We start from the raw sequence: 142,396 nt of genomic DNA, 5'->3' as shown, positions 1-142,396 counted from the left end.
GCCCCGTGGCTCGGAATCAGACTGGAATTGTGACGGATCTGGAACCTCCCGCGGTAGGGAAACTTCCCTGGACAACCACGTACCTTTCTGTCCCAAAGTGAGGTCACTCACTTCTCCAGGAGGGCCTCTCGAACGGCCCTTTGACCGAGATGAAGCAGCGCTTGCTGCCTGCAATCCTGTTGAAGACCGTGCTAGAGGTGTTGCCGCCCTCAAACCCGAGTAATAGGTCTGAATCTCCTTGGCGGCCTCTTCTGCTGCTCGTCTACGGCTCCTTTCCCCAGCGTCTATTATCACACCTCTCCCGTGTGACATTCACACGAGGATTTGCTGCGATCCCACTTCCAAATACACGCTCTCCCAGACCGTTGCTGTGGTCTCGTGCCCGGTAATAAATTGCCGAGTTCGATTTCCAGAGACCCCTCACAGCGAACGCATACCTGAGTTAAAAGGTGTACCTGATCAGTGAACAACGCAGTAGCATCTCCACCATGTAACAGATTCACTGGGTTTAAGGGATGTATTCAGTCATAGACAGCATACACGACACACACACACAGCATTACACGGTAACAGCACTGACAGCACTAACAACTAGTCTGAATCACTACATTGGACTGCCCCTCTGGCCGGTCATAGACGGGCTTTTGAGTCCTCTGACATCCGGCCAGAGTGGCAAAGTCCATTGACATCGCACATTTGCATCTCTTAGCATCCGGCGCTAAGCGACAAAGTACATTGGCGCTACAATATATTACGGTAACGCAGGGAGCTACAAAATACAGAACCACGCCAGCCACAACATCATCCCAAGTATTCAATATTGAAGTCAGGCGCTCATACATTAGGGACATTCCACGCCAAAAAAACCAATCGATGGCGCTTCAAAATTTAGATTTTGATAAAAATTGGAGTGTGTATTGGTCAAATTGAATGTATTGAGTTGTGTTGAAAAAAATTCACGTGGTTTTTTTTAATAATGATAAAGGATAGTTCTTCTTTCATGTGGTAAAAATTAGAATTACGCAATCGACAAGCATTCTGTGATACAGAATTTTGAAGTTGGCAGAAATTTTTTTTTATTCTTTTAACTTTACATTCAATTTTTTGTTAAAAAGAAAATTAATTGATGAGCTATTAAAGAAAGTAATAAGGAATCGATTGACATTTTAAAAATCGCAATCGAGTGAAAAATAGAGGCAAGAATAAGAGAAAAGAAAAAAAATTTTCTGCCTTCACGGCAAAATTAAAAAATTGGACAATAAATTGTTGGTGTATTTTCCAATAGACACTCCAATTTTTATCAAAATCTAAATTTTGACGCCCCATCGATTGGTTTTTTGGCGTGGAATGCCCCATTAGCACATTTAACATCGGCTTAACCCCGAAAAAACAGAAAAGCAGCATCCCAGTAAAACATACAAAATGATAAAAAATAATTCAATTAAACGCCCGCATTCTCACTAAATCTAAATTTACCCAATTAAAAGCACACTTTTACCATCACAAACCTCATATAGCCACGCTTTGCGAGACCTTCTGGAGAGATACCTTCGAAGTCAAATTTAAATATTACTTCACAATCAAGAAAAACCGCCCAGACAAAACTGGAGGTGGAGTAGCAATACTGGTCCTCATATCCCTACAGCATGCACTTATCACACTGCCCCAACTCGCGACAATTGAAGCAACGGCAATCTCAGTGATACTAGACCGCAACAACACAGGAAGGGAGCTGACAATAGTATCATTATACATACCCGAGGGTTCAAACTGCAATGAAGACGACCTTAACACCCTCGCAAACCAAAACACAATTTTAAGCGGAGACTTCAATGCTCATCATGAGAGGTGGCACGAGGAATGCAGGACTCCAAACTGAAGCAGACGGCTAGAAGCAAAACTCCTAGACTATCACGATCACCTAATGCTAGCAACGCCAAAAGACCTAGGAACCAGACAGTGCAATAACTTGCTTTTACTCTCCACCATTGACCTAACAATAATGCCACCTTACGTAACAGCAACTTCAAAAATAAGTAAAGGACCAGATTTGGGCAGTGACCACTCTCCGATCCACATATAAATTGGTGCCCATCCAATCCAAAGTCGCAACCGGGCTCCCAGTTAGAACTTCAAACACCCAGACTGGGCAACCTGGAATAAAGCAATAACTCAGTGCATTCGCACCAACGAATTTTTTACAACACATGCCCCAGAAATAAAATACCAAATCCTCCAAGCTGTAATACTACAAGCAACTAAACCCAACAAAATAAAGATGTCAAAACCAAACCATCAGAACCAAACACACATCCCAAACCCATGGTGGAACAAAAGATGCAAAAAAGCCGTTGCACAAGCAAGGAGTGCCAAAAATACATGCGATCCCAAAAGAGGGGGTATTTGCTGTGCCACCAACAAAAGCATGTGAAGGCACCTGGAAAGCAAAAAAAAAGGAATTATAATAGAAGAAAAACAAAAATCGTTCAACAACTTCATAAGCAATCTAAACCCTATGAGTACTACCTCGACAACCTGGGCTTTTGTCAAAAAAATGGTTGCTAAGGCACCAGCACCAGACTACAACTCATCGTAGAAACAAGCAAGTGTTATCCCGATTATCAATCCGGGCAAGCCAATTGATCAACCAGAATCCTATCGAGTGGTTCAAGGTTGCCATCTTTGATAGGTATTTCTCCCAGTTTGGTGCAACCTCAAACAAAAAAGCATTGAAAAGTTTAGTATTTTTGGTGAGAAACGAATGAAAGTGAACAATTTTTGTAATGGGTGTAGTTTACAATGCCTGAACTTTCAATATTTTCAAAAAACCTTGAACCGATAACAAAGAATCGGTTGTTAGAGCTTTTCTCGTCGTTGAAAATTGATGATCCAAACTGGATTGACGAAAATCTTTGGAAAAAATATCGTGATGCCATTCCAATTGTTCCGGCAGTGACGTGGCCTAAGCTAATTGACTATTTTCAAAATGAAAAAAATCGAAATACTGGAGAACCACTGCCAGTTCAAAAAGAAGTTATTGCTACCATGGAGCAGAATCTGGATAACCAATGGTTTAGGGACGTTAGTGGGTTAGAGCTGACAAGCAACACAGTCGTGCTGAAAGCCAAGGTATATTCATCAAACTATTTCTTCGTGTTATGTGAATCACATTTTATATTGTATTTATACATAGGTTACAGCATCACAAACATTAAGTACAACGTACTATCCTTGGGTAGCCTGTGCTAAGGACGGCATGGTTCAATTTGCTCATTGCACATGTCCAGCAGGGTAATATTTCATCTAACTGTTTTGTTATTTTAACAATATAATTAGTCTACATAATAGTTAAATTGTCTTCCACTCTAGGTGAAATGTGCACACAGGTCACAACCCTTGTGCATGCAGTGATATCAGCTCATGAAGTTAAGACAAACACTAGTTGGACAGAAGAAAAATGTGCTTGGATAGACAACACTTCAAAGCCGGTAATAAAAACATTTGTCAGCATCGTTGTGTCTTTACTTAATAAACATAGTATTTCATAGGAATGTTTCAATAGAGTTGGCTTTTTCGGTACTCAACTATGTGATGAACTTAGAATGAGAGAATAGGATGCGGCTTGAATCAACGTGTATTGGATACACCTGCGACCAGTGCTCTATGAAGAGCAGACAGAGAATGACCCAGAGGGAAGGGGTTCTTCCCTATATATAGAGCCGACGGGTGCGGTGTTGCCAGATGGCGTCATCACACGCCCCTTTCAATAAGCAAAGATAACGTACATTGTTAACTTTGCTCTTTAACATGTTAGAGAAAAATAATAACTGGGGACACACAACACATGCATAACCATGAATAAGTAAACATGAGACTGGGATGGGTGTTATTGTGTCCACTAGGCTGGGAAGAAGTGGCGCCGCGGCTGTTTTTTCCTTGTTGAACGGCGTAAAACCGGTGGAACAGCATTTTCTTGTATCGGTGGAGCAGGATTCTCTCGTACCGGTGGCTCGGTTGGTTCCGGTTGCGGCGGTTGAACGAATTCCGGCTGGACTGGTGTAGTAGCTGGTGTAGTGGCTGGTGTAGTAGCTGGAAATACGGGTACGCGAGGGCGAAGAAAACGCCGATTGCGCCGAAAAATCCGCCCGGCTGGAGTCTTGATGAGGTAGTCTCGCTGATGGCCGACTTCTACGATTACTCCGGGGGTACACTGCAGCTTACTGATGGGATGTTGGATCAGGACATGGTTGCCGATGATAAACGGAGCGAGGGGCCGCGTATGCTTGTTGTAATGAGCTATTTGCAGCTCCTTGGACCGTCTCGCCCGTTTCTCGAGTACATCGGCTGCTTTTTGCCATTCTGGTGCGAATGAGCGGCGATGAGCTGGCAGACAGTCACGCACCGGACGGTTGAAAATCAACTGTGCTGGACTTGCACCACCAGATCGCGGCGCGTTTCGGAAAAGCAGGATACTTTTGGCGAATTTCTCTTCGTTAAATGCGCCAGCTATCCATGATCCACGGATGAGCGTCTTCATTGAGTCGATTTCTGCTTCAGCCCGGCCATTGGATTGAGCATAATATGGTGAAGATGTGAGGGTAATCCCCCAATCCGTTAGAAAACGCTGGAACTCTGCTGCTCCAAACTGCGGTCCGTTGTCGGACCAAAAGGTGACTGGAGCTCCTACGCTAGAAAAAAAATTACGGATATGGCGAATGACATTGTGTGCTGTTGTTTTTCTGTCACGAAATGCAACCACATGAGGCCAACCACTGAATGAACCCACCATCACTAAAAAATGGCGGCCATTGACTTCGCCTAGATCAGCATGGATTTGTTCAAACGGACGCGTTGCTTGTGGACGGACTCGAAACGGCTCTGGTTGCTGTGAAGGTAGATGTTTTGTACACGTTTCACAATTTCTGGTGCCGTTCACAATGTCGTTATCAATGTTTGGCCAGTATACCGATAAACGGGCTCGTTGACGTGTTTTTGTTGCACCTTGGTGCATCTGCACTAAATTACGCAGGATGTTTGCACGAATAGAATGCGGAATAACGACACGAGGTCCCATTACAATCATGTCATCTGAGTCATCGATTGCTAAACGTTCTTTTACACTCCAAAAGGGACGCAAGTCACTGTCTAAATTACACTTGTCGTTTGGAAAACCGGAGATGATTTGATTTCTCAGTTTTACCATAACCGTATCGATGGCTGCAGCACACTTAATCTTTTCTAACACTGGGTCGAGATTCGGATCAGTTTGTGATAGCTGATTGTCGGAAAGACTCATCAGAGCAATTTTTCCCTGAAAAGATGGCAATCCTTCACCCCATAAATGAGTAGCGCTGCATCTTAAGGCGTAAACGAAGCAAACGGGGGTTGTCTAGTTTGTCTAGAGCGTAACTGTTCAGAATTGGCACTAATGGTTTGTGGTCCGTCACTAATTCAAACAAAGGAAGTCCTTCAAGAAACTGACGACACTTATTCATAGCCCATGCAGGACTTAAACACTCGAGTTCGATCATGGCATAACGTGTTTCAGCACTAGAGAGAAAACGAGATCCCGCTTGCACAACACGCCACACTTTTGAATCGTCGAGCTCTTTTAGTAAGAATCCGAGTCCATTAAGCCGTGATGCATCAACATGAAGACTTGTCGGGCGCTTTGGGTCGTAAAACGCTAAATCACGAACGGTAGACAAGAAGGTTCTTGCTGCCGTGAAAGCTTCTTCATGTTGAGTGGTCCATTCCCATGTGTAGCCAGTCTTGAGCAGTGGGGATAATGGATCTAATGCAGCGGCCAGCTGGTCAGAAAAGTTGCCAACTTGCTGGAAAAGTCCAAAAAATGAACGGACATCTGTAATCGAGCCGGGTGTTGGAAACTCGCGGATAGCTCGGGTGAGCTCTGGATCCGGGCGAAAACCGTCAGCATCGACGACGTAACAGCCGAAAGTAACAGCGGGCTGGGCGAACACTATTTTGGTGGTGTTGATGGCAATGTTGTGAGCTGCTGCTCGATGGAATAATTCTCGTACCGCTTCGATGTGCTCATCGTACGTTGCGGAGTATACGAGAATATCTTCAACGATGCGTCGACAAATTGGGAGATCATCAAACACTTCCGACACTCGACGGCAGTAGTCGTCACCTGCATGCGAGACGCCGAACGGAAGACGAAGGTACTGATATCGCCCAAAGGGAGTAGAAAATGTTGTCAGGTTGATCGATTCGTCATCTAGCGGTACCTGATGATAGCCTTTTAGCGCGTCAATCACTGTGAAGAATTTCATTCCGGGCGGAATGGTGCGCACTGTCTGAAAAGGTGTGGCCGTCTCAAAATTTGGCCTAATTATGCACTTGTTCAACTCACGAAAGTCGATTACCAGACGGATGTCACCATTTTTCTTCGGAAGAGCTATAAACGGATGTACCCATGCTGTGGGTTTTACCACTCTTCGGATGATGTTAGCAGATTCGAGATTGTACAACTCTGCCTTAATTCTTGGCAGCAAAGGGACGGATATTGGGCGAGAGCCCCTCATTGCCACAGGCTGCGAGTTCTCCATCAACTGGAAATGGCATGGTGGTCCCGACATCTGGTGGCAGGTTCCGTCAAAGATCCGCGGGCATTCGTTCATGAGAGTTTTGAGATCGGCTTGTCGTTGTCTGTCAGTAGGTGGCGTGCTCGCCACCATTCCAACGTATGCATGCGGATAGGCGGCTGGAAGCATTCCCAACGTCTGTTTGCTCCTTTTGGACAACACTGGCTGCTTCAATTCGCGCAACACGTGAATGGCGGTGTTTACTGATTGGGACACTTTGTCACGTGTCGTCCACACAATAACCGCACTAAACACACCAATGTTGATAATCGGGCTCCCAACTGCTGTAACTGGTTGTACACCTTTTTGCAGCGCCACCTTGCTAAACTTCCGCTTGTAGAGGGATTCTGGGATGGCGTCTAGGTCAGCACCTGTATCTGGGAGAAAATTGATCTCTAACGATGATGTCCATTTTTCCAGATTGACGGCCAGTTCCACTAAATCACTCGCGTTCACAGCCCCCCCTGTCGGAGGGGAGGGGTCAATGTAAATGCCCTGTTGTTTTTTAACTGCTTTTGGGTTCCGGCAAACTCTAAAATAATGGTTCAGTAGGCCGCACTTTTTACACTCTTTCCCTTGGGCCGGACAGGCCGTCAAAGGCTTACAGCGTGTCTTTGATCCACAATTCCAGCAGCCCGCAAATTTTGCGCCTGCTGAACTGCTGCCACCTACTGGTGGATTGCTGGATTTTTGTTTGAATTGCTTGTAAGAAGAAGTCGCGCCTTGAAATGCCGCAGCATAACCTGTCTTTAAATTCTTCGACTGCTTGTTGGAGGCTTCTGCAGTTCGAATAATTGTCAGCGTCTGATCTAGTGATAAAGTTGCTCCATGTTCAAGTAGTTTAACACGGACTTCGTCACTTTCTACGCCGAAAATTAGTTGGCCTAATATGCGGGTTGGTTCACAGTTAGCACAACAATCTGTAGCAAATTCACATTTACGGGCTAAATCACGCAACTCGCACAACCAATCGTCTGCTGCTTGTTGAATGCCTTGCTTTTTGTCGGCGAACTGTTGGCGCCACACGTGGCGGTTGCGGCCGGCATTGCAACGAGCACGGAGATGGCCGATGACAACCGTATGGTCGTCAAGCTGATCGTCGGTGAGGCCCATGGAAAGTACCGCTTGAAGTGTGTCGGTTGATAAACACGATAGCAGAGTATGAGCCTTGTATAAGTCCCGATCATCTGCGTCGAGTGCCGAATCAATCGTCGACAAACTGAGAAAAATTGTCCATTTCTTGTGCCATAATTCAAAAGAGTCTTTGTATTCATCTAAATCAAAAGGAGGAGGTTTACCATACGCCTTGAATGCCGTAGTCGCCATGTTGCGGTAATTGCCCCAAAGCCAGCCAATGTCAAGCCATTCACTCACTTCCTCCAGCTCGGAAAAAATACGGACGCTTGTTGCCGACAAATACCACTGCAATGTGGGGACAAAAACTCAAATTACACAGCTCAGTGGCCCATCAATCACGATTGCTACCATGACAAGGACCGACTAGAGCATGGCGAAAAAATGTTCCAAAAACCAAAAAAAAACAGCTCAATGGCCCATAAATCACGATCGCTATCATGAAAAGGACCGATGTGAGCGAGAATTTCACCTCCAATCAATCGTTAACTGTCAGGTGTCTTTTGATGAACACGGATTAGAACATGGCAAAATGTTAGGCCAAACAATAGTCAAGAGTCAACTGGGTAGTGCCGCGCGCAGTCATGCGGTCAAAAACGATACTGTCGTGACGACACATAATCCGTAGTACACAATCACTCTGGTCGGGAAATTCACCAAAAATTGTCACGATAAATGTACTAACATTGAAACAATTACCATCTGCGCCATGTGATGAACTTAGAATGAGAGAATAGGATGCGGCTTGAATCAACGTGTATTGGATACACCTGCGACCAGTGCTCTATGAAGAGCAGACAGAGAATGACCCAGAGGGAAGGGGTTCTTCCCTATATATAGAGCCGACGGGTGCGGTGTTGCCAGATGGCGTCATCACAAACTAAAGCCGGTAACCTCACGGTCATCGTTTAAAATCCAACACAAGAACAGATAACAAGGGTTCGAAAGAGACTTGCTGAAATGAAGAAACCTGCTGCCATAGGTGCTCTCGATCCACACAATTGGAATGGCATCACGATATTTTTTCCAAAGATTTTCGTCAATCCAGTTTGGATCATCAATTTTCAACAACGACAAAAGCTCTAACAACCGATTCTTTGCTATCGGTTCAAGATTTTCTGAAAATATTGAAAGTTCAGGCATTGTAAACTACACCCATTACAAAAATTGTTCACTTTTATTCGTTTCCCACCAAAAATACTAAAACTGCCAATGCTTTTTTGTTTGAGGTTGCACCAAACTGGGAGAAATACCTATCCAAGATGGCAACCTCGAACCACTCTATAGACCTATCTCACTGACCACTTGCTTGGGAAAAGTGATGGAAAGAATCAAACAATGATGGAACAAAAAAATAAGATTAAAAACTCAATCAGGATTCAGAAAAGGAAGAAGTACGCTTGACAATATCATCGGCCTCGAACATTTTATATGTGAAGGATTTCACAGAAGAAACCCTATAAATACATACGCGATTTTCCTTGACGTAAACATAGCATTTGATACCAACTGGGTTCAGGGAATCCTGCTCAAACTAAGTCGTCAAGGAATAGTGGGAGAAATTCTGGGATGGATTAGAAATTTCCTGCAAGGGCGCACATACAGCATAAGAATCGATGACATTTACTCGGAAGACCAACCCCTAAAAATTGGAGTACCACAAGGATCTCCCCTCAGCCCCCTACTTTTCTCCGTCATGATGAATGACTTCCCTATTCTAGGAATGGGTCAAACATTCCTCTTCGCCGATGACATCGAGTTTCACACCGAAGCCATTGACGGACAAGAAGCAGAAGATATCCTTACACCATATATGGACAAAATACAAAAAGGTAGCAGAAAATGACGGATAAAATTCTCAGCGCCTAAATCAAACCTAGTTAGCTTCACAAAACAGAGAAGGCAACAAACCCCAATATTTCTAGAAGGAGTAAGGATACAAATAGCCAAAGAAGTCAAACACCTGGGCATATTGTTCGAACAAGGATCTTCGATGAACAACACAAACCAAAATTGCAATAAAAAAAAGCTCTAGGCCTCATGAATCTATTCAAGCTACTCACCTACACAAAACATGGCCCGAGCATCGAATCCTTGCGTACCCTCTACATAACTCTAATGAGAAGCAAGCTCGAATATGGATTAATAGCCTATTGCGCATCGAACAAGACGAGACAATGCAAGCTAGAAATTATCCAAAACAACATCCTAAGGATGATACTCGGAGCGCCAGCATCTACACCTATCAAGGAAATGCAATGTGAGCTAGCTCTCGATCCAATTGAAACAAGAAGGATAACCCTGGCCACAAGGTGTCTTTTAAGAATCGAGCAAATGCCTAACCATCCACTCTATGCAATATCAAGGGACCACATAAAAGCCCCCAAAACATGAAAAGATCTTAACATCCCAGCACTAAAACTAGCAGCAGGGCACATCACGCTCGCCGGGATCGACCCCACCACAGAAATACCAAGGTGGAGTATCCTGCACAAAAAGGTAAACCCCGATTTAATTTGAAAAAGCCATCTGTGAGTAGAAAATATTAATACCTTTTTAAAGAGAGGTAGGGCTGTTTTGGCGCAAAATCATCATAAGGGGGGTTGGGTAATGTCAGTCCAGACACTTTTTTTGCCCTAGGTATTAAATGTCTGGAAAAAAGTGTAGACCGTATCATCGGTAGACTCCCCTACCCCCCGGCTAAGTAGAACAATTTTTGCAATACAAAATAGAGCCTTTCCATTACTCGTTATTGTCATTATCGGGTCGGGTAATCGGGTAGCACATGGACACACAAAATTATTTTTATCAGTATGCAGGAAACTTAAGTAGCGCAGGCACCAAGACAACACTTTACTGGATACATAGTCATGTAGGTAGCCCGGGAAATGAAAAAGCTAACCAGTTAGCAATGGAAGAGTCACTCAACTCCAACTACTCTAACCCACACGGCACCAAGATATCTTTTTTTTGTGAAAAAGATGTAAAGTCTTCAAAAAGATATCAATTTATATCTTTAAGATGTAAACCGCCTGGCTAAAAAAATGGCAATGATAACTATGCCATACATAAGATGTCAATAAGACATCTTTAGCACTATAACTTTTTAGCGTGGCAACTTTGGCTTTAAAAAAGTAGTCTTATATATAGCAATGTTGGGAGTACCTATTGTCAACTTTTTTAAGCCAATGTAAATATATATAAAAGTGGTTTTTCATGTGATATCTTTTTTATATAATTTGAATTTATATAAATAGATGTTCTTTACTGGAAGTACATTTAGTCAACATTTTTTAGCTAAGAAATATATGTATAAAAGTTGTTTTTCATGTGATATCTTTATTAAATAATTTGAATTCATATAAATAAGTGTTCTTTGCTGGAAGCACATTTAGTCAACATTTTTTAGCTAAGAATTAGATGTAAAAACGACATGACGGCCATACTTTTTTTACGTTGTCTTTTGGAAAATAGCAGTCACTAGCTGTCACCACATATCTTATATAACTATGGGATAATTTGCATCCGCCATTGTTTGGACTGCTTAATTGGGGAATTAAAGGCTCAATCACGAGGGTACTATATTTCATAAATTTAAAATTGAAATAAAAAATTTGGGTAATTAGCATTTCCTTTTCCCATTTTATTGTCTTTTCAACGGGAAAACCACAAATGATCCATCCAGCAAAACAGAGGTCGGTAATCGCACAGCTTTATAAAGAATGTCATTGATATCATATGCATGTAATTCATTGGAGATGTCTGATACTAAATATTCGCCGATGTGGGATGATGGAAAAGGGTACATGGAATAGCTCTGCTGAGTAACATACAAATGACCAAGTGCAACGATGGTATCACCGACAATCACGAAATTTTTAACTTCAATCACGCTCATATCTGATAAAAAAACGCAACTATCAGCTAGGCTCCGGGATTTAATACTTCCAATACCTTTAATGTTAGCAGTTTTAAACTGGCGTCCAACTAAATTTTGAAAAAGGGGGCCTTCATTGTGGGGTTCAGCGCATTGAAATTTTGGCAAGATAACGCGCTCAGCAGGACGAGATGAAAGCTTGCATTTTTCTTCTTCTACTTGTCGCTTTACAAATTGTTGGAGAGGCTTATCACTTTTGATCAGATATTTTTTCATCTTGCCATAGCAATTTTCAAATCGATAGGCGCTAAAATTTTCAAGAACGCCGAATTTTAATACGTCAGAGGAAATATGAAACAAAGAATGAACATTATATGATACAAAAGATGGATCGTAAAGGACGGCGGATTGCTTTATGAAAAGGGAGAGAAGAGAATTTGCACATGCGTTTTTTTCAATGCAAAATTCCTCACAAGACAATATTTTTACCGCGTAATGCAGTAAAAGAAAGTGATTGAACAATGAACGGGGCAGATAGTTGTGAAATAAGACGACCCCTACATAGTGGAGAATAACCCTGTGTTCTGAAGATTTCCATCTTGGAAGTTCTTTAACGCTACGAGGTTGACGGGCGAATTCTAATCGAGATACAAATGGCCGAACAATTTCAAGATATCTATCAATCTGTTCAACAACCACAGGTGTCAAAGTTACACCTCGAATTCTTTTGCGTGAATCAAGACCGCACAAGATCGTTAACATTTTTTTTGTACACCGAGATCTACAAGATGCATGGGATCTAAAGGAAGAGCTCGGATCATGTCTACATAGTCTAAATTTTCCATTACCGATCGGCAGTGATGGTGATCTACGCAAGATTTATTCCTGAAAGAATCATCGGTTCTTAATTCTCCGAGACTAACGCCTGATCCTACACATCTAGCGCATCCATAACGGTCTGATGAGTGGCTTTTAACGCAAGCTATCATTGCTCGTGCGGGAGCATCACAAACGAAAGCTGCAATTTTCAATTTGTAGCAGTTGCCACGATAACTAAATCCTGTTGTGTACAGATGCTGCGCTTCCTCTATTAATTCTTGTAAAAAATCGTTTGAAAATTGGGGTTTAGATCTGCCATGGTAAACACCAATAAAAAAAGGCTCCGAGTCCTTTACAAAAGGTAAATAGCCCACGATTACCCAAAACGTGCTCCCTGAACTTTTCGTTAAAGGAACGCCGTCAATACCAATAAAAATTCCAACAGGGTCATCAAGAATTAAGATTCCCAGGGAAGTCAAGGTAGACAACAACCTTTTTCGATTCCGAAATGGTAGTATATACCAGGATTGACGGATCTAGTTACTACTTTTAGTCGCGGAGTACCCATCAACGTTTTCGCAGACTTGGGCAATTCTGGGTGGTGTTTTCTAAGAATACCTAGCAACTCTCCGACTTGGAGATGTGGGACATGCAATTTGGTTTTCCAGCCTCTTAAATCGGCTGCAAGGGGATGTTGGTCATCACATACGGGAACACCATCAACAGTCTCAGGACATCTATCGTCGTCAACACTGGCAGTTTCACTACTGTCTTCCAAGGAAGAAACACTGGATGAATCTTCAGGATCCTCTTCACTTGATATGAAAATGTCAGACTCAACAGCATCAACAGTCGAATCAATTTCAGCTATCTACATGAAAAAAAACAGGTCTCTTTTAAATAATGTAACACTCGTACTTTATTACAGTCTAAGATTATTTTAATATATATAAGTTTACTATAAGTTTGTGTATAAGTTTAGTCGACAATAAATAATCTAATAACTATATTTACTTCAACGCTTTCTGCTGATTTCAACTCCACAGCCACAGATTCTACAGCCTCGTCGTCGCCATCTGATGATTCAAGGTTGGAATCGTACAGCTGATTTAAATATTCAACATAATCACGCCTGCGTCTTCTTTCTTGTCTGGACGTCATAATCAACAATTTAAACTGATAGCTCGGATCGGGGCGAGTGGACTGTACTAGACGGACACTCTGATTTGATTGACCGAAAATATATTTTCGTAAATATCACGACTATCACTAATCCTGAGAAACAATATGTAGAGTTAAACAACAATGAGCAACACAAAATTAAAACACATCAATACCTGTGATGCAACAGGCTTAGGTGCGTAATCACACAATGTGCCACCAAGTGTGGCCGAGCAAATCAAACAATCCTGCCACATGCAAGTGTCAATGAAAATAATCAAGAAAGGCTGGATATCTAGGTGAGAGAGCAATAGAGAATGAGCAAAATGACACAATCAAACAAATTATAAGCTTCACTCACCAACACCAACGCTTTACATCAACATGCACAACAGATGAAGCCAACAGTCTTAGGCAATCATCCCACAACTATATAGTTGAACAAAATACATATATCAGCACAGGAATGCATAATACAAAATGTACAAGAATAATTACCAAGGGATTTCCTCATTAAAACACAAATCAATCATAAAAGTAGGAACTCAGATTCCTGTCAATTATCACAACGAAACGACGGATTGACAGGAGAGGTGAAAAGAATGAGCTAAACAGCAACTCAGACAATCAGCGCCATCTGGCACATATAAAAAAGGTAAAATCTATTGGGTCCTGGATTCCTGGTGTTGACTCCTCTGACTCCTCCAAGAAATCAGCACGAAATAAGGAATTACCATTCCGCGTAATTTGCCACTGACGCATAGTACATATCATGTTTAATTTAATTCTACATTAAGAAAAATTGGAAGGAGTTTGTTCCATTGTGTAATCCATTAATTTTTAATGTCCATTTTAAAGGAAGTATTTTTTTTGCTACCTAACTGATAATTGAGCGCGTTTTCACTGATATGTGTTGCAACGCTGTATTTTTTTAAAAGTTAGGGTAACCAAATTTTTCAGTAGTAAATTTTCTTTGTGAAGCTTGGTAATCTTTTTCTCCTCGTGCAAAAGGATAGGTAGCCATAAGTTAATACTAGCACACTAGTACCGTAAAGACCCTTTTTTATCAAAAATGGTCTTTTTTGTTGTAAAAATTGTGGAAGATGACGAAATAGTTGTAGTGCCAGTGCATTGGTTCATGTTTAGCGAAAATAAATGTGCTTTGCCGATTAAAGACGCTGCACAACGTGCCGAGAGGGAGGAAGTCTTCAACCTGAGATGGCCACGCTATGACGCCAAAGTAATTTCTTCGCATGGTACGTTATAGTGTCTATTATTTGTTATTTTCTTCACCAGTTACTCATTATTAATAATCATTATAATCTCGCTCTATAAATGTAGATTCCTACAAAGATGCGGTTAGCCGCTCAGAATCAATACTAAATGGTAGCGCTGATACGGAGGTCTCCGATTCCGTCAAAACATTTCAGGCACAGGAAAAGTAAAAAACTAGACCGAGAAGAGCTACTGATAAGAAGGCAATCGTGGAAGATCCGTTATACACCGGAAGCGACGAGGATCGGCTCAATCATATTTCTGCCAAGGATGGTGTTGAGGATTTAGCTGCACTGTGGAGTACCCCATCGCCTTCAACTTCAAAGCGTGCTGTTCAGCCAGTGTCGTTCAGTAAGCCTAAGCTACATATTATATCTTATATATCTTACACATCATGCTAAATATTTTGCCTGCTATCTTATTAATTTTGTATTATTTGATTATCCAGCAAATCCTGTCTCCTCAACGAAAAATCGTGTGGATCCTGCCGAAGTGAATAGGGGCAATTCACCGCAGTCTGATGATGAGTCAATAATAAGGAGCAATGCAGTTCTGCCGGAGCCCCGGACAGAAGAGGTTTCGCTGGATGCAAGCAGCAGCGGAAAGAGAAGAGAAAGAGGAGAAAAAAATGACAGTACCGACATTGAGGAAGACAGCTTCGAAGAAAAAGAAGACTCCTGCATTGAACCAAGCTCAAAAACCCGGAAAATTATCGACGACAATACTTTTAAAACGAAAGTGCTGACAAAATTGTCCAGTAAGTGCTCTAATCGTTTTCTAATTGTCGACTAATTACGAATTCTTTTGATTAACATTCTCGCTTTTGTACCGTTAGATTTATTTGCTTTAACAAAAGGTATGGGCCGAGATATCCAAGACATTAAATCTGATAACCGGGATATGCGAAGTCAATTAAAAAAGAACTTTCAAGCTAAAGTAGATGTTTCAGACAAGTCACACCCTGTCTTCACACTCAGCCAAAAATACTCCTTTCCACTGAAGAATTTGGAGGATTTCAAAAGTTTGATGATTCGCTTGTGGATAGTGTTGTTAGTACAGATCAGGTGGGTCTAAAATATATTATTTCCTTTTTTTCATATACGTTTTCTAAATTCAAACTTTTTTTTAGATCCGCGTTATCCGATCATTGGGAGGCAATGATCTAGGTGCAGTTTTAAGAACGGCGTGGCGTTACTTCATGACTGACGAACTACTAAGTCAGTTAACATGGAAAGGGCAGCATAAATCGACTAGCAAAAAATCGAAGGACATGCCAGGATTGGAAAGCTACCGACTCCCTTCGGTTATTTACAGTAAATATTTATTTATGATGTATTTCATGATCAATTAATCATACTTTCCCGTAACTTATGTTATTTACTATTTTTCAGATGCTATTAAAGAAGAAGAAGGACTTTATTCCAACGTATCTTTGACAGAGCTCAACAAACTCAGCGCGGAATTTGTAACGAAGGCTGGTACCCGCTTGGCGGCTAAGAAGAAAAAAGTTGTTGATTAAGATTTCTTAATTGTTGTAACCGCTCTGACAAAAATAATACATGATATGTATCATCAATCACATGTGTGCAATTGTTTATATTCTTTTTAGTTGAAGTTATAATTTATATCTGTATAGACACCAAACATAAAGCCATCTTTTAGATAACTATATGTTATATCAGAGCCATCTTTTAAATAACTTTATGTTATATAAACTACATAACCTAAGATATATAATTTATGTAACTAAGATAACTTAAAGATAACATTTTGCTAAAATTTTTACATTAAAGCTATCATTTTTAATACTTAAATATGTATATCGGTCAAAAATTAGCTGGAAAAAGATGTACTTTTTTACATCTTTTTTATGTAGTTTGTCCGGACATTTTGGAGCACAATAGACTGACTTTAAGATATAAGCAAGTCATCTAAAATATAAACTTTCTTTTTACAACTTTACATCTTTTTCACAAAAAAAAGATATCTTGGTGCCGTGTGGGAATTTAGTCCACAACTACCTATCGATAGGTGAACAAGAAGCAATTATGCGAGAGCACCTAAAGACAAAAACCGAATGAATGAATTCAGACATGATAATAACAGACTAAATATCCACCGGAGGTACCACACAGGCATGCGCAAATGGCACCAACACAAATCAAGGCAAATAACTACGCTCCTCTTCAGGTTGAGAACTGGAAATAGCAGGTTAGCAGCACATCAAGCCCGATTCCATCCTGAACTAGACCCAGCCTGCTCACAGTGTGGAGAAAATGAAACAACAGAGCATGTCATACAAAGATGCTCTGCCACCGAACTAGAAAGAACTGAGTTAATCTTGGAAAGATTTATCAAGGAAACTAGCCAAATACAATGCCTGTACAAAAAAAAATAAAAAAAAAGCTTAAGTTAGCAAGCAAAACAAAACGAACTAGCAACCAAACAACAAACAAAGCTTGCTCTCCAACACGCAACTCACCTAAGCAAAACCACTGTGACATGAACAACACCATCAATAATAACTTATGCACAAGGCAAACGCAAAAAGAGTCCTGTCCACCAAAAACCTCCCCCACACTAGAACGCCGTCCGCCACTACACTAGCATTAACTAGAATGGGGCTAAAGGGCTAGCTAAAGCCGAAACACTGAGGAAGCTCTGAACACCAAAGGGCTTCTCCTCAGTACCACCAAACATACAAAAAAAAAGAAGCATACGCTGTTTTCATCTTTGCTGGTTTGCTACGATGACCGTTATTTTGAATAAAAGCAATGTAAGATTTTTATTTTTTTGTTTATTTGTAGGCTTCCTCATTTTGCGCGATGAAAAAAATTTGAAAATTGGTCGACTTCTTCATTTTTCGCGACATGGATACCGTTATTTTGGATCAAGGCAATGTAAGACTTATTGGAAAATATATGGGTTTCATAATTTGTCGTCGCATTATGAAAGAAACTACGTGGTGTTAATATATTGAATAACATAAGAATTAATTATGTAGCTCGGTTGGCTCAGTTGGTAGAGCGCCGGACATTTAATCATGAGAACGAGGGTTTAAGTCCCTTAGTATCGGGCGTAATTTGAATAGTTTTCTTTCCAGCGAGTTGTCATTATCGGTGTTTTAGTTATATTTCTATGTTATTGAAATCATCCGCTAATGCATTAAGTATCAGGACCTCAACGTGATAGTATTAATCAGACGAGGTGACTGAGTGGTTAAGGTGATGGACTGCTAATCCAGTGTCCATTGCACGCGTGGGTTTGAGTCCCATATTCGTCGGAAAATTAAAACTAGGGATTAATTTAGATGCTAAAGATGTTTGTCATAGTCAAGTGTACGTGCTTGAGAAAACATTAATTGCTGCATTCAATTAGGTGAGCATCATTTGTTATAAGTAATTCTATGGTGTTTGATCACGATTTAGCAGGTTCGGTGGTGTAATGGTTAGGATTTTAGACTCTGACTCTGACAAACTGAGTTCAAAGCTTAATAAAAAACTGTATTACCGCATCAAAGAATTTCTTGTTTAATGTGCAGCATTTAGAAACCAACCAGCTTTTACAGTATTGATTATTAGTAGAAAAAATGTAATTATATTATTTAAAACTGCCCCGAGTGAGGTTCGAACTCACGACTTTCAGATTATGAGACTCTCGCGCTGCCTACTGCCCTGTCGATTCCTGAATACATAATCAACACATTTGATCGAGAAACAATCATATGATACCGTGAACTCTTTACTACCTAAATGAACAGACAACTTAATTTGTCAGCACGCGCAACTAAAATCTGGTGATCTGTATTAAGAGTAGAAACACCTATAGTTCATGTGAAATGAACAAATAAATAAAATGCTTTTAATATTTGATGTCCAATTATTTTGTGAATACGACTTAAATTCTGCGCGTTTTCCTTGAACGAAACCTGTTAGGGAGGTGGTGTTCTGCTGCGTTAGGCCGTCTTGTTATGGCCTGTCGGTTGGATTTTTGGTTAGAAAAGCATATCAGATAATTGAAAAGTCATTTTGTGAATTAAAAATTTTTTGTTTCAAAACAAAACATAACAGTCCCATTTTTTTACACATTTCGTTTCATTCCTATCTCACCGCTTGATGCTGGTCTCCCCAACGTACGATTGGTTGATGGAAACTCAAATGAAGATTATTCGAGGGTCACGTAGCGACCCGACGAATAAATTTGGATTATATGAATAATTAGAAGTGAGACCTTAAACTGTGTATACCCTTTTTTCTTTAGCTCCTTTATTGAAAAATACAAAAAAAGAAAAAATCTGTCAACACCGTCGAACTCAAGGACGCTGATGATTACTCCTCTTTATCCTCATTACCTTTCAACACAGAACATGATTACCAACACAATCAAAATTGAAAGAAAAAAATTATCTTGATTAGAATCAATGAAGAGAAGAAGGGTGATTTTGATAAGTGCCTTCAATTTTGTTTCCTGCGAAGAAATAAAAGACAAAAAAGACAAAATAGGTAAAAATATATGCATTGTTTAAAAAATTTTACAAATTGTGGGGCTCATAACCCCCAAAAACGTGTTAAACAGGATTGGGGGTTATGAGTCCCTAAAATTGGGGACTTATCACAACAATTTTTAGGGGGTTTATAACAACCAAATAAAGGGTGTTTTATCTACAACTATTTTGTTGCAATAATTATCAACATTTTGCCCTTATTTTTTCTCTCATTTTACCGTTTCAATGGGGATAATAAAATAGTTATGAAATTGTTGATTACATTTTATTGTCATCAACTTGTTAAACAACCAGAAACGAGGTATTAATTACCCATAACGAGACAATAACAGTGACAGTAAAAATTTCTTAATTAAAACAAAAAAATTGGAGAAGACCAGTCAATTTTAAGGACACATTTTAAACACTTTTTTGATTAATTACTGTCACTGGTACTGCAATTGAATTTTTCAAATTGTTTCGGAATTTTAATTTCAGAAAAATTTTTTACGATCGACACCTTGAGGACACATCATCAACAACTTCAAGAACTGAATATTCAATAAAAAGAAATGAGGGGTTTACTTCAGGGCTATACCCAACATTGAAAATATAGAGGGAGCAAAACAAATGAAGCAACGTTACACTACAACTATTCAACTCCATAAACGGGCTGTTATCGGCTATTATGTGAAACGTTTCTCCAACTTGAAGAATGAATTGAAACAGTCTTCCTGGAGTTGAAAGAACTGTTTCGATACTCACCGTGTCCTCTAATTTAGAAAAATTATTAAATATTTGAACAGATAAGATGATCTTTAGAACACCAGTTCATTACCATACCTCACGCACATACAGAAGGCGAAGTTTTGCTTCGATTGATTTTTTCCTGCTGGAAATAAGAAAAGGTAAAAGTTCCAGAGCTGCACACTGAATGACATCTGAAATTTCAAAAACAAATCTGCCTTTTACATTACCTTCTTTTACATGTGCGTCTTCTACTTTAACTCCTGGACCAAGACTTAAAACTTTCGAAATTGGTTTTCCATCCCTCGTGGAAAACTGCTGATTTGCTTTAGAACTTCTACAGCTTTCTTTAAAAAATCCACAACGAAAGATAAATTTCAAGTGTAATTTTTACTACCATAGAATCCTGTTCATCCACTTCGTTCAATGCAACTCCAGGATACTTCAAAAGAAACCCTGAGGCAATACACCTAACGCTATCTGGATGAGGGTGGAGTGTGTATGTCTCGATAGAGTCTCCTAGCTTTCGGGAAATGGCTAAATATTCGTTAGCATGAAAATGAATTTTTTCTTCCAGTTTGTTGGTAGTAATGTAGCCACATATCTCAAGGGCAACGATATTTCGACACATCAATTAAAATGCACTCTGCTTTTTCTGAATTGAAAGCTGTGTTATAATCTACATAACATAACACTTAAGTAAAAAGGTTACTTTTTGTTTGTTGTTGGTGAGATTGTGCTTCTTCCCCTCTGTGGTTTTCCTCAGAACACATTTGAGTGTAATCGTTATCGGAGTCAGTTGTGACATATTCACCCGTGCCTAAAATAAGCAAACATAAACTTTTAAGTAATACTTTGAGAAATAAAAATTTTTAATTAATACAGAAAACTGATGTATTTGTTACTCGTAAGCCTACGCTGCTTGTGATGGGTTGCTTGTCTTGAACGACTGGACTTCCTAGCTAGATTTGTGTCATACAACATGGACTCAGTTTCGGAGACAGGTACAGTATCCTGCACAAAAATCCGAACACCGATTTAATTTTTTAAAGCCACCTATTGGCGGGGTAAAGGGTTTTTTGTTTGTTTTTCTTTAAGAGGGAGGGTAGACGGGGTGATGGACACATAGGGCAGGGTTGGGTAAGTCTAGACATTTTTTTAATGCCTTAAGGTATTACGCTTTAAGGCAAGTTACAGGTCGGGACATTTTTGCAACCCCCAGGGTGGTGTGTTTTTTTAAACGACAGTTGGAAATTTAGGGCTTGGGCATGGTAATGTTGCTTACCGAAACAATTAAGCTTATGTTCCAGCTGCCTGTAAATGTTTATGTCGCTGTCAATGGCGTAGGTGTAGCGTTTCTGAATGTGGTGCTGGAGATCGGTGTTCGATTCCAGATGAGGTGATCAGTTAATATTGTTAACTTACGAGAAATTCTCGTTCACATATAAAATAAATTTTCATCGAGCAATATATGCTTTTTTTGTTTATTAAATAATTATAAAAATAATAATCTCCTTCTTTCTAGAGAAATTAATATTCCCAGCAAATTCGAATAAAGAATATTATAATTTTATGATACCATATATTTTGCAAATCCTTTTTTGGATTCGAACACTAATCTACGGCCTCGCAATCAGAGGCTCTACACATATGCCATCAGTATCGAAATAATTGTGCACAGGCAGCTTTATAATTTATTTGGGTAAGGAGTATTACACAGCCTAAGTCCAACATTTCCAACTGTCGTTTAAAAAAAACACACCACCCTGGGGGTTGCAAAAATGTCCCGACCTGTTACTTACCTTAAAGCGTAATACCTTAAGGCATTAAAAAAATGTCTAGACTTACCCAACCCTGCCCTATGTGTCCATCACCCCGTCTACCCTCCCTCTTAAAGAAAAACAAACAAAAAACCCTTTACCCCGCCAATAGGTGGCTTTAAAAAATTAAATCGGTGTTCGGATTTTTGTGCAGGATACTGTACCTCAAATATAAAATAGATGTTATTGTCATACTCTGTGTAATATTTATTTCTTAAGTGTTGCTATGAAACTAATAACTTAATACCAGTAATGTTAATTCCTAAAGTGGTACAATTAAACAAATGTTATTGTTACTCTTACTCTGATTTACTTCAGTTGATTGTCTTAAATATTTGGACTACCATGGTTTGCTTGTACCAGAATACAATGTCTCAGGGTCACAAATACTAGTGCTTAAAATAAATAAAATTATAACAATTAATTATGATTAATATTTGATAAATTGTTTACATCTTTTTTGGTTTCAGTACGCATCAAATGTTAGAGTTTGACTTAATAGGGGAATCATCCCCGATTATTACCCATTTATCATTCTTTACACTTTTTAGATCAAAATGATAGATACCATCCTCTATTAAATTCTAACAAACCTGTTTTCGATTTTATTTTCCCTATAATGCAAGACGTACTAGGTGTAAGAAGAAGTAGGTGTAAGTTCTTGAAGTAAGTTTTATTTCAAAACTATAATTATTGGCAGTCCCGTCAATAACGTTGACAAACACACATTTCTCTTCCTTTTTTCAAAAACGTATCACCTGCTATTTTATCTGTTTTCAGTAACGATTTTTTTCTAACACTGACGCTATAACTGAAAATTGAGTTGCCACTTTACAGAATTTTAACATTGACCACTTCAGTAAAAAATTTATTCAATTAAAAAGAAAAAAAAATCAAAATATTGCAATTCACAAAATTAATTTTGTTAATTTCAAAATTTTTAGTCGAAAAAGTTTCATTCGACAGAAATTTGGAACTGGGTGATGTAATTACTATTTTTTGGGTAGATTTCCCAGTATTTCGTAAGATCTACTTCTTTTTAGTAGGACAACCCAGTTTTGTGATGTATTTCATACTACATGCGAGTTACCCCCACCCCTTTTTTGTATGTCCTACCAGATAGTAGGGGTTGTTACTTTTTTTTTGCAAAACAAAGCCACAGAAAAATGTAAGCATTTTTAACAGTGTGAGGGAAGAGTGGGTGGGAAAAACGAGACCATTAAAGGTCCCGCTTCTATTAATATATATTATCGATATTATTCGTTGGGTCGCTAAGCGACCCTCGAATAATCTTTAATTATATTCTTAATATCCGCTCTACCTTTAAGGGTGATTTTAAAGATTAGATTAGAACCCCAAGTCGAATGGGCAAGTCATTTTTAATGCCTACCGAAATGAGACATTACCTTATCCATCTGGCAACAATAGACGAGCCCACTTCTTTATGTGGCCGCTTTAATTAAATGAACAAGGCGTCGGAATCTTTCTGACGCAAAGTGGTAGTACTATCTACATAAGCCGCAAGCCAATCGAAAGGGCAAGAAGGACCAGAGAGCCGGGGAAGGGAGAAAGAGCGCAAGAGGCCCATGTGTTGGGTTTTACGGGGAATAGGAATAGAAAAAGGGGCTACTGACTCTAAAAAATTTATTGATGAGACAGAAATAGCAGCTAATTCTAAAACTCTTAGTAAACAAGCCAAAGCAATTAAAATTCCGAGTTTATAAAAGATGACAGCTAAAGAAAAATCCTTATTTTCTAGGAACGAAATAAAATTATTAAGAACCACATCAGGGTTCCATATCTTATTATAGCGTGCACGAGGCGGTTTCGAATTGAAAGAACCTTTCAAAAACTGCACCACCAAGGGGTGTTCCCCGATTCTATGCCCTTCAATAGGATCTAAGGTCATGGATAACATGGAACGATGAGAATTGATTGTTTGAGACGACAGGCCAGAATGAAACTGATCATTTAAATACTGCAAAAAGTTAGCTATAGAGTTAGAAAAGGGATCTAAACCCCTTGCCACATTCCAACGTAACCAAACGTTCCGGGGAGACTGGTAGGCATTTGCTATAGAGGAACGGGAGCTGGCCAACAACAATTCCATAGCCTGTGACTAAAATCCTCGTTCTTGGAAACGAAGCCGGATAACATCCAAGCGGACAAGAAGAACTTGCCCGACTGCAGGAGCGGATGTGGGTACTAATCGCTCGAGTGTAAAAGCAGAGGATGAGACTGGAAGACACGGGGAATGTCTATTGCCATTCCAGCAGCATCAGCGGCCACCAAGACTGCGAAGGCCATAACGGGCAGATTAACACTAGATCTGCTCTATCTCTCTTGATCTTGGCCAGGCACCGCAGAACTAAGGCTAAGGGCGGAAAAGCGTACGCTCGAAGATTGTATCAACTCAGGGAGAAGGCATTCACTGCCGCTGCATTTTGTTGTGGAATCCAACTCACAAACTTTGGCAGCTTGCGCCCACCAAATATTGACATCTGCTCTACCCTGATAAAATTTGTGAAGATAGGCTTTCGACGTTGTCGGCCACAAAGAAGGCGCTAATTACAGCGCCCCTAGCTGTCTTACATTCATTACAGATCAAATATAGTTGGTTTTCGGACGAGTTGACCCGATCTAGTTAGTTGCCTGTCCGATGGCAGTTCGTGACCCGTAACAACTCACACCACTCAATAATTTTAGACGCGATAGCAGAAAGAGCGTTAGAACGCGTTTCACCTTTTATTAACGTACGCCACCACTGTACAACTGTCTAAAAGTACATGAACTGAAATATCACACGATTCTCTAGGGAAAGTTTGTTATATTTCTGCGATTTTCGAAATGATGAGCGCGAGCGCGCACGCTGTTTTCAGAAATTGGCGAGCGTGAGCGCGAGCGCAGTTATTCTAAATTCAAGATCAGTGAGTGCGATCTCGCACTCACTTTTCCGGTGAGTGGACCCAACCCTGCCTACTCAACACAAATTCTGCCGATGGTGCTCCACTGGTGAGCCCACCTGGATGTCACGGATATCCCATGGCAATCCATTTTCGTCCCATACCCCTTCCTTTTAAGGCCAGATTTGTACCATCTGTCCGCCCCGCAATATACCTCCGGTATTCCAGAACAGTAACTTTCTTATACACATTGGTTTTTAATTATAAATAAATTAATTTGTGATTTCAGTTCCAAGTCTATTGGTCATTAACTTGGCCATGACACGATATGTCGAGCTGCTTACGACATCCCCACCGACACGTCCAAGCAAGAGATCCTCGAACATAAAAATTTCAGTATTTGCGTATAAGTACATCATGCATGCAGATGACAAAATTTACCAATCGAGTTTTTACGTCTCCAGTGAAAAGAAGATTTTCCAACTCTTTCACAGTCTCAATTTCATTCAACGGGAACTCAAAACCCAAAATATCGGTAATATCCTCGACTTTATCCGTCACATAAAGTTGGTTAACCACCAATGTAAGAGTCTTGACAGCAGATGTTAGTTCTCGTAAATGAACTTTGATGTATTCAAAATTTTGCTTGACGAAGGAACAAAAATCTGGATTGAGTAAAAATTTGATGACTAGATATAAAAATGCAATGTTTTAGAAATACATCACCTTGATCGCTGTTGCCATCTCGGTTGTTTCTAATAACTTTTCTTTCACGATTTTCTGCTTTAGCACGGTGTTGCAAAGCTGGTAGACTACTTTGGGCCTCAGGAGCTTGAAAATGATGCTGCGGTTCACGTTGACCCTTTTTCAATAGAGAAACCTCTTGTAAAGGTAGTTGCCACGAGCCGGGTACCAAGATCTGAATAATTCAACGGAGCAATAATCCCTGTCCAAATGCTGAAATGATTTGGCTCACACGTTCAGCTCATCCAAATAATAAACCTCCTCGTCCCAATTAGGATGATCTGAATTAAACCATATTCAGAAATAACATTTATAAAATACTTATTAATACAAAATAAGATGGATGCCCTGAACATTTTGAACGCCCGGAGAGTGTTGATGTCTATTGTTTTGTTAGTTATCTATGTCGACTGCATCGATGTTAACAGCAAGGTTCTCTATGTTCCTAAATTCTTCCGCAACTGAGTCAACATTTTCTTCGCCACAAAGCCACCTATTAAACGTTTGATTTCAATCCATTTTTTGAACCTGATGTTCTGATATGAAAAAAAAATTACAAATATTTTTCAATTGTGACTAAATGTTGAGGACATGACAAAGATAGGTGCTTACTTGAAACATTTTGATCTTCAACGTTAGGGAAATTCCCCTTGTTTGCGCCTGCAATCTTCGTCTTCGGGCGATTGGGTAATCCGGAAACAACTGCCATCTTCGTTAACCTAGCAGCCGATTTTTGTTCGCAGCAATCATCTTCTTAGCAACATTACTCACGTTTTTATAGCCAGGTAGTCCAGGCATGGCTGCCGACTGCCTTAGCGCAGCAGCCGCCTTCTTAGTGACATCAATCATGTTCTTTGTAACAGGTATTCCAGGTACAGTTGTTGGTTTTCAAGTGCTAGACCTGCACTGGGAGAAGTTAATCAAGTTTTGTAAGTTCGGCTTCCATTGACGAGGATGGGGAATGCGCTTTGGTGGCCCTTTTTTCGCCGGCAGAGAACTGATGCTATCGTTTGAGATGTAGCGACCAGAAGTTCCAACTAGTGTGGCTGGAGGGGATGGTGGTGCGGAAAGCATGGATTCTTTTTTCTCGCTGAACGATGCGGGTACATATCCATTAAACTGCTTCGCTCTTCTTTCTCTGGCCGAAGTCCGGGAAGGAGTGGGAGATGCCATTCTGTAACCAAGTTAATTAAACTGTGTTAATGCATAGGGATAGCGACTTTTGGACTAGTTGCCAAAAAGACTCCAGGTTTTCGAACACTTAGACTTATGTCCCTCGACACTTGGACGAGCAGTTCACGACATTAGTACATCTGTCTAGTGACGTTTGGACTATTGGTTCAAAAGTCGGGGGGCATATGTCACATTGCCGGAACCTGCCACAAAAAGTCGTAAACCCGAGTCCTTTTGGTAACTCGCCCAAAAGAGCACATGGCGAAAGAGTCTTGGCACCCGATAAAAAAATGATCGCTTCGTATTTCAACAAAATTTTCTATTAAAGCAACATTTCCATCTTTTTGCAAAACACAACAGATTGCGTTTGCCATATCATTAATTCGCATGAGAAGAATCCCTTTCCAACAAAAACCTGTCGGTCTTGGATCCCGAAGCGGTGTTGTAGTGTAGGACCAGTACAATGCTCTTTTTTAAATAAATACCACTTTGCAGCCCTAATAGGAATTTCACTGATAGCATTAAGTTCCAGCTCCTGCATCCGAAGGACTAACTGTGTCAATGGTTTTTCGCCAGTTTTTATTTTACGTTTCACTCCTTGCAAATAGTTTTCAAATGGGTATGCATTCTAAGTATTCAAAAGCCCGAAGCGCATCACATCTTTAGCCAAGTGAAATAGTCCATGCACATTATAAGAATCGAACGATTTCCCATATAACTGAATCGAAATTTTGACAAAATTTACAAGAAGCTTCTGAGCATATTCGTTAAAAGTAATGCATAGAGATTCTGTTGATAAAATTCTGATAGTAATGCTCAGCGACAGAAAATGTTCGTATTGGTCCTGCGGGACAATATTGAAGAAAACTACAGGTCCAAAATATTCAAGACATTGCCCGTGCTCGGTCCCTTTCCACCTAGCGAAGTCTTTGGTAAATTGCGGCCTGCGTGCAAAATCTCTTGGGCAGTACTTTTTAATCGTAGTGAGGTAGCCATCAACTCGTTTTAACTTAAATGGACTAAGTTTGAACTCTCCCCCCTTAATACATAAGTGTCCTAACATACGATGCACTCCCAGTAAAGTTAAGTGCAAATGATCAAATGGTACATCAAAGACTAGATCAATCGGAAGTTCTTCAAGAATACTTCTTCCTCTGTGAAGATCGATCGGGGTGACTTTGCGACCTGAAAGATTCGTTGTCTCGTAATGGTGCATCAATCTCTACGTAAACAACCCTTCCCATTGAATTTACTTGAGTCCTTCCAGCTTTATCATCAACCATATATTCACTTATGGTTTCACATTTTGGGCAGCAACTGTAGCCACCGTGGTCTACAATTTTCAAAATAAAAGCTTTTGCTGGGGCATCACAAATGAAAGTGCATTTGCGAACTCGTAAAAATATGCCCCTTACAGTTATTCCTGACTCAAGGATAACCTTTAACTTGTGACAAGAATGCTCTAAATAAATGTTCGCATCAAATGGTTTTTCCAAACTCCAATATGTACCAGCATTAAAAGAAGCTTTGTTTGCTCCTTTTAAGTTTGCCACCCACAAAAGAATGTTCCAAAACTGATTTCAACTAGATTTTGACAATGGAAGTCCATCGATATTAATGTACAAATCCAATTCACCCTGATCAAGCGTACGGCAGGTTGTTGGCAAATATTCTAAACCAGGTTGAGTACGCAAAATTTTCAAAAGAGAGTCTAGTTATTGCTGTTGTTTTACGTAAGAAACTAAACCCCAAGAAGCCAGTTGATTTTTTAATGATTAATCTCCACCCACAACCCCTTCTTTCATTTTCGTGGTTAAATTCTTCAAAATCACGCAAGTAACTATTTCTGCTTACGCTTGAAGATTGAACGCCATTGTTGCCATCTTTTATATCTGAAAAATTGTCTTCAAAATTTTCAGCCATTTCGTCAGTTTCCATAACAGCAGTGTCAAGCTCTACTTCAGTGTCCCGATCAAACCCCCCTGCGTTTAACACGATATAAGCAATTTCGGTATAAATTTCCTCTTCACTCTCATCCTCCAATAATAACAAATTGTAATCTCGAACGTTACGTTGAATGTCTCTCTTCTTTCTACTTTTAACGCTGGCTAGCCTCGCATTAGCCTTGTCCTGACACACAAAGTCACTATATAATAATTCCTATAGTACAAACTGCCAAATTGCGACGGAACGCTGCCTACAACTGCTTAACCAAAATTTCACCTTATGAACTATATAAAATATTTAAAAAATTAACCGTATCGTGTGTTAGGATGGTCAGCGGAAGTTATTTGCAGAAACTAGCAGTGGAAAGATCGAGCAGTGCTTGATGCTGATGGTGTTGGAAGGCACGCCAATCTACATTAAATGAAATTGGGAAAACAATTAGAGTTGTTGAAAGATGCTGCTCAACAATAAAGAACAATTCATCAAATCGAAACACTTGAACCAAAGTGGCGTCTACTCTAACAGTTGTTTGGGCCATGATCTGCATGACGACACGCCGCACAGACCCAAAAGCCACTTTTGAAAACCAGCTCAACAACAATTTTGAGAGCCCTTATAAATTAATACCATACCACCGTGGGCAAAAACAATCTACCAAACAATTTACCTTGAAATACCACGAAAAAGGCGAGAAAACAGTTGAGAAAGGAGACGTAAAACTGGAGCCTTCAATAAAGTGCAACTGAGTAGTGGCTGAGCGGTAGTGCAAATGGCGTCGAAGGTTCAGGGGGTTCAAGGCAGTAACGAAGCCGGTTGCCAGGGAGTAAAAAAACTTTTCTTTTGAACTTTTATTTTAAAATTTATAAAATTATTGTTTTATGACATTCTATTTTAATTTAAATAAAAATAAATATTTGTGTTATTTTAAGTAAAACAGATTAATTAGGCTGTGCTGCTTTCACCAGCGCAGCCTTCAGCTCGGCAAAACCGTTCCGTTCCAGCTCTCCCCAACGAAAAACCCCTTTATCTTCCATTACCGTAAGCGGGTACGCCACCTGGGTGAAGTTCGGAACAAACTTGCGGTAAAATGAGTAAAGGCATACAAAGCTCTTAACCCACTTCCTCTTTGTCTTTTCATAGGAATTAAGGTTCGACCCCGGGAACATTTCTATAGCCTTACAGTGCTCTGGATCAGGCTCGATTCCGGCATATTTTTCCATCTTCAGCTTTAAATTAGCCTTTCGGAAGCACGACAAGACTTTTCCTAGTCTCTCCAAATGCTCTTTGGTATCTTTTCCAAAGATGACCACGTCATCCATGTAGACCAGGCAATCGGTCTACTTCAATCCTGCTAACACCATATCCATTAGCCGTTGGAATGTGCTCGGAGCTGAGCATAGCCCAAACGGCATTACCCGGAACTGGTATAGGCCATCCGGTGTAACGAAAGCTGTCTTCGGCTTATAAGCTTCTGCGACTGGCACCTTCCAGTATCCGCTCTGAAGGTCTACAACACTAAACAGAGCCGCCCCCTCCAATTTAGACAGTGCATCGTCTATGCGCGGGAGTGGGTAAACATAAATCGTTGTCACTTCATTCAGCCGCCTGAAGTCAATGCAGAATCACCCATTACCGTACTTTTTCTTCAACAGGACGATTGGCGATGACCACGGGCTTTGCTCTATAACCCCCTGCTTAAGCATCTTGTTGACCTCATCCTTAATCAATTCCCGCTTCTTCCATGCACGTCTCCTTGGCAGTTGTTTAATCGGTGCCGCCCCACCCTTGGGGGTGGCATGTTCAAGCACAGTGCCCTTGCCCAAACAATCACCGCTGTCAGCAAACACATCCTGGAACTCTATCAGCAGCTCAATTAGGTCGTTTCGATCTTGTGCCGCTAAGGTCGACGCCACACATTGATCGAATGTCGCTGGCTCCCGCGATATTCCCTACCGACCCCTCACTTCCCCAGCTGCATCCTTCCCCTCGCCAACTTCCAGAGAATACTGGTCTGGTCGATGGGCACTAGGTGACCGATGGATGTTCCCTCTACGATCACATGATCCGCATAATCGACGTTCATCACTTGAACCACTGCATCCGTCTTCCAGCAGTTGATCAGCGCGTAACCCGCCAAGAGTCCACTATTCTGCAGCAGTTTCTTCGACGGTCTGAGTAACACGTCGTGACCGTTAAAGAAACCTTTTCCCTCGGCTTCATCGGTTGTCCATCAGCCGTCACGACCATCGGTCCTACCCACGGAACTATTTTCCACTTCGATTAACTCGCCAATGACGGCGAAATAACTAAAATTATTGCGCCCGTGTCCACCAAGTCATCGATCGGTCGTCCACCAATAAAAATTTCTTCGGTCGGCTGATGATCACCATTGGTCATTCCCGTAGTCTGGTCTCCGCCAATCACCGCGCAGGCCGTCTTAGGCTCCTCCCCCTCGGGTTTCTTGGGTTTCGTCGCCCTCTTCTTCTTTTCTTTCTGGCAGCTTCTCGCAATGTGTCCTTCTTCATTGCAATTAAAACCCTTATCTTTTTCTGCTTCTTGTTCTTTTTGCTTTTTCCCCCTTCCTTCTCCTACCTCTTCGAAAGATCTCCTGCCCGGGCTAGCTCGTCCCTCAGTTCTTGAATCTGGCACTGTAGGTCTTGCACCTTGTCAAGGTCTACTGCCCCGACTACAGGCTTCTCGCGCTCTCTACGCGCATCCTCATACCCTCTCTCACAGGCTGTTTTTACGGCATCTACGTGAAGTCTCGCCTCCTCCAGGAATTCCTCAAACGATTTAATGCCTAACACGTAAAGCCTCTCGTAGAGGGCCGGGCTCAGTCCCCTGAAAAGGTGATCTATGCGCACCTATTCAACCATGTCTGGCTGAACAATGCAAAACAAAACCGTAACATCGTGGTAGTATTCCGTGATGTCTTACTCCTTCCCTAGGACCCGCATGTGCAGCTTCCTTTCCGTCTGCCACTTCAGGTTTACTGCCAAGAACTGCTTCAGGAACAGCGTCTTGAGCCCACGCACTTCTCTGTAGTGCGCTGCCTCGTCGTCCGTTTCAGCTACTTGGACAGTCAGGTCCTCCCAGTTCTCCGGGTGGGCGTTTCTCGCCTCAAGGCCTACAATCCATTTGTAGGCAGCACCCTCGAGTGACACATCAATAGCCCTTGCAAGATCGTTATTGGACCAATGATTATGGCGCCCAATCCTTTTCAACTGGTCTATCCACTCAATTGCGTTTTCCTTTGGTGTGCCCTGAACTTTTCCGGCTCCTTGTAGTGGAACATTTGGCGTTCCGCCATGTCTTCCTCTTCATTCAAAAACGGGTCCCTTTCCAGTTCAGGATCTTCCAGAGAATGTCGACTTGGCGATCCTCCGACACTGAATCCGACGCATCACTGTCTCACCGTTGCCGCTTCCTGCGGAGTACTAAATGCTCTAGGCCGTAGGCCTCGCATGGGCTTTTTCTTTCCACCCCTCTGTCCTCGTCGCCCCTCGCTTCCGACGGCTGTCCGCTGTCGGTACCCGACGAATGGTTGATGACCCCAGTGGTATCGGCTTCCACGCTATCTGTGCGTTTTCTGCCAGCAGCGCCTTCCACCCGCGCCGACCCCTGCCGCACCTCTCGGTTTCCGGTCACCGACCACTGCGTGTCGAGCGAATTTGGGTTGTACGACTTCCTCCGCTGCTCGTGGATCTTTTCCTGGACACTGGAGACTGACACCTGCGGGATAAGTGACTCGTGGTCGTCGAACTCAGCCTGACGCGTGAGCAATCCCTGATCACGATCGATGACCCGCATTTCCTGCCGCTTCTCGTTACCCGCCCCGGTACGTGCGTTCACCCCTCCTTCGTTCCCTACTTCACGAGCCCCCTCGTACTGCTTACGTGCAGCCACCAGCTCGTATGCCCCTTCCGTCACTGCACTCCCTGCTTCCGGATTCCGAGAATCCTGGTAGCTCTGTATGTCCCCGAATTCCTCGCCCTGTGGCTCGGAATCAGACTGGAATTGTGACGGATCTGGAATCTCCCGCAGTAGGGACACTTCCCTGGTCAACCACGTACCTTTCTGTCCCAAAGTGAGGTCACTCACTTCTCCAGGAGGGCCTCTTGAACGGCCCTTTGACTAAGCTGAAACAGCATTTGCTGCCTGCAATCCTGTTGAAGATCATGCTAGAGGTGTCGCTGCCTCAAACCCGAGTAATAGGTCTGAAACTCATTGGTGGCCTCCTCTGCTGCTCGTGTACGGCTCCTTTCCCCAGCGTCTATTATCACACCTCTCCCGTGTGACATTCACACGAGGATCCGCTGCGATCCCACTGTCAAATACACGCCCTCCCAGATCGTTGCTGTTGCCTCGTGCCCGGCAATAAATTGCTGAGTTCATTTTCCAGAGACCCCTCACAGCGAACGCCTACCCGAGTTAAAACGTGTACCTGATCAGTGAACAACGAAGGAGCATCTCCACCATGTAACAGATTCACTGGGTTAAGATATGTATTCAGTCATAGACAGCTTAAACGACACACACACAGAGCATTACAGAGTGACAGCACTAACAGCACTAACAACTAGTCTGAATCACTACATTGGACTGCCCATCTGGCCGGTCATAGACGGGCTTTTGGGTCCTCTGACATCCGGCCAGAGTGGCAAAGTCCATTGACATCGTACATTTGCATCTCTTAGCATGCGGCACTAAGCGACAAAGTACATTGGCGCTACAATAGTCTTCTGGTTGATGTTGAATTTACTTTTTTCATCACATGCTGCTTGAATGGGACCTCTGTTTCCATATTTTTCTGCATAGTGTTACACAGTGCTGTTATCCTTCGCTATTTGTGCGACATTTGAACTACACCATAAATAGTTGGCAACATCTTCATATCCGTAGGCGATTGCAACCATTAACGGTGTTTCTCCCAGGCTGTTATACGCTGCAAACTTGTGTAAAGGAGTACATGACGTTGTCATGTTGACTCCAATAAGGAAAAATTAAATTTATTGTGGCATCTTTACTCACAATGCCTTGTATACATAGCAAGCATAAAACAACACTCACGCAATAAATAAAAAGCCGTGTATTATAATCGATTTGCAACAGGTACCAGCAGAATAATTAAACAAGCTCGTAAATTGAGGAAACAAAACTCATGAGACTTAAATGTTACCAATGGGTACTAACTTCAAGGCATAGACGTAATGAAATAAGAGTCAAACAGCTACTTAGTGATTACTAAAAGGGTACTTATTCTGCGGCTTGCAAGAGTTACGGTAGCGGGCTCGGCGGGAGAGCGGCAGAGGCCTAAGTTGGCACACGGAACAGGCAGAGTAGATCTGACTGCCCTTTGGGAGTTTGCGGTGGCCTTTTATATGTTAGTCATTTTCCCTTGGGGGACATTAGGCTGTTTCATTTTTCAGCTTTTTTTTTTGATCGGGTTGCTCTTCTAGATTGGGATGCGATTTAGTATTTAAAAAATATCCTGAAAGTTTTAACTGTGTAAAAAATTTTTTAGATCACGCGCATCGATAAAATCACGAAAAATCGTGATTTTTTCGTGGTTTTAATTCATAGAGCCAGTTCTATGAGATATTTTTTATTGCTCTTTTCACATGTGTTAGATAACTATACTATATATATGCTGTGTTTTTTTAAACTTAATTGGACTAAAATAAAATCACGCGCGCGCGGATTTTGTGTAATTTTTCAATGAATTTTGTATTGATGTATTTTGAATTCAAAGATCTATTAAGCTGCTCTTATTGAAGGACCGAAAATGATTCCGGTGATCCTCAATAACTTGAAATAAATATTCCTGTTCTTTAACATTAACAACCACATCCTTAAAATCTGAAATTAGTTTTACAGCTCTTTCAGCACAGTCATTGACGACTTCAAATGAGCGCACAATTCCTTCAATTTTTTTGTACCCTGACATTTTCTCCCAATTTTCCACCTCTGTATGCATTCAGTCAAAATGCTCTTCCGATAACTTTAGTGAAACAAATAGCAACCAACTGCGAGAACCAACGAAAATAAGCAATTGATCAGGATAGGTGATAATCGAATCAAATTTGAGAGAAGGAAATTTGGGTTTTCCTGGAGAGAAAGTCTTTGGTCGTGGGAAAGAAAGCAGCTTCACTACACCCTACTAGCACACAAAGTCCTATGGATGTTTATTGGGCGTTCCGCCATCCACTTTAGGTTTATCAATTTTTTGACAACGCAGAAACATCAAATAAACGTAAATGGCAACGTGAAATTGATGTCACCATTTGAAACCAATATAAAATATTAATTGGATATCATTTTTAAACCTACAGTTAACAAAGAAAAGTTGACATCCTATAAATGTTACTGTAAAATCCAAAGGTGTATGTCAGGTTTGAAACTAAGTTAATATGCTCATTGGATGTAAGTTTTCAAACGTTTATAGGAGGTTAGTTTATAGAAATCCTATTGATGATAATTCAAGATCCGGAGTAAATGTCTATTTTGGAACCAAAGAGAGGAGGCCCAATGGATGTAAATGTCTAAACGTTTATGGGAGGTGGGTTTGTAGACATCCTATTGATGATAGTTCAAGATCTGGAGTAAATGTCTATTTTGGAACCAAGACAGGATGCCCAATGGATGTAAATGTCTAAACGTTTATGGGTGGTGGGTTTGTAGACATCCTATGGATGACAGCTCCAGATCCGGAGTTAATGTCTATTTTGGAACCAAGACAGGATGCCCAATGGATGTAAATGTCTAAACGTTTATGGGTGGTGGGTTTGTAGACATCCTATGGATGACAGCTCCAGATCCGGAGTTAATGTCTATTTTGGAACCAAGACAGGATGTCACATTGATTTGAGTTTTATAACGTCCTTATAACGTCCCAAAAGCAGACGATGTAAATATTTCAGGACAACATGAAATAACTGAATATCGACGAGGTAAGATAATCGATAATGATTCTTTTCAATACTTAACAGTGTCAAAATTAATACTCAAAGCCTAATAATGTCATTACTTTTAAGAAATTAAGGGAAACTTTGAATCACATCATTTTAAAAAATTTTAAAGCTTATTTACAATTGTCTAAGATGGTTATTAATTTTATTCTGATATATTGATTAAGATCTTAGGCTAATGCAACGGTGTGTTGTTTCCGTGACGCGTTATTGTCGTCAAGGGCTTCGGTCTTTACTTGTTCATTGTTTTAGGCGTCTAATTGCTTGTCCAACATCTAAAAAAGTGATTGATACATTATCCTTACAAGCGATTGTGAAACCTGTTTCATATTTGGAATATGGAATTACAAAAGGTATTTTTTTTACAAATCTACAAATAAGTGTTTCGTTACCGTTTGATGACAATTTTCGAAATGTTACGATTTCCGTGTTTTTGATATTTCGATGCAGCATGCTTTTGCCATAGTGGATTTATTTGCTACGAACGGCACGTATGTTCATGTTGTCCGTACAACCTGGATTATAACTGGAAACACACAGTACTTGGTTCCTAAACATCACACTTATGAGGCACACATCAGAAAGACTGAGAAACCAGAATCTGATTGGATTTTATACCCGTGCCATGTTCGCAAAGGATATGGTAAGTTTCTAGATAAATTGTTTAAATGTGTAACGTTAATAATAAAACTATATTCTTTTTCAGATTCCTATGAGACAGCAAGGAGACACCTTGCTGAAGCAACTGTGAATTCCGAAATAAATTCAACTGATGTCGAAGTAAATGCAATAGGAAGAGGCCATCGAAAGAAAATTGGAAACAAGAGGTACTCACCTTATGAGGAGAAGAGACCGTCAATAGAAATAGATGGAGAAGATTCAGAAGATAGCAGTGTTGGGTTTTATGGTCCCACGCAAAGTTTACTTCCTACCATTCCTATTCCTCGACATTTGATGGCAAGTACAAGCAACCCAATGGAAGAAGGTATATATCTTTAGTACTATAAAAGCATGCGATTCATTTACATGTTACTTATCTGCAGGGATGATGTCCACTAACAGCAGGCAGGATCCTACCCTGATTAGTGAAAGAAATTTAGATTCTTGGGACATGACTGAAGAACAGAGTGCCATCTCAAACATCACTATTCAGCCTAAAGATTTGACGCAATCAACGAGCAACTCAATTCAAGAAAGTATGAAGATACTAGATAGTATAAAAGCATAAATGAATTTTACCTCTTTTTATTTTTATTTTTTTAGGTCGTAAAAAGATCTTGGGCCGCATTCATCTCATTGAAAGTAAAGGCCTCTTGCAATTGGGAGGGGAAACCTCGAAAGGGTATCCAAAAGCACGGTCTACAAAAATCGTTGCTAACTGAAGCCATTTTCAGTAATTTATTTAGCTAATTAAAAAAATGTTAAGTAATCGTAATTTTGTTTGCAATCTTAGAAGGAATTACTATTTCGAAGCCTTTTAAAGGCGCAAACCAATTTGATTTGGAGTTTGAAACCAAAAAAATTATGAAAAGTGCTCCAGAATTATTCCAACGAGTCCAGCAGAGCCTTGGGAAAGACAACAGCATACCACGGGATATCAGTGAAGACAGTGGATAACTCCCTATTAGTAAGTTAAAACCAGTTTCCGGAACATGGGAGGCACCTGATTTATTTTTTAAATTATGTTTCATTCCAGGTTCATTGAACGGGTATGGAGTCGGAGTCATGTTCCTCACTCAATTTCGTGATTGTTTCGTCTTGTGTTTCTCAATTTAGTCAGCACGTGTTCGTGCACATGGACCAAATTAAAACTGATATATGTTAAATCTACTGTATCGTATTTGAAATTTCTGCTGTGAATACATGATATTCAGCTCCCTACGTGTATTTAATTTCGCTTTCTTATTTACTCCATTGAACGTTAAGCTAAGAAGTCAATTGGACGTTACAATTACCATATCGTATGAACATCAAAATCAGGATGTCATATAAACAATGAAAAAGGATAGACATAGGATGTAAAAAAATGATATTACATGGAGGTAACATATCGATAGACAATAAACGTATCGTTTTTCTATCCCATTGACGTTCAAATTGTACATTTATTGGACGTTAACATTTTACGTTCGGTAAATGAGACATTAAGACATCCACTCTACGTTGCATAAAGGTTACTGTGGATATCCACGCCATCCACTTGAAACCAGCCAGAGATGTTTACTGGATGAAACTGTGCTAGTAGGGCAATACCTTTCCTCAATACTGGATCTAGTTGTCTATCAAATATAGATAGGACTACAACTTCCTCTGTCAAGTACCAAAGATGTTTCAGAACAGAATCAATCGCAACCTTGGCTGCAGCAGGATTTTCTTCTTTGTAGAGATGCATCATAGACAAATAGTTCAAGTCGAGAGCTGGTGAAATCGAGGACAATCGTGACTTAAGAAATGCGGCCCCGTGAAAAAGCGCGATGAAGGTTGACATTTCTTTTACGCCTCTTCTTTCTTCATCGGTCATCTTAAACTGTTCAGAAAGAAGTTCCATCTTTAAAAAATAAATTGAGTAGGCCATGAAGCGTGCATGGTGATGCGCACCTGAAGAACATGTTTGTATGATTAATAAATAAGTGTTCATCTTGAATACGTTAGTCAGTTTTACCCGGTTTTCTGAAGCTGAATGGAAAACTGCGCCTCCCAAAAAAAGAACAGTCAACTCAAATAGTTCTCGATAGTCCGACCGAGGGAATGTGTCGCTTTCGAGACAATTGCTTGCCCATTCTAATACTTCCTTTCCAATCGCTGTAAGTTCACTACTAACTTCCCAGTCAAATAGAGTAAGATGCTGAAAAGGTTATTTAAACAAATTGATTGTTACAATAGACTTTTTTAAAATGAATCCTGTGAACGTACCGCTTGATCCTGATCGTGATCCGGCCAATCTTTTTGAAATCTCACGAATAGAGATTCTGAAGGGCTATTGCGTTTTCCGATGATACAATCTGATACATGTTTCACATGTATTTCATACATATGATGTCGACAGGCAAACCACAAAACTGCTCGACCCAGAGTCCGTTCAATGATTGTCGCGCATCCTTTTATTCTTCCAGTATTACTTGATGTGGTGTCGAAGACTAATTTTACTATTTTTTCTATAACTTCCCAATCCGCAAGTAAACTCATGACAGCATCGTGTTGCGCTGTTCCGGTAGAACTTGCAATTACGGGAATGCCCAGCAACTTTGGATTTTCCAGCTCTGGCTTTCCGCTAACTAAAATAGCAACTCGATCGTCGACCTTTCCCGTTAAATACCTTTGTTGAGAAAATATTTTTAGGACAAATACAAAAAATAAGTGAGCAATATATTAATTACTTGATGAGTTTTGAGTCCCAATGTATAAGAAGATTTGGTGGTGGATTCCACTTTTCTCTGATCTCTTCTTCTTTCCAGTGGCGCTTTCGAGTCGCCCTCAGTCTGTTTTCCACGTCAGAAGGCGAAATATCAAATAAAGAGTCCATTTGTTTTTGAAATTCTTCAATTAGCTTTTTGCTGAGTGGACTATCTCTACGAGCTACGGGAATTTTCTTTAACGAGAGCCAGGCATCATGAGTATTCATCAGAGCTTTCAAGATATTTTTGTCGTCTTTCACTGGAATTGCTGCTTTGCCCCATGTTTCTTTCAGTTCGACAATGATCACATTAAAAATGTCTTTCACTGGGGTTAGACTATTAAGCAGTTGAATAGATAAAAATCTTTTCATTACAGCTCTTTGCAGTGGTAGTCGCGTACCAAGAGATAAGCTCGTGTCACTTGATTTACCGATTAACCAATCTTCTTTGCTGCGCTGTCTTCGCGTTTCCATTACCAATTATTAACAAAACACTTTTCTTAGATAACATTAATCACGAAATCAATGAGTGACAGCTTACACTGCTTCTGTAATCTGTATATTTTGCAGTCTGCAGTCTACTATCTGCTTTAGACGTAAACAATGCCAGTTATACAAATTCCGCGCGCGCGTGATTTTATTTTAGTCCGATTAAGTTAAAAAAAACACAGCATATATATAGTATAGTTATCTAACACATGTGAAAAGAGCAATAAAAAATATCTCATAGAACTGGCTCTATGAATTAAAATCACGAAAAAATCACGATTTTTCGTGATTTTATCGATGCGCGTGATCTAAAAGTTTTTTTACACAGTTAAAACTTTCAGGATATTTTTAAAATACTAAATCGCATCCCAATCTAGAAGAGCAACCCGATCAAAAAAAAGCTGAAAAATGAAACAGCCTAGGGGGACATACGGGACAATGTTAAGGTATAGGCGGACAAAATCGGGCAGTATCGGGCGATTTTGGACGTCACGAAGAGGTATAGGCGGACAAATCCGAGCGGTATCGGAGGAATTTGGACGATTGTAAAAAATAGGCCGGGCAGTTTCGGGCCGTTTCGGGCAATTCCCAACAGACAAAAATATATCTATTTTTAGCGACTGCCAGTTAAGGCCGTTTTGGGTGACTTTTGACAAATCGTAAAAGTTTCTATTTATAACGGACGTGCCGAGACTTGTTCTTTTCGCTTGTTATATTTTCTAGTCTAATAACTAAGTCTAATAACTAGGTCAACTAGTGGTGTATCAAGTTAAAGTAAGTTTAAGAAATAAGGTCTTAGTCTAATTAAGCAAGAAAAGGCAAGAAGAGGCTTCGCTTGGCGTTTCGTTACACTTGTATTTGTGATATCGCAATATCCTGATCAAGAGCTTGTTGTTCGTTGCTGCTGCTCTGTGTTTGATAGTCTGGCCATCCTCTTCTATGTCTGGGTCTGCTTCGTAATATAACAGTAAATCTGTTATGTCCAGTTTTCCCGTTTTCACAGTCATATGAAGTAGTGTTTTGCCATCAAACATCTGGTTTAGAAATTCTGTCTTCGGATAGTAATCCCATGCAGTGGGACCCAATTTATTGATGCATCTTCTTATTTTTTCCCTTGGGGCGTCTATCAACCCTAAGAAAATTTGTTGATCACGTAGTCGTGTGATGGCTTGCGTTTTTTTACGAATGGCGTCTGCTCTTGCTGCGGATAAAGTTGGGTGCATTTTCATTTCACAGTTGCTACATTTTGGTCTTTTGTGTTGCATTTCGATCGAATTTGAACGTTGGTGGACAGTTACCGTAATCTCCGAAATGTCCTTCTCGTTGTGTTTCACAATCTATTTCAAATGTCACTTTCTATCCCTACGTAATATATTTCTTGTTGCTTATCACTATCTGTTACATCACTACGTTGCAATGCATCTTCACTGTACCGTTCCATCACTATTGTTTCTTAGTTGTTTTCCTTTACTACATTGAAACCTTCCATTTTCACTTAACACTTGATTGTTCGGTGGCTATTGTCGCGGGTGAAAGAGAAATTGGTTATCTCTTCGCAGAAATGAGTCATCCACTCCTTGGACAACGCTGCGATATGGTGAAGAAATTATCGGGAGAAGCCAGCTCTAAGAAAGATACGCAAATACGCAGTCCGACAGGGGATTAATTCGCGCGACGGTATAAAACGCTGCCCCGAATCTGCGTTAGATGAGTCTCCATCGGGTGAGCTCCCAGAGCTGAGCTCCCGGAGCTGGGCTCCGTTAGAGGAGTTCCCTGGTTTCCCTAGAGATCTTCAAACGCTTCTCCAATTTTTGGTAATGATTATCCCCTTTTGTTCGAGTAAAACCATTGTTTACATTTAAGTCATCACTTGTTGTATTCATTTTCTAATAATATATAAATATATAAATATATAAATAAATAAATATATAAATACAACTCGTGTGATTCTTTTTTAACACTAATAGTATAGTGGAGACAAATCAAGTTTTTTTTATTTTGATGTGTCACATTTTGAATTTAGTACACTTACTTCTTTTCTTCTATCCCCTTTCACCCATGCTACATTAAGAAAGTTTTGGGTCTAGTTGTTTTTTGTTATTTTTAATGGTTAGGGGAGAACGGGGTCAAAAAATTTCTTTCCTCTATATTTAGATTTCTATGTTCTTTTTCTAATATTTATTTTTAGTTAATGGTGCAGCACCTTCTTGGGTAACTCCACAATTTTTTTGTAATTTTTAAGTTTTAAAATAAACGAGTTATAAGGGTTTTAATGAAGTCAGGTTTTTTTAGTTTTTATTTAAACGGCGGGGCGAAACTGGACAGGGACGGTGTGAGATTGGACACTGCCAGTTTTCCTCATAAGGAGACATAAAATAAATTTTAAAAAAATATGGGTAGACTGCTTATTCAATATTTTATTCATTCATATTGAAATATTTGCAATAGAAATGAAAAATAGAGAGTTATGTCATTTTTACGAAATAGGGGGCTGAAATGGACAATTTGTAGGCGGGTAGAGTAAAATGGGAGGGCTTAACAGAGTATCGAGTATCGATTTGTCAAACGGGCGTATATGGCTTCTCCACAAGCACCTCCCACTCCAATATCGAAGTTGTCCGATATGACCCCAAAATTTTGTGTCCAAAATGACCCAACCCGGTGCTATTTAGTATTTGGTTAATAACTTAACACTGGAAAGGCATTAAAATTTAAGTTTTTTATCAATCATCAAAGAAATGAATTGGCTATTTCACATATCATTATTTTATTCATTTGTAGTGTTTTTCACTTTAAAAATGCTTACAGTAATAGGGAAGAATATTACATCAAACAGGGCCATTTTTTTAATTCTGCGATAACAAGAACAATAATGATTCGATTTTAATCAATATTTTTTCTAGAACGTTAAACATTGCAGTCTATACAAAAATATTAAAAAAAACAATTTTTCCATAACATGTAGCACTTAGGGTCTTTGTCCAATATGAACCGTGTCCAAGTTGACCCCGTTCTCCCCTACTTACTTTTAGATTCAGCTTCCGTTGAGCATCTGCAAAAGTCTTCCCATACTATTCCCTAACCCACAACGCAAGTGCACGTTGTGTGTTTTCTTGTGCATCTGCGAGGTTGATCCACTTCCCAATCTTCTTCCACTTTGGGATAAATAATTCGTTGTTGCCGTGCGCTTGGTTGGGCAGGGTGCGTTTGTGCAATTATTTCCATGGTAAGTGGTATTGGTGCGACTATTCTATTGAATGGTTGTTCTATAATTTCTTTTGTTGCTTAAGTGTTTGAATTCATAATCATTGAGGTTAACTAGTGAGCTTCTTCCAGGTTGATTCCGTATCTTCTCAGTCTTCTAGTTTGACGGATTCTTTCCATGATTCTTGTGTATGGGTCGCATATATTAGAAATATGCGTAGGCATATGAGGAATGCAATAAATCCGATAATAGAGAGAATAAAAATTTTTTATGTGTCGAACCATGAAAACATGGTACCGATCTGGTTATCTTGTTTTTCTGACATTACTATATCAGACACTGAATTTGCTTCTGAATCTTGCATCCTGCGATATCGTTCAGAATATTCAATTGTTCCATTTCCATTGTTTCGTGTGCTGAATGTCATTTCAGTCCATAGTCGAAGTCGTTTAGGTGTAGTTCTTCAAATTCTGTGAAGAAGAGGTCCAGGTTTGGTATGTGGATATTTGCTTTTTGTTTTATCCAATCTCTGTTGTCGTCCAATCGTCTGTTGATTTCCCAGGTGAGCGGGAATCCATTTAAATTTACTAAATGAGTTTTCCAGAAACAATCGGAGTAAGGATGAATAGACCCTCCGTCTACTCCAATTGTGCAGTTTTTATCTTCGTAGGTATGGCTGAAATCCACATTTTGATTCTGTTGCGGAGATCAAGATCCTTTTTGCTTTTCATTGTTGAAGTGTCATTTTTGTCCAAAGCCTTGTAGCCTCGAGCAAATTGGAAGTCCAATCGTTGACGCAGCGAGAATGCCGTTACCTTCGGCTAAAATCACAGCTTGGTTTCTCTTTATCGTAGAAAATTGGCAGAAAGGTCGCGGATTTCTTAAGCGAGCTTGTTCTCGTGTTCAGTTTTAATGCTGATTTTTTATTGCTCGTACATTTTTGTGATCTCGAATTTAATTTTGTCGTTGAATTCATCTATGTTTTTGGGTAAGCCATTTTCCGGAGTTTCTTCTTTTATTGGTGCCTCTGGCACCTGCTCCATCGTTAAAGATGCTGCTTCAGGTATATTTTGATTAGTTGGTTGTTCAATGTCAATGATTTCTATTCCTATGTCCTCCATGGAGAAATGATTGTTGAATGGTGTGAATTGTTTGACCTTTCGTGACTGGAGGTTCATTAGCTATATCAGTTGTTGTATGCTGTCTTGTCGTTGGACTTGTTGATTGAGTTGTGGTTGTGGCCGTAGTTGTCATTGAAAACGTAGTAGTTGATGTTGTCGTCGAAGGCACTGTAGGTTTTGCAGTTGCAGTGGTAACCAGTGAAATAGGACCAAACCGAAACAGGATGGAGAAATAGGACTGGAAATTTTCAGTAGAAATACACAGCAGCGGTAGAGTACTTAACGTAACATACTTAAGTGGGCCAGGATTACTTACAAGACGAAACTGCTTACGAGCTTAAGATACTTAAATATTTTTTTCATACTTATATTTGTAAGTAACGATTAAGCATGTAAGTATGTGCCAGAAAAACCTCCAACATACTTGCAAAATTGTCCCTACTTACCTCATACATTACCTACTTGCACATTGTGGCTATTGCTAGCCTACTTGCCATTCAACCTATTAAACTATTAACCTGCTTCATAATGAAATCCAATGAATAGGCCCACGATTAAAAATTTCATGTTTATTTCCATGAAGAACAGTTCCAGATTACATTATAGTATGACACGTTATACACAGCATGAGACTTGACTGACAGTACTGACTTGGGTTGATGGCATCACTTCACCGAGGCAGCAGCATTTAAAAAGGAACCACCATTATTATAATAAGCGGGACTGAGAGCGATACTCAAATAACAAGAATGATAAACTTAATCGGAATCACGATCACTTTCGGAATTTTCTAACGCCAAAGACTCCGCAACTTCGTCTACGATAAAATTGTTGAACTTATTTAAGAAGTCTTTAAGACAAGTGGGAATTTTAACTCTCGACTTCTTTTTGGGATTATCTTTGGTCAAACATTTAACATCGATAATGGCGAGAACAGAGTAGGCGGCTGCGTAATCTCGATCAATGACGTACTACGTTGCCAACAGATTCAACAAAGCAATGCACACACTCTTAGTTTGGATGTTTTTGAAATTCAACACCCCCCGCCAAAAATTAACATGGAATGGACATCATCGCCCTCAAAAAACAACATTGCACTGGGAGTAAGGCCATTGTAATTAGGCTCAAAAGGCTTACCAACCTGACGTTTTTGAATAACCGGTGTAGAATCTGAAACCCCACGCTTTGTTGAGCACAAACTATTGATTGTAAGTATCACATCTACATCTCCACGATTTCCATTTGAAAAAGTATGTCCTCCATTTTTTCGTTTCGAAAGAAACTGGCGAAAATTGGTAATAAGTTCATCAAAGTTTTCACAAAATTTATCTATACCAAGATCACACATTGGCTCCATTCTAGCAAAATCTTCATAGACCTGGACGAAAAAGAAAAAAAAATGTTAGCTACTGGAGAATTACTAGGGACTAAAAGCACTTTACAATTTCAAAATTGTTGTAACTCGGGATTTTTTCCAACATTGCCTTTGTCGACAACTTTTTTTTTGAATTGACAATTTCTCTTCTAGCCTTAAACTCTTCAATTTTTTTTTTCTTTTTCCTTATTCACCAAATCGTTGTTGGGGTGCTCGTCGTCGATATCATCTCCTGATGGTTGGATACTATTGCTAGCATCAAGAACATCGTTTGCTGTGACAGCGGCCGCCTGTTATTTTTTGGCATGCTTCTTTTGATTCCTGGCCAGCTTGCGACGTGCTCCATGTTGTTGACTATCTAAACGGTTATTAATGGCACGAATCACCTTTTTTTGACAGTTACCTGCAATAGATAACGCAATATTTAACAAAGGAAACAATTACACAAAAAGATATGTATAAAATTACATATGAGATCGGGCCGTGGTCTCTCAGAACGTCGTATTTCGTCACAATCATGTCGGCGTACCTTCGGTACAAACCCTTGTTACCTAAGAGCTGAGTCCTTTTGAAATGCATCACACAAACTGCAATGAATTGATTTTGGTGCAAAAGCAACGAATTGTTTTTAATTGCCAGAACAAGTTGTGGGTTAATCTCCCAAGATTCAGAACCTTTTTGGGGGAGCGTAAGTGGAACACGGGATTCTGTTAACAATATTGTAACGGGCAATCGACGTCAGAGCCGTTCATTTGGAAATCAAAGAGAATTGACTACAGAGTAAACTAAGAATAAGGGAAACAAGGTTTAAACAAGTTTGACACATATGAATAACTAAGACGGAAGGAACCCAGATCCAGCCGAGTGGTCTTCTTTTATACCATCGATGGACGTTTTCTCCTGTTCTAGGAATTTAAGTAATTGGGTGATAACCTTCCTGTGACATTTAATAATCATCAGTTTTATCTAACTCTCGGGAGTTAACCATGAGATAAATTCTATAGGTTGCATAACCCTACGTCAGCTGTGCGTTACATCCCCCCTCTCAGACTGCAACTCGTCCCGATTGCAATACAATTTTAGCACAGCTCAAAATAACTATGTTATTTTCTAGTTATTTGAAAGAAACATTCATATTGGGGTTATTTTAGGGAATTCCCTATTTCTACTGATAACATTTGGAACATTTAGTCTAAAAATTTTTCAAAAAGAACATTTTAACAGTAGAATTCAATTCTATATCAAAAGAAATATTTTTCTTTTAATTTTCCTATGCCTATACTATAAGAACATTCAAAATGAGAATCGGAATATAAAGTTTAAGAAGCAAGAAGAGGGAAGAAGAGAAAAAAAGATTTGCTGACGTATGAAGAACATTTTACAGCTGCTCTTCAACTTCCTCTTCGTGTTTTTTCAGTCGACTTTCGAGTTCATTCACTCGTTTAGTCAGATTTGACAGAACAACTTTGTTTTGACGTCTGCTAAGAAATAGTGCTATTGCCAGGCTGAGAAACAGTGTGGCTATAGCAGCGATAATTTCGAAGGGATACCGGACGTTGATTGTACGTTCGGTGTTCTTTCTTTGTTTTTCTTCTTCTTCTATTATCCGTAAATGTTCCCCCATAAGAGTAACGCGGCTTTGTATTGAGGCCTTGCTTGTTGCCTGAGGCCTATTTTTCCATTTTCTCATTTCTGGCTCTGCCGTTTCCATATTCCGCGTTTCATACTCTTGTGGAATGAGGTCTGCATTTTCCAATTCGGATAGAGGCGGTAGTGTAACGTTGTTCAACGAATGTTTAACGTTCTTCTTGAAGCTTGCTTGAAAAATCCAATCTTCTGTGTACGCCGTACATGTTGTTGGAACTTCAAACACGTCAAAAGGTTCACGTTTAATCACTGTGTTAGTTTTTCCTCTGTTGTTTGGACAAGTTATGGTGATTGTCATTTCTTGTGCTGAGGTGTATCCCCATCTTCGGTGTCCCAGGTATACAGTTTGTTGTCCGGTCCATGGAGACAATTTCGTTGAACATTGTACGCGGCTTCTTTTCTCATCTTTTAGAAACAATGCCATTGCGCAGCTTGGCTCCCTATTGTTGCGGGATAAAGGCCCACAAGCCTATTTTATTCAGACGCTAGTTAATTAACGAGGGTTTGTCTTTCTAGACACACAAGCAAGACTTTCACAAAATCGAAATACAACAATCTACAGGACAATCAAATGTACTTCTAATCAATCTTAGTACCTTTTTCACACGACGGGGCCTAGCACGGCACCCGTATTACACAATATCCCAGCAAGAGAAATGGGGCAATGTTTCCAGCTTGACAGTTCGAACCAGTCTGTCGAGAGAGGGTGAGGGCAGAAGATAAGGGGTGTCACCAGTCGTGACATCTAGCAGGGGGAAAAGGGACTTGTCGTAATGCCAGCGGGGTATCTGGGATATCCCCGCCACATTCGGCCTTTCCTGGCCTGTGACTTTTTTCACGATTCACATACATAATAAACAATACATAACACCAACAATAATTTCACCCGTGCTAAAAGGCACTGAACACTCATAACAAATCCCACACGAAATAAATGTTTCTTACTAAAAAAATCTTCGATCTTGAAAAAAAAAAAAAAAAAAAAAAGAGAAAGAAAAAAAATAATAATAAAAAAAAATAATAATAATAATCTGATAAACTAAACTAAACTTATAACCAAGCTATACCCAACCCATTCAACAAACAAACTTTTACCATTCCCTTCTCATGCATTCAATTCCTCCTTCTGCGTGGGAGATTCAAAATCAAGATCAAACAAAACTAAACAAAATAGCTCACGGATGGGGGAAACTATGGGTGGTTGGAGCAAAGCCCTATTTAAATTCAACAACAAAAAAAACAAAAACAAAAAAAAAAACAAAAAAAAAAAAAAAAAAAAAAAAACTAACAAAAACAACAAAAAACAAACAAAACAAATCGAAAAGTTAATTCCAAAAACAGATTACACCACATTAATTCAAATCAAAACCTTCGAGGATAGTGGGGAGACGGGAAATTCGTCCGCTTCTTGTCCTCACTGGCGGGCGATTTGGGAATTCAGGGGCAGGTACATGCTGGGCTGGAATTTCTTCCATGACTGGATCAACGGTAACTTGAGACATTTCATTTTCACTTCTATTTTCATTGTCGTTTTCACTTTCGGTTGGTTCGTCGAGTTCACTCACATGCCACTCGTCACTTCTCGCTCGAAATGGCTTTAATTGCACAACATGAGCGTTAAACCTTCGTACCACTTTCCTCTTTCTTCTAGATGGCAACTCTTCCACTAGATAAGTGGTTTCTGCCACTTTCTTTACAATCTGGAATGGCCCGATATATTTTGGCAAGAACTTCTTTGTCAATCCTTTTTTTAACATCCGACGCACTAGAACAAGGTCACCTTGATAATACGGCTTCGATGCCTTTCTGCGAGCGCTCGCAAAGCATTTTTGTTCTGTCCTGACGGCGGATAATGTTAAATCTGGCCGCCTTTCTCAATTGTTCCACGCGTTTGATGAACTTTCTCCTTGACACTCGTCCATCTTCTGGCCACTCAAACAGGTTGTTATCCGGTCTATTGGGGAGTCGTCCATAGACAAGCTGAAACGGCGAATGCTTCGTTGTTGACTGTTTGGCAGAGTTAATGGCGAATACAGCATCCGACAGCCGCTCGTCCCAATCTCGATGGGTAGGGGAAATAAATCCAGCAATGGCTCTGGCGGCTGTGCGGTTAAGCCTCTCCACCAACCCGTTTGTTTGGGGATGCTCTGCAGTGGCGATGACGTGGCGAATCTTCCATTTGTCCAGCTCCATGGCTAGCTCACCGCTAGTAAATGCCGATCCGGGGTCAGAAATCATTCTGCTCGGCACCCCATGTCGATTTATGATCTGCTCCTTAAGTAGCTTTATCACGTGACACGTGGCTGTACTTGGCACAGCAACCGCCTCCACCCATTTGGTGAGATAGTCAATGGCGAATAGAATATGACGATTCCCAGATTGAGTTTCCAGCAACGGGCCTTGATGATCGATTCCGATGGTCTCGAATGGTCTAGTAGGTGGGGGGATGGGATTCAGAAAGCCAACAGGGGCTCCAGGAGGAACATTGTGAAATTGACAATGGATACATGATAACACATATGCGCGCACACTCGACTCCATCCGTGGCCACCAATAATTTTCTACTACTCGAGCCAAAGTTTTCTCTATACCAAAATGATTAGCTTGCGGCTCATCATGACATTTACTTATTAAATCTCTACGTAAAATTGAGGGTACCAGCAAAAGCAATTTCCTACCCACGTTACTTTTACTCTTTTTATACACTACCCCCTTTCTTAAAGCAAAATCAGGATCTTTTCTGTTAGTTAGGATTCTGTTAGTAATTGGGCGTAATTCTTTGTCCACTTGCTGCAAAAATGCAAGTTCTTTGGCTGTATATCCATCAGATTTTAATATACAGCTAACGCGATGTTCTGTCGAGGATGTCCGGCATTCCTCTTTTCCGCCAAGATTCCTCGAGAGAGCATCAGCGACCACATTGTTTTTACCTTTAACATGCTCAATTTTAAAATCATATTCTTGAATGCTCAACATCCACCTTGAAAATTTCCCCGACAACTCTTTCTTGTCCCACAACCATTTTACTGCGGAGTTGTCTGTACGGACGGTAAAAGGTCGTCCATACACATAACACCGAAATTTTTTCAATGACCATACTAAGGCCAAGCATTCCAGCTCATTTGAATGATACCTGGATTCAGCATCAGACAACGCTCTACTAAGAAAAGCAACCGGTTTTACCTCTCCGTCCACTTTTTGAGCAAGGACGGCTCCTAATCCGAAATGACTTGCGTCCGTATGGATCTCAGTTGGAAGGTTTTCGTCGAAATGCACCAACACTGGTTCTGCCGATAATAGACGGACAAGGGCACGAACGGCCTTCTTCTGCCTCTCCTCCCAATTCCACTTGGCATTCTTTTTCAGCAGAGTCACGAGCGGAGCAGTCAGACGTGAAAATTCAGGGATAAATTTTCGATAGTATGATGCAAGGCCCAGGAAGGCCCTTAGTGACTTCACCGAATTTACTTCCATCCTTTCCAAGGCACTTACTTTCTCCGGATCCAGCCTTATTCCATCCGCTTTGACGATGTGACCTAAATGATTAACTTCATCTGCTGCAAAAAGACACTTTTTCATATTAAGGATTAAGTTGGCCTCGCCCAGGGCTGTCAAAACCAAGTTTAACCTACTCTGATGCTCTTCAAAAGTTTTACCAAACACAAGAATGTCATCTAGATAGACGAGACATACCGTCCATTTGAGCCTGTTTAACACCTGATCCATTAATCTCTGGAATGTGGCCGGCGCATTTGCCAAGCCAAACGGCATTCTTTTAAACTCAAATAGCCCATCGGGCGTTACAAAAGCAGTTTTTTTACGGTCCTTCTCCGCAACTGGTACCTGCCAGTATCCACTAGCAAGATCTAACGTGGAAAAATATTTTGCGCCGGCGAGTCTATCAAAAACATCGTCTATCCGTGGTAGCGGATAAACATCCCTTTTAGAAACAGCATTTAACCTTCTATAATCAATACAAAATCTATACTCGCCGGATTTCTTTTTTACAAGAACTACAGGTGATGACCACGGGCTATTGGAGGGCTGAATTACTCCACCCTTTAGCATCTCATTCACCTTTTCTGAGATTACCTTTCTTTCAAACTGTGAAATCCTATACGGGCGGCTAGTGATTGGACGAGAGTTACCGGTATCGATGTTGTGCTGGATCTCCATCGCTCTGCCTAGCTGGGTCTCTTCAGAAGGGAGACAGCGACGATGCTGGTCCAGCAATTCGAAGACTTTTTCCTTCTCGGCTCCCGATAGATTAGGTCCCGTATTTACGTCCTCACGAATTGTCGCTCGTAAATATCCTCTAATTGCAGCGCAACTCATTCGCACTGGCCTTGCTACTCCGTCATTTGAATCCTTTTCCTCTTTCTGTTCCGTTGGAACGACGGCAATTTGAGCGTCTAAATCAATATCAATGAAAATTACACAATTTCTCCGCTTTATTATTACCGGCTTTGATTCCAAATTCAACAATGGGACCCTGGCCCTCCCATTCTTGAACGAAACTAAGGCGGAAGGTACCACCCAGGTTTTTGAGGGCTCTGCTGAAAATCCGAACCGCACGATGCCCGTTCCGGTGAAATCAATTGGGACTGATCCTTTTAACATCCGGAGCGATTCGCCCGGAACTTCAACGGCTTTCTTCACGCTAAATCTAACGGATCCTTTCCGTCGCACCACCGGCAAATCTTTAGCCAAATCTTGAAAAAATTCTTCTGACGGCAGTGATCTGTTTACTTCTTCCGAAATCGATGTGTTGGTCTTGTCAATATCAGCTTCCTCTTCTACATCTTTTATGAACACTGGAACAATTTGATTATCCTTACAGATTAAATTTATATTGGCTTTCACCAGCCAATCTACGCCCAAAATCAAGGGAAAGGGGGCCATTTCAACAACTGCGACCTTTTCAAGAAACACTCTAGTGTCTTTAAAACAAATTTGTAAAGGAATTTCATCTACTACTCTTACAACCTTATTATCTATTCCCCTTATCCCTGGAAGAATACGAATGCCTTTATTCTTAACAATTCGTCTTACTACTGGTAACCTTACTGTTGTTATGCTGGATCCTGTGTCCAGCAAGGCGTCTGTCTCACCAACTCCTTGGATGTAAACGCGGATGACAGGCAGTTGAGTTGGTCGGGACGACTCATCAATGTGTTCTCCCGTCAGCGCTGGCCTGGGCCAGCCGACGGGGCCTGGCCGTTTCCCGCCCCTCGAGGACAATTTCTCTTGATGTGACCGATCGCTCCACACTGAAAGCAGCTGCGATTATCCGGCTGGCGCTGCATTTGGCGCTGGCCTCCTCCCAGCGTCAATCCATTCAGTCGTTCCGTCAATCCAGCGATCTGCTTTCCCATTGACAGCAGTGCCGATCCGACATCAATGTGTGGTGCTGCAGGAGGAAGGGGTGTCGGAACCGGTGGTGGATGCATCGGCACTGGTGGCAACGTAGACGGCTGAAAAAACGGATTATTTGGGGGGAAGGGGGACACATTTGGCCGCAATGTAGAGAATAACGTCTCGAGGTCTCTTAACCTCGTCATGAACTCGTCGACGTCTGCCGGCGTGTCATTCATCATGGCCGCCACGTGCTGCCAATTCGCCAACCCACCTATCAGATATGACACCTTCTGCGCATTAGTCAAAACATGGGGGGAAAGATCAAGCAAACGAGATTTTTCCACTGCATACGCGATCCCTGGTTCCCCCGCTTTCTGGACCCTTTCCTCGATCAGTTTATACCACTCCGATGGTGATAAACGTTGTGTAAAGTTAGTCCCCAGCGCATTGGACCAGTTTTGCCAATTCGGATTATTGGCGCCCGATTGCAAATGCCACTGAAGGGCAATTCCTCCTAGACGCCTCACGGCGACTTGTCGCTTCTGTGCGTTTGTCCACCCTTCTACATCTCCGGCCTGATTGAGGATACGGACCCAGTGTCTACCGGACTCTCCCACTTTACCCTCAAACATGGGGATTGACTCTACAACTGCATTATTTACATGTGCAAGCGCCGCCCCTGCTTGTTGCTGCTGAGCAGTTACCAGTGCACGCAAAGCTGCACTTTCTTGTTGCTGGGCCGCCAGAAGATTCATTAATGCATCGTGACGCCCCTGATACTGTGCCCGATCCTGAGCAGCGCCATTTGCAAAATTTGCGAGAGCCTGGGCTAGGTCGGGATCCATGTTTACCGGTACGTTTACTTGCTCCGGCTCTTCTCTAACAGGCGAGATGTCAAAATTTAATCGTCGCGAAGGCCTCTCTTCACTTTCTGAATCGCTATCGAGGCGTAACGACTACTGGGATCAAATTTCTCGAGGCATTTCGCGTCCTAATATGATAATCTACTGGAGCAACTACAGCAACCCGTTTCGGTGGCATAAATACAAAAAAAAAATAAAATAAATAAAATTAAAAAAATAGAATGATTCGAAAGCAGGGACGAATAAAGGCGAGAGAAAGAAAAAAGGAAAAAAAAAGTGTCTGGGCGACCACACTATCGCCTTGGCAAAAAGAGAAATTACGTAAGACCACGCTATAGCCACCGGCAACAAAATGATTTTACGCAAGACCACGCTATAGCCACCGGCAACAAAATGATTTTGCGCAAGACCACGCTATCGCCCCCGGCGACTAGACAAAATTAGCGAACCCGAAAATCAAATATTAGCAAGAGAAAAGAATAAGAAGAAAAAACAATACAAAAAAAAACAAATTTTTTTTTTTTTTAAATACGATTTGAGCAAAGAACAAAAATATAATTAATCCACGGCGATGGTTCTGCGAGCAGTTCACGAGTGTGAATCTTTTCTGAGGCCAGTATCCCTCTTCTGACACCAATTGTTGCGGGATAAAGGCCCACAAGCCTATTTTATTCAGACGCTAGTTAATTAACGAGGGTTTGTCTTTCTAGACACACAAGCAAGACTTTCACAAAATCGAAATACAACAATCTACAGGACAATCAAATGTACTTCTAATCAATCTTAGTACCTTTTTCACACGACGGGGCCTAGCACGGCACCCGTATTACACAATATCCCAGCAAGAGAAATGGGGCAATGTTTCCAGCTTGACAGTTCGAACCAGTCTGTCGAGAGAGGGTGAGGGCAGAAGATAAGGGGTGTCACCAGTCGTGACATCTAGCAGGGGGAAAAGGGACTTGTCGTAATGCCAGCGGGGTATCTGGGATATCCCCGCCACACTATGCCTTTTGTTTATTGCTTTGCTGATAGGGCAAATCGACGTGGTTGTCATCATGCAGCGATGTGCTTCGTGTGTTGACAATTCGGTAAACGCTTGTCTATCGTTTGCCACAGCTAAGAATGCCGGTAACGGATGAAACTGTGCCCCTTGGGTGGCGTTTTTCGTTGGTCTTGGCAAGCTTATTACCTCGTATAGAGTGAATCCAAATGGGAACTCGAACACAGGTAAGTGAATGAAAATTCTTAAATTGTCTTCAATTGCTGCCACAGCTACTTTTGCGTCTTTATAGACTTGCCAGGTGTCTCCCATTTGAATAGAAGGGCTCAATGACCATCCAGATGGCAAAATTGCTTTTATTTCTTTTAACACTGCTTGGATTTGCATAGGTGGGAAAAGTAGTGCTGGAAGTCTTTCCATTGCCATTGTTGTTAGGCCGACGGCAAAATCTTCAATCGATTCGTCCAGCCATGCCAAGGCTGACTTGATTTCACGAAAGGTGTTTTCAATGGCTGCTCTGGCTATTTCATGTTTTTCAACTTCTTGGGTAATTCCATCAATTTTGTGATCTGTTTTCCACGCCTCACGTTCTAGTTTTTCAAAAGCGTTTTGCAGTTCTTCAACGGCGTTCGACGTTGATTTTGTTTCCCAAAGCGTCTCGTTGATTAGTGACGCGTGCACTTCCAATGCGTGAGCGATTGAAGTGGTTTCTGTTGATAACTTTTCAACATGATTGTTGATGTGTTCTAGATCTTCTTCAGTTGACACCCCAAAGATCCAATTGAGAACTTTTCCTCCTCCATCGATTAGGCCTTTTTTTCTTACGGGTACTGCCTATATTTACTGCTTGTTTTAGTTCTCTAAGTCTTTCTTGACTCTTTTTCAGGTTTTTTAATTCTGCTCGTGCTTGTTCCTCGACTTCTTCTTTTATCCGTTTTTTAAACCCGTCGTTTGGACCTTCGTATCTGAAGTTCAGAGTGTTGACCTTTCTTTCTAATACATCATGTAGAGTTTTAATGACGGTTGCTAAAGGATTGAATGTGAAGTCGGTGACGACTACCCACTCAGAGTCTGAAAAGGCTATCTCTCCTTCAGATTTGAAGATAACGCCTTGATAGGCGAGTATCTCTTTGGAAGTTGTTGGTCCTGACATTACGGAAAGCAGCAGCATCAAAGGTAGGGTCAACATCACTGTTTTTCTTTGAGCTATGCGAGCAGATCTTCGTATGCCTGCGTTTTCTGCTCTTGCCATTTGCACGGTTTCTTGTCTTCCTTGTCTTGTTGGCGGTACGGTTGGTACGTCAGTATTTGTTTCTGCAGTTTCTGACTGTGCACCATTTTCTTCTGAGGGCCTTGTATTTGTTTCTTCTGATTGTTCTTGATTTTGAGCATTAGCAGATGCTTCTTTTTCTGGCCCCTTATTTTGATTTTCTTGCAAATCTTCAGAAGGCACTGGATTTTTGGTACACTGTGCAACACTAGTCATGTCAATGAATGGTTTCATTCGTTCGACATGCACAATTTCTGTTTTTGGTGATTTTCCTAATCGAAGCTCGTAATTGCTTTGCGTTGTTTGCCTCACCACTGTATAGGGTCCAAACCAACAATGTAGAAGTTTCTCTGACTTGCCCACTTTTCTAATGGGTTTGTAGACCAGTACCTCCTCATTTGGTAGGTACATGGTTGCTTCTCTACGATTTTCATCGTAGATTTCTTTTTGTTTTTGTTGTACTGCGGCGGCTCTGGCTTGTACTTCTAGTCGAGCCTGTTGCAGACGTTGAATTGCCCATTCCGATGAATCACGATTTACAGGTGGTATTGGGTTTGGGTCTGCATTCAACGTAACGTCTATCGGAAGTACAGCTTCTCTTCCGTAGACCAAGTAGAATGGAGTTTTTCCCGTAGTTTCGTGCCGGGTTGTGTTGTAGGCGAATGTTACAAATGGTAACGACTCGTCCCAATCACGATGGTCAGCACTCACGTACATTGAAAACATGTCTGCCAATGTATGGTTTAAACGTTCCACTAGTCCGTTGGCTTGCGCACGATAAGCTGTCGTGGTACGATGATTCGTTTCGAGCGCCTGTATCACTTTTTGTGTCACTTCTGCAGTAAAACAGCGGCCTTGATCTGTTGTTAATTGACGTGGTGCTCCATGTCTTAACAAAATACTTTTCACTAGGAAATCCGCTACTTCGTTTGCGTCAGCAGTCGGAAGTGATTTCGTTTCGGCCCATTTTGTTACGTAATCGACTGCCACGATAATTTGCTTGTTCCCTTTCTTTGATAGTGGAAATGGGTCTAGGATATCCAATCCTAGTCTCTCGAACGGGCGTTCAGTTCTTTTTACTTCCATAAATCCTGCGGGTCGCTGATACACAGGTTTGCGAGATTGGCACTCTCGACAACTACGCACAAATTCACTTACGTCTTCGGCCATTGCCCACCAATGATAACGAGCACGTACTTTCGCTAAAGTACGCGTTAATCCTAGGTGACCTGCGGTAATGTCATGATGGCACGAACGCATAACTTCCTCTTTAAACGACTGTGGTACACATAATTTTAAAAGACGTCCGTCGTCCACGATCTTCTCATAGAACAGCAAGTCATCTTTGATTCGATAGCGTCCCGACACTTTTCCTTTTTTGATGGCGGCAAACGCTTCGCTCCATTCTTCTTGTTGAGCGCGCTGGAATTCTTTCTTAGTGTCTTGGTCGATGCTTAACGCGGCCAGAATGTATGTTAAACCCTCGTCTGAACTTGTTACGACATTCACGGGGTAGCGTGATAGCGCATCTGCGTCTGTGTGCAATCTTCCGTTGCGATGCATGATTCTTAGGAGAAACTCCTGAAGTTGAAGACTCCAGCGTGCTAAACGTCCTGCCAAATCCTTTTTGCTGAGTAGCCAGCACAGGGCGTGGTGATCGGTTACCAAGATGGTTTCCATTCCCCAGATGTAACTTCGAAACTTCTTCACTGCCCAGACTAACGCAAGGCATTCTTTTTCCGTTATGGAATAGTTATTTTCACTTTTTGCCAAGAGGCGGCTTGCATAAGCCAGAGGTCTTTCTACGTTGTCTACTCTTTGTAGCAGCACTGCCCCAAGACCGTAATCACACGCATCTGGGTGAATTTCGAAAGGCTTTGTGAAATCGGGATAAGCTAGTGTAGCGGCTTTCACTAACGCTTGCTTTAATGTCTTGAAGCTTTCTTCTTGCTGCACTTCCCACACGAAGCTTCCTCCCTTCTTGAACATGTCTGTCAGGGGCTTAGCTACGTGAGCGAATTGAGTAATAAACCGTCTGTAATAGGAACACAATCCTATAAAACTGCGAACGCACTTCAGTTGTTCAGCTGGTTTCTGAAACGAGCTTGGTGACGGGAAGTTTTCTATAGCTTTTAGTTTTTCCGGGTCAGGGCGAATGCCTTCTCCGCTAATCACATGGCCCAAAGCCTTCACTTCTTGGGCGGCAAACTGACACTTCACTAGTTTAATCTTTAGTCCTGCGTTATGCAGTGCTGTTAGCACTTGTCGAATGCGCACTAGATGTTCGCTTGCACTTCCCGCGTAGATGATGATGTCGTCTAGGTAGACTAAGCAAATCGTCCACCTTAGACCTGACAACACTAGATCCATCATCCTCTGGAAGGTGCCTGGGGCTGATGCCAATCCAAACGGCATTACTAGAAACTGGTAAAGGCCATCTGGTGTTACGAACGCCGTTTTAGCTTTGTGTTCTTCATGCATGGGTACTTGCCAATACCCACTCTCCAGGTCCATTGTAGAGAAGATGCAGGCATTGCCCATCCGGGACAATGTCTCTTCAATTCTTGGTAATGGGTATACATCCTTTACCGAAATAGCATTTAGACGACGGTAGTCAACACAAAATCTCCAGCTGCCGTCCTTTTTCTTTACCAGAACCACTGGCGCTGCCCAAGGGCTGTTGGATGGTTCGATCACTTGTTTCTCCAGCATTTCTTCTACTTGTTTTTGTATGATGGACCTTTCCTTCCATGCGCTTTTATAAGGAACTTGATGTACCGGTGCTGACATTCCAGTGTGAATCTCGTGTTCGGCTACCTTACACATCCCAAGTCCGCTATTTTTCAGCGCAAAACAGGAACTGAACTCTAGTAGGACATCTACTAATTCTTCTGTTTCTTGTTGTGGGAAGTTCTCTGCTATTTGTGCTCGAAAAGCTTAACGTGGAATCAGCTCCATTTCTCTTTGCGTAATGTTTTCTTCCTTCAGTACAAGGATTGCATCAACTTTTTCGTGGTTCTCTTCGGTCTTTTCTGTCTGCTCCCGTTCGTCCACAGCTACGATCGGTGAGTCTATAGGCTCTATTTGTCCTAGTACGGTCCCTTCTTGAATATAAGTCTGATGGTTGTTTAAGTTAACCATCAGCACCTGTCCCAACGGTTGTACGGTTGACACAAAAATTTTTCCTGACGTTACACCCTTCACTCTAGCTAGATGTTCTGATGGTTCTATCATTCCGGTGCTTTCTTGCAAACTAGCCGGTTCAATTTCCACTGACACAATTGTTCGTGGAGGTAACATTTTTCCAGTTTTTGTAATCAGCTTTTGTGTGGACGTCACTTCTTCGATGATGTTGATGGGCATTCTTCCCAACATCAAGTCTGGTCCATTACCATCGTAATTTATCTCCAATCTGTTGAATTGTTTCAGGAAGTCATTTCCTAGCAGTAATTCAATGTTTTTCATGGCAAGGACAATCACTTTTCCTTTGGCCTTCATGCCCCGATGTTCCACTTCTATCTCGATTGCTCCCATTGGAAGTACCTTTTGTCCACTGGCTGTCACAACAGAGGGTACTTTGCAGGAAACCCATTTTGCTTGTAACTTCTCTCGCAGGCTTGGTGATACTACAGATACTACAGCTACTGTATCGATGACAGCTTTAAGCTCCATCCCTTGACAAACAACTTCTTCAGTAATCAGCTTGGCCGGTTGGATAATGAGTATGGTAGATTCTTTATCTTCCTCTTCATCTGTCGACACTATTCCGACCGATGCTGGTTCGTCTTGTTGTTCATTTCGTGGAAATTTTCTTTCGTCTCTTTTGGCTGGTCTTCTCTCGTCTCCTTTAGGAAAATCTGGCTTTTTACTCTCTTGCTTTAGATCGGTTCGACAAACGCGTGCGATGTGTCCTGCCTTTCCACAACGATGGCAAATCGGTTTTCCATCTGTCGTGCGCGATGGCTTAGGCCTATCCTTTCCAGCCCAAGGCTTGTTAGGCTTAGAAGTTCGTCTCATCTCTTCTATTTCTGCCTTCAGTTCTAATACCAGATCTCGAAGATCATCTTTTCTTTCTTCTCTGGGTGGTGGTCTTCTCCCATCAGGGCCAAGCATGCTCACTACCCAATCTGGTCGAGCAGCAACTTCCAAAGCTTCAGCATGAAGCTTTAGCGCTGCCAAAAATTCTTGAGTCGTCGCCGGGTTGACGACCCACATTTTTCCAACAAAGTAGGTTTCAATCCTTTGAATAGGTAATCTACTTTCGCCTCTTCTGTCATTCTTGGATCTACTTTGCGGCATAAATCGATGATGTCATAGAAATAGTCTTCCCCTGGTTCATCGATTCCTTGCTTACGCTGTCGAAGTTTTGCTTCTTGATAACGGGTGTAGTGCTGCGGTTGAAATTCCCTAAGAAATTTCGTTCGCAAGCCTACCACAGCGGGAGCAGCTTGGACTCCTGCCGCTGCGGCAACTGCTGGCGTATCCTCCCATTGGGTAAAGTTCCCAGCCGAGAGGAACCATTTTCTAGCAGTTCCTTCTAGGGACATTCCGAAGTTTTCTCGCTTCTCATCGTCCCCCCACCGGTTGTGCGCTGCAACACTTTCGTTCCGCTCCAACCAATCTGTAGCGTCTTCATTTCTCTTCCCGCAGAAGATCGGCGGCTCTCTGTATTTCAATTTCGGAATAAGCTGTCGTTGAGCCATGGCTTCGGGAGATGGTTCTCGTGAAAATTTCAGAATTTTCACCTTCGTCTCCTGATTCTGCAACCGATGACTCACTAGATGAGACTGTTGGGGCTTCTTCTATCCCTTCTTCGAATGATTCGAACCTGTCTTGTTCAGGTGGATAGATGGAAGTACGTCTTTCTACCGTCACTTCCTCATACGATTCGTCTTCTTCGACAATCGACTCTTCCCCAAAACCACTGTCCCTTACTTTCTTTTGAAGCACAAGTTTTTGAAATCCGCACCGTGGTGTTGATTTTGTACTTGAGCTTCCGATCGGGTTAAAAGTTCCGCTCCAGAACCTTGGACGGAATGGCCGATCTCTTGAGCCGTTCTACTCTCCTTCTCGACGCCTTTCTTCTTTGACTCCTTCGGTCTCGCTCCTGTTTCACTATTCTTAGCGCGTCCCTTCAGTTCACTGACGGGTGACGCTTCTAATCCCTTAATTCGCTTACTTTGCCTAGTTTCACTAGGATTCATCTATACCTAACAATTTCCAAAATTTTTACGGGCCCTACGGTAGGCTCTAATTAACAAGGAGAAGCAAAAGACCACTTATTCGTGAATCTCAAAAAATAGACAAGAAACTTGGTCAAGCCTGTGGTCCTATGCCCAAGCAATTTAAGGTAGTTATACCAGCTGGTCACACTTTCCAAGGACCTCTCAACAGTACCTGCCTCCGAGTCTCTTTCTTTACGCTAGATTCACAGATAACTTGGTCTTACCTTGCTTTACCAAAAAGGCCTACCCTGCATCTCCACCATGTAACGGACAATCGACGTCAGAGCCGTTTATTTGGAAATCAAAGAGAATTGACTACAGAGTAAACTAAGAATAAGGGAAACAAGGTTTAAACAAGTTTGACACATATGAATAACTAAGACGGAAGGAACCCAGATCCAGCCGAGTGGTCTTCTTTTATACCATCGATGGACGTTTTCTCCTGTTCTAGGAATTTAAGTAATTGGGTGATAACCTTCCTGTGACATTTAATAATCATCAGTTTTATCTAACTCTCGGGAGTTAACCATGAGATAAATTCTATAGGTTGCATAACCCTACGTCAGCTGTGCGTTACAATATTAAAAGAATTAGCCCAAAATAGAACACCAAATCGGTCAACAGCCACAAATGAAAGACAAATTATTTACTTAGTTGTTTTGAAATTTCCGGTTCAGTCGCCTGATCTCTGGCTATCTCTCCGTCTGAATCGGCTTGGAGATGGTTTCTATTTACAGTGGTCTTAGAACCAGAAGGCCCTAAAAATAACGTTTGTTATGTGGGAAAGTGAAATATTTAAGAGAAAGGGGTTAAGAGGATTTTTCATCGAAGTGGTCAGCGTCGTACAAGGAACACGAGAGTTGCTTGCAGTTACATCATTCAGTGAGTTTATGCTGCCATCCAACTGACCAATGTCTACATATGTGCTGTTGTCCTCAGCTTCAGAGCTTTCTTTGCGTTGGCAAAATTTCTTCACTCTCTTGGTATTGACTGTCACCTACGGTGCTGCCCTCACGGGCAGGATTGTAGGTGGCAAGGGCCCTTTAAATTTATGTTAACGTTAAGAAGCCCTTGCCCCCTTTGAATTTTTTTAGTGTAAAATCAAGTATCGAGGTAAAAGGTACCCCTAGTCTCTCTCTCTCTACCACGTCGGTAAAATTGTCTCCCCCACCACATCTACACAGAAATAAAGTGTTCTTTCCCTCAAGTCATATTTCATTGTAATTATTTTTTCATCCTCCTCATCTCATCTCTGCTACAACGTCTCCAATGCACGTGAGCGTTAGTAACAATGTCAACGGTATAGAAAAGAATAATAGAATAAACAGTAAATATAGTTTATCTCCACAAAGAAGAATCTTATTTTTGTTGCTTGATGAGGCCCCAGTTAGTTCTAGTGAAACAGAATAAGGTGTACTTGTATACATCCTGTCTTCTTCCAAGCTGCTGTTAAGAAAGTCTGTACTTTCTGCATCTTCACTGATGTCACCATTGTTCGATACATTTTCTGAAATTGAAAGAAGTTTTAAGTTGTGTTTAACATTACATCTACTTTACAGATAAGTTCGAACAAGTTTTCTTACCAGTTTCTGACCTGGCTCCTCACACTCACTGAATTCAACTACAGGTTTACGCAGCCTTACCATTACTATGTCTTTATCAAACAAAACCACATCTGAATGAACTTCAATTGGTTGTCCGAAATCCTCATCGTATTTACAAATGATTAGATCCTCAACTCGTGTAAGCTTTGATGTGTTGAACTGTAAATCAAGAATTGACATGTCATCTAACATTTGTCTTAGCAAAGTTTCCTTCAGAATAACCAAATTCCTTCGCGTACTAGGTGCTGGCAACTTAACGCAGTTTGTTCTAACAGGATTTTTAAGTGACTCAAATTGTACGCATAGTTTGCGTATTACCGACATGCTGGAATTTCGAACCTCAGGCTCGATAGCCGACAGACAAGACGATTAGACGAAAAGCACATGCCTGGTTGTCTGCTAAAAATGGCAGCAGATGGGGCAGCAAAATGTAAATCCCTAAACACGTTAAATCAAGTTTTGTTTTCAAACCAATGTATTTTCATCACAACATGTGATAGTAGTTTGGGACCACATGTAATTCGCTTTCGTATTCAAATGAGTGAAGAGGCGCGTCAAAAGATAAAGCATGACGTTCGACGACACAAAATGTTTTTTGGGATACAGCAATAAAAGAAAATCGATCAAGACAAAATAAACGAGTCTCCATTTCTTCCATGATAAAATAAATGCCGTGATCAGAAATAATCGCGTCTGCGATTCGAAAAAATACTTTCTGTTTGCAATGATTAGGTAACTGTCTCAAAAATACAGTGCCAATTTTACATTTCCTCCCAGCCATGGTGATTTGTTTAATGGATTGAATTTTTGAATTTCCCCCAATGGAGTAGCGTCGCACAAGATATTACACCATCGCGCATATTTCACAGCAAAAGGGGTATGGCTTTCATTTACTGAATAATCTTCAAATTTACCAAAATAGTGACCTTCGCCATCAATTCTTATGTCCATGCCAACAAGTTTTTGATGGTGAGAGGCTAACGTCCAAGGGACGTAATGGAAGTTACAATTCCTTCGCATAATTTTCTTAAACGGGGCGTTCTTTGACTCATAACGGAAACACCACGAGAAGCGGGGGGGGCCAAACTGTTTGATTTGGCTGGGAAAATGGATAAGTGTATGTAGTTTAGAAAAGATCGCTTTTCCAGCGGAATCAGTTGGCTTCGGATATAAAAACACATGATTTTTGTTGTGAATCTCGATATTTTTCTGTAGCACTGCCAATTGCTTTTCAGTAAAGGAATAAGACTGAAGGGACGTCATTATTTCGAGAAGCAGAAGGAAGTTTGCAAAATAAGGATTTTCGCTACTAACAAATTCCCCCAAAACAATTGCAAGACACATTGCAACTGATGACATCTCGGAAGACGAGAAAGACAACTTTTTTGAATCCAATATTTCACTTTTTCTAAATGGAGGAGGAGATGTGAACTCTCGGCCACTCTTAAGCGTTGAGATGTTGTAATTAACTGTTGCAATAATGTATGAGTCATCAGGTATGAGAACTCGAAGCAGTAAAGCTGTTTCGAGATTTAGAGTTCCTTCATAAAAAATGTGCATAAGATCATGCATGAAACATTTAGTGGCATAAAAGTATCTCAAAACGGAAAAAGGACACCTACGATTTACACCGTACTGACAAGACAAAGCATCTCTTGCGGCTTGTGTTTGATCGACTATTTCTAATTCCAAAACTTGTTTTTCATGGGACAATTTATCACGTAAAATGCAATCGATTTCGCAATGAATTGTTTCCAAGTTGTCACGATGAATAGTACAAGTTCTACATGGAGATTTAGCAAAACCCACCCATTCTTTGAACCCACCCACAAAGTTGTAGGCTGGCATATCACCAGTAAAATTCAGTAAAACACCAAACCACTTTTTTTTTTCGTTCCGGACTGTTAGAGTTACACCATTTTCAAAACGAATCAAATCCTCTATAAAAGATCTTAAAAAAACATCAGACCCACGTTGCTTCAACAAATCACAGCTGACGATCCCAAGTAATTGAATGCTACGCAGGGATGAGCGAAACTGAGGAGGGAGGTTCAACAACACCCAGTAAAATACGGAAACTTTATGTTTACCCTTTTTACTACCCAAAGGGTTTGCGAGCTCAACTTCGTTTATGTAAATTTGAAAGCAAAGGATTGCACCATTTTCACGAATGAAACTAGGGATACTTTTAACAAAAGTTCCGTCCCAAATATCAGAGTAGTAATTCTCAATATCGGTTGTGTGAGATTGGAAACTTGACAGTACAGCGCTGTCCACTTCTTTTACTGACAGAAACTGTTGTAAGGACTCTAAAAAAGGGTACTACATACCCTGTCTTGAAGACCTCGTTCAAAAAAGTTTCTCATCTTTTATCCATTCATACAAAGGCTCATCTTGATTGAGAATGACCGACTTTGGCATAATAGTAGGAAAGAAGTTTGTCCAAATTTTCTCTAGTCGATGACGAGTGAGCTGCTCTTCTTGGTTGATTCGCAGGAAAGCTGCTTTAAACTTGGTACTACCAGTTACTTCAGTAGATAATAGGGCAGCAAGTTTTTCCTACAATTAATGAAAAAAGGAGTTAGATTCGTTGAATAAGTAGTTTACATGTATTCTAGAGTTCTACCTGAACGATGGCCATATTTCTTGAATAATGCTCATGGATGGACTCAGACACAAAGAGCAGGGCCTCGTAGGCCAGGAAATATCTTTGTCGCAATATAAGTAGCAAGCCAGCCTCCCATTCAAATTCACTAAACGCAGCACCAGGAGTGAAAAGGAGGGATTCAATTTCACGATGAGCAGGAACCAAATTTTGCTGGCCAGAATGTTAAGGTTGTTGTTCGTGATCAAAATCATGCCTATCTTCAGCTGATGATTGTTCAAGACCAGCCCTGACGTCATCAGTTGTGTTACTACTAGCAACAACCACATCTTCAATGGACGCGGGATCACTAGCCTTGTCTGAATTTGAATTTAAACAGATATAAAGGGTTACACACTTTTAATTAAAAAAATATATACTTCACTTACCATTAATGGTTTGAACAGCAGCAGCATTTTGTCTAACTGTCGAAGTTTCTGGATGGCATTTGTTCCAGTGCCTTTTAAATGACGCGAATAAATGGTACACACCGTCGCAACCTGGATGTTTACAAACAACATGAAAACCTGCCGATTTACCATGGCTGAACTTAACGTGTTCATAAAACGTTTTAGGGCGTCTTATTGAAATTGAGACTGAGCACATGGAACATGAAACTTTCTCCGACATTGTAATCGTGACAGTTATGTCGTCTGTACACCTCTCGAAAGTCGACTAACAAGTTGAATCCAGTAATCGATATATATAGGCTAATCGATATGGGGCTCAATCAAATTTCAAAAGTGAGCAAAAGTTTATTCGAACTTACAATAAATACACCATAATTCCCTGCCCTAGTGGAGTTTTTTGGTGTGGATCTGGTGTGGTGTAAAACACTTATTTCAAACCCTTCATTTATGGTTCAAATTGGGTGTGTTTCACGCAACCGAGGAATTTCAAATGGAAAGCCTCGTTTAACGTATTTCTGAATTTGCGATGTGAAAGCTGCATTTGATACTCTTCGGATCCTCGTGTTACGGAACTATTTTGCCTCATTTTTACTTAGAGTAAAGGTAATTTTTGTAAACCAGATTCAAGAGCATTCCTAACGGGTGCAGGACACTCCTTAATGATATTTTCCCCTCTAGTTGATGGCATTTTTTCGGAGGGTGTCTGACACCAATATGAACTTTAGGTAGAACTAGATTTAAGCACCATAAAAATTCATCTAGTTGGTGTTGGGGATTTATTCGGGGAATATTGGTTTCATAATAGTGTCACACACTTACATTTTTTTGTAGTTTCTGCGCCTTTTTAAGTGTGTGTGACTCCAGTTTGAAACCGTGGGTAGCCTAGTTAACGAAACAGCATATTGGTTTACTTTTTCTGCGATAAGGACTTAGAAATATTCATCAAAGTGGTTGACATATAGCTTTTAAAATTACATCTATATGCATTTCATATTGGTTTGCCACACTCATATTTTTTATTTCAATTTGTTACCACAGTTTGTAAGGAACATATTGGTTTGACACTGCAATGAAACGCGTCTACATCTCGTTTCATAAATAAAGTTTTCCATCCAATGTTTACTGCGTTTCAAACGCTCACTTTACAATATTGTAAAACACAAGTGGGAATGCAGACGACGACATATTGTGGTAGCCATGGATACCAGCAGTAAGAATGCTTTTGCTGTCGCTTATCAATCGTCTTTTGCTATTTGACTTTCCATACCTTTAGAATTCTCCGAGCTGCAAAAGCGCAGTCGAACTTGGAAAAAAGACTTTTCGCGTGGTGATCGCATTTAGTGGTGAATAACGCCGATGGTAAAACTAAGCTTATTAATTTAATATTTCCCGACTAATGTTTAATTATTCCTCGTGCATGTCAGTTGGGAATTCCTGTTGGCGAGTTTGTGTGAATTTGTTACTTCAAGCATTAGTTAACTGTTTTAGTCTTTAATTTGTTTGTCGTTGGTATACTAAGAAGATTCCAATGTTAGGTTTTTACATTGTGACAATTTTTATTTAACATTTCATGGTTATTAGACCTTCTGGACTGCATCAGTCAATCAATTACTTGTTTTGTGCCCTAATGTCATGCTTTTTCATTCAGCAGTACAATAGAAATAAAATACGTGGCAGTAAAAAGCACTTGTCTGTTTACTGAAAATGTCTAGCTTGTTTGCACTCGTGAAAGAGACGGACCAAGATTGTAACTGTGAAAACTGGTATGTTTGAAGGGTTCAAAACCAGTGCGATGCACCAAACAAATGCAATAGGGTAACACTAGTGTGATCTACCAACAAATAGCATGAGATTAAAACTGGAGAAAATCACCAGTACATGTAAAGGGTTTGATACGGGTTTATGCACCCATTATACAAAAATTTCAGCTGTAGAAGTGCACCAGTTACATATTAGTGTATTACTCCGGTTAATATAGTAGGGATAATCAGAGAAGTACACTGGGACAAATTTGAGCTTTATACGGGTATATTTAACTAGAACAATACCGGTGCAAAATAACTATAAAATTTGCGGGTAAAGCTTTATAACTTACACCGGTGTTAAACCCGCCCTATCACGCGAACAAGAGGTGTAACACCAGTGTGTTTCACCAGTGTCACACTTCACACGGGTGAAGCACACTGGTTCAACACGGGATCCGACCCGACAAAACTCCGCTAGGGTGTTGGTAAAAAGAGGGTGTTCGTTCAATTTCGGGAGTTTTTCCCCATTTCCAACAATCTCAAATTACACGCAAATCTCAAAATTTTACGTGACTGAGCATTCACTTTCGTTCATCAGCCAAATGAATTTTTTGTGCGTGAATTCACGCGTGCAAATGTTACTTGCACTTTTATCATGGAAAACAGGGAAAGAGCCATTTCCCGAAGACGCCCGAACGTGAAATAAGACTATTTTTTAAAGTTGAAAGTTGAAATTTTTCTGGAGAGCCCCATGTTAAATGGGAGGGAAATCATCGAAAAAAGCGGGTTTGCTTATATCCTTAAGTCCTTGAAAATTACCGTTGACAAAATGTTAGCGCTTAATTCACTTGCAGCTTAAGAACTCCTTATAATTAAATTTTTTTTCAGTATTTTAACCGAAATTTTTTACAATATATAGTTCTTTTATCAAAAATTAATCATTTATAAATGTGAGTGTGATTTTACTTTGGTTATTATTTATTCTTCTTACGACTTGCATCATAGAGGGGCTACGATGGGTGTGGTCCTCACCCTTTTAGGGAGGCGGATGGTTCACCAAAGGGGCTGTGATTCCCAGATCTTAATGATCCCTCGCAATCCCCTCTGTGTTGCAAGATGTACGAAAAACTTACAGTAGAAAAAATTAAACAACGTTTAGATTGATCAAATTTAATTATTTGTTAAATGAGCTGTATTCAGTCAAAAATGATGGTTAATATTCTGCAATAAAAAGTTAAATAGGATAAGGAATTCTTAACATGCAAGCAAAGTAAGCGTTGGCATTTTGTCAACGGTCATTTTCAAGGGCGTTGGCATATAAAATCAACACTCCTGTACTGAAAGTTACCCCTCATCTTGCCTACCGGTCTGAAGGATCCTTGTCCTTAAATGTGTAAGATAAAGACAAGCGAAATAGCCTCAACTCCAAGGAGAAATAGGACTGGTCAAAGGAGAAATAGGAATGTTCTAAATGTGAGAAAATTGAAAGGGTCCGTTCCATCGATTTATGAATTTTCCTGCTGCCGGTGGCGCCTTCAGTAATACGTAGTCACCTATGTTGTATTTAGTAATTTTCGTGGTTACGTCGTAGTATTTTTTTCTGTCTTGTTTGGGATTTGAAGAGATTTCTCTTGCCAGTTTTTGAGCTTTTTCTCACTGCTGTGAATACACCATACTGATATCCTTGTAGGTCTCGTATCTTCTGTTAATCTTGATATCGTTGGGCATTATTGGTTCTCGTACAAAAAATAGAAAGAATGGTTTTTCTTGAGTTGAGGCTGGTTTTGCTGTGTTGTAGGCAAAAGTAACGAATGGAAGGTATTTGTCCCAGTTAGCAGGTTGGTCTGAGACATAACAAGCTAGCATGTCACCGAGAGTTCAATCCAACCTATCAACCCATCCATCGGTTTGTGGATGATGGACTGTAGTTCTTATTTGTTGGATTTTGAACAGTTTACACACACTAGTATCAGGATGGATAGAAAGTTAGTACCTTGAACTGTTAGAACTACTTCCGGAGATCCATATTTAGTAAATATCTTATTAACCAAAAACTTTGCAATTGTTTGGGCAGTTTGATTTCTCATAGGAACTGTAAAAAAACTACTGGCATAATCTGAAAGAACTAATATATTCCTGTATCCCTTAGCGCTTTCTTGAACTGGGCCAACTATATCCATTGCAATCCTTACCCATACTTCTTCAACTAGAGGCATAGGGTGCAATGATGCTTTACTTCCACCTACCGATTTTCTTTTATTACGCATCAAACAACTTTTAACGTATTCTATTACGGCGACATGCATATGCATGGCCATGTATACTGTCTTTCAAGTCTAGCTAACGTTTTTCCTACTCCTAAATGTCCTGCCAATATATGATCGTGATTTTCCTTTAAAATGTGTGGTATCAGTCTCACTGGCGTAACAGTTCGTCTTCTGACATCTGCTTATAATGTTTTTTCGTTTATTTTAAATTTATTTTTGACATCCTTACTTGGATTGACCTTTGCTATTTCTTATAATATTACTCGGCAATACTCGTCTTTGTGTTCGATCCATTTTTCCGTGTCCTTGAACTTATCATTTTCAATTTCGAAAATTGCTTGTTTTGCTCTAGTTTTTTTGGATTCTACTTTTTCGTTTTTTACTTCTGATTTCACTCTTGTACCTGTTGACCTTGTTTCTACCTTTGCTAACTGTACTATTAGTGTGCGGCTAAGAGTGTCAGCATTTTGGTGTGACTTTCCTGGCCGGTACCCAATAATGATATCAAATTCTTGGATTTTAAGAGCCCATGGAGCTAATCTTTCTGCTGGTTCTGTCTTACTCATTAGCCATTCTAAAGGTCTATGATCTGTAAATACGGAAAACTTACGCCCGTATAGTTACGTCCTAAACACGTCGATTGCATGGATTATTGCGTATACCTCATTCTCTGTGGTTGACCACTTGGCCTCGCTGTCGTTCAGATGTTTAGAGGTATAGGGTATGACGACTTCTACGCCGTCTGATTCACGGAGGTCCTGTCCGACGGACTCCGCTGAATCCAACGATTGAGGTGGAGGTTGTATTTGTGCCAAGACTGCTCCTATTCCATATCCTGAAGCATCCGTGTAGATGATAAATTCTCGAGAAAAGTCCGGATAACCTAGCAAAGGTCTAGTGATGAGAGAGTTCTTAATGCAATCAAAGGCGTCCCTTTGTTCCTCCCCCATTTACATTCCGCTGACTTTCTAGTGAGTGCAGTTAGTGGATGCGCTTTATCAGCCAAAGCCCGTATGAATTTTCTGTAGTAGCTAGCTAAACCTAAAAATGATTTCAATTATCTTACTTTCTTGGGAGCGGGATATCTAATAATCGCGTCTAACTTCCTTGTGTTGAAATATATATGCGCAATCCAAGGAACCCGACAAGTTGCCGAAACCGACTAAAGACAAAGGATGCTGTTTAGACTCACCCTTTGTCTCACTACTATATATACATCTGTCAAATCTTATTTCTCTCTCTTCTCTATCTGTCCAGACTGGATCACTGTAAGAATATTAATTAATCTGTATTTTCTCAAGAAGTTATTTAGTGATGTTATTCTCTATAACAAAATAATACATCTATAGTTATGCAAAATACAAATAACATGTCTAATATACTTATTTAAACTCAATAGGTTATGGGCCTAGTACTCTCACTGACTAAAAGAGTAACATTGAAATGGAATCTTCATCTCTTAAGGATATTGGACATCTAACTAAGTTCAATGGAAGTAATTTTCCCCGTTGGAAGTGTGGTTTGAGACTAATCTTGGAACAACATGGTCTTTTAGACATCATTGATGGAGTGGAACTCAAACCCGCAGAGGTAATATTGTACAGTAGGCCTAATTTATTTTACGAGCCAAAAACAACTACACATCTTAAGTTAAAACCTATCCTCTATTGCAAACTTAAATGACACTAAAATTTTTCATCGTAAAATTGATTTTCGCAGTCGCTGTATATTTCAGACATTTTTTTAAAAATTAATTTGCATACCAACAATCATCATTATACTCAATAGTAAAAACAGAAATGTTACCATATCCTTATTTCTTTTCTTTTTCGAGAAAAATCAGATATTTCGATTTTACTCATGGACTTTAAAGAGCAGAAAGAATATAGTAACTTCGAGAAAATCAGATATTTCGATTTCTCTCATGCACTCCCAAAGAGTAGAAAACAACATAATATTTAAACAGATAAATTTGACTTTACTCATGCACTCATATTCAAATCAATCAATGCATTTAAAATATTTTTTTTTTTTGAAAACCAGATAATTTAATCTTTTCTTTTATACATGTAATCATAAAAAGTTGGAATTATTATCACTCACTTAAACTGCTTAAACCTGACTATGAGTTAGTAATTATCTACGTACTTCAAGCATCACAAATGTTAAACTATTAAAACAAATAATAACCAAAAACTGTATTACAAATTTTAGGCTAGAGGAGAAAATGGTATAGTCACAAACGCCAATCTCATCAATAAATGGAAAGAGAAAGATGTCACTGCAAGGAATTATCTTTTCGCTACGACCGATGACGAACTTCGTGACACCTTGTGCACATCTCTTACTGCTGCGGAAATGTACGACAGGATCAGAAATCAACATGCTCGAAATACAGCTGACAATAGGCTCATCTTACTTCAGCAATTCACTGAGTATAAATACAAACAAGGACACAACATGACAAGCCATGTCACTGCTATTGAACTCCTGTGGTCAAGACTCAAAGAAGTAGGTGAACAAATATTAGAGACACAAGTAATGTCGAAAATTCTGTCCACTCTCTCATCTACCTATCGTCATTTCTACACAACATGGAACAACTCAGCCGAGGAAGGCAGAACTGTCAAGCTACTTCTCGCAAAGCTTCAGGAAGAAGAAGCAATCTCTCAAGCCTTTACTACGAATCAAGATGGGAATACATCTCAACAAGGCGGAGCCTATGCAGCAACTAATTTTCAAAGCTACAGCCATCCCAGTCAATTCGGAAATCTTCCTCAGGCAGTATGCTTTCCTTATCAGCAGATCGGCAGACCTCAACCTTACTTCATTCCACGCGGAACGAGAAGAGGTGGATACCCAGGTTTAAGAGGAGGTAGTCGCGGATTTGGAGGAATGTATCGAGGACGAGGAGGAGTTCCACCATATCAACAGCAACTTTGTGGTTATTGCGGTCTTGGTCCACACAAGGTCTCAAACTGTAGAGTGAGATTGAGGCATGAAGCAGAGCAACATCAAGCAAACGCGAATCTCTCACTTCTAGTTCAACCAGCAGATCAAGATCACAGTTATCTATCGTCAACTAGCTTTGACTTCGAGACCTATGGTTTTGTTGCCGACTCTGGTTCATCTGAACACATGACTGATAAAAGATCAATCCTTGTTAACTTCAAATCAATCAAGAAAGGAACTCATTCGGTCCTCGGTATCGGAAACACTTGTTTACAAGCTGAAGGAAAGGGTGATGTGGAAGTAACTAACAGTATTGGAATATCCCTCTTACTCACTGACGTGCTTTACGTTCCTGGCTTAGGAATAAATCTTTTTTCTATCAGTGCTGCCACAGCATATGGAATAGAAGCCATTTTTTCTGATGATATGGTATACTAATTTATCTTTCACATATTCACCTAAACAAAGATCGCTAATCAACTTTCTTTATTCCTTAGGTAACTTTCTTTCGCCACGGAAAGTTAGAGATGACTGGCAAACGCGTTAACGAAAAGCTATATTATCTTGATCTCACTGTAAAAATTCAAACAACGTCACATGCCGCCACCAGCCTGTCAATTTCTACTTGGCATCAGAGACTCGCACATACAAACAACAAGACCATCATGAAAATGGAACGTCAAAATGCAGTTTGCGGTCTCCACATTAATCATAGTAACTTCCCATCATCATTATGTACAGGATGCATGCTTGGTAAAATGCATCGTCTGCCGTTTCCAAATGGAAGAAGAAGAGGTATCAATGTAGGCGACCTGGTACACTCTGACATTTGTGGACCTATGCAAACGATGTCTCCAAACAAATCTCGTTACTTCGTTTTATTCAAGGACGACTTCAGTGGCTGGTCGGAGGTATATTTTCTTCAACATAAGTCCGAAGCCCTCAATAAATTCACGAAGTTCGTAGCCATTTTTAAAAATCAACATAATCGACAGATCTGCACACTACGATCCGACAACGGCGGAGAATATGTGAATCGAGAATTTGAAGAATGGCTTGAACAAATGGGAATCAACCATGAACTTAGTGCCCCATATACTCCAGAACAGAACGGCGTCTCCGAAAGGGCAAATCGTACTATAATGGAAGCAGCACGCAGTATGTATCTTGCACGAAATGTTCCTGATTACCTATGGGCTGAAGCAGTCGCCTACGCAGTCTACATACAGAACATGATCCTATCAAGAACTGGAAGTGCAACTCCTTATGAAATTCTGCATGGAGAAAAGCCGGATGTATCGCACCTGCGTATCTTTGGTTCTGTTTCCTTTGTACATATTCCTGATGCGTTACGACGAAAACTGGATCCTAAGGCTGTGCAAGGCATCTTTGTTGGTTGCTGTGTGTCCACAAAAGCTTATCGAATATGGATCCCATCAAAGAGAAAAGTTGAAATCAGTCGAAACGTCATTGTAGATGAGTCAAATGGGATCATTCCCGAGGTAAACAAACAACAAATATCTACGCCTTTTGACCCTCTTGTTTCCAGAGACATCAAAGATGCTGAAACTCAACAGACGGAGACATCAAATACAGCTGGCGAGCCGGCCGAAATTGTAGAGCAACAATGTCAAGTCGAGGAAATGGAGTCTGCAGAGGAGATGGTGGACACGGAACAACCTGCAAGTTCAGAGCAAATTAGGGGTTTGGAACAAACCGCAAGTTCAGAACAAACTACAAGTTTCGAACAAACTACGGGTTCAGAACAATCTTCAAACACAGAAGAAAGCATTTCAGCAGAATCAAGATCCGATCAGCAAGCAATAGCCCTACCTCGACGTCAATCATCTCGAGTTCCAGTCCACAACGAAAAATTTTTAGAATGGAGGAGGAACATAGCAAAGAAAAATCAGAAATCGTCATTTGGGATGGAAGCGGCAATCTCTATTTCTCCAGTTGAAAACCTTGAGCCGAAAAACTACAAAGAAGCTATGAAAAGTGATGAAGCTGAACTATGGACCAAGGCTATCGAAAAAGAATACAAGTCACTTATGGCAAATGAAACATGGATACTTGTAAAACGGCCCACCGAGAGAAATATCATTGGCTGCAAATGGGTGTTCAAGATCAAACCCGGCTATCCTGGTGTATCTGAAAGATACAAAGCCAGACTAGTGGCAAGAGGTTTTGCCCAAAGCTACGGTATTGATTATAGTGAGACTTTCGCTCCTGTTCTAAAATATGACTCTCTTCGTACCATTTTAGCCATCATTGCAGTCCGAAACTTAGAAGTCACTCTGCTGGATGTAAAAACTGCTTTTCTTTACGGAAAGCTGAAAGAGCAAGTTTTCATGGAATAACCTGAAGGTTTTGCAGTAGCTGGAAAAGAAGATCATGTATGCCTGCCTGAAAAAAGTCTTTATGGCTTAAAACAAGCACCAAGAGTTTGGAATGAGAAGTTCAACATGTTTCTTGTCGAATTCGGACTCTCAAGATGTGAATCTGATCCCTGCGTTTATTATAGACGAAGAAGAAAGGATATTCTAATTGTTGCTATCTTTGTAGACGATGGGATTGTGTGTGGATCCAGCCTGTCCAATGTAAAGCATATCATTGATTTTCTTTCAAAGGAATTCGATATGCGCTGTCTACCAGCAACCCGCTTCCTCGGCCTTGATATCCATCGTGATCAAGAACAACGAAAAATCTTGATTAATCAGCCAGAACTTATCAAGAAAATCCTTGTCAAGTTTAAAATGGATACCTGCAACCCCACGTCTACCCCTGCTGATCCATGCACTCGTCTCAATTTAGAAATGTCGCCAACATCCGAAGAGGAGAAACTCGACATGTCACATGTGCCATATCGTGAAGCAGTCGGATGTCTTCTCTACTTGTCCATTACCTGTAGACCAGACATCTCATATGCCGTTAATCAAGTCGCGAAATTTTGCCAAAATCCAGGCCGGGCACACTGGAGTGCAGTAAAAAGAATTCTTTCTTATCTTTCAGGAACGACCGAATTTGGAATTCTTCTTGGCGAAAACTCAGACCAACCTCTTGTTGGATATACAGATGCCGATTTTGGTGGTGATATAGACAGTCGCTGTTCTACATCTGGATTCACTTTCTTTGTATATGGTAGTCTTGTATCCTGGAGCAGCCGCAGACAAAAATGTGTGTCCCAGTCTACAACAGAAGCCGAGTATGTCGCAGCATCAGAATCTTCCAAGGAGGCTGTTTGGATCAAGTGCTTGCTGTCTGAAATTGGAGAAACTGAAGACCAACCTGTCCCTATTCTATGTGATAATCAAAGTGCGATCCGCTCTATTCATAATCCTGAATTCCACCAGAGAACTAAACATATAGACATTAGATATCACTTTGTCCGCTCCCTTCAAGAAGATGGTGTTATCAATGTTTTGTTTGTACCCTCTAAAGAACAGAAAGCTGATATCCTGACCAAATCCCTTCCAAAACCCGATTTTGAGAAAATGCGTGAAAGTCTTGGTATGTGTGAAAATAATAATTGAATTCCAGGTTCCTTGGTTTGAGAGGAGATGTTGAAATATATATGCGCAATCCAAGGAATCCGACAAGTTGCCGAAACCGAATCAAGACAAAGGATGCTGTTTAGACTCACCCTTTGTCTCACTACTATATATACATCTGTCAAATCTTATTTCTCTCTCTTCTCTATCTGTCCAGACTGGATCACTGTAAGAATATTAATTAATCTGTATTTTCTCAAGAAGTTATTTAGTGATGTTATTCTCTATAACCAAATAATACATCTATAGTTATGCAAAATACAAATGACATGTCTAATATACTTATTTAAACTCAATACCTTGTACTTGGTGTTATTCCTTTCCCGGATACTATGTACCCTAAATAATCTAATTCTTCTTAAAAAAATTCGCACTTCTTCCTTTTCAACTTTAAACCCGTTTGTTTAATAAGTTCAAAAACTGCTTCTAAGTGTGTCACATGATCAGTAATTGAATTACTGAACACTATGATGTAATTTAGGTAAACCAAATTGAATTTTTACAATACCGTTTTCAAAATTTTATTCATTTCTCTTTGAAAAGTGCTTGGTGCATTTGTTAAGCCAAACGGAATCCGATTAAATTCGTGTTGGCCAAATTCACAAATGAAAGCTGTTTTGTGTTTGTCCCTTTCCTCGATTTCTATCTGCCAGTAGCCGCCTAGTAAGTCCAATGTTGAAAAATAAACAGAGATGCACAACGCGTCGATTGTATAATCTATCCTCAGAGAAGAGCGATGTCGACATTCCCCCCCCCCCCTCTCTAGCAGACGAATTCGATGCGCTGCTCCTTTCGGCCAGCTCCGGAATCATGGCTGTACTTGGCGGTAAGGACGGTATGGTTTAAAACGTGAAAGGGGAGCGCTACTGGGAAATCCTTACCGCCAAGTACAGCCATGATTCCGGAGCTGGGCCGAAAGGAGCAGCGCAGTCGATTTACGTCGTGAAAAAGGGGGGGGGGAGAAATTTTTTGTTTTTGGGTTTTTGGGGGGTGAGCCATCTCCTTATCTCTGTCTATCCTAGGTAGAGGGTATTTATCTTTAACAGTAATTTTATTCAAAGCTCTGTAATCGATGCACATACGCATCCCTCCATCTTTTTTAGGTACCATTACTATGGTTGCAGCAAAAGGACTGTGACTTTTCTTATTATTTTGTTGCTTAGCATTACCTCTATTTTGGTCTTAACAACAAGTTTTAGGGCTTCGTATGTTTGTCTTCGATTAATGGGAGCGTGATGGCTAATGTTGATGTGATGTTTTACTTGTGTTGCTAGACCGGAGTGGGATTCTTGGTCTGCAAAAAGACATTCAGGTTTCTTTAGTAAAATTTCAATTTTTGCTCGTATGTCGTTTGATACATTGAGTACTTGTTCTAGTTTTCCAGCAATCTTAGTTATCTGCTCAGTTTTGTTGTTAAAGTCTAATTGAGTGAAGGATTCTAAGTTTTGATAATCTTGTTGTATAAGATCTTGGTGGTCTTCTCTATCAATTGGGATTAGTGGTATATGGATGCCTGCTTTGCTAAATGGTATGCTATAAATGGGCATGGTATTACTTCCAAAATTATGTTCTCATCCAAAGTGATCATAACATATTTGTCAATTTCTAGGGTTAATCTTCACATTATTTTTAGATAAGAAATCTAATCCTAAGATACAATGTTCATTTAAGTTGCTCGTAACGTAAAAGTGATGTTTAATAATATGATTATCGTTAATAGCAACTGCAAATTCCAATTTTCCTATCGATTTAAGTTCTTGTCCCGATACCGTCCTTAAAATTGGAGTATTCCTATTTTTCACTTGCTCTAAGTTTTCATTACTTTCTAGAGTATCTAATATTTTATTGGATACTAAACTAGCGGCGGCGCCAGTATCCACTAAAGCTATAATTTCCTTATGAAAAATTTTAGTGGGAATTCGTATCAGTTTAGGGATTTCTACTTGTACATCTGATCCTAAATTGTATGTTAGTGGGGAGTAACGTATTGGTTTTATGGTGGTTATCGGGGACCTGGATTGTTGGTACGGGGCATATCTGTCCAATATTCTTTTGCAATATTTCCTCTTCGGTTACTCTTGTATTAGGTTATTTCTCAATTTTCAGTGGTTCGAGGATTGTTGCCAGAGTTATGTTGTTGCTGTAGATGTTGGTTGCTGTTATAACGCATTTGATGTCTGTAGTTGTTAAAGTTTCTTCCGTTGTAGTCTCCTTGGCGGTAGTGGTATCCGTTCCTATTTGGAGGACGTTGGTGGGATGAAAATCTGGATTGCCTATATCCTGAAGGATTATAATTTCTTCGTACTGACAAATTGTAGTCTCTGCGATAGGGACTGTTGTCTCTGTTTTGACTGAGACTTCTTCCCGGACTGGATTCTAGGCTGTTGTGATTGTCAGCAAATCGCACTCTCGATTCACGTGATCTTGAGTAGCATTCACTTGAACATGGTCTTAATATAGGTGTTCGTATTAGTCAGTCGCAGCTATGGTTATGTCGTTTTCCTGTGAGAATCCACGTTTCGTATTAATACATTTAAATTCTGACAGAGCTTCTTTTAATTTTTGCTCAAGTAGTTTTTTTTATCGTCTTGTTGTTTTTATGATGCGTTATCCCTGCTATGACAGCTGACATCTCTTTGTCTTCTGTAGCTTCTTTTGTGTGTAGAATTTTTAAAGAAATGTAATGTTGTTTACATAATGCGTCAATGTCTTCGGGATTTTCTGGTTTTCGTGGATAAAGCCCCTTGGGCGCCTTCGGAATTTAAGGTAAGTTTTAGTTGTTAAAGTTGCTGTTTCCAATTTTGTTTACTATAAGAAATAGTGACATCTAGTTTTTTAATTTTGAATAAGAAAAAAGTACAAAGGTGCCCCCTGTTTCCTAAATATTGAAGCACCCCAAACAGTCCAACATGGCCGCTTGTTTACTTTGTTATATACGAAAAAAACAAGCTAGTTGTCACATAGTTTAACAATTAAGACAATAAAAGGACGTGCATTACCATTTCTTACCTTTGTCATACTTCAAATCTACGAATTTCACCTTAAAATATCGTTAATGCTGTTTTCCCCCTTTCCTGCATTCCTATTGGTGGAAAAAATTCCAGTAAAGTGTTTCGGGGCCCCATCTGGAGGGGGAGCCTATTCTAAGTTGTGCTGCGTTAAAGGCCTCTAAACCTTCGGTAATTTAGTAATTTAAATCCCGAAGGGATAAATTTCTGCTTTGTATTTTGGTAGGAGGCCTTGCAGTAATAGGGGAGACCGGGGCTGATTAGTACTTTTTTTTAAATCGTCATATCTCGGCTTTTAATAATGATATCTGAAATATTTCTAGTGTCAACGATAGACAACTATGTTTTCTATCTCATGATTTTTTTTTTATTATTATTTGTTTAAAATTATTGGAGATAAGAAAATTATAGTGTAAACCCCCATTCTTGGAAAACCCGAAAATAGTGGGGTTGAATGGACCCTCGTTGGTTTTGAATAAAATAATCATTCTTTTAATGTACAATTTATAAAAATCATGTTTTGTATTTTAGTACTAAATTCTAAATATTACAATATTGTCGCGGGTGCAAAGGGAGATTGGTTATCTCTTCACAGAGATGAGTCATCCGCTCCTTGGACAACGCTGCGATCGTGGTGAAGAAATTATCGGGAGAAGTCCGCTCTAGGAAAGATACGCAGATATGCAGTCCGGAAGGGGAGTAATTCGCAAAAATAAAAATAAAACGCTGCCCCGATTCTGCGTTAGATGAGTCTCCATCGGGTGAGCTCCCGGAGCTGGGCTCCGTAGGAGGAGTTCCCTGGTTTCCCAAGAGGTCTTCAGACGCTTCTCCAACTTTTGGTAATGGTTATCCCTTTTGTTTGAGTTAAACCATTGTTTAGAATTTAAGTCATCACTTGTTGTATTCGTTTGTTCTTGTTCTAATACAACTCGTGTGACAATATGTGTAAAAAGTTACATAAATCTGCTTTCTTGTTAAATTATCGTGATGGGTTTGATTGGTTGATGGAAGATGGTTCTATTAATCATCGATTTCTTTAAAAAATAGATTGATTTCTAAGAATCTCCCATTTAAAAAAACCCAGGAGCAATCTGCATTCTGAACATGGCCTTCGTGAAAAACGGCATTCCAATTGTTTAAAAACATAATTCACCCAACGTTTATCAATTAATACATTTTATTTTCAACCAAAAGTCTATTCAGCTCCTCCCATAACTCCTCCCCTTCAGTTCAGCGAACACTGCCAAACAACCCCGTAGGTGTAACTTACCCAAATTTTTTTGCAAATAAACTTAAAGTTTCTAGAGAAACAGGACACATTAAGATTAGTGTAGAAAAATGAAGAATTTAATTTTCTATAAGTGTTACTATTTTTTGTTTTTTTATCTTACTTACACTAAAAAATTATCTTTAAAATAAAAATTAAAAATTTTACAATTTCATATACCTGTTTTTAAATTTTGTTCTTACTAAACAATAAAGGCGTTTTCACTAACGAAAATTCATCCCCCCCAAGTTTTTTGGCATTTGCAATAAGCAAGTGCAAAAAAAAATATTTTTACAACTGGTTTTTGAATAACATAAAAAAACCATGCAACCCCAAAGGCCCAAAGTCCAAGCAGCCTCGAACTCCCCTATTTAGCTTTTTCTGTGATCTTGCATTTTCTTTACTTTGTTTAGTAGTTGGCCCTCGACGATAGTTTGGTTATGGTTAACTTTGTATTCTTTACCTGCGATGGTATCGTATAGATTGTTTAACCTTGATATGAAAGCTCTGCAATTTTCTTCCGGCTTCTGATTTAGTTTTGAAAAGTTTTTCTCCAATGCTGCTAAGTCGAATGTGTCTTGAAATCTTGCAAAGAGTGCTTCTCTCCAATCCTGTCAATTCAAGTCATCGCCTTCTTCCTCCACGTAGTTTTCATGCCATTCGAAGGCTTCGCCTTTCAATCAGTCATAGAAGAAATGTATTTTTTGGTTGTCACTCCACTCGTTGTTTCGCGCCACGTACTCGGCTCCTCGTAGCCACTCTGTTACTAGTTTGTCAGTGCTGTTTCCTTTAAAAGTTGGGATCGTCTTTTTGTCTTCCCTGGAGAATAGTTCTCCTAGTGCCATCACAATTGGTTTAGTGAGGTATTTGTTTACTTTTATGGCGTTTTCATTATCTTCATCAGTTTCTGGATTATCATCGTCCTTGGGTTTTCTTGGAAATATTTGCGGACATCTTCTGTGTTGTGTTTTTTGTAGTGTCCTCTTCATTGTGTGTTACGCCCATGTTGACCTTCTTCCGTATTTGCTGGTTTTCTTGCTGTGGATAGATGATAGTCTGGTTTAGGAGCTCTATCTGGTTCTTTAGGTCGTCTACTGTTTGCTCGAAGTCGTTAGTTTGTTCTACTTCCAGCTCGTAGTGGAGTGACTTGTCTCCACTGTCTGTCGGCAAGGTCAGCTGGTTTTTATCACTAAGTAGTTTGGATTTTTCTCCTGATTCGTCCCCAGCTAGCCTTGAATCCTTACAATCTTCGTTCTCGATGAATTGAACTTGAAGCTTTTGGTATTTTTTTACTCGCTTCTCTAGAAAATGTATTTGGTCTTCTTGTGTTCGTACTCGTTCTTGAAGTTCTTGAATTTCCTTTTCAAGGTTTTTGTTCGTTGAGGAAAAGTCTAACAGGTTTTGTCTTAAATTGGATTTTTCTGTCAAGTTTTTGTCGAGTTTATTTTCCAAATTCTTTATCTTTTCCTGGAGCTGTTGTGCTGTTTCTAAGGCTCGTTTTGTCTGTGTTTTTGCAACATTGAGTTTCTGGATCAGCTGTGTCTTGTCACCTTCAAGTTTGTTGATTATTTCTTGGCCTTCTGTCTCGACAGCTGCGTTGTTTTCTTCTTTTCTTTCGAGAAGGTTTTGTAGCTGGGTCTCTGTTTCTAAGGTGGAAGCAATGCTTTGCAGAGATAAGGAGAGGGAACACTGTCGTGTTAAAGCTGCCATGACACTTTTTGTCGCACCATCTAGCGGCTAATGCCTTCCCTCCATCATTAGCAGACAAGTTTCTGTCATCTCGTTTGCCCAACTTAAAACTGGAATGTAAACACGGTGTAAAAAATTTAAGTTTGATATTGAAATAAGAGTTTTGAACACAATTTGGTTTACAGATTGTTGTTTAATATCAGCTTAGTTAACTGGTTACGTTTAGAAAATTCTTGCGATACATTTTGGTTGGATACTTTGATATAGGATAAACATCATACTTTAAGAAACCTCAAAGCGACAGATTTGACCAGGTTTTTGACTTGGCCCTTTTCAGAATGTGCTGGAAAATGAAGACTAGGAAACATGGTATTAACATCAATAATTGTTAGTACTTTATGGTTTGACATGGCAATTATATCACACAGAGTAGATTTTAATCCTTTGTTGATGTAAAATATGTGCGGAATCTGTTGACATTAAATAAATATGGCAAACCCTTCTCTCCTTTCATTCTTGTGAAATTAATGCGCTTGGGTATAGGGATGCTGTTTAGCACTCCCTACTCTCTCTTCTCTCTCAGACAGCTTTAGACAGCTACTGACTCTATCGCGTTCTTTTTGATTTCTCAACTAGTGGTTTGTTTCTACATCTAGTAAGTATAAAAGTAAACTATAGGGGAGACCGGGGTTATGTTGGACGTTTCCAAGGTTGGACAAATCAATTTGTCGTTAAACTAGTAGGAGTTAATGATTCAAAAAAATATTAGTATGTGTAGAATTGAAATCCATATTTAGGGATATAATTTAGGAATTCTACGTTATTTAGTTTTGAAGCTATGAGAAAAAAATATATATATGGATTTCTTTTGTAAATTTTTTTTTACACACTTTTTGGGTTGTACGTTAAACAAATGGTTAAAAGATCATAAGCAATACGCGATGAAATGAAAAGTGCATTTTTCTATCCACAGCCACAAATTTTTTATCATTTCCGTTTAAAATAAAAACATTATTTATCGTTTTTCTTGAAAACCATGGTCTTTGTGTAAAATTGGACATGCGAAGTGGGGGAAAATCGGACACTATCGGGGAGGAGCGTTGCTGTCAAGCGATTTTCTTTTTCTGCTTTCTTCAAAAAATTTTCCACAGTTTAGTTCCACGGTCACTGTTGTAGTCTGCTCTTCCTTTTGACATTTCTTATTCTATTGTTTTATATTTTATTTGTTATTCTATTTCTCATTCCATTTTTTAAATTGTATTATTATTTTATATAAATAAAAAAATGTTCATTTGAATGATTCTGTATTGACAATTCTTTATTGACATAAGGAAATGAATCAGAGTCGGGCAACGCACGAGCGCGCTCGAGCATGCTTTTTTTTTTTTTTACACAAAGTTAAGAAAGGATAGTAAAACAGCTTACAGCTTCTTCTTCTACCCCCTGGACTATACCTTTGTCTGTAAGCTGTTTTACTATCCTTTCTAAACTTTGTGTAAAAAAAAAAAAAAAACGAGAACGCTCGAGCGCGCTCGCGTGATGCCCGACTCTGAAATGAATGGATATATTACTCGTTGTGTTTCAAAATTCTTCACACGTTGTGTTTCAGGGTAGGCTTGATAACACGACCGAATCTTGAACGAGTCGATGAAGGTCCTTCCTCGGTATCGGAATGGTCTTGGATGTTTTCTTTGTCTGCCTTATCCTCGTTGATCTTGTTTTCACGTTGGATCCTGCGTTTAACTGTAGGGCGTGTAGCAGGAATGTTACTTTGGTGTTGGTTGTTTTCCTTCAATGGAAGTAAACGTCGTTTAACTGCATCTTTCTTGTTCTCCTTCTCTTTTTTCCTCATGTAATCTTCTTCAATCTTGTTGGTTTCGGGTGAATCTGTCAAGATCCGTGTACTTCCTAATCTACTAGACGGCCTGCGTGAACCCGTGGATGGTATCACCTTTGGAAAAGGTCGAATGCTCTCCAGTGTCACATCATCACCTTAAAAAAACAAAATGTTTAATGATGAAATGGAATTGAAATTGGTGAAGTTTATGATTAGCCTACTGTATTCTTTATCATACCGATTGTGGAATTTACGTTGTTGCTCTCAATTGATGAACCAGCGAAAGCCTAATCTGCGACGTCTTCAGTGGTGTTTGTATGCTGAGTTGGATCTAAGAAACAAAAAAAATATTTACGGATGCTAAGAAACACTAAGCGTCAAATACAACATGCATGATTTAACTACCTGGTCTATCCGTTACTCGACTAGGAGTGAATTGAGACGATGGAATAGCATTTCTATTAAACGGCCAAATTCCTGATTTCTTAAATCCTGCAATGATGTTTTCGGCGACAATTTTGGTGATAAACGGAACTTGTGTAAGACCAGCAATATCTTTTATTCCAATGCGTTTACCAGGATTAGATTGTAACCACTCATTGTGGCTGTGTCTCAATGCCCGCTTGAATGGGAAATAAACTGCAACGTCAAGAGGTTGGAGTTTGTGCGAACAATGCGGGGGAAAATGTTAGCAAAATTATCGAGTTTTCTTTTGCAAATTTCACACATGGAAATTCAAGGTGACTGGAATGATTATCCATTAGCAGTAATACTGGATTCTTCTTTGTTGGCCTTCACGTGGTATTGAAAATGAATTAAGCTTTCGAGAAAATTTCCCCAGTCATCCAACCAGATTCGTGATATAATCCTAACGATCCAACGGGAGAGCCAAGTAGCAGATTGGGATTTGGTTTCTTGCGAGGAAAAACGAATATTGGTGGAATCCTAGAACCACTAGCACTAACAAAGGCTAGCATAGTTACATTTTCCCCCTCTCCGCAGAAACTGTTTGCTGGACCTAATAAAGAATTAACGTTAAAGTAACTTTTCTACAATCAATTATCTTCTTATTCATTACCTGTTTCATTCCTTTTGGTGCTATGACTTCTATCGGTGGAAGAACTGTCGGGTTTCCGGTTTCATCTCCATTCCAAACCCTGTGTGCTGGAAATTTGTGCTTGACGTATACTTCGTCTAATTTATCGTAAAATAGTTGCACAACAGGCTCATTAAATCCAGCAGCACGGGCTTGACTGGTGGCTTCTGGTTTCCTTATTGACAACGACTGATTACGTTTTAAAAACCTCCCAGCCACTCTGATGACGCCTCTTCTTTTTCTTTCCAACTTTCAGGAATATTAAGATTATTTGCAATTGCAAATGACAACGCTAGCTTCTTCGTCTCTTTTGTAGAGAGGCCATGATTGAAAAGGCAGCATTCTTTTAAATACGAAACAAGCTGGCCTTCTTGTTTGGAAGTGAATATTTTAAGGTGATGATCTTGTCTCTTGATAGATGTGGCTGCCATGACACTCGCATAAGTATGCTGTGATTTGTAAAAAGCCACAGTAGATTTCTTGACATTGTAAAATTCAGAAGCTTTTCTAATTGTACAACGTCCACTAAGAACATCAGTGACAGCACATCGGAGTGATTCTTCAGATGGTTTTGGATTAATAGATTTTCTCAAATAATTTCTTGGCATTCTGCTAAAAACAGAGAAAGAACTTTAGTAAGTTATCGTTAAATAAAAATTGTTAATCAGACATAGCCAGTTTTGGTTTGTATAGCAATATGATTAACACAACTTATCGCGTAAGATTGGTAGGCTACATTCTAGACATCAACATATGTTATACAAATCAAAACCTGGGGAAAAATAAAAACATACTTATGATCGTTATTCTAAACGTTGCTGACCATAAATAATGGAGTTATCGGAATAGGTGTTAGTCTCACACACGAAAAACTCAGCTGTGGCAGAATTGAAATACTTTCCAGAACAATCGTCAAATAACCAATATGTTAATTCTCCTAATTTAGAGAAAGATATAATTTAGAAACTATCAATAACTTTTTTGGAATTAATATTATTACCTGTGACAAAATCAATTGTGTAAAAAGGAATTTCACCAAGGAACAAATTTTGATCAATGACATGTGAAGCCATTTGCCCGTTTGACTAAACTGCAAAAACTTTAGGAAGGAAGGAACAATCTATTATATATCGATACACAATACACCAATAATTCCCTCATCTAAGTATGGCTCCTCCCAAATTTGTCCAACTTTCCCCCTTCATTTAAATCGATAAAATGTCATAGCTATTAAATTGAAATTAAAAATTATTTGTACAAAGTCGAATTGTGTATTGGATGAAGTAATTCATTTACTTGTCAAATTTATTAGAAATTAATCGTATCGATATCTATTTAGCTTTGTCCAGCTTTCAACCCTGCTTGTATAGTTTTACCCCCGCTTTTCTACTTTTTTTTTTATTGGTGTGTTTTTTTTTTTTAAATTCAGCTGTTCATAAAGTTACAGTCGTAGAGCTTTGAAAAAAATTGAAAATGACTACAGTATAATGAACTTCTTTATATTTTTAATTTCATGTTCATAACTTTTACCGTTAATGGGAAAAAATTTAAAAATGTCCAACATAACCCCGGTCTCCCCTATATTGTAATTTAAATATATATATCTGCTGTTTGAACTTATTTAGTAAACTATCACTACTCGATAAACTGCTTGTCAAATATTATTCTTAACAGGTTATGGGCCCAGAATAACGTTTTTTTTTCATGAGGTTTAAAAATGGCCACTCAAAATTTATCTGCTAATGAATTGAGGGATTATGCAAAGTTTAACGGAATTAATTTTCCCCAATGGCGGTATGGTGTCATGCTCAAACTCAGAAGGAAGAAGTTGGAAAAACTTGTGCTCGGACAAGATCCAAAACCAGCAGAGGTAATTACTTTAACAAAACACTTTGTTCGCATGAGTAGATCAATTTTTAGAAGCATATGATGGTATCGTTATTTAAGGTTTGATTTCCACTGAGTAGGAAATAAGATTTTCCACAGTGAATTCTGTTACGTCAATTTTTGGGATTCCACCCATAAGGTGATGTTGGTCATAGTAAATGTTCAGATTTATTTTTTTTTATACCACCCGTGAGGTGACGATCACATCCCAGTGATTTTTTTTTGGATTCCACCCATAAGGTAACGAGTGAATTGGTGATGAGTGAACATTTTTTTAAATGCAATTTTGCTGGATTCCACCTTTAAGGTGACGAGTGAATTGGTGACGAGTGAACATTTTTTTAATGCCATTTTGCTGGATTCCACCCATAAGGTGAAGAATGTTGTTGAGAAATTAATTTTTTCTTGTTGGAATTTCCAGAATGAATTGATGGTCATTGGGAATCCGAATATGAATATTATATTTTTGATTTTGACGCAAGAAAAACAAAATTATTAAATCAGATGTTTTTATCTCAATACAGACGTTTAACGATGAAAATGAAGTAACGAATCAAGATGTTATCGACACTTGGATTGAAAGAGATACTGATGCCTGTTCCATTATTTACTACAATATCGAGCCAACATATCAAACTTCAATTGAAGGATCTGCGACGTCAGCTGAAATGTGGAACAGACTGGCTCAGGAATATGCACAAGTAGCAGTGGCTAATTCAAGTCAACTCACAGCAAAATTCTTTCAGTGGACCCTGGTAAAAAAAAAAATAAATAAAAAAATAATTTAATTAATATAGGGGAAGAACAACAGTTTTATATCAATCTTTTACGTAAAATAGGACACACTGTATCAGCTCATGTCAATAGAATGAGACAGATGGCAGAAGAACTCAAGAGTGTTGAGGCTCCTGTCACCGATCAACAACTTATTGAGAGGATCCTTCAAACGCTACCTCCGAGCTACTATAACTTTATTTCGGCATGGGAAAGTGTTCCGCTTGCAGAGCGTTCGATTTCCAGTCTTACATCACGTCTAATACTTGAGGAAACAAGAATGAAAAGCAGAACCAACGGACCAAATCCGGCAGATATTGCCTTTTTTGCGTCTCACCCGAACAACAAGCAACAGCAGGCAGCTGATTGTAATTCAGAGAACGCCTACGCAGCAAGCAAAAGTTATAATGGTGTTAGAGGAGGCTATCCAGGCTTAAGAGGTAATCGAGGCAGCTCTTCAGGTTATCGAGGTGGTTATCGAGGTGGTTATCGTGGCGGTAACAATGGTTTTCGTGGAAGAGGTACGAACTTTAAATTCTACAAATTTTCAGACCAATTTTTTTAAATTTTTTTTAAATATCAATTTTAAGGCTTTCACCGAGGCCCTAACTTTGATCAAATTTACTGCTGGGCGTGTAACCAACCAGGACATAAGTCTTTTACGTGCAGAAACAAAGGAAGAAATGAAGAACAAAGATCTTCAAGGCAGAACAAATTCGATAACAACCGCAACCTGAACAACGACAACAATGGTTTTTCTGCCTTGTCTTCCTTCTGTTTCGTAGCAAGAAAGCCGACAGACTGGTACGCTGATTCTGGCGCAACGCACCACATGTCTGAACAACGAAATTTTTTTACTACCTTCAAAGAAGTTCCTCAAGGGACATGGCACGTCAATGGTATAGGATCAGCCCAGCTGTCAGTACTTGGAGTAGGAAAGATTCAAGTGTACTCCCTTGTGGATGGCGAGAGAAAAGAAGGAGAACTCACAAATGTTCTTTTCGTCCCAGGACTTGGTACAAATTTATTTTCTATTGGTGCAGCAACAGAAGTTGGCATCACCGCACACTTCATCGACAATGATGTCTATTTCAAGAAGAACAGTAAAGACGTTATGGTGGGTCAAAGGCTTGGCCAATCCTTGTACCATTTGAAGATAGTTGCCAAAAATCCAAGCAAAGAAGTATCTACGGCTACTGCTGCAAAGGCTCAAACCTCCCTCACACTCTGGCATCAAAGATTAGCTCATTTAAACAACAAAATTATTTTGAAGATGATATCAAGTTACTCTGTCGACGGTTTGACCCTCAAGAAAGAAAATTTGGAACACGGCCTATGTAAAGGATGCATTTTCGGTAAAATGCATAGGTCTCCATTTCCTACAGGTCGTAGCAGAGCCAAAGAAGTAGGTGAAATCATTCACTCTGATGTCGGTTTTGTCAACGTTCCAACACCAAATGGAGAGATCTGTTTCGTTTTATTCAAAGATGACTTCAGTGGTTGGACTAAGGTTTATCTTATGAAGAGCAAATCAGAAGCCGACGACTACTTCCTTAAATTTGTGGCATTTCTGGAAGCAACCACGGGAAAGAAAGTAAAGATCCTGAGAACTGACCAAGGTGTGGAGTATAAGAAGAACAGAAGCTGGCGAGAAGAACGTGGCATTATTCATCAAACAACAAATCGTTATACACCCCAGCAAAACGGTGTGAGCGAGAGATTGAATCGCACTGCAGTGGAGTCTACACGCAGTGCTCTTTACATGAGCAGAAACAACCCGTCTAATTTGTTAATGAAAAGCAACAAAAGAGTATTAGAATTATGGGGAGAATTTCTGCGAAGCTCTATTTATGTCTTGAATCGTACACTCTCAAGGTCATCCACCGAGACTCCATTTGAATTATTTTACAAAAAGAAACCTAATCTAGATAATCTACGAGTGATCGGTTGTCGAGCCTATGCGCATATTCCTGACTGTTTAAGGAAGAAACTGGATCCAAAGGCAGTGCCATGCTGGTTAGTGGGCTACAACGAAGAAATAAAAGGATGGAAGTTATGGGAACCAGTGTCAAGAAAATTCATCACGAGTCGCGACGTTATATTCAATGAAGATCTACTGATTAACGACTTTGACGGTGATGAAGAAAAACTAAACGAAAGCAGTCTATTTGACCCACTTCTTCTCACAACAGAAATCCTTAGCTTGGTAAAAAAAAAAAAAAAAAAAAAAAATTTTCATTGTACCAGACTTTGAATTTTTATTTTTTTCTTTGCTTTTGCATGTCAGCTGGAACCCGTTCATGATGTGACGCAAGAAGTTGAAGAAATGGCTGCTGCAAACGTCCAAGATCATAATGGGGTAAATTAAAATTTAATATCGATTTTTTTTTGTATTCATAGTTGAGTATTCTCAATTTTTTTTCGTTAGGTGATTCATGATGAGGTCCAGCCAGTAGTACGAGAAGATGAGGCTATTGTCGAAAATGATGCTCAAGAGATATTACATGCTGCTCCACTACTGCATGTTGAAATGGAAGAGGAAAACTACGATCAACATTCAGGAATTATGGAAAATGATCCGCTGATCCCAATAAATGAGCTTGGTGAGCACAACGAGTGGAGCAACCAATCGAATTCCCGCGTAGATCCTCTCGTCCAAAACAATACAACGCCAGATACGAAGAATTTCGGCAGTCTCTAGGAAGACCTCTTGCAAAAATTGGACTCATTGGTACATTAATAATTTTTCTCTATTGCTTTGTGTTTTAGAATACAATTTCTTCAAAGCAAACTCAATCGAGCAATAGACTAATTTTCTTTTTCCTTTTTTTTTGCATTGTATCATTTATACAAAACAGAAACATTCATAAATAGGCACGCATCAGCCTTGTTTACTGAAGCCTTTGAACCACAAAATTATCAGCAAGCATTAGTCTCCCCAGAATCAAAAAATGGATGGAAGCGTACAGAAAAGAGTTTAATTCCCTGATGGAAAACAAAACATGGGAACTCGTACTTCACCCACCAGGATGCACAGCTATCAACTGTAAAATGATTAAGAAATTGAAGCCAGCATACGAAGGAGTACCTGAAGTTTATAAGGGAAGACTTGTAGCAATTGGATCGCGACAAAGATACGGCATCGATTACGACGAAACTTTTGCTCCCGTTCCACATAGTGAAGCAGTGAAAGCCACACTAGCTGAAATTGCATCACTGGACCTGGAGATGATACAATTCGACATTAAAACAGCATTTTTGTATGCTAAGCTAGACAAACCTATCTATATGAGGCAACCAGAGGGTTTTGTCGTTCCTGGAAAAGAAAACTTTGTTTGCAAACTCAACAAATCACTGTATGGCCTCAAGCAAGCACCTCGACTGTGGTTTAAGAGATTCGACGACGTTTTACTTAAATTTGGATTGAAAAACAGTGCTGCTGACCGGTGTGTTTACGTTCGCAGAACTGAGGATGAGACCACTTTTGGCGTAATTCATGTTGACGATGCCATTTTTGGTAGCAACAAACCGCAGGTTTTAATTGATATCAGGTCTCATCTTGGAGAGGAATTTCAGATCCATTCACTTCCGCCAACGCGATTTATTGGTATCAACATCAAGCGTGATCGCCAGAACAAACGCATTTTTATGTCACAACAACATGTTATTGAGAAATTGGTAGCAAGATTTGGATTCCAGGATTTAAAGCCAAGAACCGTTCCTGCAGACCCAAATGTGCGCCTCATCTCTCATTTGAAGTCGAAGAGCGAGGGAGAGAAAATTGAGAACCATCGTGAACCAGTTGGCACTCTTCTCTACTTGGCTCTGCAAACGCGCCCAGATCTTGTATATTCTGTTGACCAAGTGGCAAGGTATTGTCAAAACCCAAAAGTTGAGCACTGGCAAGCAGTACTTCACATTTTTGGATATCTCAATGGAACAAAACACTACGGCATCTGGGTCGGTGGAGAAAGAACTGGACTTGTCGGATATTCGGATGCGGATTTTGCTGGAGATGTCAACGACCGCAAATCAACTTCTGGCAGCATATTTTTTTTTTCACGGTGGGCCAGTAGCCTGGGCCAGCAAAAAGCAGCCTTGCACTGCCCTCTCGACAACAGAAGCAGAATATATATCTGCTTGTGAAGCTGCAAAAACTGCTTTTTGGCTGAGTTACCTACTTCAAGACTTCACCGGAGAGGAACAAAAGAAGGTGCCACTATATTGTGACAACAAAGGAGCTGTCAGACTGGTCTACAATGCTGAATTTCATCAGCGAACCAAGCATATTCAATTGAGATGGCATTGGATCAGGGAACAGGCAGCCAATGAGATAATAGAAGTCAAATTTGTAGGAACTGAAAATCAGCTTGCTGATATATTTACAAAAGCACTTGCAGGACCAGTTTTTCATAACATGAGAAGGAGGATCGGCGTCGGCAAGCTATCCGATTAAGTCAATTCGGGTTTGAGGGAGAGTGTTGATGTGAAATATGTGCGGAATCTGTTGACATTAAATAAATATGGCAAACCCTTCTCTCCTTTCATTCTTGTGAAATTAATGCGCTTGGGTATAGGGATGCTGTTTAGCACTCCCTACTCTCTCTTCTCTCTCAGACAGCTTTAGACAGCTACTGACTCTATCGCGTGCTTTTTGATTTCTCAACTAGTGGTTTGTTTCTACATCTAGTAAGAATAAAAGTAAACTATATATTGTAATTTAAATATATATATCTGCTGTTTGAACTTATTTAGTAAACTATCACTACTCGATAAACTGCTTGTCAAATATTATTCTTAACATCCTTGTGACAACATTGTTTGGAAGACAGACAAGTGACAGTTGGATGATAAAGAAGCTATCACACCACCACTTTTTATAAGGAGAAGCTTTCTCATAATATACTTCACTTGAATTGCAGTGGAATTATTATTTAACTCACCCTTAATGGAATAATGCTTAAGAAATGCTCAAGTGGATCTTGCTGAGTAAATCTTGTGCATAGACAATCTAAGGAGTTGGATTGAGTTAACACATCCCATGCAAGTGCTATAGTAGATTTGATTGTTGTTGTAAAGCCAACTGCAACTGCCTTTCGCCTACTAGCACTAACAAGTGTACCCGTAGTGAGTTTCAGTGATGTAAGAAATCTTTGCAATCCCAATAATTCTTTTTCTTTTTCTGCCAGGTTTGAAATTGTCAGTGGAGCTTTATCGTTCATTGGTTTCGGATTTCACAAGTTTAGCATGTCGAATAACTTGTTGAACTTACAGCAGTACTCCTCTGTGGCCTCACTTCCGACAAACTAGAGGAACGAGTAATTTTTAAGGGTAAAATAATTCAAACTTGCTTTCGCAACGCAACTAAAAAAAAATTACCTTTGGGTGTTTCAGTTCGTCGCGTAATTGGCGGAGAGCATCCGCTGTTGAGTTACTCAATACTTGCACAGCAAGTACTACTTTCATCTTGTGTGTACTAATGTCGTCGTGACTTTTTGTTAATTTGTTACTAAAACAAAATCCTTTTAGGTTCTGGTATTCAAATAGCTCGGTGATGTACGATCATTTTGCTGGATGAGAAAAGCCAGGTATCATGATTCCTTTTTCGGTTTCTGATACAAAATTACGTGCCAATTTTAACATATGGCTGGTATCTAACATCACGTGAATGAAATAAAGTTTTCATCGGTGCGTACTTGATGCGGTCGGCTTCGGTTTGCTGAGGAGTCCTCTTCCTTGGCCGTCCTTGGCCGTCTTGGAATGAATGTTATCTGGAAATTTGATGATGGCTCCAAGACAATTGACCATCATCATGTTTGCAACCAACCCGTCGAAAGTAACTACTTTTACATTTACGTCGAATTCGTGACAGGCGATAATTGGAAATTGTTCGAGGGAGCGCGTAGCGCTCCCGATGGACAATTGAAATTATATAAGGAAAGGAGGAAGACTTAAACAGTGTTGACCAATTTCTTTAATAGTTCTTTGTAGCCCCCAAAGGGGAAAAGAAAAGAAAAATTAGGGGCGTAGTATGTAAAGCGCGCGAAGTAAGGTGTTCACCCGTTCTACCTCCAGACCTCGAACAATTTCCAATTATACTCGGAAACTTGTTCGACTTAAACAGTGACTTTAAAGCAGATTCTCTTACTCACTGTCGCCCCGCGACGGTCAGTATCGCATCTGATACCGTCTGGTTTGTCGATGGTTCCGTCTCCATGCGGTAAAACCTTGTGAAGGTCGATTCTGATGCCCAATTAGCCAATTCTAGGATTGATTGAACTGAAACTCCAGAGGCCGCTGCCTTGGTAGCTGCTGCGCCTCTTGTAGAGTGGTCGGAAAATTTCGCTTAATCGATGCCTGCGTCTCCTAATTGCCTTTTGATCCAACCCGAAATGGTTGAACCTACTACAAGCTTGTGTGGCTTCACTGAACTGATGAATAGATGTCTGCTGTTCACGGCGTTGCCAAAGTTGCTAGTCGAGTCCAAGTAGCAAGTTAAACATGCCACTGGATCTAGTTGAGCGTCTGGCAAGGCTTTTAAACGAAAATTTTGAGGCCCCTCCCCCGCGTGTTGAGCTTTCCTAGGGCTCAGGAGAGAAAAGGAGACCGTGCCCGGGAAAAAACTAATTGAATCCTTTGCTATGCCAGCTAATTCGGATACTCGAAGCATGCAGGCTAGGGCCAACAAGGTCGCTAGCTTGCGAGAGAGAGGGCCTTTGGTGAGCTCATCGTTATTCAAGGACTGTAAATGATTAAGAACCAAATGAACGTCCCAAGTGTCCTTATATTTCGCTTTCGGCGGGTTAATGTTGTAGATGCCTCTCATTAAGCCAGTAACATACGGATGCGATCCAATTGTGTGTCCGTCTACCGGATCTAAAGTAATTGATAATATGGAGCGGTATACATTAATAGAGCTGTAAGATTTTCCCTCCTCCAACGAGTCGGTAAGGAATTGGAGAATCGTACTTATCTCGCCTGACAAGGGATTGTGATTGAATCTAAGGCACCAATTCTTCCAAGAGGGCCAGGTTGACTGGTATACAGCGATAGTGGATGCACGAGAACCTGCAATGATTGTCTTGATAACCTTTTCCGAAAGACCGTCGTTTCTGAAACGATTCCTGATAACATCCAGGCGGTCAACTGGAATGAGGGACTCTGGCACAATGGATGAAGGTCCCCTCTCACTGATGTCAACAGGTCTAGCCTCGGGTTGAAGATGATCGGAACATCGCATGCCAGCTCCAATAGTGTTGGGAACCAGGGTTGGCTCAGCCAGTAGGGGCATACTAACACTAAGCTCGCTCGATCCTGACTGATCTTCGACAGACAGTCCTTCACCAAGGAGAAGGGCGGGAAGGCGTAACCCTTCACATTGGTCCAGCTGATTGAAAAAGCGTTTGTTTCCCAGGCTCCCGGTTGAGGCAACCAGCTCACGAAGGACTGTAGTTGAGCGTTCCATTTCGAGGCAAATAGATCGGTATCCATCTGCCATCTTCTCGAAATCTCCTAAAAGGCTGATGGTGCCAGCCTTTATTCGCTCCAATCCGCTGCTCGCCTCGATTCCTGATCTGCAATAACATTAAGACGACCTGGAATGTGAACGGCCTGAAGGGTAACACGTAGCTTCTTGCACCAAGCTGCTATCAGCAGAGCTATCTTGCATAAGGCGTGACATTTAGAACCCCCTAATTTATTAATATAGTAAACGGCTGTAGAGTTGTCCATTTTTAGGACAATAAGGCAGTTTCTTGATAAATCAGCATAACTCTGCAGGGCAAAATAAGCTGCCCGCAATTCCAAAATGTTGATGTGGGCGTTCGATTCGTCGGCCGTCCACGGTCCCCCTGTCCGGACACCGTTACATACCGCTACCCAGCCCGACAGGGAGGCATCAGAAAATATAACAAATGTGGGCGCCTGCCTTGCCAATGATTTGCCTGTACACGACATAAGATTTTCGATCCACCATTCAATGTCCTCCCTTGCATTCTAGTCGATCAAAACTTTCGATTGCATTACCCCTCTCGCGGATTTGAGCCCGGCGATATAGAGATGCTGGATCCCCCGCACATGAGCCGGAGCGAAAGGACGGAAACGGCGGCCCAGGCAAAATTACCTAGAAGAGTTGCCTGATCTCGTAATGACACTCCTGTGTCGCTTTTAGTTTTTTATAGAGTGCTATGATCGCCGCTCGCTTTGAAGTTGGGAGGGAAAGTGACATTGCCTGGGAATCTACCTCTAAGCCTAGGAATTCTATTACCTGTGTGGGAACCGGCCTAGATTTCTCCAGATTGATTACAAAACCTAACGAATGAAGAAGATTCTTTACTGTGTCTACCTGCTGGGCCAGTTTACTTCTACTTACATTCAAAATTAAGAAGTCATCGAGGTAAACTATAATCTTAATGCCTTGCTCCCGAAGAAAGCAGACAACTGGCTTCAACAGCTTTGTGAAAGCCAATGGCGCCGAAGATAAGCCAAAGGCTAAACACGTAAACTGAAAGATCTTACCTCCCCAAATGAATTGCAAATAATGCTGATCTGTGGCGTGAACGGGCACTGTTAGGTATGCATCCTGAAGATCTAATTAAGCCATCCATATGTTTGGCCTCATTAGATGCCTCATATGCACAAGACCATCCATCTTGAAGTGATGGTGAACGATGAAGCAATTCAGTTCTTTTAAATTAATCACGGGTCTGAACCCACCCGCGTTCTTAGGAATAACAAAAATTCCGCTTTTAAAAGGGGCCGTGATCGAGACACAGGTTCAGGGGGAACCTGTGTCTCGATCACGGCCCCTTGTGAGACCAAGGTTAACACTTCCTTTTCGCAAATAGCTATCTGAGCAGCATTCATGCACATGTTCAGGGGAATCGCGACTTGAAACGGGATCGATGTAAAATCTAGCTTTAGGCCGACCGATACGGTACTCAAGACCCAAGGATCACCTGACACAGTTCTCCACTCTGCCGCAAAAAACCTCAACCTGCCTCCTATAAGCGGAAACTTAAAGCTATGCTGAACTGAGACACACTCTACATACCCTCCTCGAGTGGCGTTGAATCCTGATATGCCGGGATTGAAGTTAACGGTTGGATTCACCTGCTGGCTGCTGCGTTCGTCTCGATCCTGCTGTCCATTTAATTCTGCTCTCTGGTTAGTCCTGTAGGCGAGATGGTAGCTGTCGGCACCTCCTTGCCCGCGGTCATAGACGAAGCTTTTCCCGCTGTGATCGTGGCCTCTTCGGCCAAAAAAAGACTCTCTCTTGAGTTAGTTTTACCGCCATTGCGATTAGGTTGCCCTTCCCGGCTTATGTTGCCCAACTTGGCTTGAGTGTCTGCTGATCTAACCATCGAGAGTATAAATGAGGCACCGAAAAGCTAACTAAACTGGTCTGGATCGAAGATGTCGGGATTATTAGATATTATTGATTAGATAAACAAAGGACGGGCTAGTCTGGCGTAGAATATTATGGCGCCGTTGCTGCGTAATCTCGTGAAAGAAGTCACCTAACAGCTGAAGAGCATCCCTAATAGCCTCGTGGTGGGATTCCTTCTGTACTCGCTCGTCCGCTAAATAGAGAAGAGGCTTCGTTACTTCTAGTACCTTCTGCTGGACCTTGTACAATGAGCGCTCATTGGAATCGATGGAGCTCTTTGAGGCTGACGACCCTTTAATCAACATCAGACGCTGATAAAGACAATCGTCTAGGGAGGGGCATTGGAGTTTGGCCGATTTCTTCTCAAACGTTGGGAAATAACGAGCCTTAATTTCCTTACCCTCTGAGTCCTCTAAGCCTTTACCCATCCACTTGAAAAATTTCTTGCCCTTGCTCTTTGAAATTCCAAATCTATAAATGCCATCGTCCAGTTTTTGCCTTTTCTGCGGATTCTCCAACCAGTCACCATGAGGCTGAAGCAGGGGATCGAGGGGTAACACTGGGGTAGTGGACTCCTCGTGTTCTGAGACCACGCTTTCGAATGTCTCCCTACCCATGCTCACTTCCCTTCCTTTACGTCTACCGTGGATAGTGTCGTCTCGAGACGACCCTTGCCTACTGTCACTTTCACTACTAGACATGGTAATTTTGTCGACTTATTTACACAAGAGCTGAGAAAGGTCTGGAGATAGAACGGGTGAACCCCTTACTTCGCGCGCTTTGCATACTACGCCCCTAATTTTTCTTTTCTTTTCCCCTTTGGGGGCTACAAAGAGCTATTAAATAAATTAGTCAACACTGTTTAAGTCGAACAAGTTTCCGAGTATAATAACATCATTAAGCACTTTTGACTGGCCTAGCCCCATTAAATGAGTCGTGAAGTAGTAAGCTACGGGAGATCTCCATTTCCCATCCAATCCAACGACGTAGAACACTAATATTTGAGTAGCAAAAAGTTGATGATCCGTTTCTCGACTGGATTGTTTATCATCAAGAAAATCTGTGAATCCCAAATATTGCTTCAATTGTGGATCGTAGCATAACGCATTCTTGATAGACATCTCATCCAGATTCAAAGTGACATCTTTGCCGTGATTTCCGTCTGCGATGTCTTCTTTTATTTGGGATAATGCATTTCTTAAAATTCCGTAATGGCAACCAACTGGAGGAAGGAAGCGCCGCAGACTCCGAACAGATGGCAAGGTAAAGACCGATCCAATTTTTCATATGCGTTGTTGGAATAATAACTTAGGTTTATTGCCAGGTTACGGAAGAACGACGAGTATCTTTGTTTTCCCATTTTCTTGCCAGAATTAAACTTCTCGTTCACATAGAGTTGGTAAGCTGTTTCAGAGATGTCTGTTTTCCTGATGGTGTTTTTTTCAGCTTTCTTGAGATCGTGACATTGCTGTATGGACTTCTTCAACTGCTCAAAATTTTAATTTTACCCTCTTTGACGTTTAGTTCAATGTGGCGCTTGCGCTCACGGGATGACATTCCGGCCAATTTTGGGTTTTTTACAAAGATTCACTTGCTTGAGGTAGTCTATTTCACAATTGTACTTAACATGTAGTTTATGAGTTTCTCTCTTTATATTGTCTATGTGTTCTTCGTATTCTAGTCTTAAACGATTCTTTTCTTCTGTAAGTCTGTTGACGTCATCAATAAAGCTATTTCTTTTCGGCGAAAAACTATCTTTGTCATGTAATGAAGCTTTTTCTGAGTTGATGAAACTTGCACCGTCCACAGCTGCATCGAATTCATGATCATTGTCTATTGGACTGGTACACTTCCTAAGTGGAGTTTCGAGTGTTTTTTAGTTTTAATCTAACCTTGCTCTTTTAATTGGACTCGTAGAATCAGTGATGAGTCGTCTCCGAACAGTGTGAGAAGAAACCGAGGGGGATGTATCATGTTTGTCCTGTTCTAAGTTTACCGATAATACAGTCTACACTTTTTTCCAGACATTTAATACCTAGGGCAAAAAAAAGTGTCTGGACTGACATTACCCAACCTCCCTGATGACGATTTTGCGCCAAAACCGCCTACCTCTCCTTAAAAAGGTAAACTATTAATATTTTCTACCCACAGATGGCTTTTTCAATATAAATCGGTGTTCGCCTTTTTGTGCAGGATACTGTACTTGGTTGCTGAAAAGCTGTCAAATTTTCCTGTGTTTCACCCTTGTGCGATTATGTCGTCTTTAAGTGTTTTAATAGTATTTGCGATAGTTTCGGCGGTTACACCATCTTCTGCTTTTAAGGTTTGTTCTAAAAGGTATAGTAAGTATAAAAGTGCAGCAAATTTTGCGTCGCTAGATGTGCTTTTTGTTTTGTCTTTGTATCTGTTGGGTGTTTTCAGTTGTTGAGGTTGTCTGATACGTTTTACTTTTTTCTAAGTCTTGCTTATATTCTAAGTCTATGAAGATCTTCCAATGGTCCAAAAAATTTTCTCGATGGTGACTTAGGTTTTCGTATTGGTCAATTAAATCAGATTCTTGTAGTACGGGGTATAAAGATGGTAGTGTGTTTTCGTTGAGAGTAGTCTTTTGCACAGGTGAATCAAACGGCATTCGCTTACCTCGATGGTGTTCCGATGTCGGTTGCTTGAAAACTTGTTGATAGCAGCGTAGAGCACTTGCAGCTGGCAAATGAAGCACAGATCAGAAATTTTTATTCCAGAGTCTTGTTGGGACCTCCAAATGTAAAGGTTTCCAAACTGTGTATTTACCAATAGACAACTCTGATTATGATGTTACAATTGAGTCTTTTTATACTGATCATTGAAGGTTAAGATGGGAGATGGCAAACAAAATTTTACTAGGTAATCATTACTACGGATTAGATTTTATAGGTTATCAATACCCTCCATTTAAAAATACTCATACGAAACAAAAAGATTTAAATTCTTGAAATTGAAAATAGGTCTAAATCTGTCCTTAGTCATCTTAGAAACGACAAAAAGTGCATAGCACTATACCTTCGTGTAAATTAAATCTAGAATTGTGAAACAAAATGATGGTGAAAACGAGCCGCGTTCATCGGTGGCTATTGCAGGTGCGTGCGACGATCCGCTGCCGAGATTGGCGTGTATGTTTGTAAACTTTTCTTTCGTTTTCTTGGAAAATGGAGCAGTGAGGCGCTGGTTAATTACTTGACCCCCAGCTGACCTTCTTACCTTCTTGTATTTTGTATATTTTTAAATCATGACGGGTTCGGCACCGTTCGATGCGTTGGCTCACGCTGATTCCGGCAGTATGAATGTCAGCGCTAGCAACGGTACCGTTCGGGAGTTATGATTTTTTTGCCCGTTCACACCAATTCCCTGACTCCCACAAGTGCCTGGCTCGTCTATCCCATTGCGTCCAACCCCCATGGGATTTTTTCTATCCAAATATTTTTTCGGTCTCGAAACCGGTATCATTGGATGCGGCTCGTCAAACTCGTTCCGATAGTGAAGGTCCCGCCGTGATCGGATACACCGTTCGGCCGCAAACGATTTTTAAAGCTCGAAAAATGATGATGGGCCTCTACCTGCCAATTCTAGGAATTCGACGTCAAAAGCGCAGCCGTGTTCGGAATTAATTTTCAAAAATTCATAGCAGCTGAACGGTGCGTCGGATAGCGAAAATTTTTCGACAGCTGCGATCGCGTGATTGCGCTCTATCCAGCGGTACCCGATGAGGAGCCGTGCGACCGCTTCTTCCGGTAGCTGACTCGGCCGGTTTCGGCATATCCGATTTTCATGCGGATTTCACGGTCCAGCTGCTCCTGCCCGGCTTAATTTGCCATTTTCCCATTCGTAGGGCGATCCGAGTTCACGTACAAAAGTTATTCACGGTCAAACATGGCGACAGTGCGCTAAAATTTCAGCGGAAAAAGGCCCGTTTCCCGGAATTTTGTAAACGGTTCTTATGAATTTTGCCGCCTTTTTTCCGCCGAATTTCTCCGGAACCCGGTTTTGGTCTGGGTGCAGCTCCTTTCCCTCCTCGTCCCTCCCCCTTGTCCCTCCCCCTTGCCTCCCCCTTATCTTTCCTCCTCTTTTTTTTGTGCCCGTATTGTAAATTTTCGGGCATAAATCCGGTAATACCTTCGGTAATATTGAAATACTAAAGTATATCAATATTTACACTCAGGGAAAAAGAGTGGTAATAAAACCATTGTTGTCGGGAGTAACAACAATCGCGCTTTTACTAAATAGAGCATTGACCTCAGTGTTACAAATACTCGATTTTTCTTCATCCATTACAATTTCAGAGGGCCACTTGTCTTGAAGGGGAGGTTGGGTAAATTCAATATGGTAACCTGATTCAATGATATCTAAGATCAATTGATCGCCTGTAATTGAACGCCAAGCGTCTAAAATTAATGAAAGTCGTCCGCCGACAAAATAAACACCAGACACGGGTGAAGAAAAATCCACGTACTTGTTATTGGGGTAAGAGCCTTGCTGCTGTTTTCCTTGCTGCTGCTGAGGCTGCTGCTTTCTCCAATTCCAGTTGCCACCACCATTGTTGTTGTTGTTGGAATTGTGGTTAGTGCGGGAACCGTCACCCTGTTGATCACATTTGCGATGTGAATAATTGCTCTTACGGCTAGAGGAATGACCGCCAGAGCGTCCAATTTTATCCATTTTGGAATCCATTTCCGCTTCCTTATTCAGAACGGTAATAAATTTCTCTCTAAAGAGATAACGGTGTTCTCGGGAAGAGAAAAGCAGAGGGTCAACCACCATGCCGGAGAATTTCGGAGCCACGTAAACGCATGGCGTTAAAGCGTCGTATCGGAGTCATATAAGAAAAAACATGGCCCAACAAAGGAGTGGCCGTTTGGCCAGGCAAATAAGCATCATTGGAATGCGGAACGGAATTCAACAAATGAATGAGAGGCGGAAAAACTCGCGTTCGGATACTTGTGCACTGATATGCCGGCCAGCGGCTACAAGTCATAAAAATTAAAAAAAAAATTTTTTAGATACCTTTATCTATTATTAGGCCACAAAATTATTTTCATTGACTTAGGTGGATTTTTTAACCCTCTTTTTCTCAATCGCGCTAAGCGCGCTCCGTCATTTGAATCCATGCTAAAATGGTCCGAAAACGCGAAGTGTTCGGATACTTTTGGCACCTACTGTATATATTTTTCTATAATACCATTATACAAATATAATACCATATAATTCCTTATATGGTAATTTATATGTTACGTACAGTACCCGCACTTAGTATCCGAACGCTAGGGTTATTAAACCCAGCGTCTTATGGCGAATGGTGTGTAGCGTGGATAGGGAAATGGGGTAGTAAAAATTAAAATAAAGCTACAAAAAAATTGTCTAGTCTTAAATAAACAATAAGCTATCCAGTACATTTTTTTTTTATCTACAAGATTTGTTGACTAGCATGTTAGTCATCAAATAGCCGAACACAGTCGGATGTCCAAATCATGGCCAACATCCGTTAGATATCCCCGTACTCAATGGGTAGTTCCAGGGAGGTCCACCGGCAATCATATTTTAAGTGCAATGGATGTGCCAAAGTTACATTCTACTGACTTCCTTCCAACAGCCAAAAATTTTTAAATTGTTCCATATGGGGATCGGACCAAGCCAATCGGGGCGCTTTATTGCCGATCGGGATTCGCATTCGGGCCATCGGTGCGTGGCTCATGGTGGAAAATTCTACTCATTAAATTCAATTGGGGTTCCATCAGGGTACTTAATCGGGGCTGTTACCCCGATTGTAATCAAACGATTTATGCAAAAACACAATGTATTGACTTTTTTACCCGATCGCTCTGATAACAACCCGGATTATAGCTCGTTTTACCCACCTGCCCTGATTTTTACCCTGAAACAGTAAGAACGGCCATTTTTAAAATGGGGTCGGGGCAATAGGGTAAACTCAATTTTTTCCCCGCCCTGCCACGGTTGAAAAGGCAGCAAACCAATTCAACTCGAATGGTCTTTTCTCTGCGGGGCGGTTAACCCGTTTAGAGCTAATTTTGGCCGATCGCCAAGTTTCATTGTTTATTGTCAAAATTAATTTCGTTCCAAAAACGGGGGAACATAACCGTGTTCAAATTTTTCCCTAGAACCTTTTTTTATTTTAAGTCTACCATTTACTAAGAAAAATATTTAAAAAATTTAGGGGTGAATATCTATTTGCGGGTACGGTTTTTTTTCTAATTTATTACTATATAATGGAATAAATATACAGTACCCTCCCAAAATAATATACACTTAGCAGTTTTTGGCCTTTTTAACATGGCTTCTTATGGTAAAACATGTCCCCGGTTTTTATTTTTTAACGTTTTTTGTAAGAGTTATGTCAAAAAAAAGAAAAATTGCATACTCATCCATGAGTTGGCTTTCGTGTGATGAGTGGCGCATCCATGTAAATGATTTACCCTGAATGATATTTGTGCATTCAGGTGTATACGATATCCCCCTGTCCCCGTTTTGCGAGCCATTACTTTGTTAGTGGTTAACAAAAGAAACAAAATCTTTTTTATTTCGTGCATAATTTTTTGTTAAGAATCGCACTGAAGTTCTAGTTTTCCTCTCGTATTAAGAATATGTTAAGCTTTTCTTTTTATAAATATAATTTTAAAAATTTTAACGTCATATTGTCCTTTTAACAAAATGCGTTGTAGGAGCCCAATTTTGATTTCCAAAATCCATGTATATTATTTCATGGTAGGTTAGCTTAGATTTCATTTTTGGCCACTAAAGGGGTCTGCTACATCGCTTGTCAGATACCTCCGTTTTTATATTTTCCTGAATCTCAAGCCAGTTTACCATAATATAACGTCTATGGATTTAGAAAACATTATTTTGGGAGGGTACTGTATGTAAGTCGTGAGTTTGTTTGCGCGGGCTTCCGTTCACCTTACGGGAACCAAGCCGTCGGTAATTAACTTAAGCTATAAAAAAATTGAATTAAAAAATATATATTTTTCGGCATTTTATAATATTTGAAGCAAGCATGATAATGATAGAATTTTAATTTCAAATAATAAAAATTTTAAACTTAAAACTTAATAAATCATGCTGAAGTTTAAAATTAAAAAAATATTTAGCATAACTTGTTCAATTCCATTTTATACACTTCTGTTTTACCTTAAGTTCGACAGGGACTTGACTTTTTAAAAATCCTGTTGATGATTTGTTATCGAAACTGAAGTGTTTTACAAAAATTCGATTCGATTGTTCGCAAACCACAAAAATTTTATATCTGTACATTGGTTCAGTGGAAGAAGGTTCTCAGTGAAGACCAAGGGGGAGTCAACTCCAAAAAATAGAAAAAAATGAACCAAAAAAGCTAAAGGTAAAGTGGTAAAAGAAATTTGTTGGCGCGAAATGACAAAACATTTGATAGGAAAGGAAAAAAGAAAAAGAACAAGGAAAAAATTTTTCTCTTTCCGCTGACAAAAAGAAAAAAAAATTAATTATTTTGGTGAAAAATCAATTTGTTTAGGGGGAAAACAAAAATTTTGACCATGCTTGAGGGGAATTTGATGCACGCGACACCTGGAACAATTCCTTGCAGTTTTCATTAGTCATATCGCTACTTGCGTGTTTCTAGGGTTGTAATCAAGGATGAAAGTGAACTAGATTATCCAGAAAAAAAAAGGTAGTCTCTAAGATGCAATTCATGAATGTATTAATGATCCCATGTTTTTTAAAACTGACGAAGAAAAGTTAGTTTTTTTAGGTGAGAAATTTGCGAATGATCCATTAAGATTTAAATTCTCTTTTCGAGAGAAAATTGCACTTCAAGAAGCGGTCACGATGTCAAAACGCATTTTAGAAGAGTACTCAAAACAGTACACCTTTTCTCGTACGACGGAAAAACGGAAGCGCTCAGTTCATCAGGATACTTTAATTCAAAAGAAACCTCGCCTTGACGATGTGCTATTGGACGTTGGCGTTGGCCCATCTACGGCTGCAGCAGAAGAATTGACCACTACTGTTGCTGAAGCATCCACAGCACCGCTCACCAGGAAAGGGAAAAACCTTCACGAATACGTCATGAAGTGGTTCAAAAACACAAAGCAACTTGTTGAGAAACAAATTGCCTATCTTCCAACTGACTGTGAAATAATTGCTGAAAGGAGTTCAATAAAGTGTTTGAAGTGAAATTTAATAATTAAGACTGATGTAGAGTAAAAGGGTTGCTGGAAGATAAGTCGCTTCGTAAATAATCATCTTCCACGTTTCCACAAAATAGCTCCCGAGCCGCAAGAAACAATCTTACACCAACCTGTCATTTATCCAACGCATGGACTCAAGATAACACCGTCAACAATCACCAATAACGAGGAAAACATTATTAACTTGAAAAACCAAAATTTCTTAAGGCCGAGAACGAAATTAAAGCTCTCGTTCCCGGCTTTTCAACGTTGCTCAAGTGGATGTAGGAACAAAGTGTGTTGAATCACAACAAAAAGTCTAGAGGACGACTCTTTAGAAATGAAGCAATTATCCACTTTTGTGTAAATTTTTATTGTATGGCAGGTAAACATTCTTAAGAAGTTCTTTATGCCAATTTTCACAGTGCCTCGGTGCCATACCTTGTCTACGTACAATCAAATCAAGGTTCTCTCGATACGACGGATCTGTGTCGGAAGGTATAGTAAACGTCAAGTACTTAAAGGATTTTTTCATTCAAAACAATTTGCCTCTCATCGTGTCTCTTAGTGAATACTGCACCGCAATTGTGTCACAGAGAGATTATGACACCGCTTCCAATTATGGGTGTTAGTCTGCCAATGGAAGTGAATGGACTAAGAAATCATAAACGAGCAGTAGTCACAGATATCAAATCAATTATTGACGTGTTTGAAGAGTTCCGTCGAGCCACGCTGATGCTTGTAGTAATGGCACTACCCCTAGTCGACCGCCTTCCACCGATCCGCATTCTTTCTTTTTGCACGGACAACAAGTTCACAGCGGAGGACGTAAAGGCTCGCATGCATTTCATTATATCCGCATTCGCAGCTGAAGGGATTCTTGCTCTAGTTTGTTCCGCAGACGCAGATGCCCACGAAATGAAGTTTATGCGTGAAACGGAAGAGCTGGGTCTCCCCGTTCCAGAAAATATGCAATTATCTGTTATTTTCTAAATATTTAAGTTCGTCTTCTATTTGTTTGATTTTTTTAAATCTTTTGTAAAGGTATTCCTGGCGGCCAGGAAATGCTCTATTCTCTTAAACCGACATATTTCTATTTTGCTGCTATTAGGATTGGATGTGGCATACCAGTTCAATTTCCTGTTCATCAAGGTATAAATTAATCAACTGGTTTAGTAGTAAAAATTAATAGTAATGAATGTCAGTTGTTCTAGTGGCGAAAGAGTGAATGAGATTAATAAGATCAGAAAATGTTTTAGCGAATGTCAATTACATTGCTTCCCCCGTCCACTTACAAACACTTATGAATCAACATGATAAAAGTCGACATCTTCTAAAACCTGAGGATCTCAACGTGCACTGTAAGATGAACTATGGATCGGCAGAGAGATTAGGTCAGCTCCATGTTCCCCAACTGCTCGAATATGTTGAAGGTAGTAGCTATGAAGAAGAATTCTTTAAGAATCAGTTATAATCTATGTTAATTTTTTCGAATTTAAATAGGTTCGGAAGCGACACAGTTTTATCTAAGGCTGATTTATTACTCAGCTTTAAGTTATGTGGATCAAAATTTGTCGCCACTGGAGCGAGTATATCGAATGTGGTACGTGGTGTTCAGTCTACGACTTTGGCGCTATTGGATCACCTGTGATACAGCTTACACACTGGCAGCCAATTTTATGACACTAAACGTTTATCTTTGCGTCGAGTTTAACGCCCACGCTTTAGTACTTATGATATTATCTTTAAAAGACAATCCAGAAGCTTTCAAACCATGGCTGTGTACCAGCTAGCCATGTGAAAGCTCCTTCCGAGGTGGCCGCTCTTGCACTGCGAACTGCTCAACAATGGTTAACTTCACCACTCGCGAGTTTTTCAAATCTCGATGCCGCAAAATTGATGCAGCCAGTCGCCTGACAGCATATGGAGTGAAGGATGGCCTGTCCTACCCTCGTTTCGAGCGCCCTTTTGACCAGCCCCGAAACCAATGCTCGTGGAAAATGCCGTCAATGGAAGAGATGGACTATAAAATCCGCGTTGCTCTCGACGTTGCCGACAAAGACTTTTAAAAAATGTGCCAAATCGGACTCTTCTAAACTATCTGCTTATACATTTTTAAATCACGATGATAGTTTAACTCAAGAGGCAGATAGCTTATAGCTACATATCAAAGAGATTTGAAATCCTATTTGCTTATTGGCAAAAGAAAAAACAATACGAAAAGTGATCAACTGATTATTTACCTGGTATCCCAGGAATGCTTTTATCTTTTATAGTATCACAAAATTCCTCTGAAGCTTCCTCCGATAAGGTAATGGCATTATCTATAGATAATTCCGTTGTTGAAAGCAAAGGTGCCAAAATTCTATCCTGTTGCAGTTCACTGTCCGAATCACTGAAATCACCTTCTATTTCAAAAGTATCGTTTTTCCTTCCCTTAACCTGGTTTTTCTCCCACCCGCTACCGATTTTATTGTTTTATTACCTTCTTCCGTTTGACCGAGGTGTCAATGTTTTCACTTTATTTCTTGACCTTGTTTCACACCAGTTCACGTTCCTTCGTAAACTGGTGGCTTGTGTTTTCTTTTTTATGACCCACGCCAACTTTAGCGTCCCCAAACCGAGATGCAGTATAAAACCCAAATCTCTTTCGCCCCCGTGTCAGTCGCTTCTTAGCAATCGTGAGTAACAGTAGACCGTAGTGTGTAGTGTCTCGACGTACTGTGTGTAGGGCCGAGGAGAGGAAGACAATTAAACTGTTTAGTACCTTACTCGTCAGCCTTATTTCATCCTTCCCACCAGCACCATTTCGCAGCGCCAGCCCCGTTCGTCCGTCAGCCGTGCCACAGCAGTAACCGTACAACCCTACTTGACGCCGGAACGATGTCTCCCAAACCGGGAGTAATCCATGATCTGTTCTTCCTCTCTTTCTTTTAATTGTTCTTTCCATATCCGGGCAGCCGACGTGACTGGCTGACGGATCATAACACTATAACCTATGTACCACCCATGACAAGTCTGGCCAGAAACTTTCCCCTTGTTCTTGACTAACCCTGTACCTTTTGAGTGTTTTGGTGGTAATAAATAAACCAGTCACGTCAGACGTGACAGGCTAAATTATTGCATAATAAGAACGATAATTACTTAGCATTCTTGGAACTTATTACTGAGTATGACCCATTCTTACCTAGCCGCATCAAACAGTATGGCAACAAAAGAAAGTGAAATGTTTCTTATTTGTCGGCTACTATTTGTAAAGAGTTTATTCAACTTTTTGGAGACGCTGTAATGGAGTTTATTATGAACCAATTAAAATAAGCTAAATACTATTCCATTGTATTCGATTCAACACCCGACGTGTCTCACGTGGATCAACTTACCTTCGTCTTTTGCTACGTGCAGGAAGATGGGACTCATGTAGAACGTTTTATTGGCATCATACCAATGTCTGGCCATACAGGTCCTGTATGTGCATCTGGCTAATACAAGATAAGAAAAAATCGAAATCTTTTTTATATCTTTTTTATCAGAAGATTAATGGAAAATATACTTTATCTTTATCTTATTTTTTCATTTTTTTCTAAAATATAAAAGATATTTTCACGGGTGAAAAGGGAGATTGGTTATCTCTTCGCAGAGATGAGTCATCCGCTCCTTGGACAACACTGCGATCGTGGTGAAGAAATTATCGGGAGAAGTCCGCTCTAAGAAAGATGCGCAGATGCGCAGTCCGGAAGGGGAGTAATTCGCGCGACGGTATAAAACACTGCCCCGAATCTGCGTCAGAGGAGTCTCCATCGGGTGAGCTCACGGAGCTGGGCTCCGTTAGAGGAGTTCCCTGGTTTCCCTAGAGGTCTTCAGACATTTCTCCAATTTTTGGTAATGGTTATCCCCTTTTGTTCGAGTAAAACTATTGTTTAGATTTAAGTCTCCCTTGTATTCGTTTGTGCTTGTTTAAATACAACCAGTGTGACAATATTATCTAAGATAACTAGACAATTTACATTCCTTTAAAAATGTATAAATTAATAATATAAAATAAATAGAATGTTATATCGGATTAGGCACGTTCTAATTGCTTTATTATAATCCATTATTATTGTCTGCTTAAGTAATTGTGTGTGGTAACGACTAAGTCAACTCTAATAATTAATATTAATTGTAATTGTGATTGGTTGAAAATCAATAAAATGAGAAGAGGTGCAATTCCAGGTGTGAGAACATTTTGTCAAAATAATGCTAGAAGAGGAAGAGAATCAAGTCGATGACGAGGACGTATTTGTTTGAAACAGCAAAAAATTGTGTAGTGCATCCTTTTTTGTTTTTTCGCATTATTTTATCTAATCTTATCGATGTCTCTAGAAAATTAGATAAAGTAAAATTATCTGTATCATTACTTTTTTTCTTATTTTCTCCCAAGTAACACACGTTGTCGGTCCGATATCGGACCGTGTTGGCATTTGTACCTAGCCGATATCACGTGCCAACCTAAACCGATATCGGCTGGAGCTCAGTTTGGCGCACCGATCTGAGTAGGCCCGATATCCCGACCGAGGTCGCACCGATACGGAACCCATGCACTGTATCCTACCAATTTCGGTATTTACTTTTTTTATTTTATTTTTATTCTTAATTATTTTGCAAAAGAATATATTACAGAAGAAGTCATCGGTCATTGTTGTATTTGTAACATTTACTTATTTTAACAAAAAATGAACAAACGGAAACTGAAAAAACAGATCAACTAATATAAATTTTCAGTCCTCATCCGAAGTCCCTTGGATATCAATTTCATCGTCTTCATTTTCTTCGTCTTCATTTTCTTCGTCTGTGATGTTATCGTTTTCTTTGTTTTCTTCATCTTCTCCAGCAATCTTACGCCTTTGGTTCCTTCCGCCTTTGCGATCCTTTGAACCACGCAGGAAATTTACAATGCAGTTATTAACCGTTGAATTATCGTAAATTTTCTTGTGGCGCTTGCGAAGTGCAACTAAAAAAAATAATAAAGAATAAATACCTTTTAAAAATATTTTAGTTGACTTTACCTTTATATGCTTTGTAAAATTCAGTTGCGTTCAAAGGTTTTTTTTCAGTTTTCCTTTTCCTTGGTGGCTATATTCGATTGCAACAACCTTGTCTAAGCAATGCCTTAATAAAAGCTTGGAAGAATCAGCAAGAGTACCACCTCCCAAAGATATAAGGTAACGAACCTTAATAGAAAAAAATAACTTGCTTTAAATGAGAACATTAAAAAAATGGAAATAAGCTTACAAAATATATCTTGAAACGTTTTTGAAGCAGCTCCCTCTCCAATGAAAGAAAGTCTTCCATAGAAGAAATAGGGAAATCGGGAAGTTTTTCTACGAAATCGTCGTGTTCTTCCTCAGACGTAGTGATTGGTCTACTAGCAACCAGGGACTGAACTACTCGAAAAAGCTCGTCCTGTCGGACCATTGATTTTGTTAGGTAGTCCACGATCTCATTTGGTAGCTTAATATTCGAAGCGGATTGTTCAGTATCTGAAAACAAAAATCATTTTAAGGATACATTTCATTATTACATCTTAAAATAATTACCGTGTCCTTTATGATGGGATATGCGGGAAACCCTCAAGGAATTACTATCCGATTGTGTCTCCTTAATTAAGGTTCGTTTATGGACCGGTGTGCTAGAAATGGGTGCAAAACTAGTTTGTTGTTGAGAATTTTGACTTGAACTTATTGGTGAGCTCCCTAGTGAGATATGATCTATATTAAAGAAAATTAAAAGTTAGCAAGGGCATGATTCTAGCAAATAAAATTAATACTTACAATTGTTAAGGTCTCTATTGTTGAAACGATTTTGCTGTTGAGAATGTTGACGTAAATTCTTAGGTGAGCTGTCTGGTGAGACATGATCTAAATTAAAGATAATAAACAGTTAGCAAGGGCATGATTTAAGCAAATAAAAATTAATACCACATTGTATTTAGATTTTGCTGTTGAGAATGTTGACGTAAATTCTAGGTACTGTGGTGAGACATGATCTAAATTAAAGATAATAAACAGTTAGCAAGGGCATGATTTAAGCAAATAAAAATTAATACTCACAATTGTTGATGTCTCCATTGTTGGAACGATTTTGCTGTTGAGAATGTTGACGTAAACTCTTAGGTGAGTTGTCTGGTGAGACATTATCTTTATTTAAGAAAATATAAAGTTAGCAAGGGCATGATTCAAGCATATAAAATTAATACTCACAATTGTTGATGTCTCTATTGTTGGAACGATTTTGCTGTTGAGAATGTTGACGCAAACTCTTAGGTGAGCTGTCTGGTGAGACATTATCTAAATCAAAGAAAATATACAGTTAGCAAGGGCATGATTCAAGCAAATAAAATTTATACTCACAATTGTTGATGTCTCTATTGTTGAAACTAGTTTGCTCTTAGGTGAGCTGTCTGGTGAGACATGAACTAATATATACAAGAACATATAGTTATGAAGTGAATGATTATACGAGTAAAATTTACACTCACAATTGTTGAGGTTTCTGTTGTTAGCACTTAACTGTTCCCGTAAACTGTTGGATGAAATGACAGGTGGGCTGATAATTGAACTATTAAAGCATTCAACGGCTGGTTTTTTGGTTTACCAACAGCTACTCTGGCCAACGTCTTTGGAGGACACATTCCTATTTCTATGATGGAACAATTAATTTATAAACTTCAAGACTGGGAATTTCAATATAATACCTCTGACTTTTTTTACTTTCGACTTCACTGATCTCTGTCGCAGATAGGACTCGCTAAAAGTTAGGTTTTTTGCTGGCTTCCCAGCCGTAATTCTTTTACCACGTCTGGGAACCATCTTAATAAAAATAGTTTAAACACATAATTCAATTAACAAAGTCGTGAAATTGACTTACGATTGATTGTCTGTCCATTATGAAATAAAGCATTTTGATTAAATCGAAACGCCAAGAAGAAGACGCAACCACTCCTCTTGACAGTTGATTGTCAATTGTTTTCAACGCTAACCACATCTATTTAGAATATTCAATATAAGAAATTTGTTTCGTAGCTCAATAATTATGACTCTTCACGTGCATATCTTAATGGACATCTATTTGGCTGATACAAAGCACAAAGACAACCCTCAGTATACATATAATGATGCAATCAAATGAAAGGAGGACTTACCTGATACAAAGCACAAAGACAACAAATTCGATCACGGACGTTCGGCCATAAGTAAAGTCAGCTGATACGTCTGTCTTTGTGTCTGAATCAAGTGGGATGGGAAATTTGGGTTAAGCAATCATCGAGGGTTAAGCAACAACAAAAATGTCTCTGCCGTCGCTCCATTCTCCCCGAAGTCCGTCTAGCTGGATTCTGGCTGGACGGAATTATCAGCTGGTGTAAGCAAGCAGAGGCGAGTGATCGGGCGGAGTGATTGGCCGGCTTCTGTTTTAACGTTGACGACTCGAACTAAATTGTCGGGTCCCGGGAAAACCTCGGAAACGACTCCGTGATTCCACATTCCTCTTGGCTGATTCGGGTCGGCAATCAAAACGTGATCTCCCACAGCAAAGTTTCTCTTTTCTTTCTTCCACTTCTTTCTTGCTATAAGGGATTGTAGATACGGACCTTTCCAAAGATCCCAAAATATGTTGACGGCACGACGCAAACATCGATAATGTTCTGAAGGTAGGGCGTCTTTGAAAGAGCCAGTGGGAAAATGGCTCGTTGACGGACGATTCAGCAGATCATTTGGTGTAAGCGGACGTGGATCGGACGGATCAGGGCTTAGCTGCGTGAGAGGGCGAGTGTTTAGCAATCCCGCCACTTCGAATAACAGCGTACGCATCGTCTCTTCGGATGGGTGACATGATCTACATGGTGGAGATGCAGAACTTGTGGTAAGTCTTTGCGCTGTTTCATTCTATTGTGCTCTAGTTGTGCGGAGGCGGAGGCTGTCAGGGGCTTCCGAGAGTCGTCGACCCAACTGGCCTATGCGCCTTAAACTGTTGGGGTACGAAGCCACAGCACCGGCCGTGTGACAGGCGATTAGGATGTGATAGCGCGGGGACGGCCATAAGAATTTCTGGGGAGGTAGGTGGGACCTAGTGGTGATTAAGGGGGGCGTAGAGGCGGACAGTGGTGCGCTGCAAGGCGGTAGATCACCGCCGGTAACGATTGAAAAATCGGGAGTTTAGACGAAGAGTCGTTCGTCGGGAGGCGGTAGGTTACCGTTGGGAGCGATCGGAAGATCGGATTTAGACGAAGAGTCATTCGTCGGGAGGCGGTAGGTTACCGTTGTGAGCGATCGGAAGATCGGATTTAGACGAAGAGTCATTCGTCGGGAGGCGGTAGGTTACCGTTGTGAGCGATCGGAAGATCGGATTTAGACGAAGAGTCATTCGTCGGGAGGCGGTAGGTTACCGTTGTGAGCGATCGGAAGATCGGATTTAGACGAAGAGTCATTCGTCGGGGAGGCGGTAGGTTACCGTTCTGAGCGATCTGATGATCGGGTTTTAGACGAAGAGTCGTTCGTCGGGAGGCGGTAGGTTACCGTTGTGAGCGATCGGAAGATCGGATTTAGACGAAGAGTCGTTCGTCGGGAGGCGGTAGGTTACCGTTGTGAGCGATCGGAAGATCGGATTTAGACGAAGAGTCATTCGTCGGGAGGCGGTAGGTTACCGTTGTGGGCGATCTGAGGATCGGGCTTTAGACAAATAGTCAGAAGGCAGTAGATGAGTGGGGGTGCTGGTAGAGCCAGGGGAAGACAACGCCCTCGCGACGAGTTTGGGCGATTTGCGCCAAGGGTTGATCAAGCAATTGTAGGTGGTATCGTCGAAACCCTCAACCCGAGTAACCTTGTGCGAAGGAACGGGAGTCGAGTGGACGACTGTGTAGGTGTGCCAGGAGGATTATCCGGGTGGGAAGACCGTACACGGGTAATAACGAGAGAAAGTAATTTGGGGCAACATAAAGCTAGTATTAGCGAGGAAGAAACTGTAGCGTGGGCTGACGGCGAGGACAGCTCCAATTCGGAAAGCAGTGAAGGGGAGTTAGAGTGGGATTTTGAGGCTTTTCGGCGCAGATCCTCGGTGGTAAGCGCTCGATTGCTACGCAGCAGGGCCGCCAGAAATCCTGTTGTAGCTGGGGTAGTCGCACCCCCTTAATCCCGTAGGGATGGCGGCCCAGATTAAATTCCAGACTCCCCCACATTCACCGGGCGGGATGGGGAAGACGTAGTAAGTTGGATCCATCGCTACGAAAAGGTGGGGAGATACAACCGGTGGGGTGAAAACGAGCTCAGGGACCACATCGAGCTGTCGTTAGAAGGGGCTGCGGGTAAATGGTATGCATGCATGGAGGCATCAGGCAACCTTCCCGCTGCGTGGTCAGGGGCCCCGGTGGTGGCAGGAGTAAAATCAGCGCTGTTAACACAGTTTACGCCCGTAAACTATGTGCAACATAACGAGGTTAAACTGCGCGGGAGGAAGCAGGGAAGTGAAGAATCGACCCTAGAATACTACTACGATGTGCTCGATCTATGCCGTAGGGTAGATCCGCATATGGCTGAGGCCACGAAGCTAGCACGTCTCTGGCAGGGTTTGCGTCCTAGTGTCCTAGAAAAACTATGGAGTTTAAAGCCCACCAACTGCAATGAGTTTCTCCAAGAAGTAAAACGCTTCCAGGAGATGACCGATCGAGGGAAGCAATACGAGTGGGCTATGGGAGTTATGGGAAGGGAGGAAAGACCCACGCATGACCCATCGCAGCAAGATGCAACGGTAGAAACGAGGTTGGAAAAAATCGAGAGAATGCTGGGAGTTATGGGAAGGGAGGAAAAACCCACGTATGACCCATCGCAGCAAGATGCAACGGTAGAAACGAGGTTGGAAAAGATCGAGAGAATGTTGGAGGAATTAATGTAGAGAAGAAAAAGAGCGGCGTGAAAGCAGCCGGAGAAGGAGAAGCAGAGGGGAGGACTTGGCCAAGTTGAAGACCCAATTGGTAGAGAAGAGCGACACTGCATGGAAATTCTTCGATGGCAGGAGCGGTTGACTTGCTGAAAGTGGAAAAATCCCCCAACTTATGTTATTTTATGAACTCATGTACTTTTTTTTTTCTCTCTCTCTCTCGGTTGATGTTTGGCAAGGTATTGTCTTTGTAGAGTGTAGAGGGGTCAAATGTTCCCCATGGTATGTTGAGTTTTTGGGATATAGAGTCTTATAGGAAAGTAATAGCGGTCGGGACGACTCGCTATCTAGGGAGGGGAGATGTCGCGGTTATTTGAGGCCCCATGGACTAGTTGTCACGTCCGGCGCTTCTGTATCGGCTATTGACCGCAACTCTACCCGAGATGTCCGGCAGTCTTGTCAGCAGATATTTCTCCCGGTAGCTGAGGCCTACGTTAGTACATAAATACTTGTGTGTGTCCCTTGCTGTGCCCCCAGTCTAGTTGTAACTGTTTGTTAGTACTGTGTGTGTGGGAGCGCACCGACAATGAATACAAACTTAATCGCTACTTGAGTCTCAGCGTTATTCCTCGGTGTTACAATAGCGATGTTTCTTGGCTTCTTGATCTAGCGCTTCGTACAACGCTCTTTTCGCTGACTTGACGAGGCTCTCGTGGGCACCACCAAAGTGCGGGGCGCTGGGTGGTTGAAATTTCCACTCAATTGGCGGAGCCGTCGGATCCGGACGAAAATCGCGAAGAGCTTGATCTTTTCCTAGGGTTTCGACATTTTGCACTAGCTCCTTTTCTGCACCTACAAAGTTGGTCCCATTGTCAGAGTAGACACATCTTGGGGTAGTATAGATACCGATGAATCTTCTGAACACCATAAGAAAATCGACGGTTGAGAGTGAAAGAGATAAGTCCAGATACACGGCTCGTGTGACCAAACACGTGATTAAAACTCCATAACGTTTTGTCGTGCGATTTCGACCGAAACCAACAAAAAGCGGACCGAAATAGTCGATGGCGGTTCGCGTGAATGGCGGAGTGTACATTTCCAGGCGGTAGAACGGAAGCTCTCCCATGAGCTGAGAAGCTAGTTTCGATCGATTCCGCCGACATTCCAAACACCTTTCTTTAGCTCTTCTCACTGCTTCCTTTCCACCCACGATCCAGAAATGTTCGCGGATGCGAGCTAAAATCTATCCCGGCGTGACGATAACCGCGATGGAATGCGTCGACGATCTTGTCGGTGAGTGGATGATTTCCCGGTAAGATGATTTGATGCAGATTTTCATACGGCAATGGTGCTCTCCCGATTCAGCCACCCAGTCGCAATAATCCATTCTTTCCGATAAACGGTGTGAGGGAAAGAAGGCTTGACGATGAATGGAGCTCTTTTGATTCCTTCACTCTTCGTAGTTCTCTTTCAAACGATTCTTCTTGGCATCGTTGTAGTATCTCGATGTGTTGTGGTTTCCCTTGGATAACATTTTGTAAATCGTTTGGACCGAACTGTAGAGATGACCAGTCCATTTGCGGGCGGATTTCAACTTCGGCAAGGAAGGTCCGGGCTGATTTTATTTCTTCCACGACGGACATCCAGGGCAAATCGATGGGCGACTCCTCTTCGGGTTGATACAGGAACTCTGGACCCTTGAACCAAACGTCAGGAATGGTTTCAATTGACGAACGGGTGGCTAGATCGCTACAATTTATACGGCCGGGTACGAATCTCCACTCAGAAGACTCTGTCAGTACTTGGATTTCCCCCAGTCGATGAGAGACGAATGGTTTGTAGTACGCGGCTGTCGACCTAATCCAATTTCTTACACAGGAACTGTCCGTCCAAAATCTTCTTCTAGTAACCGGTCTGGTCAGAGAGTTGGTTACATAGTCGGCTAATCTTGCACCCATCAAAGCGGCTTGTAACTCCAGCTTCGGGATGGACAGAACCTTCTTTGGAGCCAATTTGGTTTTGGCTATCACTAAATGAATGATGACTTGGCCGGATAAGTAGGTATGTCTCAGGTACACATCTGACGCAAACGCTTCCTCTGATGCGTCGCTGAAGACGTGTAGCTCGGAACTCGTGATCAATTCTTCATCCGGGAATAAACACCGTGGGATCGCCGTTTCCTTTATCGTGTTGAGCGACGTAATCCATTCTCTCCACCAGGTCTGGTCATCCTCTGCGATGATTTCTTCCCAGGTGACACCTTTAGTACTGAGCTGTCTGGACTTGATCTTTGCCTTGACGATCCATGGTGAGGCGAATCCAAGAGGGTCGAATATGCTGGAGACGAAACTTGAAATGCCGAATCGATTGTAAATAACATGGTCTGCTCCACCAATAACAAGAGATAAATGATCAAGTTCGGTGTTCCATCTTATTCCGAGAACCTTTATTTCATGGTCGCTTTTCGTAATCGTTGACTCGGAATTGAGTATTGCTGAAAATGCCGGAACATTTGAAATCCATTAATGGAAATGAAAGTCTCCCTGGACTAGGATCTGCTTCACATCTTTTGCGCGTTTAACGGCTTCGTCTAGGTCTCTCGCACTGTCCAGATAGTCGTCCATGTACATATTTTCCTTGATCGCCTTTACCGCTTCCGGTTTCTCTGCGCCATGATCGTCTGCTACTCTTCGGATGGTGGCGATCGCGACGAATGGTGAACATTTGTCACCAAATGACAATCGATTCATCTGATAGGTGGTAAATTCTTCTGATCCTTCTTCCTTCCAGAGGAAGCGGTGATAAGCTGCATCTTCTGGGCGGAGACGAATTCTGCTAAACATCGCTTCGATGTCGGCTGCGAAGGCGATTCTTCCTTCTCTGAGACGGATTAAAACTGATGGAAGCTGAACCTGCCAGGCAGGGCCGCTGAGAAGCGCGTCATTAAGGCAACGGTTTTGATAAACGGCTGCGGAGTCAAACACAATTCTCAGCTTTCTTGAACTTTTCTTATAAACGCCATGATGTGGGAGGAAATACTGTTTAGGGGTGTTGAGTTCTAGCACTGGAACCTTAGCGGCATATCCCTTTTCAAAATACTTCTTCATAGCCTTCGCATAATCTTCTTTGTAGACGGGATCCTTCTCGAACTTCTTGAATAAGCTAGGGGCTCTAAAGACGGCCAGTTGGCGGTTGACGGGTAGGCCAGGTGAGGCCGCTTTCCATGGCAACGCCACTTCGTAACCTACTTCCAGTTGTCGCGTTCCTCCGGCGACAATGTCGATGGCTGCTTGATCTTCTGGGGTCATCCGATCCTTCTTGTATTCTGTCCCAAATGATTCCGTGTCCGCAAATTGACGAATGGCCGTATCTAAGTCAGATATGTTGCAAGATGAAATCACGTTGATCCGGGCGGATTGCTTCGGATCAGCTTCTCCCAGTACTCCTCTTACAATCCATCCTAATTTCAATTTAAACGCGTAGGGTTCGTTGTCTGCTCCACTGCGAACGTCCAAAGGAATGACGAGATGACTGTGGTCAAGTCCCAGTAGAATGTCAATACGACCTCCACTCTCCTCCAAGGGTAGATCTTTTAAATGAATCCAGTTGCGCTTCTTGTCGGCCCAGTTGGTCAAGGGTTTCGGATCGCAGACGATGGGAAGAGATGCGACGTTCACACAAGCAGCTCCTCCAGATGAAAGTTCAATATTAAGAGCAATTTGTTCTGACTTAAAATGACTTATCTCCGCCCGGACACCAGAAATCTCGAGTAGGATTGGTTTGCCTTTGAATCCTAGTCGGCGTAAGAATCCTTCTCTCACCAGCGACGTGTCGCTGCCTTCATCGTAGAATAAATTGGCTGTTTTCCATCGGCCCGATCGATCCCGAACGTTGACTCGAAGAACTCCAAAGACGACTCGATGATTTGAAGCAATCTGGGCGCAGGCAGTACTGCCCGTATACGTCTCCACAGAGGTCGGGTTGATCGGCTCTTCTTGATGAATGAGAGAATGATGTCTACGTTTACAGTTGTTAACACCACATATCTTAGAGCTGCGACAAACTTTCGCTGAATGGAAGGGACGAAGGCATCCGTAACATAGGCGGTGTAGTTTGACGAAATTAATTCTTTCTTCAATGGAGAGGGATTTGAACGACTCACATACATCGATGCGATGACCTTGCTGACATTTGTAGCACTTGTGAGGAGGTCGGTTGGTGGCGACATGGTTCGTTCGAGCCCGCTGCCTACCGGGCTCTCGCTGTGGTTGTTGTTGTTGATCTGAAGCGACGTCGTAAGGAGTCCTGTAGGCAGCTGCTCTGAAACAGAGCCATTCACCAAACTGCTCCAAGGTTCTAGTTTCTTCTCTGGATCGCTTCGAATCGTTCCATGCGAGTCGGTCATGTACGGAGAGTTTGCTGCAAATCTTCTCTATGATATCGACTGAGTTGCTGCCACCAATTCTTCTTAAGTCGAACAGATGTGTTCTGATTCTCTCAGCATACCTTTTGGGTAGAGCTCCTCTTCCGGGATCCAATTTCTCTACTGCTTGCATATGGGCAGCTCTCATGACATCTCTTCTGCCACAATCTTGTTTGAGGCGATGTAATGCTTCCTTATAAGCGGGCTCTCCTCCTCCTAATCCGTAAACGATATCTTGACAGTCCCCCTGAAGATTTCTTCTTAAAATGGCCAGCTTCTCTCCCGGTGAGCAGTTCGAATCGTGCACAAGTGATTTGAACAGGTCGATTCAGGTGAACCATTCAAGTGCTGAACCTGAGTATGGACCGAGATCAGTTTTGACAGTTGTTTTCCATCCCACCTCTCTCGTGATTGGCTCGCCCGCACGTCGGCCTGCCTTGTAGTCATCTATCCAGTCATCAGGGGCTGGTTCTACACCTCGAACTTCCGAAAACTGACTTCCTTCTTCTTCTAACACCGACAGCTGGTAATCTGGGAACCTGGTATTATGAGAATGTTGACTGCTTACGTGAGTTGAAGGTGTTCGCGATGGGGTGACGACTTGTTGATGGATCTGGTTACTGATGACTGATGGAGCTTCTCCCATTCTTTCTCTGAGATACTCCTCCACTATCTCTTTTGTGTCGGCGAGACTCTTGACGTAGTTGAGCTGCTTCTGGAACTGTTTCTGATAGTCTTCATTGTTGGCCGAATTCAGTTCCAACTCGTCGTTTAGGGCGTTGGAGGCCTTCATAACCGACGATGCTTGTTCTAAAAGTGTGGTTACTGCTGTTCTCGAACCTCGTTGCTGGACGGTCTCATTGATGACTTTGAAGAAGTTAGTTAGCTGCGTTCTCATCCTTTTCCTTAATTTCTTCTTCTGCTCCAGTTCGATTACAGCTGTGTCAGGTTCAGTAGTGGGTTGGACTGGTGATGGAGTAGGTGGTGAAGGTGAAACTTTCCTCTTCGGACGGCCTCTCCCCATCCTATCTTACTTGAGAGAAACGTGTTTCCCAGATTGAAACAACGTGCGTGAAGTACAGCCAAATGATAACCTCCGGTTCGAAGGACCAATGTTTCGTAGCTCAATAATTATGACTCTTCACGTGCATATCTTAATGAACATCTATTTGGCTGATACAAAGCACAAAGACAACCCTCAGTATACATATAATGATGCAATCAAATGAAAGGAGGACTTACCTGATACAAAGCACAAAGACAACAAATTCGATCACGGACGTTCGGCCATAAGTAAAGTCAGCTGATACGTCTGTCTTTGTGTCTGAATCAAGTGGGATGGGAAATTTGGGTTAAGCAATCATCGAGGGTTAAGCAACAACAAAAAATGTCTCTGCCGTCGCTCCAAAATTAAAAAGCAAAAACTTATTGTTAACAACTGCTATTTGAAATTTAATGTTTTTCTTTATCAACTAAATCAGAAGTGTTTTTTAAGTTTTTCCATTTTTAATGTTGTGTGCCAGAAAAGAAGGTAAAGAACAACGCCACCTACACTACAGCATTACAACTTCTGTGGCGTTGCAACCATGCAACGCTGTATATTGCAGACAAACAGTATCTTTCTTATTTTCCTCCAAAGTGGTTGCTTTCATACTCGCTGTGTCATTTCATTACTCTTGATTTACTGTTAACACTTCATTTATTTTTTCTCAGTTCTTCTCAGAACTACAAATATCGATTGCAGTGATTCAAGACATCTAAAACGGTTGTATGGATTTAATTTTGTTTACAATGCCACCCGTTTTCTCTAAATCTCGTCACGCCTTGCGCGGCAAGTTAGTGTTTATAGGAAAATATTCTCTACTCCATTTGTTTCTGTTGAGCCCAGGCATAGAGGTGATCATAGAGATATATTTTTAAATATTCATGTAAATGTCAATCAAGAAATTAGAAATCAATGTGGTTTTGATTTTGAAGAATCAGACACGGAAATGATGGTTCAGCAGTGTCAGACAGTTGATTTTGAATTAGAACAGTCAGGTATTTCTTTAACAGATGGTATGGAAAATTTAAACAATCACATTTTTCTATCATCAGGGAACGAGAGCCTACAAATCAATGGTGAGGTTGATGAGTCATTGAGTGTATTTGAGTTTAAAGAAGACGCTGATTTAGAGTTCAGGAAGATTTGGCAAAAACATTTCTGACGTGTAAGACTCCTCATAAACACATTGAAAAAATTCTTGGAGTTTAAAAAAAATGGTCATCCTAAGTTGCCATTAACAGCTAGGACTCTTTTGAAAACAGTTCGTAAAGCATCGCTTCAGACTTCAAATATGGCATACTTTGGATTAGAAAAGCGTATTTTGATCAAAATTAAGGGTGGATTAAAACCATCGGGGGATGGATATCAGGTTATCAAGCAACAGTTTAACATCGACGGAATTCATTTGCATCGCAGTACTAACAAATCCTTTTGGGTGATTTCTTGTCGAGTCGTTAATTCAGTTAATGATTCGCCATTTGCGGTTGCCATTTTTTGTGGTAGTTCCAAGCCAAAGAGTGCGAAAAAATTCCTTGATACTTTTATAAAAGAGTTAAGGAAACTTACAGATGAGGGAATTTTAGTAGATGGAAACGTAATGGGAATTAGAACAGAATCTTTTATTTGTGATGCTCCGGCTCGTAGTTTCGTTAAAGGAATCGTTGGCCACGGTGGCTACAGTGGTTGTTAACGTTGTTGTCAACGGGGCGTTCATTTTAAAAAAGAAGAGTTTTCCCAGAGATTTTGATCCCTTCCGAGTATCTGCGCACCAATGATTCTTTTCGTGTTATGGACGATGAATCTCACCACAAATATGTTTCGCCTTTCCTCGACTTGATTAATGTTGACATGGTTTTGATTTCCCACTAGATCCTATGCATCTTGTATATCTTGGTGTTGTCAAACGTTACTTGACTATTTTATACAAAGGTGATAGAACAAATAAAAGTCGTTATCGTTGAACAAAAATCAGAGGAAAAGGGTAAATATGCTTCTTCAAAAACTTAGAATTGCGCATCCCTTTGAATTTCACAGGAAAAGAAGAAGCATGGAAGAACTGAGTAAGTGGAAGGCAGTGGAGTTTCGTTCCTTTCTTTTATATGTAGGCCCGATTGTTTTGAAGCAGGTATTAGGGAAGGAAAGGTATGAACATTTTTTGAATTTACACGTCGCAATTCGTTTGCTCACATCAGAGAATTTAACTGAAGAAAACATTCGATATGCTGATGAACTCCTTAAATATTTTGTCGATCAGTTTGAGGTTTTGTATGGCGATCACCATCTTGTTTACAATATTCATTCACTTTCTCATCTTGCCAATGACTGTAGAGTTCATGGATCATTAGAATCTTTCAGTGCATATCCGTTTCAGTCTTTTTTGGGTTCTATTAAAGGACTTATTAGATAAGGATATAGCGAACTAGCACAGATTGCTCGCAGACTTTCAGAATATGACGCTTTCGAAACGGAACCGATAAATAACAATCGAAAAGAAGGTTTCAGTTGGCGTACTATTATCCGTAGTTCAAAGGCAAATGCTTTTTGTATGCTGAGGAATGGTTTCATTGTAAAAGTTACATCTATTACTCACTATTACTACTACTATTACTCACATATTTGGGCAAACATTTTTCGGAACTTTCGAATTATTATACTGAACCGATTGAATCTAGCAAAGTTGGAGTTTACCAATCATCGCAGTAAATAGCAACATAACGTCTTGGCCAAAAGCTTTGTTTGAAACATCTGCTAAAAAATGTATGGTAGTTAAACCTTCTACCAAATATGTGATAATGCCCTTAATTCACCAGTTTTGATAAATTCGTCGCATCAATTTTCATCGACATCGTTTTGGGAGAAAACCCATACGTAAGTTACGTACGTTACAATCCTAAATAATGCTGAAATTTATGAATATTTTTAATTTTCTAGAAGTCTTGTTCCAAGCAGATGAAACAAAAATAAAAAAGGGAAGTCATTACGTATTCACTTTATTTCATAAAATCACATTTAAAATTTCCTTTTATTTAGATCAACTTGGCGATATTGATCCAACCCATCACTCTTTCTAAATATTTATCGAAAAATTTTGATTCTATAATGATTATGATATGTATTTTTCGTCTGAATTAAAATACCATTTGGATTTTTATCAAAATGCTGACATTTTATTTTATTACAAAAATGTTAGGGATAAAGACGTAAAAAAATTAATCAGGATTGTTTCTCATATTGATGTCGGCCCAATATCGGACGCCAACATAAAAACTTGGCAATTTTTAAATGGTCGGCTGAGAGTCGGAGGAGAGTCGGTCTGTTGGCCGATATTGCCAACCAAAATATCGATCGGGCCGACATCGGCTCAATAAAGTGTGTTACTTGGGCTCGTTATCTTTGTATTTTTGGAAAATATTTTCTTTATCTTACTTTTCAATATACTGAAATTTGCAATTTTAACTTATCTTTCAAAAATCGTCAGATGCAAAAAACTGACACAGGACCACCGATGGAAAATCTAGTAATGAAAAGCTTAAAGAGCACGCGATCAAGGTTGAAGACTGTCGTGGACACTTGGACAGTCCTACGATAATGCATCAAATATTCCGGAATTTACAACGGACTACAAGCACACATTAAAGAAAGAAAGACCAAAACTAATTATGTCTCGTGTGGTGGCCATTCTTTGAATTTGGTAGAAGTTTGCGCGGCTGAATGCAACGGAGCTTGTGTTAAATTTTTTGGTTTGATTCAAGAAATCTACAATTTCTTATCCGCCTCTCCACCAGCTTGAAGTGATATTAAAACATAGGAAGAAAACATAAAGTTCCAAAATATTTTTCGGTGACCAGATGGTGCGCTCGTGTCGATGCCGTTCAAGCCATTCGTGAAGGATAACCTCATTATATCAAGGTATTTGACGAAAACGGATCCTATTAAATAAAGAACGCCGCATTTGTTAGTGCAAAAACATTAATTTCGCGTAGTTCAAAATTCATTGGTGAAAAACGCGGTTTTAACACAGCACTTATTAGGGAAAGAGCTTGTGTCCTTCGATGAACGAGTGTGTAGGGGCGTGGGGTTTAATCCTACAAAAAAGTCAAGTGTGAGGAAATTAAAGATCTATTCTTCTTTTGATCAGCAAAAAATAAAATAAAATTCTATCTCTAGACGTTAAATATTTATTTGAATTTTACTGACACACGTTGCACCATAAGAATACATGGAAATAGAGGGGGGTGTTCTTAATCATTTGGTGGGCACTGTATACAGCTGTATCACAAATAGTTTAGTAATAAAAGAATTTAGAAATTCTTTGGTGACAAATCCACAATTGTTGCCCGTTTGTTTTATATCAATTATCTCTTTATGTGATATGCATATCATAAATAAAAAACTGCATATTCAGAGAATTTTTTCCTTTATTAAATGTTTCCAATTGATTAATCTTCATTAAATATTAAACCAGTAAGAAATAGTTTGTTTTATTACAATCTGGGTTGATTCAAGTTAATACCTGGCAACATGGGGCATGTCGGCAGTATAACATGCCTGTCAAAACGTCAGTCAATTGTAAGTGTAATTTTGGCTAATTATGAATAACTTTCATGATAGTTAGAAATCTGAATTTCCTATTAGATAACATTTAGCACGATCTGGTTTTATCCCTTCAGCAGTGATTACGTGCCCAAAGTACGAAACAGATTGCGCTAAAAATGTACATTTCAGCAGTTTCATTTTTAGGTGTAAATTCTCTAAGAGGGAAGAAACAGTTTTAAAATTAGAAAAATGCTCCTCGATTTTTAATGAAAAATGACAATGTCGTCGAGATTGGCGGAAAAAGATTCAACGAAAAAGGACACGATGAAAGAGAACCGACAAAAAGGACCCAATGAAAAAGGACCCAAACGAAAAGGGTCGCTTTTACTGAAAAATAAAAGTTGTCCATTTTCTCCGTCAAAGTGAGCCTTTTTCTAATTTCTTTTCATAGTTCTGTTCATTTGTATGAGACTTTCCTAGAACTATTACTTGGTGGAAGTTTCTAGACGCACTAGACCGATTCTCTACAAGTTTTTGTTTTATTAAATTGATGGAATCCATGGTTTTAAATTTTATATAATGTAATTTGGATTTTTTAATTTCATGTTTTAAATACATCAAATAATTTTGAAAATATTTTATAAAAAGCGTAATAGCTATTTTTGGGGCTCAGTCCGGATTTAAATCAAATCAGGTACACCACAAACCCTCACCGAAAGAGAGGATCTGGGACACTCAGTGCGTTGCTTTATTTTCCGGTGCTGTTCGGTGCTAGAGCCGGTGCTTCACTAAAAGCCCCCATTTTATATTGAAATTAAGGCTATTTTGAATAAAAGGAGGAGTGAAGGTCTAAGTTTTATTTTAAAAATAAAATAAAAAATCAGAAAGCTAATTGTGACCTAATACACCCCAATAGACCTCTTGCAGAATGCGGATAACAGGATTCCTGTAGTCCAGCAATGTTGCTATCCGCCATCTTATGAAAACCATATCCTTTTTGACAGGGTCTCCTATTGGATTTTTTGATAGTTGAATAATCTCTAAATTGGTTTATGATAGGAAATAGTAAGACACAAGGTGATGAACTATATTATTCCGGTAACATTAATAATTCAAATTTTTACCGTAAGTGTAATGGAAAAGATTTTAATTTAAATTTTTAGAGTTCGTCTGCTGTTGCCCACAAGAAAAGCACTGGTGATGCCCTTACCAATGTCAACTAGATATCGCTCATCGCGACGGCTCCCAGATATGCTTCGTGGTGATTCTGGGCGATGGCAGCCTACAGCGGTATGCACTTTGTGCACAGCGCGATGCATTTTCTTTTATCTTCCAATTTTCTGATTGGTCGCTGGGCTTCCTCCCTACCGTTACCCTCACGGCGAAAAGCAGACGATATATTTCTCTATGACAACTTTATAATCAAATATTTATTCTTGTCATTTGATTTTTAACTATGCACTTATATTAAAGTATAAGCTTGTGTAACGTGTCAAGAGTAATACAACCAATGAGAACAGAATGAGGAAAACGATCTTTTAAACCGGTATTTAAGACTGTAGAGCAAGATCTGAGACAAGATGATGAATTAAAAGGAAGAAGAGGGGATCATTGTTAGGAGTGAGATTGTCCCTTTACAACTCCTCTTGTCTGACCAACTAACATATCAGCAATGACAATGTGTGTTTATAATGAAGACGCTGAAAACCTTGTCTTCGAGCAACGAACAGCATGATGCAATAGACAGCATGATTGGAGGCTCTAGTAGCTGTTATTAACCAACAACCAGACAAGTATAATTTAAAATGTATATAAAGCAAACATGAAAAGCAATTTAAATTATTTTAACAGCTTTACAGCAAATAATTGGATAGCTCTATTTCAAGTATGAAATGCAAGTAACTGGCAAAAGCACAAGAAAAAAATACTCGGGAAGCAGTAAATCAGAATACAGTACACAAAAACAGTATAAGAGAGAAAAAGCAACATGGGAAACTAAAAGAAGAAATTTGTTGGAAGCATCATCTCAGTAATTTCATATTTGTGTTTGCCATGATTGCAACACAACAACTCCCTGTGTAAAGTGCTTATCATACAGGAGGATTTTGTGCTATTTCTGTGATTTATTAACACATACAAAAATGGTGTTTCATGATCGGGAAATCGCTTTTAAATGTTCACATTGTGGTCTCGTAAGGGAAGCAGTTACGAAAGACTATACATGTTCCGGCTTTTCGCCGGGTACTGCTGATGATAAAAGCTTCAATTTATTCTGCAGAGATTCGCTTAAAATGTGGTACCATCCTACCATTGACACCAGTTTTAATTTGCAGCCAAAGAATTTGAATATCAACAATATTTAATAAAAAATGAAATGAAGCTCATCGATAATATCAAATGTAAGGCTTGCGGGAAGGACGCCAAGGCTAGTCATTGTTATGCTGGCATAAAATGTACAGGCGAACGAGTAAAAACTTTCATTGTTGTTTGTTGATGATGATTATCATTATTGGATTTTATGATATGATGTGTTTATTGATGAATATAACTTTGCCAGATTAAACGATGAACACTTTAAGATTACAGCAGTAAATTTTGATATTAATTAATTTATCAGTCAAAAGAAAATTGTATTTAACTAAGGAAATAAGCTGATCGGTTCAAAGAACCTGTTACTTATCCCGCTTTCTGACGCAATAACCTGACTATCACCCCAATTGTTAACCAGCATTTAAACAAAAATAAAATCGTTATATTGTTCGACCAGCTCCAGTTCTTCACCATCTTTAGTTTCTTCCTTATTAGATTTGTCCTCGTCGTATTTTTGAATAAATCGGGAAAGAAGAGAGTCCTCTACTTCCATAGTGTTCTCATCTGAGATCGAATCAATCTCATCCAAGAATTACTTTTCGGTTTGTACGTCGAAGTACAGGTGGCAATAAGCAAGTATATTCTTTAGTCTCAGATATCTGCATTTTGTAGAACACGTTTCCCTTGACTGAGCGCGTTTTTTTCCCCTGCTAGCGAATTAAATTTGGAATTAGGAAACGATAATTTAATGAATAAATAATTTTTAATACCTAGTAAATTATTAACAGAGTCCTTTTCGGTTTGGGGAATCTTTTCTTGAATCTTTCCCATAGCATCCATTTGTCCACTAGAACAAAATCGTCGTTGATGGTAACTACTGAAATAGAACGCATCAATAAATATTGTGAAAAATAAAGAGTTTCTATTCACTTATCATAGCCTCTGTTTGCCACGGAAATGTGCCAGTGGATCTGTGGGTAGCGGTCAACTCTACTCCACTCTGTTCCTCAATAAGCTTCATAAGCTCTTCAGATTACGTTTTAAGATTTGAAAGTTTTGCGCGTAGGTGGTTTCTGAGCATTGCATCCATCTAAAAACTAACACATTTACCACTGTATCAATTAATCAATATTGTCGCGGGTGAAAAGGGAGATTGGTTATCTCTTCGCAGAGATGAGCTCCTTGGACAACGCTGTGATCGTGATGAAGAAATTATCGGGAGAAGTCCGCTCTAAGAAAGATACGCAGATACGCAGTCCGGAAGGGGAGTAAATTGCGCGACGGGATAAAACACTGCCCTGAATCTGCGTTAGAGGAGTCTCCCGGAGCTGAGCTCCGTTAGAGGAGTTCCCTGGTTTCCTAGAGGTCTTCAGACGCTTCTCCAACTTTTGATAATGGTTATCCCTTTTGTTCGAGTAAAACCATTGTTTAGAATTAAGTCATCATTTGTTGTATTAATTTTTCTTGTTCAAATACAACTAGTGTGACAATTGGTGGAGACGCAGCTCGTTACTTGTAAGTGACGAATTAGTGCTGCAGAGTTTTAATTTTTAAGACGCAGCTCGTTACCATTAAGTAACGAATTTGTGCTGCGGTGTGCCAATTGTTGAAGACGCAGCTTGTTGCCTGACTGTAAACGAAATCGTGCTGCAGTCATTGTTAGCCGATGCCGAAGAGGACAAACCCATGGCTACCTAGTTGCCTAAGAGACCCCAGCCGACGATTACATCCGCTTCGAGAACTGTCAAACGTTCCGGTAGAAGCTTCACCTACCCCAGCCTCATCGTTGGAGAGTGGAACTTCCTTTTTTGGTGAAGCCTAATTTTTGAAGGTCCTATTCCAAAGGACCATTTGACCGAAGAAGCTGACTGTCAGGGTGAATCAGTCAGACTGCAAGAGGTTTAGACTCGGATCCAGAAACTGAGGTCGATTTGAGAGTGACGACGAGTCCAGTTGTTCCGGTCGGTGGACAACAATTTGTAGTGCCATCAAGGCATATTGAGCAGCCGCAAAGACAAGCTATGGAAGCTGTCAGAAAATTTGTTAGCTCGCCAATCTTCCAAAAAGTTCGGAAGAAGATGTGCACTAATGGATGGAGTGCTTTGAAGAACATTCAACCCACAGCAGATGGGGTTATATTGAAAAAGAAGATAATTTGAAAAGTATTTTGATGACGCCGCCAGGAGCTGGTTCAATTGCTGCAAGGCTCCCGAACGAGTGGATGGTAAATCCCAAACTGCCAGAAGATATGCGATTGCAGCGCCTCTTCCGTGGCCAAAGGCAGGTGGTTTAAAAAAAAAAGAAAAAAACAAGAAAAATCCTTAAGACTATCCGGGAAATACAAGAAACATTTGAACAAGTAAGCGCAACCGGAAGGAATAAAAACGATGAAGAAAAAGTCCCTTATTTGCCAAGAGGACGTAAGCTGATTTTTTTAGTCTCATTAACCTTTGTGGATCGCAGAAGATTAGTGCAGTCGGGTCGCCTGTCTTGAAGAAGGGGACCTGTTGCGGGTGAAAAGGAGATTGGTTATCTCTTCGCAGAGATGAGTCATCCGCTCCTTGGACAACGCTGCGATCGTGGTGAAGAAATTATCGGGAGAAGTCCGCTCTAAGAAAGATGCGCAGATACGCAGTCCGGAAGGGGAGTAATTCGTGCGACGCTATAAACACTGCCCCGAATCTGCGTTAGAGGAGTCTCCATCGGGTGAGCTCCCGGAGCTGGACCCGTTAGAGGAGTTCCCTGGTTTCCTTAGAGGTCTTCAGACGCTTCTCCAACTTTTGTAATGGTTATCCCTTTTGTTCGAGTAAAACTTGTTTTAGATTTAAGTCATCCCTTGTTGTATTTATTTGTTCTTGTTCAAATACAACTAGTGTGATAATATGTTTCCATACCAGCCGCACGCATTTCCCTAGATCTAATATGATTCATGGTGCAAGTCACACCCTCCAGTTCCCTCTGAAGATTCTCCAGTGACCAATCCGATTTAGGAGTTTTATCTATGAGCGCAGTGCTTATAGTAGTTAATCAAAAATAATAATAATATAATGTAATCATCAGTTAACTTTTCAGAAGGATATCTCTTCAATTAGCTTCATTTTTATATCCCGTAAATCGCTGAACGATAAATTCGTTACCGTTAGTAATTCACTTAATAGGCTGTGTAACAGTGAAACCTCTTTCTTAGCCTAAATGGCAAGTAAAAGTAAAAGTACTGTTGGTTGGAGAGTGCGATGTACAATCCACTGCACTCGTATGAGAAGAGGCTTCTCATCTCAGTACCCCGTATTCTCAGTTGTCTCTTTCAGTTGTCAATGTCAGTTTCTCAGTTGAAATGTTTTTCAGTATTCTCTTCTCAATAAAGCAGAGGTAAAGACTTAAATCTCCATTGGTGTATATTTTTCTTCATTCCAACAAGTACCAATTTGTAAGAAATTACAGAATGTATTGTGCAACGTTTAGTACAATGACAAGAACCCTGTACAATCCTCGAGGGAGAGAGAATAAATTATTTTCCAAATCGAAACAGTTGATGTAACTGTTTCTAGAAATACTCGTGGACTGGTGGTACAAACGGTACCGAATGTTAAGCGAATCTCTGCAGAATAAGTTGAAGCTTTTATCATGGGCAGAGCCCGCCAAAATCCGGAACAGATATAGTCTTCCGTAACTGCTTCCCTTACGAGACTACAATGGGAACATTTAAAAGCGGCTGTTTTCAATTCAAATGAACCTATCAATTACAATGCGATCAGTTAGTACAAATATTCTTGAACAGGATTTTCTTCTTGAATTAAACCTGTGTTTGTTGTCACTCCTCACATCTCTTGAACCAAACACAGAACTGAGAGTATGAGACATTCCACATTGACAAATGTTAAGTAGAAAAAAGGGACACTTACATCTGAAAAAAATATCTAATAAATTATATAAATGCATGAGCAAAATTTTCTTTGTAAATCATACCTTGAATTTCTATTCACCAATAATATTCATAATCATAAAACTCATTCTGTAACAAAAGCCTAACAGCTGTGCTTCACAGCAGATTTCCTGATCATGAAACACCATTTTTGTATGTGTTAATAAATCACAGAAATAGCACAAAATCTTCCTGTATGATAAGCACTTTACAGGAAGTTGTTGTTGTGTTGCTATCATGGCAAACACAAGTATGAAATGACCGAGATGATGCTTCCAACAAATTTCTTAGTTTCCCATGTTGCTTCTTTCTCTCTTATACTGTTTTTGTGTACTGTATTCTGATTTACTGCTTCCCGAGTATTTCTTTCTCTTATGCTTTTGTCAGTTACTTGCATTTCATACTTGAAATAGAGCTTTCCAATTTTTGAAGATGAAGGCCAAGGCAATCTGGTGAAGGCCAACGCAATACAAGTTGGGTTCCAAGAGCAATTGCCATGAACTCTCTAACTCAGCCATCTCTTACAGCCTGCTGCGATGCAGAAGAAATGCCCTTGTATACACCAAGGACCTCCAAGTGGTTTTGATAACTTCTGGTTTAGACCAAATAGATGAATATGTCTGTGGGGGAAATTTTTGGGAACAATTGGGCAACAATCTAATCCGTGTTTCCACATAGAATTGGGAATTGAATAGGGACACTCACTATTTCACCATTTTAACTTATCTAAGTAACGAGTTTTTGCATCACTTACGAGTTCATATTGTAAAACCCCTACTTACTTCATCTTTAAGTAAATAGCTTTTACTCGATTAAGGGAAGCTGCGGACTTCGTTCGATGGTATATTCCCGTAAAATGTTAACATGATTCAAACAAATCGATAAATGTCTCAAACGATTGGAGGCATACATACAGGCCGTAGCCGTTTAGCCAGCGTCAAGCCAACAAAGACACAAATAAGACAAGTTTAAACGGGGAACGAGCAGAAGCCAGTAGCAGGTCGAATAAACGACCTGACACTTGACTCGCGAAGGGGGTGAATCAACACTAGACTGGGTGAACAGCACAGCGTTGACTAACGAAGAATTACAATTGATGGGGTTTATACGACAAACAAAGTCAACGCGATCACCAACGCAAGGTGAGCGTAATGAAAGGATGGAAAGGAAAATGACTTGTTTCCAGGAATGAGAGGAAGGATATTTTTCCAAGAAAGAGTGAGCTGATGCATTCCTTACAATATGCATAGTCGGAACACGACATAGTTTTACACTAACACATGAAATAAGACGATGAATAACGTGAAACGAAGCACACATTTTTCAGCGAAACTTTTAAATTTATTAATATTTTGCACAATAACAAAATACCGTCATAGCAGACATAATCGGCCGTCAAATGCTGCGTTGCGCGATAAAATCAAATGCGAAAAAAGATGTCAAACAGCTAGGCTCGGCCTCGATCAACTTTGATCGGGGCAACCCGTAAGTCGTATAAAAAGAAGCAATTTTTTCGGGGCTGGGTTTTGGGTTTGTAAACTTTGGGCGGGGAAAGGGCCGAGATTTGGCCGCCCTGATCCGCCCCGGAGCTCCTGCAAAATTTGACCAGACGAAAAAATTTTCGGGATTTTTAAATAAGCCAATCAAATTCATTCATCATTTTTGGGCTACCAGCCGTACCATCTACTGGGGAGTATTGAGTATATACATACATGCATTGTCATAGGTCAGACAGAGTTATTGAGTCAGATATTCGACATCTGATAATGAATTAGATGAAGCTATTAGCAATGGCGACTTACCTGTCCGGTTGTCTCTCTCCTTCGTGCGAACAGAATTTGTTGAATAACGGCGAAGAATAAAAAGTCAAAGACTGCAGTAGGGTCTCAAAATAAAAGACCAAATATTCGATCGACTTCGGTGTTGACCATTCCCGCCCTGCAAGCAGGTCCAACGAAAGGGTGTTCAGCGTCGGGAAAGAGGTTATCGGTATATCAAGAATGAGTCTCAGCCCTGAAACCGTAGAAGCCTTACTATGTCTGCGCTCATGGTGCAGAGCAGGAATGCTAGAAGATGTGAATGTCGATGCATTTATTCGTGAAATCGAGAATGCGAGTGTTGATGACATTGATGATGAAGAACTAACTTACGCTCACATGCAGTGTAATTCGTAGTTTGTAGGTTGAAAAAAGCTTTGGTAATGCAACTTCTCTCGTAGAACAAATTATAGTTTGTAGTAAATGACGTGTTAAACCCTTGGTAAACCCGCGGGGCGAACCCAGATCAGAGCGTGGGACGAACCTGCCGGGCAGCCTGCAAGAACCCGATCAAGATCGGGGCGTGAATCGCTTGCCCCACGCCCCGGAGGGTTGAGAAATAAAAAAGAGTAAACCCACCCCGATCACCAGAAAGTCATCCCGATCAACGCGGGGCCGAGCCCACCTATAGCCCTGACATCACCCTTTTATTTTCCCTTTCCAGGGATCGGAATCCCACTGGTTTGAAAACGGGGCAACAACCAGCAACTGAACAGTCAGTTGGAAAGCAACTTTCAAGCCTACTATACAACTAAGGACATACCTTTTAAATCTAATTAGGTATTTTCCAATGTATAAATCTATTTAAATAATCAAATAATCAAATCAATTTGTTTGCTTCACTCGTTGTATTAGTTTTGTGTTGTATTTGAGTAAGACACTTGCTCCTTACTTTTAGAATACACTTAGATTCTTTTTAAAAGGTACTTGTGTTTACATACAACATTCCTGGTTATTTAAAACATTTGAATAATAATAAGTAAAAAGTCAGAATTCAAATTTGAATAAGGCGCTTCATCAAATGGCCACCACAATGGATGTTTTGAAAGGGGTAAATTTTATTGTAATTTTTGGATCTTAAGTTATAAAATCGATGTAAACTATCACATCAAACATTCTAGAGATAATAAAGAATCTCAAAACATATTTTCTGTTTAGTTTGGTATATTAATAACCAAACAACGTACCAAAAATGTCTGTTTTTGGTCCCTCCCCACCCACCCCTTCCAAAATATCATAAAATGAAATAATTAATTACGGTCTAATTTTTTAGCGGATTTACATGAATGATTTTACGGCAATCGATAGGTAATAATAAGGGCTATCTACTCGGTGAATTTCATTGAAAAATATGAAAAAGAAAAAAATTCCCAATGTAACACATTTTTCATTTAATCGGTCTAGCGCAATATTGACCTAAGCGACAAAACTAACAAAATCGTATTATGAGTATACTGAGAGCAGCTGGTAGTACACGTTGCTGGATGGCAGCTGCAACCCCAGATAATGCTTGATGCCAGCAGGGCCACCTTTGTTGATCTCTGTTTCGCCGTGACTCTGAAAAAATCCCAAAATTATTCATGCAATCAAAATGATCCAGACTTTTATTTACATTTTGTTTTTATTTCCCTTTGATCATTTGATATTTAAAATTGAGGTATTTTAGTTAACTTTCAAATTATAACTAGGTTGTCCCTGGCCTGCAGCTCTGAAGTCCGGCTAGTGAGGATAGGCTTTGTAAATTGTAAACTCCTCGCGTTTGTTTCGACTGCTTGGAAAAAGGGGGCAGCTGTTTGTGTGTGTTGTGTTTGTTCTATTGGTGTTGGTGACAGTCTCCTGAAAACATTCGTTACAATGAAACTGGCAAACCTTTCGTAATTGTGCGTCTTATAGTCCATGATAGCACTTAGTTTTTATTCGTCGTGGGTGATGTCCCATTATGTGGAATTACGTGTCTGAGAAAACTATCGGAGTGGGTAAGATATTTCATGCTTAATATTTATTTTCCCAGTGCTTTACCCTGTTGTTGTATCAACTTGGGATTAAAGTGGAAAGTGATGCACTCCCCGCAAAAGCTATTTCTCTAGTGCCTAATTAACAAGCTGTCAGTCTGACTGCTTTCATCAGAAAAAATTAGCAACTGCTCCATTGGCACAGTGATTCCCTTTTCCTAAACTTGCCATCCGATCAAACCTGAATTGTGTGCCATAACATTACCTGCTGTTTTCCATTCCAGAATTTCCACAACTAGAGAAAATGAGAACAACAGAAGTTGAAAGTTTGATTGGAAAGTTTTTGCCAGCCAGTACTTTTGACCCCCAAAGCATAGCATATTACATGCAGCAAGCGGAAGCTTGGAGGACGCCTCTGACGCAGAATCTCCCTACCTCTCCTGCCCCCTTTTCAATTTCCTACAACATTGTAATCCCCCATTTTCCCTCGTCTTTTATCCGCTTAATAACCTTAGGCTGTCGCTGTACACATGCAGCGTGTATTCAAAAAAGTTTGAAATAGCTAGTACTACAAGGTATTGATGGCAAACGTGTCTTATAATCCCGTCAAACTCACGTTCCATTCCCTCTTTTCTTTTCCTACGCTGGCAGATGGACCGAAGAAAACAAAAATGGATGATCTGCCCTGTCTATTTTTTTAGTCTTTTCTTTTGACGGTCCAGCACAGATCAATATTCCCACAATCGATTTCTCTCTTTCCCGCTGACTTAAGAAAAAAAAAAGAAAAAGAAAAGACCGTCCCCATCCATAGTGGCAATAAGGAAATAGTTGTTTGGCTTAGTTTTAGTTTGCGGCATTTGACGGTTGATGTTGGGTGGCCCATCAGTTTTCCTCCCCCGTTGTGTACAACAGCGTAGGGACTGGACCCAGCCGTTGGTCACATCTCATACTCGTGAAACGAACCCTCCATTCATGAAGACGCGGAGAAGGGGAGAGCGAAGGCAGAGAGAGAGGACTTCCTGTTGGGTGGGACTGCGATAACAAAGGCATCATCTCTCCGAAATCCCCTTGAACTTAAATTCTATGAATGAAAACTTCTTTTAACCAATGTTTGTTTTTGTTTTCTTTCTTTGTTCCAAAAGCTATCAGCCACTTAGACGGAGCTTCTATACCTCACGGATTGACGTTGCAGCTGGGCGACCTCAGTGGAAATCACCCAGATATGTGAAGGTAGGAGTGAATTCTCAACTTATCGCATTGTCGCAAGTCTTTTCCTTCACGCGATGATATAGTGTTTATGGAATTGATAAGAAAGAAAAAATTTAAAAATAAATAAATAATAAAAAAAAAGTCGTAAAACGGAAAGAGATAAACTCTTTCCTCACACCATCATTAACTCCGCACATGAAAAACACGCACAAACACCCCCCGTAAGTGCTCGTGGGAATGTCGGTCGCATGACTACATCGACATGTGTTGTTGCCCCTAAAGATAACAGCCGAAGAGAGATTCCTTATCTAAAAGTTCATTGATTTCTTTGATAAACATGTTTCCTGTTTGAACGCTTTGGTTTTCTTCCTGTTAGATTGGTACCTGGGCGTGAATCTGCACCCTAGCCTGCAGGTAAGCAATGGTTCCCATACACTTTGCCGCCAACACTGATTTCGTTTATAGATCTTGTTTCTGGCGTTATTTTACAGGGAATTTTCCCGTGTTCCCTACGTTCAAGTACGACCTACATCTGATCAGGAAAGGTATGCAGCTGTTACCAAGTCTACCGTCACCCCTTTATGGGTTTCTCTTTTTAATCTTGAGTTTATTTCTGTGTACAAATTAGATTGGCTTCATAGGATTACGTGTTTTTTTTTGTTTTTTTTTTTGGGGGTTTTTTGTTGTTGTTTGTTTCTCCCGAATTCTTACTTAATGATTTTTCTCCGCTCAGGTGTTGGCATTAAGACGATCCAGTAGTCGAAGAAGCCACTAACGTGTTGAGAATGGGGCGTTATCTGGAACCGATCGTTCGTGGTGAGTGTCGTTTAGTTTCATTTTCTACCGTTAGATGGCTGTTCGCTACGCACCTTTGTACACACAAGAAAAAAAAACTATTTCTAATGTCGATAAGGACCTGTGGAAAACGGTGAACACGTGCACAATTCAGAAATTTCTGCCTTTCCACCTTTTTTGTTTTATTTTATTTTTTTTTTTTGTTGAGGGGGCATTTATTTCATTATTACTTGAGCGTTTACGCAGCGGAATGAATGTCAAAAAATTGAACCACTTGTTTGTGCATATCTGTTGATGCAAGTTTAGTTTCCCCCGAAAATTAAAGGTAAACACGAAATGGCGTAGCCTAAGAAGAAATGTTGAAACGTCTTCAGACGATGGTTGTTGCTACGTTGTGTAACTGTTCCAGACAAAAAGAAAGAGCGAGAGAGGCGAGAAAGCGAGAGAGGGCAAGTAGACAGAGCCGAAGGAGACAAAGTGAAGCCACCTGATGGCTGGAGCTCGTACCGGATGAGACAAATGACTTGTGTCAACGGTGGCAGATATCGGAGCGAAAGCTTGACGGCCCGGAGCGAAATAATGCTCTCTTCCCTACTAGTTCTGGAATGTTTTCGTGTCGTCCGATCCCACATTTTCTTCTATCCTCTTTTTATTTTTTTTCTTCTTCTTCTTCTTCTTCTTCTTCTCCTTTGTTTCTTCTGGAATCAAAGTTATTTGGAATCAGGCAAACAGGGTCATTTAACAGCCAGCGCCAGAGTTACTCTCTCGAAAACAAAACAAAACACATCAAGTCATTTGACTTTTTTTTGTTTTATTTGGTTTTTTGTTTTTGTGTTTTGTTTTTTGTTTTTCATCTCTTCCCTGCTCAGGAAACTTATACGCAGTACCCGCTTCGCATAGACCGAAGAAGAATTGTTAAACAAAGCCGCCTGCTTTAGGAGAAAATGACTTATTCAATTCCTCTAGTTTTGTTTGGAGGATTCTCTTGCATCAGTCAAAAAAAAAAAAAAACCAAAAAAAGAAAGACTACAAAAAAAAAAAAAAACAAAAAAAAATCTGTCTCTTTTTCAGACAATGAAGAAGAAAGAAACGAGGCCCACCCGGTGCGATACAGAGTAGTCGTTTATTGTGCCATCGCTGTAGTTCCGTTACCAGACGCATGCCAACTCGAGCTCTCTTTGTTTTGTTTTGTTTTGTTTTGTCTTTCCTTCTTGCCGTCTTTCTTTTTCTTTTTCTTTTTTAAATACCCATCTGATAGTTAGGTAACTGAAGTTGTATCATTTCGTTGATAACAATCTCAGGTTTAGTTAGGCGTCCTAATGAGCCATCCGCTTCTTTCTCGCTCGCCTTCCGAGGCACTAAACTCAACGGATTTTAAAGCCGGTTCTTATGCGCAGGCGGAGGCGCCTTTCTTCCCTCGTGACCTGGGATTTTAAATTTAAAAGAAACACACACACATTTATAAAGTAAAAATTAAAAAAAAAAAAAAGATAGAATTTACGGGGAAGAGAGAGAGAGTCTCGGCGTGACGCGCAGATCGAATCCGCGCCCGTTCTGGAGGTGCTTGTCATGCCACAAGACTAGGCTCTTTATTTTTTTAAATTTTTTCCTCTCTTAACGAGGCGACGGGTTTAACTTTACCAAAAGAAAATGGTAAAGGAGGAAAGAAAAGAAAAGGGAAAAAAACACAGAAGAAGGACGATTAGAATCTCTTTGATGGGAGCCAATGAGCTGCTCCTGCTCTTGCGACTCAAAAAGGCCAAGAGATGTCGGAAAACGATCGAAAGCAGAGAGGAATGACCAAATCGGGTCATCGCGTCTGTGCCCTTGTGACCGTTTGTGCCCCGATGGTTTCACATTTATTTATTTACCTTTCTTTCTTTATTGTATTTATGTCTCCTCGCTCTTTTTTTTTTGTGTGTTCGGATTTCCGAGGGAAAATTTGCCGGCGCTTTCGTGTCACAGTGTGATGGGACGCATAGACCGGCATCATCTTTCGTTTCCAAGCAGCAGCAACAACAACAAGTAGTAGCAGATCGTATATCTTCTGGTGATTGCTTGCGTGCGTGAAGGCCACTGTAAAAGCAGCGGCTCGCGCGCATGGGTCTCCCCATTATTCCCAAAATACCTGAAAATTGTTTTCTTTTTTCTTATTTCCGGACAGAGAGAGAGAGAAAGAGAAAAAAAAAATCAAACCAAAGGCTGAAAGGCGAGCAGGTGTGTGTGTGTGTACAGTATATTATACCTAGAAAGAAAAAGAAAAAAAAAGTTCCACCGACAGCCCTCTCCTTTCGGACTGATGTTTCACAGCGGGATAGCTACCGACACAATCAGCCCCGGTTGGCCATCGTCCGCTCTTGTGCTGCTCCTGCTGACCAGTTGGTTGGAGGGTCAGAGGGCCTTTCAGACCACTGGCCCAGCATCAGGAGCTTCTACTAGTGCGGACGTTATCGATCACGTAGTTGATTTACAACGTGGAAAAAGAAAAAGAAAACCTGTATTCCGTAGTCTTTGTCGTATTTGTTTCACAACAAACTTTGAGACCTCAAGCCAAATAGAAATAGAGCTAGAAAATGAAGAGGAAAATAAGAGAGAGAGAGAGAGAGAGACTGAGAGGCTGGGAGATGTTTCCACGCTTCTTTCCACTTCCCCCTAACTCCTGAGTCACACACACACACACACACACAGGTAACACAGACAGCGTCTCTGCTATGCCGCCGCCGCCCACTAGGGTCAAGGACTTGGACTATATCATAACGCTATAGGCCCTTTATTTCCTCTGTTTGGACGACATGTGCAACGTCATCCCCCTCAACAATTTGGAAAAAAACAAAAACATTATTTTAATTTTTTTTTTTTTTTTTTACCTTCTATTAAGTTTGTTTTGGTTTGTTTTCTTCTTCCCCTATTTTCGGCAGGATATGGGGGGGGTTGATCTTTCTTTATTCTAGTCCAACATCCGGAGGTTGTTGTTAGGACGTTAAGTTATTCGAGAGTAAATATTTTGGTGAGAGATGGATGTCGTTTGTGAGTCGGTCGAACGTTTTCGATTGGGCGTTTCATGGCTGCGGTACACATGTTTCTAGTAGTAGACATACATAAAACGTTGCCACCCGCCCAACATATACCAGTTGATGGATTAGTCGTTGTTCTTTTGATTGATTTCAAATGGGGCGAAAGAAAAGAAAAACAAAAATAGTTCACGGGGGCTTCCGGAACATCTGAAACCGCAAGGCATCAAATACTGGCGTCTTTTTGCATCGTACAATTTAATTGCTGCTGCTGCTGCTGCTGCAATCCGGGAAAAAAGGTTTTTTATTTGATTTCTTTCTCTTTCCCTCTCTTGAGATTACAGGTGATGGATGGAATCGTCTGATAAAAAAAATTTATTTTATTTTATTTTATTTTTTCTTCGGTCATTGATTGATTCCGCGTTGATCGATCCCGTCCGTATTGTCCAAACCAGGGGGGCTTGAGAAATTCCTTGGCTGAAGATGAACGACGCTCGTTATTATAAATAATTCTTTTACCTTTGATATCGGCGCTCATCTCGGATGTTCGGAATGGAAATGGGAGGTGGGAGAAACACGCCGGCCCCGTCGGTGTCGGGCGAGGCGTGGGAAAATGAAACGGGAAGAAGCCCGGACTGTGTATAGATAGACAGCCTCTCTTGCTATCTGCTTGGCATTTTTTATTTAAAGGAAAGAGATGAAAGGCGCTCCCATGTTTTTCTCTTTTTTTTTCTTTTTTTTTTTTTCTGCCATTTGGTTGCATAAATGATCTCGTGTGAGCCTCTTTTTCTACATTCTAACGGGCGATGTTATTTGACTGTTGGTGCAGAGACGTCAGGAGAGCAATGCACGATGCTCCGATCGGCCATTTTAGACCTGATGGACTGGCGTCTTCAGCTGATGACCGGCACCTTCACGCTGGATCATCTCCGCGATTTGCGGCTACGCATCACATCTCATATTGACTCTGGCAACAGGTACGTCACGTCAATTTTATTTTTTTTTTTTCCCTGTTTCTTTCCCGATTTATTTTTCAACAACAAGAGTATGTCGGACATTGATGAAACTGTGTGGAGTGGTTTTATTTTTATTCTTCCGAGTTGAGGCCTCCATGGGCGTGCGCGTTCAGACGTTAGGGGCCAGCCAGTTAAGGGACCAAGCTCCCCTATCAATTATCTTGGGAGTTTCTTTTCGAAGCTGTGTGTACACTTTTTTTTTTCTTTCTTAGTATATGTTATTTTTATTTATTTTTTTTTTTTTTTTTCTGGAAAAGATTTGCCAGCTTCAAAATGATTGCCATCTGTGCGGTTTGTTTTTTGCTGGTACCCACATTCTATATAGACGTATACAAATATGATTCGGTTTCATCTTTGTGTGCATTAAGTGATGCAAGAAGGATCTGGCTGTGCGTGGCTACTACTTGTATAATGGCCATCAAACGTTGGCCATTTCGTTTAACGTCTTTTCAAAAATTCTTCTGATTTTTTCGTGTGTCTGTGTAAGGTCAGTTGGGCTTTCTATTCCCCATCCGAGGGTGGAGAGAAAGAAAACTGGTCCCTTTCCAACTCCTCCCTAGTGTTTTCAGAATGAACTTACGAAACTGGTGCATTTCAGGGTTTAGAAAGAAAAGAGAAAAACTCTAAAAGGTCATCATCCTGGAGCTTGGGAAATAAAAAAAAATAATAATAAAAATTTTAAATGGTAATCGTAAGTCGAAAAGGTGACACTTTCCATTTACGATCGGCTCGTATTGGAGCACATCAGACACACTGAAGTCATTGGATTTCAAATCCTTTTGCGGTTGACCCTTTCAAGAAATTTCTCAACAGCTAAATTAATTTTTTTATTACTTTTTTTTTTTTTTTTTATTTGTCTACTTGTTATTTATATCTTTTTTTTTTTTTTTTTTAAAAAACAACTAATACTGTTCCTGCTTGGGTATACCTGGCAAGAAATAAAGAAATTTATGAGGTGTCCTCTTGCACTGGCTGTTCAAGCACACTTGCAGGAAAAGGAATACATCGAATTAAAGTAAAACAACAAAAAAGTACCAAAGTTAAGTGTAAAACAAAAAATACAAAATAGAAAGGATTAAAAATAGAAACAAAAACTACACACATTTTTGGTCACAACCTGGTGGCGCGCACATCACAGTGAATCTTGCTGGCTCATGTAAATAAAACCCCCAAAAAAATCTTCATGAAATTGAAATAACAAAGATGAGAGCTCCCTTCCCACACATTCACATACAAACACACAAGAAAAAAAAAAATAATGTGGTTCGTCTCAAAACGATAAATCATCGTTCGCCAGGGCTTCCGTATCGGCGTTTAGAATTTCCGGCGCTTGCTTCAGGCCGGCGGACGAATTAATTTTTTTGCCGGCATCGTTACCGGCCGTGAAGATGAGCCAAACTGTCGATGAGACCGTTGAAGAGGGAAACCTTCCAATTCTTGCTGGAGCATGCGATGAGGAAATAGTCGCCGAACGGGACATTTGATGACCGTTTCGCTGGACCGATCGACGGCGAAGAGACGTTTGGCCAACAAAGAG

General features: G+C 40.4%; 8 protein-coding genes, 6 long non-coding RNA genes and 6 pseudogenes across 25 annotated transcripts; 5 read left to right on the top strand and 15 right to left on the bottom strand.

Moving 5' to 3' along the window:
- Positions 1–3,898: 3,898 nt before the first annotated feature.
- Positions 3,899–5,296, bottom strand: LOC116935180. The gene has a single exon (XM_032942532.2). The coding sequence runs from the start codon at positions 5,294–5,296 to the stop codon at positions 3,899–3,901; it is 1,398 nt and encodes a 465-aa protein (XP_032798423.2).
- Positions 5,297–11,364: 6,068 nt separating this feature from the next.
- Positions 11,365–14,305, bottom strand: LOC123475840 (annotated as a pseudogene).
- A 33-nt stretch (positions 14,306–14,338) lies between these two features.
- On the top strand, positions 14,339–16,437 carry LOC123475841 (annotated as a pseudogene).
- Positions 16,438–19,102: 2,665 nt separating this feature from the next.
- Positions 19,103–21,442, bottom strand: LOC123475811. Of its 10 annotated transcripts, none has more exons than XM_045178855.1 (6): positions 21,390–21,442; positions 21,010–21,118; positions 20,817–20,924; positions 20,201–20,298; positions 20,123–20,130; positions 19,103–19,341 (listed from the first exon to the last, which is right to left on the bottom strand). In XM_045178855.1, exons 2-6 carry the CDS (start codon positions 21,086–21,088, stop codon positions 19,329–19,331), a joined length of 306 nt encoding a protein of 101 aa, XP_045034790.1. In that variant the 5' UTR covers positions 21,089–21,118; positions 21,390–21,442; the 3' UTR covers positions 19,103–19,328. The 10 variants fall into 10 exon arrangements, 1 of the variants encoding a protein (XP_045034790.1); XR_006651210.1 differs by lacking the exon at positions 21,390–21,442 and adding an exon at positions 20,335–20,759 and having other exon boundaries at positions 19,126–19,341; positions 20,201–20,249; positions 20,988–21,223; XR_006651207.1 differs by lacking the exon at positions 19,103–19,341 and adding an exon at positions 20,335–20,759 and having other exon boundaries at positions 19,630–20,130; positions 20,201–20,249; positions 20,988–21,118; positions 21,390–21,408.
- Positions 19,207–19,988, top strand: LOC123475812. Its single transcript, XR_006651215.1, has 2 exons — positions 19,207–19,376; positions 19,856–19,988. It is a non-coding gene; the product is annotated as an uncharacterized LOC123475812 (long non-coding RNA).
- A 12,995-nt stretch (positions 21,443–34,437) lies between the features above and the next one.
- Positions 34,438–38,207, bottom strand: LOC123475739 (annotated as a pseudogene).
- On the top strand, positions 35,920–37,452 carry LOC123475738. The gene is made up of 7 exons (XM_045178749.1): positions 35,920–36,012; positions 36,110–36,302; positions 36,366–36,644; positions 36,703–36,855; positions 36,923–37,052; positions 37,113–37,286; positions 37,356–37,452. Exons 1-5 carry the CDS (start codon positions 35,998–36,000, stop codon positions 37,039–37,041), a joined length of 759 nt encoding a protein of 252 aa, XP_045034684.1. The 5' UTR covers positions 35,920–35,997; the 3' UTR covers positions 37,042–37,052; positions 37,113–37,286; positions 37,356–37,452.
- Positions 38,208–52,073: 13,866 nt separating the features above from the next.
- On the bottom strand, positions 52,074–53,289 carry LOC123475683 (mitochondrial fission regulator 1-like). The gene is made up of 3 exons (XM_045178680.1): positions 53,257–53,289; positions 52,953–53,204; positions 52,074–52,364 (listed from the first exon to the last, which is right to left on the bottom strand). The coding sequence occupies exons 1-3, from the start codon at positions 53,287–53,289 to the stop codon at positions 52,074–52,076; spliced, it is 576 nt and encodes a 191-aa protein (XP_045034615.1).
- A 462-nt stretch (positions 53,290–53,751) lies between these two features.
- LOC123475884 lies at positions 53,752–54,106 on the bottom strand. The gene is made up of 2 exons (XR_006651430.1): positions 53,902–54,106; positions 53,752–53,817 (listed from the first exon to the last, which is right to left on the bottom strand). It is a non-coding gene; the product is annotated as an uncharacterized LOC123475884 (long non-coding RNA).
- A 28-nt stretch (positions 54,107–54,134) lies between these two features.
- Positions 54,135–54,844, top strand: LOC123475883. Its single transcript, XR_006651429.1, has 3 exons — positions 54,135–54,338; positions 54,404–54,658; positions 54,717–54,844. It is a non-coding gene; the product is annotated as an uncharacterized LOC123475883 (long non-coding RNA).
- Positions 54,845–61,248: 6,404 nt separating this feature from the next.
- LOC116936767 lies at positions 61,249–64,631 on the bottom strand. The gene is made up of 5 exons (XM_032943929.2): positions 64,620–64,631; positions 62,976–64,532; positions 62,201–62,369; positions 62,024–62,113; positions 61,249–61,364 (listed from the first exon to the last, which is right to left on the bottom strand). Exons 1-5 carry the CDS (start codon positions 64,629–64,631, stop codon positions 61,249–61,251), a joined length of 1,944 nt encoding a protein of 647 aa, XP_032799820.2.
- LOC116916977 lies at positions 64,522–65,476 on the bottom strand. The gene is made up of 3 exons (XM_032922296.2): positions 65,244–65,476; positions 64,837–65,174; positions 64,522–64,769 (listed from the first exon to the last, which is right to left on the bottom strand). Exons 1-3 carry the CDS (start codon positions 65,415–65,417, stop codon positions 64,736–64,738), a joined length of 546 nt encoding a protein of 181 aa, XP_032778187.1. The 5' UTR covers positions 65,418–65,476; the 3' UTR covers positions 64,522–64,735.
- A 17,816-nt stretch (positions 65,477–83,292) lies between these two features.
- On the bottom strand, positions 83,293–84,350 carry LOC123475832. The gene is made up of 3 exons (XR_006651297.1): positions 83,986–84,350; positions 83,819–83,911; positions 83,293–83,735 (listed from the first exon to the last, which is right to left on the bottom strand). It is a non-coding gene; the product is annotated as an uncharacterized LOC123475832 (long non-coding RNA).
- An 8,610-nt stretch (positions 84,351–92,960) lies between these two features.
- LOC123475682 lies at positions 92,961–98,282 on the bottom strand (annotated as a pseudogene).
- Positions 98,283–103,066: 4,784 nt separating this feature from the next.
- Positions 103,067–106,983, top strand: LOC116936765 (annotated as a pseudogene).
- A 2,606-nt stretch (positions 106,984–109,589) lies between these two features.
- On the bottom strand, positions 109,590–110,425 carry LOC123475808. The gene is made up of 3 exons (XR_006651194.1): positions 110,186–110,425; positions 109,960–110,124; positions 109,590–109,904 (listed from the first exon to the last, which is right to left on the bottom strand). It is a non-coding gene; the product is annotated as an uncharacterized LOC123475808 (long non-coding RNA).
- A 105-nt stretch (positions 110,426–110,530) lies between these two features.
- LOC123475807 lies at positions 110,531–111,443 on the bottom strand. 3 transcript variants are annotated; one of them, XR_006651191.1, is made up of 4 exons: positions 111,432–111,443; positions 111,004–111,090; positions 110,725–110,811; positions 110,531–110,661 (listed from the first exon to the last, which is right to left on the bottom strand). It is a non-coding gene; the product is annotated as an uncharacterized LOC123475807 (long non-coding RNA). The 3 variants fall into 3 exon arrangements; XR_006651193.1 differs by lacking the exon at positions 111,432–111,443 and adding an exon at positions 111,304–111,337; XR_006651192.1 differs by lacking the exon at positions 111,432–111,443 and adding an exon at positions 111,154–111,240.
- A 15-nt stretch (positions 111,444–111,458) lies between these two features.
- On the bottom strand, positions 111,459–112,027 carry LOC123475680. Its single transcript, XM_045178679.1, has 3 exons — positions 111,821–112,027; positions 111,648–111,762; positions 111,459–111,592 (listed from the first exon to the last, which is right to left on the bottom strand). The coding sequence occupies exons 1-3, from the start codon at positions 111,935–111,937 to the stop codon at positions 111,459–111,461; spliced, it is 366 nt and encodes a 121-aa protein (XP_045034614.1). The 5' UTR covers positions 111,938–112,027.
- Positions 112,028–116,184: 4,157 nt separating this feature from the next.
- LOC123475679 lies at positions 116,185–119,228 on the bottom strand. Its single transcript, XM_045178678.1, has 3 exons — positions 118,888–119,228; positions 117,429–118,840; positions 116,185–117,317 (listed from the first exon to the last, which is right to left on the bottom strand). The coding sequence occupies exons 1-3, from the start codon at positions 119,226–119,228 to the stop codon at positions 116,185–116,187; spliced, it is 2,886 nt and encodes a 961-aa protein (XP_045034613.1).
- Positions 119,229–142,142: 22,914 nt separating this feature from the next.
- LOC123476013 overlaps positions 142,143–142,396 on the bottom strand; it is a 1,187-nt pseudogene continuing 933 nt past the window's right edge.

Source organism: Daphnia magna, linkage group LG9 (assembly GCF_020631705.1).
Source record: "Daphnia magna isolate NIES linkage group LG9, ASM2063170v1.1, whole genome shotgun sequence".
NCBI classification, from domain to species: Eukaryota; Metazoa; Arthropoda; class Branchiopoda; order Diplostraca; family Daphniidae; genus Daphnia; species Daphnia magna.
Note: the sequence above shows the minus strand (reverse complement) of the source record. Positions and strands in the feature narration are given on the sequence as shown.

Bases quoted from the DNA above. Each gene is read 5' to 3' on its own strand.
- LOC116935180 (XM_032942532.2), bottom strand. From the start codon at position 5,296: ATGAGTCTTTCCGACAATCAGCTATCACAAACTGATCCGAATCTCGAC.
- LOC123475811 (XM_045178855.1), bottom strand. From the start codon at position 21,088: ATGTTGTATGACACAAATCTAGCTAGGAAGTCCAGTCGTTCAAGACAA. The intron at 20,925-21,009 runs GTAACAAATACA...TGCTTATTTTAG, and splicing joins CAAGCAGCGTAGGCTTACGA to GCACGGGTGAATATGTCACA. The intron at 20,299-20,816 runs GTAACCTTTTTA...TTGAAATTTCAG, and splicing joins TCACCAACAACAAACAAAAA to ATGTCATTCAGTGTGCAGCT.
- LOC123475738 (XM_045178749.1), top strand. The intron at 36,645-36,702 runs GTATATATCTTT...ACTTATCTGCAG, and splicing joins AAGCAACCCAATGGAAGAAG to GGATGATGTCCACTAACAGC. The intron at 36,856-36,922 runs GTATGAAGATAC...TTATTTTTTTAG, and splicing joins GAGCAACTCAATTCAAGAAA to GTCGTAAAAAGATCTTGGGC.
- LOC123475683 (XM_045178680.1), bottom strand. From the start codon at position 53,289: ATGCCACCGAAACGGGTTGCTGTAGTTGCTCCA. The intron at 53,205-53,256 runs GTAGATTATCAT...TGATCCCAGTAG, and splicing joins GGGTTGCTGTAGTTGCTCCA to TCGTTACGCCTCGATAGCGA. The intron at 52,365-52,952 runs GTAACTGCTCAG...CCGTTTTTTCAG, and splicing joins GTGCAGCTTTGCGTGCACTG to CCGTCTACGTTGCCACCAGT.
- LOC116936767 (XM_032943929.2), bottom strand. The intron at 62,370-62,975 runs GTAAAATTGGCA...CTTGATTTACAG, and splicing joins CACCATGGCTGGGAGGAAAT to TTCAACACATCAAAGCTTAC. The intron at 61,365-62,023 runs GTACACCTTATT...CGTTATTTTTAG, and splicing joins AGAAGACAGGATGTATACAA to GGCCTTCTGGTTCTAAGACC.
- LOC116916977 (XM_032922296.2), bottom strand. From the start codon at position 65,417: ATGAACACGTTAAGTTCAGCCATGGTAAATCGGCAGGTTTTCATGTTG. The intron at 65,175-65,243 runs GTAAGTGAAGTA...ATTCAAATTCAG, and splicing joins TGCTGTTCAAACCATTAATG to ACAAGGCTAGTGATCCCGCG. The intron at 64,770-64,836 runs GTAGAACTCTAG...CATTAATTGTAG, and splicing joins GAAATATGGCCATCGTTCAG to GAAAAACTTGCTGCCCTATT.
- LOC123475680 (XM_045178679.1), bottom strand. From the start codon at position 111,937: ATGTGGTTAGCGTTGAAAACAATTGACAATCAACTGTCAAGAGGAGTG. The intron at 111,763-111,820 runs GTAAGTCAATTT...ATTTTTATTAAG, and splicing joins TAATGGACAGACAATCAATC to ATGGTTCCCAGACGTGGTAA. The intron at 111,593-111,647 runs GTATTATATTGA...GTTCCATCATAG, and splicing joins GAAAGTAAAAAAAGTCAGAG to AAATAGGAATGTGTCCTCCA.
- LOC123475679 (XM_045178678.1), bottom strand. From the start codon at position 119,228: ATGACCGACTCGCATGGAACGATTCGAAGCGATCCAGAGAAGAAACTA. The intron at 118,841-118,887 runs GTTTGTCGCAGC...CTGTAAACGTAG, and splicing joins GTCCCTTCCATTCAGCGAAA to ACATCATTCTCTCATTCATC. The intron at 117,318-117,428 runs GTGCGAGAGACC...CGGCATTTTCAG, and splicing joins CATGGACGACTATCTGGACA to CAATACTCAATTCCGAGTCA.